Source organism: Pan paniscus, chromosome 9, assembly GCF_029289425.2.
Source record: "Pan paniscus chromosome 9, NHGRI_mPanPan1-v2.0_pri, whole genome shotgun sequence".
Taxonomy (NCBI): Eukaryota; Metazoa; Chordata; class Mammalia; order Primates; family Hominidae; genus Pan; species Pan paniscus.
Genome location: NC_073258.2, coordinates 11805580 through 11949758, shown reverse-complemented (window position 1 = coordinate 11949758; position 144179 = coordinate 11805580). Strand labels below are relative to the sequence as shown.

General features: G+C 42.3%; 2 protein-coding genes, 1 non-coding gene and 1 pseudogene across 13 annotated transcripts in view; 1 reads left to right on the top strand and 3 right to left on the bottom strand.

Moving 5' to 3' along the window:
• ZNF143 (zinc finger protein 143) overlaps positions 1–46082 on the bottom strand; it is a 64191-nt gene extending 18109 nt beyond the window's left edge. The window contains exons 1-13 of one of the 11 annotated variants that reach the window (XM_055094093.2): positions 44956–45881; positions 40273–40365; positions 35555–35673; positions 34210–34302; positions 32951–33034; positions 32342–32425; positions 28387–28583; positions 27427–27501; positions 15348–15467; positions 13735–13810; positions 12327–12452; positions 8855–9034; positions 1306–1533 (exon numbers count right to left, since the gene is read on the bottom strand). In XM_055094093.2, the coding sequence (XP_054950068.1) occupies positions 1306–1533; positions 8855–9034; positions 12327–12452; positions 13735–13810; positions 15348–15467; positions 27427–27501; positions 28387–28583; positions 32342–32425; positions 32951–33034; positions 34210–34302; positions 35555–35666 (1375 nt within the window). In that variant the 5' untranslated portion in view covers positions 35667–35673; positions 40273–40365; positions 44956–45881. Of the gene's footprint in view, positions 1–1305; positions 1534–8854; positions 9035–12326; positions 12453–13734; positions 13811–15347; positions 15468–27426; positions 27502–28386; positions 28584–32341; positions 32426–32950; positions 33035–34209; positions 34303–35554; positions 35674–37155; positions 37252–40272; positions 41878–44955; positions 45882–45916 lie in introns of those variants that run through there. The other 10 variants (XM_055094094.2, XM_055094091.2, XM_055094092.2 and 7 more) reach the window with 10 other exon arrangements.
• A 13682-nt stretch (positions 46083–59764) lies between these two features.
• IPO7 (importin 7) lies at positions 59765–122371 on the bottom strand. The gene is made up of 25 exons (XM_003818140.7): positions 122107–122371; positions 103555–103636; positions 98307–98460; positions 96854–97012; positions 92530–92686; positions 89812–89901; positions 86459–86553; positions 86266–86350; positions 83833–83967; positions 83097–83196; positions 81983–82059; positions 81711–81827; positions 78355–78444; positions 77790–77955; positions 77152–77312; positions 75980–76108; positions 73345–73411; positions 73135–73260; positions 71952–72049; positions 70616–70711; positions 69028–69248; positions 68732–68937; positions 66366–66572; positions 64831–64947; positions 59765–61913 (listed from the first exon to the last, which is right to left on the bottom strand). The coding sequence occupies exons 1-25, from the start codon at positions 122188–122190 to the stop codon at positions 61816–61818; spliced, it is 3117 nt and encodes a 1038-aa protein (XP_003818188.1). The 5' UTR covers positions 122191–122371; the 3' UTR covers positions 59765–61815.
• LOC112441278 (small nucleolar RNA SNORA23) lies at positions 78032–78213 on the bottom strand. Its single transcript, XR_003029215.1, has one exon. It is a non-coding gene; the product is annotated as a small nucleolar RNA SNORA23 (small nucleolar RNA).
• A 20825-nt stretch (positions 122372–143196) lies between the features above and the next one.
• On the top strand, positions 143197–143790 carry LOC100981429 (large ribosomal subunit protein eL21-like; annotated as a pseudogene).
• The last annotated feature ends 389 nt before the right edge of the window (positions 143791–144179 follow it).

The following is a 144179-nucleotide window of genomic DNA, read 5'->3' as shown; positions in this document are numbered from 1 at the left end:
CCATCTCAAAAAAAAAAAAAAAAAAAAAAAAGAATATAGGAACTTCTGATAACCTGAAATATCAACATTTAAGGAAGAGACTTGAGGAAGCTTAGAAAAAGAGTCTTGCAAACTTAAGTCTGATATCATTAAAGCCTGCTTTCTAACTGAAAAGACTCAGCAGTTGTTGTAGGATCTTCTTATTTACTTCCTTTCTCTTAGCAATTGTCAAATATACAGTACATTGTTATTAACTGTAGTCACATGCTGTGCAGATCTCCAGAACTTATTCCTCCTAACTGAAAGTGTACTCTTTGACCAGTATCTCCCCAATTGATGTAATATTTAACCATGCACACTTACAGTGTTCTGGCTAGAAAATAAGCACCATGAAGACTGATGGAATTGCCATTAACCTACCACCACCTAACAAATACCTGAAAAGACAAATCAGGACTACAAGGAATCATCTGAGCAGATGACCTGTTCTTTCCCTTATTCTCCAACAAACTTTTTCCACCTAAATGTTTTTTCAATGCTTCAATATAAGTTGTTAAAAATGAAAAAAGATGTCTTCTCTTAATTTTCAAATTTACTTCATTTAGGAGGTACTCAATGAAACTGTAAGACAACTTGCTTTGTTTTGTGTTTTAGAAAAACCTACTTCCTTTTACCTACTTACCTATGCTTATTTACCTGAAATAATTCAATGTAATTCTCTAAAATATTTTTCCAAGGGTTTACTGAAACAAATAATTTTGTCTCTTACAATAACATACTTAATAGCACCTGAATCAATGAAGAGTTATTTGGGAGTACTTCTCTAGCGTTACGATTAAGACCAACATGCTTAATGGACCCAAACGGGCTGGCTGCCCCTGCCTCGCTCTCCAGCCTTGTTTCATATCACCTTCCCAGGCAGAACTGCCCTACTGGCCAGGCTTCATTCAGTACCTCCAATTTACTTTGGTCTCTCCAGCCTCCTGGCTTTCTGCATGTGCCATTCTCTCTATTTGGAACATTCTCTTGCCTTTGCTTCCTGCTTCACTTCCCAGCAACCTCTGCTTCTTCACCCAGTTAATCCCTATTCAACCTCTATATCTCTCCAAAAATCCCTTCCTTGACCTCCCAAACTAACATTCCCTTCTATACATCCCAGAGCACCACATACTTTTCTTCAATAGCACTTACTGCAGCTGTAAATTATGTTTATGTGATTACACGAACGACACATTATGATTTCAGAAAATGCTATGAATCATAAATTATGTTCATAACTGTTGATTCTCAAACTCAGAAACAAAATACAGTAGACAAAACTCTCACCTGGGGGCGGCTCAAAGAAGGCTTCCTGCTCCTCCTCGATGGGCTCAGTGTCGTTGTGGGCTGTCCGTTTGTGCATGGCCAGCGTGGAGATCTGCTTGTATGTCTTCCCACAGTGGTTACAGTTGTAAGGTTTGGAATGAGTGTGGACAACATGATGTTTGTACAAACTGGAATATTCTGTAAACCTTTTGTCACACCCAGGAACTGTACAAACATATGGCTTTTCTCCTAAAGAGCAACACCAAAAAAAAGTTCAACTTCTACATATGTAAGCAAAATCATTCCATACTTCCCCCCTAGGGGGTAAAATACCTCTAAAAATAAAGAATTGCCAAATCCCTCCTCATCCCACCATGAGGCAGCACACAAGAAAAGATTCCCTAACCATGGTTTTGACTTGACTCAAAGGGTAGTATGATCCTTAGCGCTGTCTCCATGCATCAACACCAGGTTCTCCTTAATCTCAAGGAATGAGAAAAGGATGGAGATGTTGCCCAGTTTAACTCTAACTTTAATGAAACTGTAATTTGTTTCCCATAATTAGATAATCTAGATACTGTTAGTTATACTCTATTAATAATAATAAATGCTATTATCGTAACTTACGCAGCTTCCTAAGAATTTTATAAAGATAATAAAAAAGGATTTTCTTTAGAAGTCTATTAAACCTAGTTAGATATGTCAATACATCTAAAAGGACAAACATGTTTCATTTAACTTAACCTGACTTCTTACATCCAATCAAAAGCTACTGAGTATTCACTAATAGCAAGCAGGCAATACATAGGGAAGTAAATAATTTTTGTCGCATGAAACAGCTTGAGAACATTATAGGCAGTACATATATTTTTAGAACTTTTTACTACAGAAAATTTCAAATATACACAAAAGTACAGAGAAACAGTACCCCAAGTACCAATCATCCAGCTTCAACTATCAATTCATGACCAATATTGTTTCTTATATTTACTACCCATTTCCCCCTTCTTCCCGACCAGGATTATTCCGAAACAGTTGCAGGTAACATTCTTTTTCTTTCAGACTGTATACCTAAAAGATGGGTCCCAGTTTAAAAAATATGTAAACAAAATTAATAATAATTACTTAATATCACAAAATATCTAGACAGTGCTAACATGTGGTGGTGTACGGACCTAAAACTGAAAGCAAACTGGAACAAATTAACCTAATTGTTTAAATGAATACTTTTAACTACACTGAAGGGGCTGGGGGGGGAACAAATAAATTAATTAAAGTATCTCATTTACAGAGTATTTGACTTATGCCCTCAGTCTTGGGCTCAGTGGTGAGAGTGAGGGGAAGAATTGCAAACAAATATTCAGCTCATTTGTAGTAGGCTTGTTTACTGTAGTGGTATGGGTGAAGGGATTCTGAAACTATTTTAGATGGAATAAAAGACTGAGCAAATGAGTAAATATTTCAAATGCTGCTGGAAGGGCTCCAGCTGTGGAAAAAGGAGAATACAAATATGGAATGGGGGAAGAAAAACAAAAAGAACCCTGTGGTGAAATGGAATTGGAGGTATTGGTGTGAACTCAGATTTTTAAAATGTACATATGAAAGTGTGTATACATATGCATGTCCTGGTTTATTCTCATTCGACACATTCCTTGGGTAACTGCAACTTTCGCAGTGGTTCTAAACACAGTAAACCCACCCAAAAATAAGATACCACACTAATGTACCGTAACATAAGTCTTACACATAAAGTAATTGGCGATTGCTTCCTGTCCTCTGCCCAGTTCCCATTCCCAAAGCAGGCAGGTTAATGTTCTTATTTTGGTGGATGGTTGCTGAGATGTGGTGAGGGCAAGAGAAAGGGCAGCCAATTTCAACTTGGAAAAATCAGCCCAATTGATATTTAGGCTAGAACAGAAACTGCCACTAGGTGGCACCAAACCACAGCCAAGAGGCGAACGGATTTGGATTGAGCTTTTGAGCTTCCTTACTGGCTAGTTACATAGCCTCACCTGGGTCATCTGACGAGCCTTGCAAAGAAAAAAAAAAAGAAAAAAGGACTGCATTTCACAGGTCTGAATCTTTACTCTACTAGATATTGTGACCAGTTATTGTAGCAGTTACCTGATCATTAGCCAATCTTTTCTTCCAGCCCAGACCCACCTCTTAGGTCAGACCAACATTTATAACTGCATACTCTCACTACTTCAATTATTCTCAGTCTACTAAAAGACCTGGGGAGCTTTTAATACACCCTGATGCCTGGGCCTCACCCCAGTACAATTATGTCAGAATCTTTGCAGACAGGATCTGGGCAATCAGTCTATTTTAAAGAGCTACATCCAATATGCAGACTCATTTGAGAGCACTGCTCTACCTAAATGTTCCAAAGACATCAGTATGGCCAAACTTAATGTAGGCATCTCTCTTATTGAATGCTAATTTGCCCATAAAATGTGTTGAATGGCTAGCTTTCAGATAATTAGTCTGTATTCCATTGCTTTTTTCTTTTCTTTTTGAGACGGAGTCTCGCTCTGTCACCCATGCTGGAGTGCAACGGTGTGATCTCGACTCACTGCAACCTCCACCTCCCGGATTCAAGTGATTATCCTGCCTCAGCCTCCTGAGTAGCTGGGATTATAGGCAGCTGCCACCACACCCAGCTAACTTTTGTATTTTTTGGTAGAGAAGTGGTTTCGCCATGTTGGCCAGGCTGGTTTTGAACTCCTGACCTCAAGTGATCCACCCACCTTGGCTTCCCAAAGTGCTGGGATTACAGGCATGAGCTACTACTGCACCAAGCTCTATCTATATTCCATTAATTTAAATGGGAAAAATAATGTTTTCCCAGCCCATCCTAAAAGCCCCAGTCATTTTCTCCAAATATTACAAAAAGGCACTTAAGCACATATATTTTAATAAGAAGCACTTAAAAGATGAATTATCTTTTCCTTTTCTTTTTTTTTTGATACAGAGTCTCACTCAGTCGCCCAGGCTGGAGTGCAGTGGCATGATCTTGACTCACTACAACCTCCACCTCCCAGGTTCAAGCAACTCTCCTGCCTCAGTCTCCCAAGTAGCTGGGATTACAGGTGCCCACCACCAGGCCTAATTTTTGTATTTTTTGGTAGAGACAGGGTTTCACCATGTTGGCCAGGCTGGTCACGAAACCCTGACCTCAAGTGATCTGCTCGCCTTGACCTCCCCCAAGTGCTGGGATTACAGGTGTGAGCCACCACGCCTCACCATAATTATTTAACAGTAAGTGAACTCATTCGTAGGTACATGTTTATGTATAGCACACAAAAATTGCATATCAGGGCTGGGCGTGGTGGCTCGCCTGAGGTCAGGAGTTCAAGATCAGCTGGGCCAACATGGTGAAACCCTGTCTCTACTAAAAATACAAAAATTAGCTCAGCGTGGTGACATGCGCCTGTAATCCCAGCTACTCGGGAGGCTGAGGCAGGAGAATCACTTGAACCCAGGAGGCAGAGGTCGCAGTGAGCTGAGGTCACGACACTGCACTCCAGCCTGAGCGACAGAGCGAGACTCCGTCTCAAAAAAAAAGGCTTTTGGCCAGGCATGGTGGCTCACGCCTGTAATCCTAGCACTTTGGGAGGCCAAGGTGGGTGGATCACAATGTCAGGAGATGGAGACCATGCTGGCCAACATGGTGAAACCCTGTCTCTACTAAAAATACAAAAATTAGCTGGGCGTGGTGGTATGCACCTGTAGTCCCAGCTACTCAGGAGGCTGAGGCAGGAGAATCACTTGAACCCAGGAGGCGGAGGTTGCAGTGAGCCTAGATCGTGCCATTGCACTCCAGCCTGGGTGACAGGGCGTGACTCCATCTTAAAAAAAAAAAAAAGAGGCTGGGCGTGGTGCCTCACACCTGTAATCCCAGCACTTTGGGAGGCCAAGGTGGGTGGATCACAAGGTCAAAAGATTGAGACTGTCCTGGCCAACATGGTGAAACCCCGTCTCTATTAAAAGTATAAAAATTAGCTGGGCGTGGTGGCGGGTGCCTGTAGTCCCAGCTACTCAGGAGGCTGAGGCAGGATAATCACTTGAACCCGGGAGGTGGAGGTTGCAGTGAGCTGAGATCACGCCATTGCACTCCAGCCTGGGTGACAGAGCGAGACGCTGTCTCAAAAAAAAAAAAGAAAAGAAAAAGAAAAAAGAAAAAAAGTCTTTTAATTTTGAATTAACACAAGTTTACTCTTAATACCAGTAATAAAACAATATATTAAAACTTTTCTTATAAAACTAATGCATATCCTGCCTTACACTCACATTTGCCTTTCCATTCTCACCCACCAAAAATACATCCACAAAATGGAGCATTAAAATTAAAAGCTTCTATACTGCAAATATCATCAAGAGAATAAAAAAACCAGCCACAGAATGGAAGAAAATATCTGTAACTCATATATCTAATAAGAGACTTGGATTCAAGTCTCTTGAATTAAAGTTATACAACTCAGTAATAAAGACACAACCCAATTTTAAAAATGGGCAAAGGATTTGAATAGACATTTCTCCAAAGAAGATATACACATGGCTAATAAATACATAAAAAGATGCTTTGGCCAGGTGTGGTGGCTCACACCTGTAATCCCAGCACTTTGGGAGGCTGAGGTGGGAGGATCACAAGGTCAGGAGTTTGAGACTAGCCTGGCCAACATGGTGAAACCCTATCTCTATTAAAAATACAAAAATTAGCTGGGTGTGGTGGCAGGTGTCTGTAATCCCAGCTACTTGTGGGGGTGAGGCAGAAGAATTGCTTGAACCTGGGAGGGGGAGGTTGCAGCAGGCCAAGATTACGCCACTGCACTCCAGCCTGAATGACACAGCAAGACTCCGTCTCAAAAAAAAAAAAAAAAAAAAAAAAAGGCCAGGCGTGGTGGCTCATGCCTGTGATCCCACCACTTTGGGAGGCCAAGGCAGGTGAATCACCTGAGGTCAGAAGTTTGAGACCGGCCTGGCCAACATGGTGAAACCCTGTCTCTACTAAAAATACAAAAATTAGGTGGGTGTGGTGGCACACACCTGTAGTCCCAGCTACTCAGGAGGCTGAAACAAGATCAATCAATCGCTTGAACCCGGCAGGCGGAGGCTGCAGTGAGCTGAGATCACACCACTACACTCCAGCCTGGGCGAGACAGAGCGTGACTCCGTCTCAAAAAAAAAAAAAAAAAAAAAAGCTTCACATCATTAGCCATCAGAAAAATGCAAATCAGAAGTCGGAATGAGATACCAATTCACACCTACTAAGATGGCTATAATAAAAAAAGACAGATAATAACAACTGTTAGCTGGGATAATAGCAACTGTTAGCTGGGATGTGGAAAAACTGGAACCCTCATCCATCGCTGATGAGACTGTAAAATGGTGCAGCCACTTGGGAGAACAGTTTGGAAGTTCCTAAAATGTTAAGCATGGAGTTACCATATGACCCAGCAAGTCCACTCCTAAGTACACATCCAAGAGAAATGAAAACATGTCCACATAAAAACTTGTACATGAATGCTCATTGCATATAAGGAATACATATGACATATGTAATCTATTATTATTCTTAATAGCCAGAAGTGAAAACAACTGGTGAATAAATAAACAAAATGTAGTACATCCATATAATGAAATACTATTCAGTTACTGAAAAAGGGAAGAATTTAAAAGTTGCTACAACATGGCTGAACTTCAAAAACATTATGCAGGCTAGGAGCGGTGGCTCATGTCTGTAATTCCAGCACTTTGGGAGGCCGAGGTGGGTGGATCACGAGGTCAGGAGATCGAGACCATCCTGGCTAACACGGTGAAACCCCGTCTCTACTAAAACATACAACAAATTAGCCAGGCATGGTGGCAGGCGCCTGTAGTCCCAGCTACTTGGGAGGCTGAGGCAGGAGAATGGTGTGAACCCAGGAGGCGGAGCTTGCAGTGAGCCGAGATCGCGCCACTGCACTCCATTATGCAAAGAGAATGAAGTCAGACAAAAACCCCCCACATACTGCATGATTTCATTTATATGAAAATATCCAGAATGGGCAAACCCATAGAAGAGAAAGTAGATTCATGATTGCTTACACCTGGGGGGCGGGGTGGGGAAAGGACTGCTTCTGAGTATGGAATTTCTTTTAGGGGAAATGAAAATATTCTAAAATTGAATTGTGGTGATGGTTGCACAACCTTGTGAATATACTAAAAAACACTGAAACACATACTTTTTTTTTTTTTTTGAGATGGAGTCTCGCTCTTGCTCAGGCTGGAGTGCAGTGGTGCGATCTCAACTCACTGCAAGCTCTGCCTCCCGGGTTCATGCTGTTCTCCTGCCTCAGCCTCTGGAGTAGCTGGGACTATAGGCACCCGCCACCATGCCCGGCTAATTTTTTCTATTTTTAGTAGACATGGGGTTTCACCATGTTAGCCAAGGATGGTCTCGATATCCTGACCTCGTGATCCGCTCACCTCGGCCTCCCAAAGTGCTGGGATTACAGGCGTGAGCCACCGCGCCCGGCCCATATACTTTAAATGGATGAATTGTATAGTATGTGAATTATATTTCAATAAAGCAGTTTACAAAAAAAAAAAAAAAAAAAAAAGAATATGGCCAGGCGCGATGGCTCACACCTGGATTCCCAGCACTTTGGGAGGCCGAGGCGGGCAGATAACTTGAGGTTGGGAGTTTGAGACTAGCCTGACCAACATGGAGAAACCCCGTCTCTACTAAAAATACAAAATTAACTGGGCATGGTGGCACTTGCCTGTAATCCCAGTTACTAGGGAGGCTGAGGCGGGAGAATTGCTTGAACCTGGGAGGCGGAGGTTGCAGTGAGCCGAGATCGCGCCACTGCACTCCAGCCTGGGCAACAAGAGCGAAACTCCATCTCAAAAAAAAAAAAAAAAAAGAATATATCCATAGACCACCCCTCCCCCTCACAAGCTTCACAAAGTCCAGTTTAAGAAGTACCTTAACTTTGACAGCACAACACACAAGGCCTCTGGCTACCTCTCAGAACTCACCTTGTACAAATCTTCTACATGTACTTAATGCTCCTGTCATATGGAACCACTGAGTATCATGCTTTTTCATACCTTTGTGCCTTTCCCCATGACATTTCCCCTGCCAGGAATACCCTTCTCTCTTACGTGGCAAACTTCAGGATTGAGTCTGTATGCCGAATTTCTCCCAGAAAGCCTTCCCAAAATGCTTCTCCCATTCATGTAGAAGTGACTGCTCCCCTCTCTGCTCCCACAGCATCTTGTCCATATAATGGGAGACACTGCAGCAGTTGTATGTCTACTATCTCTTCCCAGGTAGCCTGCCCTTGACAATGTCTTATCTCTCTTTCTATGTTTGATGCCTGGCAGGAGATACTCAATAACTGTTTGTTGAATAAATGAATGTATGACTGTTAAGGTGAAACTTTTTCAAGTTGCTTAATCTCTTTCCACCATGCCAAGTGATAGAAAGGAGGGAAGAGATTAGTTGGAAATGGTTTCTGGAAAAGGCAGGAGTTAAACTGAGCCTTGAAAGATAAAAGACCAAAAGATCAGAGATTGTTACCTGTGTGTATCCTCACGTGGTTTTTATAATTTGTTGCACTGGCAAATGCCCTCCCACATCCTGGCTCTGTGCAGTAATAAGGTCTTTCTCCTGTGTGTGTCCTAACGTGCACTTTTCTGATATTTGATGTTGTAAAGGACCGACCGCAGCCTTCGAAGGGACACTTAAAGGGCCTTTCTCCTGGAAATATAAAGGGTAATACATTAAATGGTGCAAAAATATATAGAGGATTAAAATGTCTTATCCTTCAATCCTGCCTAGGATTATGCTCAAGACTCTAGCCTTCTTGTGCTGAGCTTCCCTTTCAGGCATTTTTGGGGCGGGGGGGTGTTGGGGAAACAGCATCTTCCACTCCAAACTTAAATCTACATAAGAAACTGGGAATGGTATTCAAAACTAATCACTGATTACATAGCTCTCCAAGATGGAATCATCCAGGTAGGCAAAAAATGAGCTGAGAAAAGCAGAGAGAAAAACATAAGAAATATAAAAGAAAAGTACAGTCAGGAACATGAATTAAATTAGAACAAACCCAGAATTCCCTAAAAGCTTGTATCCTACTTGATTTATTCTACAATATCTTGCAGGAAAATGATTTTTGCTCTTTAAAAATATGGTGTTTTGACCAGCCTGGCCAACATGGTGAAACCCTTTCTCTATTAAAAATACAAAAAATTAGCTGGGCGTGGTGCCGGGCGCCTGTAATCCCAGCTACTCGAGAGGCTGAGGCAGGAGAATCGCTTGAACTCAAGAGGCGGAGGTTGCAGTGAGCCGAGATTGCACCGTTGCACTCCAGCCTCAGCGACAGAGCGAGACTCCATCTCAAGAGAAAAAAAAATGGTGTTTTAACTAAAGTTCAACAAGATAATGCCTAATATTAACTGTGTCAGGAAATAGTAGGTGTTCAATACATACTTGTGTTATTGAACCAAAAAGAAAAAAGAAAATCTAGTGCCCAGCACGTATGTCAAAAATACCTGCTGGACATACTACTACTACCCTCATAATCTAAGCTTATAAAAAGTCTGGCCAGGCACAGTAGCACATGCCTGTAATCCCAGCACTTTGAGAGGCTAAGGCAGGCGGATCACTTGAGCTCAGGAGTTCAAGACCAGCCTGGGCAACATGGCGAAACCCCGTCTCTACAAAAAAAATACAAAAAATTAGCTAGGTGTAGTGGTGCACACTGGTAAGTCACAGCTACTCGGGAGGGTGAGATGGGGGGATCACATGAGCATGAGAAGTCAAGGCTGTAGTGAGCTGTGACTGTGCCACTGCACACCACCCTGGGCACTGAAGTGAGACACTGTCTCAAAAAAAAAAAAAAATCTGCTTTACCAATTATGTTTCTTTCCTTCATATTTGCTTTATACAATCTTGGAATATGAAAGGCCTTTAAACTGTCAAGCAAGAAGTAGTCTTTGCTTTTGATTCTCATGTACCCTTTTCTAGGATGAGCTCAAATTAGGCAAACAACTTCTGGGGAAGGGGAAAAAAAATCTCTTTATGTAGACAGATACAGATATTTATCTATATATAGTAAGTTTGTTAAATTTTTTAAGAGATGAGTCTCACTATGTTGCTCAGGCTGGAATGCAGTGGCTCTTCACAGGCACGATGGTTGCACACTGCAGCCTCGAACTCCTGCCCTCAAGCAATCCTCACACCTCAGCCTCCCGGGTAGCTGCGACCACAGGCACATGCCACCACGGCTGGCTAGTTTGTTGTTTTTCTTTTGGTCAAATGAAATTATGATTTCTCTATTGGTGGAAACCGTTCCGAAAGATTTCTCCCCTTAAGTATGAAATCATTTTAAAAGGAGCAGGAATCTTTGATCCTATCTTTAGTAAGTTTTATTCATTATGTCAGCCTAAGGAGAATAAAGAGTTTATCTTGGGCAAGTCTTTTCTCTTGGATCTAGATGACCTCTAAAGTCTTCCCAGCTCTGACATGCTATGACAGGGAATCAACTGTTCTAGGATAATTTTCACTGTATTACTACTCTGATTCTGTAACATCCTGCTTTGTTTTTGCACTGTAATCTTCTGTATTTGTTACAGAAGTCCCTATGTCCCTTACTCAATCCCACACTATACCAATGAAAATATCATGATTTTAAAGCTGTTATATGAACATGTGGTTTGACAAATGAATACTATGAAATAAATCACAATTCTGATGTTTTTTAATCAATATTTATAAAACTAGATTATTGGTTTGATATAGCTTTTATATAACAAGTTGGTTTTATTTCCAAATTCAAGTAGAATTTATGGGAGCTTGGAAATACTCGCCTCTGATACAATAAATAAAAAGTGCATGAATGAGATGGAAGTAGAGACCTACAGCTCTGTTCCTCAATGTTGTAAAGTAAAGCCAATCTGGGGTCATAGTTAAGCTGCAGGTTAAACATTAATAGCTGCAAGAATCCTACATGGAAATTAGCTAAACTATTTCAGATATTTCCATACATGGGGACATAGTTATCATACCACGTTTAAAACATCTATAATAAAATCCTAAACTAAATTATCTTAATGCTGTATTATTTAGTCAACAGCTTATAATAGCATCTCTTATCAACAGCTGCTGAACTTTTTTTTAGCTCCAATCCAAAGCAAACATTTATCTTATTAATACCAACTCCACAAGTAATCAAATATAAGGAGGAGAGGAGATGGTCGAGGAGATAAGAATAACATACTGTTTAGGAAAAGAAGATAAAATTTAGAGAGAAGGAGAAATGATCACAAAAAGTAATGAATCTTTCTTGCTATGGGCCTGTTGGGGTTCAGACACTTTCTTTAGCAGCTACTTAATGCAGGAGAAACAACTGGGTGCCTTAGGTTCTGTCTCAGCTCGGCTACTAATTAGATGTGTAATCCTAGGTAAATAAACTTGTTGCCCAGACAACTAAAACCTGAGAGAGCTCGTGGTCTAGGGCCACTGTTAATCTTTTCTGGGACATGGACCCTTCTAAGAATCTAACAGAGCTATAAGCCCTCACCCTGAAAAGCAGCAGACATGCACATACAGCAAGTCATATGGAATTTCAGGGTTTTAAGAGAAGCCCTTGATATTGACTTCCTGAAACTCTACCAGAGACTCCTTCCTCAAGTCCCATCCCTGCAGATTAACTTGGCCTAGGCCGGGCGCACTGGCTCATGCCTGTAATCCCAGCACTTTGGGAGGCAGAGGCAGGCGGATCACAAGGTCAGGAGATCGAGACCATCCTGGCTAACACAGTGAAACCCCGTCTCTACTAAAAATACAAAAAATTAGCCGGGCGTGGTGGTGGGTGCCTGTAGTCCCAGCTACTCGGGAAGCTGAGGCAGGAGAATGGCGTGAACCCGGGAGGCGGAGCTTGCAGTTAGCAAAGATTGCACCACTGCACTCCACCCTGGGCGACAGAGCGAGACTCTGTCTCAAAAAAAAAAAAAAAAAGATTTTGACACTCTGTTTCCACTAGTACCTGTATGAGTTCTGATGTGTTTCTGTAGATCTCCTGAAGTTTTGAAAGATTTAGTACAATTATCTTCCGAACACCGATATGGCTTTTCTCCTGTATGAGTTCTGACATGACTTTTTAATCCATAACCTTTAAGAAAAAATTAAAAGAAATTTAATTACACAATACTGCTCTAAATATGCACACTGAGATTAAGCTACTGAAAAATATAGTCAATACCAAGTATAAAATATCAGGCAAATACACAGAATAACTATTTAAAATGTACAAAAGGGCCAGGCACGGTGGCTCACGCCTGTACCCCCAGCACTTTGGAAGGCCAAGGCGGGCGGGTCACCCGAAGTCAGGAGTTCGAGCTCAGCCTGGCCAACATGGTAAAATCCCATCTCTACTAAAAATACAAAAAATTATCCGGGTGTGGTGATGCATGCCTGTAGTCCCAGCTACTCAGGAGGCTGAGACAGGAGAATCGCTTGAACCCAGAAGCAGAGGTTGCAGGGAACCGAGATCACGTCACTGCACTCCAGGCTGGGCAACAGAGTGAGATTCCGTCTCAAAAACAAACAAAAAAATGTACAAAAGTATCATAGCTCAGGAATGCCATGCTGAAAATTCAATAGTTTCATTTCTGTCTAAAAGAGGTTGTGTGTTTCTTTTCTAAAGTGCCTCAGTTTTATCAGCTGTTCTCATACCCCAAGAGCTCAAAGTGGAATCAAGACATGGAATGAAGAATGGAAGTCAGCAGGCCTGGTGCCAGTCCCAGCCCTGCTGGATGCAAAGGCCTCATCCCATTGCTAAGGCCTGTCCTGATGTTAGAGTCTATGACAGCCTTTAAAGCTTGGCTTTTATTTTCCCGCTAAAATAAACAGAATGTGGAGGAGTGAAAAGTATCAAACACAGCAGGCAGGCCAGGTGCAGTGGCTCACACCTGTAATCCCAGCATTTTGGGAGGCCGAGGCGGACGGATTACTTGAGACCAGGAGTTTGAGACCAGCCTGGCCAACATAGTGAAACCTCTTCTCTACTAAAAATACAAAATATGAGCCGGGCATGGTGGCGAGCGCCTGTAATCCCAGCTACTCGGGAGGCTGAGGCACTAGAATTGCTTGAACCTGGGAGGCGGAGGTTGCAGTGAGCCAAGATCCTGTCACCCAAACCTGAGTGACAGAGTGAAACTGTCTCAAAAAAAAGAAAGAAAAAGAAAACACAGCAGGCAGAGACAGGTCAGTGAAGAAAAGAACAGAGAGGGGTCTAGAGCAAGCAGGACGAAAGGCAGTTATGAGAGAGACTGAAAAACTCATCATGTGCTTCTGCAGATTCAGACACAGCCAAGGGGTCAGTTCCTTCCACTAGCCTGTCTCTACTTGACCTCTAATTGGAATCAAGAAAAAAACAAAATTCATACTTGTACCTGTTGCAAATGCCTTCCCACAGCCTGCATGCTCACACTGATAAGGCCGATCTCCTGTGTGTGACCTCTCATGGACCTGTGATTAAAATGCAGGCATGATTCTATTTCCTTTACGTATTCCTCAGGAAGATGGTTGCAACACAGACCTACTTTTTCCCACACTGCTAAATGATTTTGTTGTATGCTTTTTTCTTATAAAAAAGATAACTTCACAAAAACAATAGCCCAATAGTTCTCAATATAGACCTAAATGTTAAATATTAAGAGGTAGTTACTAATATTTTAAGTAGGGAACAGGAACGTTTGAGGTCTGAGCTTTCTCGAGTGGTCAAAGATGTCTGCATGAAACATACACATGATGAGAAACTAGAAGCAGGGGGCTGGGAGAGACTACACAACGTAAGGTTAAGAGTGTGGAGGCTACTGCTAGAGGGGCCTGGATCTGAGGCAAGGATCCACCACTGCCTAGTGGTGTGGCCATGGGCACTTGCCTTCTCTGAGCCTCAAAGGCCTCTCTGAAAAGTGGGGACACAATAGTATCTACCATAGAGGGTTGCCATGACAAATGAGTAACAATGACAATGGCTAACATTTACTGAACATTTACCACATCAGGCCACTCTTTTTAGTACTTTACGTGTATGGTATTAACTTATTTAATTTTTACAACCACTCTAAGAGGGAGATAACTCTTAGGATCCAATTTTATAGATGAGGAAAATGAAGTACTAAGAGGTCAACTAACATGCCAAGGTTACTGATAAATAGTGAGGATGGGCCCCAGGGCCACTACTCCAGATATGCTAAGTGCATACTTCGTGACACATTGAAAGTTCTTTAACAAATCTTAGCTATTATTGAGTCATGGTATGTTCTGTTATGTATAGCAGCAACTGAAATAAAAATACTTAGCCCAAATATTTATTTATTTATTTATTGAGATGGAGTTTCGCTCTGTTGCCCAGGCTGGAGTGCAGTGGTGCAATCTTGGTTCACTGCAACCTCCGCCTCCCGGGTTCAAGCAATTCTCCTGTCTCAGCCTCCCGAGTAGCTGGGATTACAGGCACCTGCCACTGCGCCCGGCTAATTTTGTATTTTTAGTAGACAGAGTTTCACCATGTTGGTCAGGCTGTTCTCGAACTCCTGACCTCAGGTGATCCACCCGCCTCGGCCTCCCAAAGTACTGGGATTACAGGCATGAGCCACCACGCCCGGCCTTAGCCCAAATATTTAAAAGCCAAATTAACACCAACTTTTGCTAGATTTCAGTGAATTAACAGAGATGTGTGATTACACACATATCTCTCATATAATTAAATGGATTTCATACTTCACAACATATATTCAAATATGTAGAGTACCTACCATGTGCCAGGTAGTATCCTGGACATTAGGAATACAGAGATGAAAAAAACACAGTCCAAGCCCTCAAAAAATTAACAGTCTCTAAAGTCTGCACAGGTTTTTACATGTCTGTGTATGAGTGTGACCAAGTGCCAGTATCTTGATAACTGGGAGAAAACAGTGGCATTTGAATTACACAAAAATATGATCTTAGTATTTAATATCCTAGGTATTCTCATAACTAGATAGAACATTTCTTTTATATATACCTTGAGATGATGAGCTGTTGTATATAATTTTCCACATCCATCATATTCACATCGAAATGCCTTCTCTCCACTCTGTTGAGATTTAGCAGTTACTCTTGTAGCATGTCCTTGTAAAACAATCTAAATAAAACAAATAGTATTATTTAAATTACTTAAGCCAGGCACAGCGGCTCATGCCAGTAATCTTAGCACATGGGGAGGCAGAGGTAGGCGGATCATTTGAGCCCAGGAGTTCAAGAGCAGCCTGGGCAACACGGCAAAACCCTGTCTCTATACAAAAAAATATTACAAAGTTAGCCAGGTGTAGTGGTGCATCTATGGTTCCCAGGTACTTGGGAAGCTGAGGTGGGAGGATCACCTGAGCCCGGGGAGGTCAAGGCTGCAGTAAGCTGTGATTGCACCATTGCACTCCAGCCTGGGTGGTGGCAGAGTGAGACCTGTCTCAATCAATCAATCAATCAATCAATAATACAGAAATAAAACAGATAAATTATGATTTTCAGAATTAAAAAGACAAAACTGTTATGTGGGTTTCCAATCTCAGGTCATCACTTTATTAGGACTCTTTCACCCCGAGTCGGTCAGGTTAATTCCATTGCATGGTTGAAGTCAGTGACTCTGAAAGTACAGTAGTCAAAAGGACAGTCACAGAAATACACAGCTGGAGCTCACAGATCTATTCCTACTCTAGAAAAACAACCTAAGTAGCATCTTCACCGGATGCAGGTATTCCTTGATACACTCAAGTGATCCGTCTACCTGCCTTTTTTTAGAACCTGTGTCCCAAAAACAATGTCAAAAGTGTTTTCAATTTCAAAAGCAATGAGAAAGGGGTAGGTCATTTCAGTCACCTAGAGGAAACATTACAATCCATATGATACTACTATTCTGTACTTATATTCACTAGAAGATCATTTTTCTGGGATGTAATAACATAAAAATCCAAATGCTGATTTTTAAAGGCTTTTTAAAATAGAAATTAAGGTATCATAAAAATTGAAGAATGACTTTCTACTCTGTGAGCCATGTGGTGACAGTGTTGCAACATCCTATCTCTGCAGACTGTCACACATGGCATATAATTCTGGGTAATGACCTACTACAATTACACACATCCCAGAATGGTAAAGGCAGAGAAAGGAGGAGATACAGAGGCTAGAATAATGGTGGAGGAATTGAGAAGTACCCTGCATTAGACGACAAGAATATAGAAAGACTTTGACTTTTCCTTGTAATATAAATCAACTAAAAAACAAGCAGTAGAGATCTCAGTGTAATTGTTAAATTACAAGCTATTTATTTTGTCATCCCCATACTGTATGTTCATTAAATGTTGCAGACCATAATTTTCTGAATAAAGGTAGATCTGTTGATAAAATATTTGTATAAAAGTATGCATAGGCCAGGTGCAGTGGCTCACACCTGTAATCCCAGAACTTTGTGAGGCCGAGGTGGGCGGGTCACAAGGTCAAGAGATTGAGACCATCCTGGCTAACATGGTGAAACCTCATCTCTACTAAAAATACAAAAATTAGCTGGGCATGGTGGTGCGCGTGCCTATAGTCTCAGCTACTCGGGAGGCTGAGGCAGGAGAATCGCTTGAACCTGGGAGGCGGAGGTTACAGACAGCCGAGATTGTGCCACTGCACTCCAGCCTGGAGACAGAGCGAGAATCCGTCTCAAAAAAAAAAAAAAAAGTAGGCATAATTCCCAATGGGCAAAAAGAAAATGTTTATTATAGACTGAAAAGTGCCTATACAAAGAATAATATAATTCCACATCTTTTCTGGCTAGAAAATTCCATCTCCCTACTTCCATGAGGCCTGTTGTCATCATTCCAAACACAGATGATTCTTCAATTCCTCAGCAAACCTGTGATATTTAGCTTGTATCACTGGTGTGAAACTTGAATCAACTGTCTTGCTGTAGAGACATTTATATTTCCTTTTCTTCCCTATTAGTCTATCAGCTACTTGAAGTCAAGAACTGTGTCTTATATGCCTTCATAACTCACAGTGCTAGGTTCACCCTGAAAATGTCACAAGATTTATAAAAGGATTCATACCACTAAAATATATGAACAGAATTACAAGAAATTTTTCTTTTCAGGGGTATTTTTAAAGTTCTAAAATTAAGATTGTGATAATTGTTCAATTTTTTGAATTTACTAAAAACCACTCAGCTGTACACTCTAAATGGGTAAATTTAAAGTGTGTAGGCTGTGCCGGGCGTGGTGGCTCAGACCTGTAATCTCAGCACTTTGGGAGGCCGAGGTGGGTGGATCACCTGAGGTCAAGTTCGAGACCAGCCTGACAAACACAGTGAAACCCCGTCTCTACTAAAAATACAAAATTAGGGCTGGGTGCATTGGCTTATGACTGTAATCCCAGCACTCTGGGAGGCCGAGGTGGGTGGATCCACCTGAGGTCAGGAGTTCGAGACCAGCCTGGCCAACACAGCGAAACCCTATCTCTACTAAAAATTATAAAAATTAGCCAGGCGCTGTGGCATGTGCTTGTAATTCCAGCTACTGGGGAGGCTGCGGCAGGAGAATCGCTTGAACCCGGGAGGCAGAAGAATCTCTTGAACCCGGGAGGCAGAAGAATCGCTTGAACCCGGGAGGCAGAAGAAGCAGTAAGCCAAGATCACGCCACTGCACTCCAGCCTGGGAAACAGAGCGAGACTCCGTCTCAAAAAAAAAAAAAAAAATTAGCCAGGTGTGGTGGCGAATGCCTGTAATCCCAGCTACTTGGGAGGCTGAGGCAGGAGAATCACTTGAACACAGGAGGCAGAGGTTGCAGTGAGCCAAGATTGTGCCATTGCACTCCAGCCTGGGCAATAAGAGCAAAACTCCATTTTAAACAAACAAATAAATAAATAAATAGTATGTAGGCTGGGCACAGTGGCTCAAGCCTATAATCCCAGCACTTTTGGAGGCCAAGGAAGGCAGATTGTTTGAGATCAGGAGTTCGAGACTAGCCTGGGCAAATGGCGAAACCCCATTTCTACAAAAATGCAAAAACATCAGCTGTGCATGGTGGCACCTGCCTGTAGTTCCAGCTACTCAGAGGACTGAGGTGAGAGGATCGCTCGAGTCCAGGAGGTTAGGCTGCAGCGAGCTGTATTTGTGCCACTGCAATGCATCCTGGGTGACAGAGTGAGACACCTGTCTTTTTTTTTTTTTGAGACGGAGTCTCACTCTGTTCCCCAGGCTGGAGTGCGGTGGTGCGATCTCGGCTCACTGCAAGCTCCGCCTCCCAGGTTCACGCCATTCTCCTGCCTCAGCCTCCTGAGTAGCTGGGACTACAGGCGCCTGCCACCACGCTGGGCTAATTTTTTTGTGTGTTTTTAGTAGAGACGGGGTTTCACCGTGTTAGCCAGGATGGTCTTGAACTCCTGACCTCGTGATCCGCCTGCCTCGGCCTCCCAAAGTGCAGGGATTACAGGCATGAGTCACCGTGCCCAGCTGACACCTGTCTTAATAAACAAAAAAGTAATACAGAAATAAAATAGAAAAAATTACAGTGACAAAGCAAGACCCTGTCTCAAAAACTTTAAAAAAAAAAGGATGTAAAATGTATCTTTTTCTTGTTTCGTTTTAAGAGACTGGAGTCTTGCTATGTTGTCCACACTAGACTCAAGTTCTTGGGTTCAAGGAATCCTCCGTCTCAGCTTCCTGAATAGCTGGGACTACAGGCATGTACCACTGTGCCCAGCTAGTATGTGAAATATATCTTAATAAAACTATAAGAAATGGAAATCAAATATTATTAGAACAAAAAATTTCTTAGGCCAAGTGCAGTGGTTCATGCCTACAATTCCAACACTTTAGGAGGCCAAGGTGGGAGGATCGTGTGAACCCAGAAGTTTGAGACCAGCATGGGAAACATGGGGGGAACCCCATCTCTGCAAAAGATAAAAAAATAGCTGAGTGTGGTGGTATGTACTTGTGGTCCCAGCTACTTGGGAGGCTGAGGTGGGAGGATCACCTGTGCCTGGGAGGTCAAGGCTGCAGTAAGCTATGATCGCCCCACTGCACTCCAGCTTGGGCATCGCAATGAGATCCTGTCTCAAAAAGATCAGTTTCTGTTTATTGCTCATGAAAACAGAAGAGCCTCTATGAACTCTTTAAAAATCAACTATTATTTTAATAACTTCATTTTTTTTTTCATGTATTGTAACAGCAACACATGTACTCTGGAGGAGTCTGGATACCACAGTGAAGAACAAAAAGTTCTACCAGGCACGGTAGCTCACATCTGTAATCCCAGCACTTTTGAAAGATTGAAGCAGGTGGATCACTTGAGCCCAGGAGTTGGAAACCAGCCTGGGCAACATGGCAAAACCCTATCTCTACAAAAAAAATATAAAAATTAGCTGGGCACGGTGGTGCGTGCCTGTCATCCCAGGCTGTCATCAAGCAGGAGGACTGCTTGAACCCAGGAGGTTGAGGCTGCAGTGAGCCAAGACTGTGCCACTGCCATCCAGCCTGGGTAACAAATGAGACCCTGTCTCAAAAAAAAAAAAAAAAGAAAAAGAAAAAAAAAAGCTTAAGTGTGTTATAATTCCACCATCCAGGGAAAATCATTGTTAACTTCTTGGTCTATTTCCATTCAGTATTTTTTATTTTTATTTATTTTAGAGACGGGGTCTCACTCTGTCACTCAGGCTATAGTACAGTCGCACAATCACAGCTCACTGCACCCTCCAACTCCTGGGCTCAAGTGATCCTCTTGCCTGAGCCTCCCATGTAGTTAGGACAACAGGTGTGTACCACCACACTCAGCTTGTTTTAAAAAAAAAAATTGTAGAAATGGAGTCTTGTCATGTTGTCTAGGCTGGTCTTGAATTCCTGGCCTCAAGCAATCCTCCTGCCTCAGCCTCCCAAAGTGTCTGGATTACAGGTGTGGGCCACCGTGCCAAGCCCAGTGTTTTTTAAATACATACACAAGTGTAGAGTCTTATTTTAGTAGAATTGGCATGAAGCTTTATATGATTTGTAAAGGCAGATTTCAATTGACGAAAGACTCCAAATTAAGAGAAAAGGACTCTTCCTCCTATTCTCTTCCCCTCCTTTCTAACAGCACTATGAAATGAAAGTGCTTACCACCTTTCCACATCTGCCAAACTAAGCCCAGCTGCTCACACCTTCATACTAGGTAGCAGCAGCAAATAACCCAGAGAGACTCATATCTGAATCTTTTCTGTTATTCTATTGCTTCCTCCTAGGCCAATTTATTAGGAGCTTCAATTCTGGTATGAAACATATACCAGGAATTTCGCATCTAATTTAGTTAAGCCAACGAAACAATGTTGAATTCCTAACCAATGATGAGTATTGGACATTTTTTCCAAAAATGTACTTGTTTTTGCTCCCATTCTTAATGTCTATAGTGGAGACTTTAAGAACTTAGGGTAGTAAAATAAGGGTCAGAAAATTCAGTTTAGGGAGAACTACTGAGGTCTCTGAATGTGCGCCTGTGGGGTGGGGACATGGGTGACAACAGCAAGGTTTCTTATTTCTAAGCCAGCTGAAGTCACTAGCATTTGGCACGCTAAGAGAATTATAAGTAAGGGCAGTGTCCAACAGAATTATTTCCACTAGTATCTAATTACTCAAAACAGACCTCTCTTAAAGGCATTCTCACAAAGTACAGTAAGATGAATACCTGTACAAACACCCAAATAACAAAAGGAACCTCGGGAAAGAAAACTACAAAAATAGCAATGACCTACAGTATACAGTAGTTGGAAAAATAAAAGGCCAGGGAGACACAGTCAAAAAGCCATTCTGGCTTTTATCTCAATGCATAGAGTATTTGGGTGTGATAGGATTCCCTCCCCTTTTATTGGAAATGTTTCCTTGCAAAGATCTTTATCTCCAATCTAGGCTAACATTTACCTTCTCAATTCCCAAATAAATGTTTTTTTTTTTCTATTTGGAACCTCCTTTGCATCTACTACCTTCTTATTCTATTTCCAATTAACTACCCTTTATACCTATCCCTCCATCATAACTCCCTACCACTTCCTATCACAACATTCTAAAATAATAAATGTTTAATAAACAATTGGCAAAATACCTACTTTCTAAAATGATAAATAAAATACTGTTCCTGCCTTTGTAGGGCTCTCAGTCTAGCTAGTAAAACTGTGCTATTAATGAAGGATTATAATAGAATATAATAATTGTTATCACAGGAGTCTATGAAAAGATCTAACAGGGCAAAATGCAAAAGTAGGGAGATGTAGGTTAGGGCAAGCTGTCTAGGGGTGAAATTTGAAGACTGAAGAAGAGGACTGGGGAGTGCTGTCCAGGCAGAAGGAATAGTATGGTCAAAGGTTTGGAGTGTATCTAGAAGAAGTGGAAACAACATGAGAGTATTATGTTTACATAATAGAATGAGTTTCATGAAAATGAAAGTGTAGGACCAAGTTTGTGAAAAGCAGTAAATACTACCCTGAACAGCAAGCCTAGACAATGAAAGCCAAAGGAAGGTATTACAATATTTTAAGTAAGGGACAAGCCAAGATAACCTCTGTGTTTTATTTTAATTAGTTAATTAATTAATTTTTTTCAAGACAGGGTCTCGTTCTGTTGCCCACACTGGAGTGCAGTGGTGCAATCTCAGGTCACCGTAACCTCCGCCTCACAAGTTGAAGCAATTCTTGTGTCTCAGCCTCCCGAACGGCTGGGACTACAGGTGCGTGCCACCATGCCTGGCTATCTGCGTTTTAGAACGAGAACTACAGTAATAGCGGGGAACAGACTGAAAAGACAAATGAGGTAGGGAGCCCAAAAGAAGTTTGTATAATCATAAATATGCAGGAAAGAAGTGATAAAAACAAACCTAGGATAATGACTGTGGAATAGAAAGCAATAGCTGATTCTACAGATGTTCTAGGGGAAAAAATGGACAGAATCCAAAACTCAAAAGCTAAATTAAAAGACCAAAACTATAACAGGTGTTTCAGGGTTATGCAGCATGAAATATGTGCAGTCTCTGTCAAAGAAACAGCAATCTGATATGTCATCACAAGGGAAAACTCTCAAGGGCAATTTTGAAGCTAACACCAGTGAAATACTAATCAGCTTCTAAAAACCATGTATAGAAAATGACTTCACTGGTATTTAAACTTAATGTATGTTCTGAGAATTAAGACATAACCTTGGCCGGGCGCGGTGGCTCACACAGTGGCTCCCAGCACTCTGGGAGGCCGAGGCAGGCAGATCACGAGGTCAGGAGATCGAGACCATCCTGGCTAACACGGTGAAACCCCGTCTCTACTAAAAATACAAAAAATTAGCCAGGTGTGGTGGTGGGCGCCTGCAGTCCCAGCTACTCAGGATGCTGAGGCAGGAGAAGCATGAACCCGGGAGGCAGAGCTTGCAGTGAGCCGAGATCATGCCCCTGCACTCCAGCCTGGGCAATAATAGAGTGAGACTCCGTCTCAAAAAAAAACAAACAAACAAAAAGACATAACCTTAGCTCTGCCATAAACTCACCATGTAACGTTGTGCAAGATACATAGGGCCTACCTGCCTGTCTATAAAGGACATACTGTGGCCAGGTGCCGTGGCTCACACCTGTAATCCCAGCACTTTGGGAGGCTGAGGCGGGCGGATCACGAGGTCAAGAGATCAAGACCATCCTAGCCAACATGGTGAAACCCCCTCTCTACTGAAAATACAAACGTCAGCTGTGCATGGTAGCATGTGCCTGTAGTCACAGCTACTCGTGAGGCTGAAGCACGACAATCCGCTGAACCCAGGAGACGGAGGTCACAGTGAGCTGAGATCATGTCACTGCACTCCAGCCTGGTGACAGAGTGAGACTCCATCTCAAAGAAAAAAAAAAAAAAAAAAAAAAGAATTCCGGCCAGGCAAATTGGTTCACACCTATTATCCCAGGACTTTGGAACGTCAAGGCAGGAGGATAACTTGAACCAACACTGCACCATTGCACTCCAGCCTAAGCGACAGAGCAAAACTCAGTCTCAAAAAATAAATAAATAAATAAAATAGGGGTCGGGCATGGTGGCTCACACCTGTGGTCCCAGCACTTTGGGAGGCCAAGTGGGCGGATCACAATATCAGGAGTTCAAGACCAGCCTGGCCAGCATGGTAAAACCCTGTCTCTACTAAAAATACAAAAAATTAGCCAGGCATGGTGGCGTGTGCCTGCAGTCTCAGCTACTCGGGAGGCTGAGCAGAAGAATTGCTTGAACTGAGCAGTGGAGGTTGTAGTGAGCTGAGATCGCGCCACTGCACTCCAGTCTGGGTGACAGAGCGAGATGCCGTCTCAAAAAAAAAAAAAAAAAAAAAGGCATGTTGGCTCACACCTGTAATCCCAGCATTTTTGGAGGCTGAGGTGGGTTGATCACTGGAGGTCAGGAGTTCGAGACCAGCCTGGTCAACATGATGAAACCTCATCTCTACTAAAAATACAAAAATTAGCTGGGTGTGGTGGTGCATGCCTGTAAACCCAGCTATCCGGGAGGCTCAGGCAAGAGAATCATTTGAACCCAGGAGGTGGAGGTTGCAGTCAGCCAAGATCACACCACTGCACTCCACCCTGGGCAAGAGAGTAAGACTCCATCTCAAAATACATAAATAAATATAATAATAAAATAAAACAAAAAATCTCTAGTAACCAATTGAAAAAAATTAAAACAGGTGAAATTAATAGTAATTATTTTGTTTAACACAATATGTCCAAAATATTATCATTTCAACGTTATCAATATAAGAAATTATTGATATTTTACATTATTTTTATCGTACTATGTCTTCAAAATCCACTTACAGCACATCTCAATTTGGACTAGTCATATTTCAAGTGCTTAACAGCCACATATGGCTAGTGGCAACCGTATTGGACATTGCAGATCTAGTCTGTAAGGAAGAGGTACAAAAGGCAAAGGAGAAAAAAGCTACAGTAAAAAAAAAAAAAAAAAAAAAGAATCCCATTCAGTAGTCTTCTATTTGTCTACTGGTACCAATACCAAATGGTAACATGTCTACAGATAAAGAGTAATGGGATTTTTTGGCCGGGTGCGCTGGCTCACGCCTATAATCCCAGCACTATGGGAGGCCGAGGAGGGTGGATCACGAGGTCAGGAGATCGAGACCATCCTGGCTAACACAGTGAAACCCCATCTCTACTAAAAATACAAAAAATTAGCCAGGCATGGTGGCAGGCACCTGTAGTCCCAGCTACTCCAGACGCTGAGGCAGGAGAATGGCGTGAACCTGGGAGACGGAGCTTGCAGTGAGCCGAGATCGAGCCACTGCACTCCAGCCTGGGCGACAGAGCAAGACACCGTCTTAAAAAAAAAAAAAGAGTTGGGGCCAGGCACAGTAGCTCACGCCTGTAATTCCAGCACTTTGGAAGGCCGAGGCAGGCAGATCATGAGGTCAGGAGATCGAGACCATCCTGGCTAACACGGTGAAACCCTGCCTCTACTAAAAATACAAAAAATTAGCCAGGCGTGGTGGCGGGCACCTGTGGTCCCAGCTACTCGGGAGGCTGAGGCAGGAGAATGGCGTGAATCCAGGAGGCAGAGCTTGCAGTGAGCCGAGATCGAGCCACTGCACTCCAGCCTGGGCGACACAGTGAGACTCCGCCGCAAAAAAAAAAAAAAAAGAGTAATGGGGTTTTTTAATGACATTTTGCCTCAGCAGTTCTGAATTCCTAGTTACGTTTGTGAGTTCCGAAATTTTTTTTTTTTTTTTTGAGACAATCTCACTCTGTTGCCCAGGCTGGGGTGCAGTGGCACAATCTTGGCTCATTGCAACCCCCACCTCCCAGGTTCAAGCGATTCTCCTGCCTCGGCTTCACAAGTAGCTGGGATTATAGGCGCACACCACCACACCCAACTAATTCTTGTATTTTTAGTAGAGATGGGGTTTTGCCATGTTGGCCAGGTTGGTCTCAGACTCCTGACCTCAGGTGATCCACCCGCCTTGGCCTCCCAAAGTGCTAGGATTACAGGCGTGAGTCACCGGACCCAGCCTACGACTGCTTTTCTTTAAAATATTCTATTATTTTAAAATGTAGTTGTCAGTTACCAATAAGACAGAGAACTTATTGGGCCACTCCAACACTCCAAGCCACTGACCTATAACTCCCGCACATATTTACCCTGTGTTTGCATCTTAGTAGAGGTTGACTTAGGTGGATTTGACATAGAACTGTATAAAAAATACTGAAGTCTCATTTTTTGGGAGGTGGGGGAGAACAGGGTCTTGCTCTGTTGCCTAGGCTGGAGTGCAGTGGCACAGTCAGCTCACTATAACTTCAAACCACGGGCTCAAGGGATCCTCCTGCCCTCGTCTCCCAAATAGCTGTGACTACAAATGTGTGCCACCATGCCTTGCTAATTTTGTAATTTTTTGTAGAGATGGAGTCTCAGTTTGTTGCCCGGGCTGGTCTCAAACTTCTGGGTTCAAGCAATCTTCCCACCTCAGCCTCTCAAAGTATTGCAATTACAGGTGTGAGCCACCACACCTGCCTTAAAGTCTCATTTCATTCACAAAATATGAATATGAATTGAGACCTGAAAATTTTGCTACGAATCACACAGCATCAAAGCTGATGGGCTTAGTGAACTGAAAACTGTGTTTATTCTATTGCCACTTTGTAGCATCACTTCAGCTGGTAAACAGAAATATTGGCTATTCAGCAATGCGTAGAAGCATAATATTTCTTTTTCTTTTTTCTTTTTTTTTTTTTTGAGACAGTTTCGTTCTTGTTGCCCAGGCTGGAGTGCAACAGCGTGATCTTGGCTCACTGCAACCTCTGCCTCCTGGGTTCAAGCGATTCTCCTGCCTCAGCCTCCTGAGTAGCTAGGATTATAGGCACTAGCCACCACACCTGGCTAATTTTTTGTATTTTTAGTAGAGGCAGGGTTTCACCATGTTGGCCAAGTTGGTCTCAAACTCCTGACCTCAAGTCATCCATCCGCCTCAGCCTCCCAAAGTGCTGGGATTACAGGCATGAGCCACCACGCCCGGCCAGAACCATATTTCTACAAGTGATTTCAGTGATTCCTGTTATTTTATCACTTACTATTAATATAAATGTAAAATCTTCTTGATAACCCCTAACAGTATCACTCAATGTCACTAAGTGGTCATGTTAATGCTCAAGGTTATAAATGTGACCCTGAGTAGTAACTTTAGGAGTTAAATATAATAAAACTCTGAAGAATGAAAAAAAAACTACTATAAAGGAACAGTCAACAAAATATTAGAGAAAATTGTTGAGAAAATAAAGAGCAGCATTAAAGCAGGAATGTACTACAATGATTATATAAGCTCCAAGCATACCCTCCACACGAACATCCCCCCAACACAAAAACAATTCTTGAATAACATAAGTTTTGAATTTTTGATTGTAGGAGATATGCAAGAATGCACCTGTGACTACTTTGTACTTACTACAAAACTTTTAGAAGCACTGGTGCTCTGGGCTGTTACTTAGGTAAGGGGCAGCCAATGACTGGACCCAGGGTGAACATTTGAACCACGGGAAGCCAGCCCACAGGCCACCTGCAGACCAGGAAGCAGTCTGGTAGAAAAAGTATAAACAGCTTTGTCCAAGATTAACTAGGCTGGACTCTCCCTTCAGAAGTTGAAAAGGAAAATATGGAGGGAATCAGCTGGAAGAAGAAGAAATTTAAAAATACAAAAAGCAAAGCAGTGAGGATTATTTAGAAAGAGTCATGATGAAGTCCCAGAAAAAGTATCCACAAATTGCCATGCCATGGGTGGGGGCAGTCAGGAAGTCACCTGGTCTCCACAACTGCCTTGTCCAGAAAACTGCCTTGGAATCCAGCACACAAGCTTCAACTGGATTTCTGTGATACTTCCATTTCTTTAGCATCATTTTGCATCCACCAATGAACACTGGGACCTCAGGCAGTTTGAGAAAGCTGCTGCCCAATACATACATTGTTTTTCTGAACTGGTGAGATTTTCCTAGAGAGGTAGTGAGTTACCTATTCTTGCTTTCATCCACAGAAGGGCACAGAAATGCTAAGTTAGATTTTTATATTAAAAAGTAGCTTTACATACCTGCATTTTTTTCTCTTGCTCATTTTCTCCAATCATTCCAGTACCTGCTACACTTTCACTTCCATCAATGGACACCTATAGGAATAAAATAAAGCTTTAAAACATTTTACATTTTGATAATGGTTTAGGCTGGTTAAGTACATGGTTCAGGGAGAAGCTTGCAAAAAAAAAAGAAAAAGAAAAAAAAGTACATGGGGCTTCATTATCATTTATTTTTGTGTATATTTGAAAATTTCCATTAATAGGCTGGGCATGGTGGCTCATGCCAGTAATCCTAGCACTTTGGGAGGCTGAGGCAGGAGGATCATTTGAGCCCAGGAGTTCAAGACCAGCCTGGACAAAAGAGCAAGACCCTCTCTCTATTTATTTTGTTTGTAAAGAAAAAAAAAAAAGAAAATGTCCCTAACAAAAGTGAAATAAAACCTTTTAAGTTATATGAGAGATACATGTTCAATGCAGGGGAAAAAAAAATCAGCTCTTTTGATATAAAACTTGAGACTTTACTTTTCCTAATCTATAGTTCCTACTTCTTAATTCATAAGCAGTTCCATTTATACTTTATTATTTCTTTTATAGCCCTTCATCCTTGTATATCTTTCGGTGAATTACCTGCCACTCATTTCTCTTCTATAAGTCTTTACTCCATTCCCTTTTTTTTTCCAATCTTTCCACAATTCACTTAAGATAAATGCTGATCTCTTCGATACTAACTGATTTTGACTTTGAGTTGCTAGTGTCTTTTTTTTTAATTTCTGAATTTGAGACAGGGATCTATGCTCAAACAATCCTCCCACTTTGGCCTCCCAAAGTGCTGGGATTATAGGCGTGAGCCATCACGCCATGCCCAGCCAAAATTGGCCAGGTTTTTTTTGATGAGGTGTACTTTTTTGTTTTGTTTTCTTTTCATGAAAAATAAAGAAGCTATATCTGCGACATTCTTGACATTGTGAAATGCTATACCTTTGCTGCATACTGTTCCAAAGCACTGATGGTGTCAGGGTCAATTGTAGCATCCCCAGTGTGCAGACCTGCCACTGTCCCATCAGCCTGAATTGCCAAGATGGTGTCAGACTGCGGGACTTGCACTGCATGGTGGATATAAGCTGTGGTACCATCTTCCAGCTGAACCGCCTGTAATGCACTCTGGTCATAACTATCTGAGAGAGTGGAAGAGAATGCCATTAAATTAAAGGAAAAATCTGACAAATATTTACATATTTAAAGGAAGAGAGAAATGAGCTTTTATTGAGTAGTTACTCTGAGTACTGGACCACGCACTTGATATGTGTTATTTCATTTAATCCTCACAATAATTCTGCAAGGCAGGTACATTTACTGCCTTCATTGTATAAATGGGAACTCAGGTTTGGAGAAGTAACATCACTTTCCTTAGCAATCAGAAAATTTAAAAAACATTAACAGGCCGGGTGCAGTGGCTCAAGCCTATAATCCCAGGACTCTGGGAGGCCGAGGCGGGCGGATCACGAGGTCAGGAGATTGAGACCATCCTGGCCAACACGGTGAAACACCCTCTCTACTAAAAATACAAAAAACTTAGCAGGGCACGGTGGCACGCGCCTGTATTCCCAGCTACTGGGGAGGCTGAGGCAGGAGACTCACTTGAACCTGGGAGGCAGAGGTTGCAGTGAGCCAAGATCGCGCCACTGCACTCCAGCCTGGGCGACAGAGCCAGAGTCCCTCTCAAAAAACAAACCAAAAACAAAAACAAACAAAGAAAAAACACTGACAATTAACAGTCAAAATCAGTATGTAGAGAAATCAGGATTTGAACTCATGTCAGTATGACTCCACAGTCCCTCCATGGTGGTTTTTTCCCCTCTAAATGTCCACACTAAGATATATCTATATCTATACTGGTATTGATATAAAATAGTGATTTTATATCGATATATATATAGAGATAGTGAAATAATAAATCTAGCCAGTTACAATGAACCTGTGACTAACACTTATTGATAAAGAAAAAAGTGCGGCCTTTTGTGGTGGCTCACGCCTGTAATCCCAACACTTTGGGAGGCCAAGCCAGGCGGATCACAAGGTCAAGAGATTGAGACCATCCTAGCCAACATGGTGAAATCCCATCTCTACTAAAAATACAAAAAAAATAGCTGGGCATGGTGGCGTGCACCTGTAGTCCCAGCTACTTGGGAGGCTGAAGCAGGAGAATCGCTTGAACCCAGGATGTGGAGGTTGCAGTGAGCCAAGATTGCACCACTGCACTCCAGCCTGGTGACAGAGCAAGACTCCGCTGAAAAGAAAAGAAAGAAAAGGAAGAAAAGGAAGGAAGGGAAGGAAGGGAAGGAAGGGAAGGAAGGGAAGGAAGGGAAGGAAGGGAAGGAAGGGAAGGAAGGGAAGGAAGGGAAGGGAGGGAAAGGAAGGAAGGGAGGGAAGGGAGAGGAGGAAGGAAGAAGGAAGGAAGGAAGGAAGGAGTGCAGACTTTACTTTTTTCCAATTGTAATTAAAGAAATTTATTTATAAATTTAAGTATTTTAAATTTTTTAAAGATTCCTCCCTTTGTTTGGGAGGCCGAGGAGGGCAGATCACAAGGTCAGGAGACCGAGACCATCCTGGCTAACACGGTGAAACCCCGCCTCTACTAAAAAAAATACAAAAAATTAGCCGGGCATGGTGGTGGGTGCCTGTAGTCCCAGCTACTCCGAAGGCTGAGGCAGGAGAATGGCGTGAACCCAGGAGGCGGAGCTTGCAGTGAGCCAAGGTCGCGCCACTGCACTCCAGTCTGGGAGAGAGAGCGAGAGTCTGTCTCAAAAAAAAAAAAAAACAACAACAAAAAGATTCCTCCCTTTGGCTTCACAACAAAACAGCCTTTCTAAAACGTGTTATGTCATTCTATAATAAAATGCTCTCTAGCTGGGTGCAGTGGCTCACGCCTGTAATCCCAGCACTTTGGGAGGCTGAAGTGGGCGGATCACCTGAGGTCAGGAGTTTGAGACCAGCCTGGCCAACATGGTGAAACCCCATCTCTACTAAAACACAAAAATTAGCCGGGCGTAGTGGCGGGCACCTGTAATCTCAGCTACTTGGAAGGCTGAGGCAGGAGAATCGCTTGAAACCAGGAGGCGGAGGTTGCGGTGAGCCAAGATCGTGTCCCTGCACTCCAGCCTGGCAACAGAGCGAGACTGTCTCAAAATAATAAATAAATAAATTAATTAAAATAAAATATTCTCTAAAGTAGTAACAATAGGTAACATTTATTGAGCATTTAGTATGAGACAAGCACGGTTCTAAGCGCTTTACATGTTTGTGCATTCTGTCCTCACAACAACCCTACGTATGATATGGACACCTACTATAATCCTCATTTTACAGATGATGAAACTAAAGCACAGAAAAGTAATCTGCTTAATGTCACACAGCAAAAAAAAAGTAGCTTTGAATATACATAGTCTGGTTGCAGAGCTGTACTCATCATTCCTACACATTCCACCTCAAACCCCTGAACTTCCCTTAAACAAATGTAATAAGCATTAACATTTTGCTGTATTTGCTTCAAATATTTTTGAAATTGTATACTTAGTTTCAATTAAACATAGTAGGCAAAGGACCTTGCTTTAAAAATTTTATATATACACACACACACACACACACACACACACATATATATATTTTTTTGAGACAGAGTCTCACTCTGTTGCCCAGGCTGGAGTGCAGTGGCATGATCTCAACTACACTGCAACCTCTACCTCCTGGGTTCAAGCGATTCTCCTGCCTCAGCCTCCCGAGTAGCCAGGATTGAAGGCATGCACCACCAAACCTGGCTAATTTTTGTATTTTTTGGTATTTTTAGTAGAGACAGGGTTTTGCATGGCCAGGCTGGTCTCAAACCCCTGACCTCAGGTGATCCGCCTGCATCGGCCTCCCAAAGTGCTAGGATTACAGGCATGAGCCAACATGCCCAGGCAAAAAATTGTATTTAAGAGGAAGAAATAGGTTAGGCAAAGTGGTTCATGTCTGTGACCCCACTGCTTTGGGAGGTCGGAGCAGGAGGACTGCTTGAGGCCAGGAGTTCAAGACCAGCCTGAGCAACATAGCAAGACCCTATATTTAACAAAAAAAATTAATCAGAAAATAAAAATTTAAAAATCAGCTGGCTGTGGTGACACACACGTGTAGTCCTAGCTGCTCAGGAGGCTGAGGCAGGAAAGTCCCTTGAGCCCAGGAATTCAGGGCTATAGTGAGCTATGATTGTACCACTGCACTCTAGCCTAACAAAGATCTTATCTCTAAAATACAGAAATGAATAAAATATGAAGTTAACCATTTCAATGTTACATTGTGATTTTATTTCTGAGTCATTTAAAAAAGTAGCCAAGGCTGCTTTTAAAATATGAAATTAAGGCTGGGTGCAGTAGCTAACGCCTATAATCCCAGCACTTCGGGAGGCTGGCTTGAGGCCAGGAGTTTGAGATTAGCCTGGCAACAGAGTAAGACCCTGTCTCTACAAAAAATGAAAAAACTAGCCGGGAGAGGCAGCATGCACCTGTAGTCCCAGCTATTCAGGAGGCTGAGGCAGGAGGATCCCTGAGCCCAGGAGTTTGAGGCTGCAGTGAGCTGTGCTTGTGCCACCACAATCCAGCCTGGCAACAGAGTGAGACCCTGTCTCTTAGAACAAAAGCCAACCAAAAAAACAAAATGTGGCCTCTACTTTAAGTCTTCCAGGGACCAGTCATTTGGTTTGCTGTTCCAGCTTGTCACTGGACAGCTCAAATTGTAGGAAAATTTTTCCTTAAATCATGCTTAAATCTGCCACCTTGTACTTTAATGAATAAATACAATTCTTTCCCATGACAACACTTCAGAAGCTAAACACAGGTCTTCTTTCCCCCACCACTCCCACTTCTCCCTTATTTTATTCATACTTTCAAAGTTATTTTACCTTTGGAGGTGTGGTGAATAAATGCTGTGGTACCATCTTCTAACTGTACTGCTTGACCATCCTCTAGACGCAAACTGTCCCCTGCTCAAGAACAATGCTTACATTTAGATCTCATGTTTTCTAGCACATTCCAATTAACTCACTTAACAACAAGAGTCAATAAACCATTAACACATTATAACAATCTATACTTGCTTCATGAGTCTTTGAACATTTAAGTAAGTTCAGTAAAGCTTCCCTGAGTCAGTGTTTAAAGGTAAAAAGACATTAGAATAATGGTTTTAGAAATATACACCAGTATTAAAGAGAGTTGAAAGAAGGGGAAAAATGAAGAAAATGAGAGACATGTAAGATTCAGCTCAAAAAACAGAAACATTCACTCAGGACTGTTACTCATTTATCTCCACAGCGCAGTCCAGTAACTTCTTTTCCATTATCTTTAAGAGAAAGTCTTGGTTAAGATCCACTCTGTGGCATCTATAATCTCCCTTTACAGAAGGAGGACTTGAGATCAAGACCAAGTTTAGGTAGTAAGAGGGAGCTGCAGGCAGCAAATACTAAAAGCTGAGAATTAAAATGGTTTCCTGTACTGTTATCTTAAATACTTACTACTTTTAGGTATGGGTACATGTTGAACATAGGCCGCAGAACCATCTTCCAACTGAATGACCTGGCCATCTATGAGTTTTGCATCTATAACAAAAGATTCAAGACAATAAATTGGCACAAACAAAAATTTTAAACTTTATACAATTTCAAAATGATATCAACTATAAAAACATACACAACTTAAGCTCGTATTCATCTTGATTCTTCCCTCAATGTTCTGAGGCAATTCAATAACACATCCAGTGATCCTACAGAAAGCAGAAAATCCTCCCTCAGCCATCCTTCCTCCCCTGCAATTTTCAATTAGATGAGGTCAAGAGGAAGAGTGGCTCATCACAGCAGGCTACATGAGTTGGACTGCTTTATACCTTTCAGAGTCACTTAGAATCAGTGACCATGACCAGTGGGGAGTTGAAGCTGGGAAGACAGACAGATTATGTCAGTGTATGTGAGGTCATCTGTCATTCTCATCCCTGAGGGCTATAAGACCCCTGTTTATGTATGCATGTGCTCAGTAGGTTTCCATAGAAACAAAGAGTTTTTGAGGACTTGGCTGTTTCCTGGAGCAAAGCAAACACTAATTCAGAGACAATGTTAGATAAGCAAAACCAAATGTCTTTTTTTTTTTTTTTTTCTTTGAGACAGAGTTTTGCTCTAATTGCCCAGGCCGGAGTGCAATGGCATGATCTCAGCTCACTGCAACCTCTGCCTCCCGGGTTCAAGCGACTCTCCTGCCTCAGCCTCCTGAGTAGCTGGGATTACAGGCATGCGCCACCATGCCCAGCTAATTTTGTATTTTTAGTACAGAAAACGGTTTCTCCATGTTGGTCAGGCTGGTCTCGAACTCCCGACCTCAGGTGATCTGCCCGCCTCGGCCTTCCAAAGTGTTGGGATTACAGGCGTGAACCACCATGCCCAGCCCCAAATGTCTTTACTCTTACAGGTATTTGGTAAAAATACGAAATAATTACCCAAAGTAAAGAAGCAAGAAAGGTCTTACTAGAAAATAGTAAGACATACTCCCTGCTCTCCTCTCTCCCACTAATTTTGATATCCCAGGGTATCTTCCAAATATCTCAAAGGACTATTCCAAATTATAAAAAAAAAAAAAAAAGAATTAAACTGAAATGACTTAAAATCATCATATGCAATACAGCATCTTTAGGAGAGATAGGAAAGGTGGTATAGCTTCTAGGTGCTCCAACTCACAGGTTATAAATCACTGGTATTAACCAATCAGCCATATGTGAGGCACATACCTTTAGAATTGTGTTGTATGTAAGCAGTAGAACCATCTGCAAGTGTTACTGCTTGCAAGCTTACGCCTTCCATATTTTCTAAGTTGTCACCATCTATTACAAAAAAATCAATATTTTCTTTAGACAGCTAGCATATGGACATGCTGATTAATTTTTTTTTCAAATAAAGATCAGAAAAAAGGTAAACTGCTTAACTCAGACTCAAAATGAGATTTAGCGGCCGGGTGCAGTGGCTCACACCTGTAATCACGGCACTTTGGGAGGCCAAGGCAAGTGGATCATGAGGTCAGAAGTTCGACACCAGCCTGGCCAATGTGGTGAAACCCCGTCTCTACTAAAAATACAAAAATTAGCCGGGCGCGGTGGCATGCACCTTGTAGTCCCAGCTACTTGGGAGGCTGAGGCAGAAGAATCGCTTGAACCCAGGAGGTAGATGTTGCAGTGAGCCGAGATTGTGCCACTGCACTCCAGCCTGGGCGACAGACCCAGACTCCGTCTCAAAAAAATAAAAAAAGTGAGATTTAGCACTTACCAAAAAACAGGCTGGGAACAATGGCTCATGCCTGTAATCCCAGCACTTTTGGAGGCTGAGGTGGGTGGATGGCTTGAGCCCAGGAGTTTGAGACCAGCCTGGGCAACATGGTGAAACCCTGTCTCTACTAAAAATAAAATAATTAGCTGGGCACGCTGGTGGGTGCCTGTAGTCTCAGCTACTTGGGAGGCTGAGGTGACAAGATGTCTTAAGCCAGAAGGCTGAGGCTACAGTGAGCCGTGATCATACCACTGCACTCCAGCCTGGGCGATAAAGCAAGACCTTGCCTCAAAAAAAAAAAAAAAAAAAAGAAAAAGAAAAAGAAAAAAAAAAATTCCCTGCCCTACTGTACCCACACCAAGATAAAAAATACACATAGAGGCTGGGCGCAATGGCTCATGCCTGTAATCCCAGCACTTTGGGAGGCCGAAGCAGGTTGATTACCTGAGGTCAGGAGTTTGAGACCAGCCTGGCCAACGTGGTGAAACCCCGTCTCTACTAAAAATACAAAATTAGCCGGACGTGGTGGCACATGCCTGTAATCCCAGCTACTCGGGAGGCTGAGGCAGGAGAATCACTTGGACTTGGGAGGCAGAGGTTGCAGTGAGCCGAGAGCAGACCATCGCACTCCAGCCTGGGCGACAAGAGTAAAACTCCGTCCCGTTTCAAAAAAAAAACAAAACCAAAACACCTCATAAAAAGACCTAGGTTTATATTGTTTTCTGCTAAATCAGGAACTAGGAAGTTGTAAATTTTTTTTCCTTTAAGATAAATGATATTTTCAAACGCATCCCTTCAAACACAACTGCTCACCTGCCACGGTGACTGCCTCTGTCAAGCACAGGGTAACATGTTGCGCCTCCATCCCTCCTCCAGGAAACTCTGTCATTCCCTGAGAATCTCGATTTATTTGGGCTAACAACATCTTCTACCTTGAAGAAAAATAAAGACACTTGGGAACAAAGAATGATACATGTGAAATGAAAGTTACAAAGAATATTTATGAACCACAAAAAGCTGCTGAGGATGTAATGGTGTCGGAAATAAGATGAAATTTCACTCAATATGTAGGGTAAGAGTATTAGCCCAAAGTCCAAGGCATGCTTCTTATAATTCAACAATTCAAACTGATGGACACAATTTGTCAGTGCGCTTAGCAACTTAGAAGTACACTGACGAATTGTGCCCATCAGTTTCATATGATCTCTAAAATTCCCATAATTAGAGTCCTTTGGGTTTAGCATTGCTGAGGATTCCCACTTACAATGTGTCAGCCTATTTTGTTGACTTAATCTTCAGAAATCTACCCCGAATCTGGCTACCTCTCACAACCTTCACCATTACTTCCCTGATCTAAGCCACAACCAGTCTCTCATCTGCATTACTGTAACAGCATCCTAACTTATTTCCCTGCTTCTCCATTAGCCTCCTACACTCTTCTTTTGACACAGCGGTCAGTGTCCTTTGAAGGGAAAAGTTAGCTCATGTCCCGCTTCTGCTCAAAACCTTCTGAGGACTTCTCAGAGTAAAATCCCCAAATCCTTACACTGACCAATGAGGCCAATGATCTTGCCCCTCATTTCCTACTACTCACCATCTCATTCACTCCACTTCAGCCACACTGGCATCCCTGCTTTTCCTCAAGCATACTGGATGTTCTGCTGCCTTAGAACGTGGTCATTTGAGTTTCCTTCTGCCTGAAACATTGTCCCCAGTATCTTCATTATTCATTCCCTAACCTCTTCAAGTCTTTGCTCAAATGAAATGAGAGCTTCCCTGTCCATCCCATTTCAAACTACACCTCCCAACTGCTCAATCATGGTAAACCCCATCCTTCTTTTCCCCTCCATGTTTCTGCACAGTACTTATTATTTAACAAATTACATGTATTTATGTATTTAGTTTATCTATTTCCCCTTCCATGAGAATGGACAGAGATTTCTGTTTGCTCACTCACTGCTGACTCTAGTGCCTAGAAAGTGCTTGGCCCACAGTAGAAGTACAATAGGTAAAGAATAAATGGATGAATGGGCAACTCTTCTACCAATCACCAACACAACCTCCTTCTTCCCTTCTACCTCCAGGTCTCCTTACCTCTGTGGACCATGGCTTATCTCAAACAGTAGCTGGGATAATGTAGCTGCCTTGGGCCAGGGAACTGAACCAGAAGATGTCTTGAGGACCTTTCCAGGTCCAAAGATCTGACTTAGCATCAATATTTAAAAGGGCAATACATAGATAGTAGTAATAATTTGTAATTCTTTTTACGTTTAGGATTGCTTGAAGAATTTTGTCTTGGAAATACTATAAACTGTACCCTCATTAGACCAAAAGTGGGAACTACTGTTCAGATACACAAAAAGGTATCAGTGCTATGATAACTGTCAGTCAAGGCTGGGTGCAGCGGCTCACACCTGGATTCACAGCACTCTGAAAGGCCAAAGCAGGTGGATCATCTGAGGTCAGGAGTTCGAGACCAGCCTGGTCAACATGGTGAAACCCTGTCTCTACTAAAAATATAAAAAAATTAGCTGGATGTGGTGGCACGCACATTTAAAGAAAAAAAAAAGTCAAGGGGTGACCTTTTAGGTACAAAAGGATCCATAATCTATAACTGTTCATAGAACAAGCTGAAACGTCATTTCCTTGGCACCTCCAAAAGCTGACAGAGAAGACTCAAAGTAACACCAGTACCCTACTGTTAAGACCTGTGGGCTGCACGCGGTGGCTCACGCCTGTAATCCCAGCACTTTGGGAGGCCGGGGTGGGTGGATCACCTGAGGTCAGGAGTTCCATATCAGCCTGACCAACAAGGTGAAACCCCGTCACTACTAAAAATACAAAAATTAGCTGGGAGTGGTGGTGCACGCCTGTAATCCCAGCTACTTGGGAGGCTGAGGCAGGAAAATTGCCTGAACCCGGGAGGTGGAGGTTGCAGTGAGCCGAGATCACAACATTGCACTCCAAGCTGGGCAACAAGAGCGAAACTCCGTCTGGCGGGGTGGTTAAAAAAAAAAAGAGCCCTGCTGAGAATAAAATTAGCATAGGCTAATTTTCAGTTACAAAAAGACAAATACTGCATTACTCTATTTTTTTTTTTTTTTGAGATGGCATCTCACTGTAGCCGAGGCTAGAGTGCAATGGCATGATCTCAGATCACTGCAACCTCCACCTCCCAGGTTCAAGTGATTCTCATGCCTCAGCCTCCCGAGTAACTGGGATTACAGGTACGTGCCACCACACCTGGCTCATTTTTGTATTTTTAGTAGAGGTGGGGTTTCACCATGTTGGCCAGGCTGGTCTCGAACTTCTGACCTCAAGTGATCTGCATGCCTCAGCCTCCCAAAGTACTGGGATTACAGGTGTGAGCCACCGTGCCCAGAAAATATATGATATATGAAAGTCGAGTCTCACTCTGTCACCCAGGCTGTACTGCAGTGGCAGGACCCTGCAACCTCAAATTCTTGGGCTCATGTGATCCTCCTGCCTCAGCCTCCTGAGTAGCTGGGATTATAGGCATAAGCCACACCCAGCCTTGAGTTATATTTAAATATAGCCAGAGTGTAAGCATGTTCCATTAATTAAATATAATTCAGTGAAGTAAAAAGTAATTAGAACGTGCTAGCAAATGAGATAGAGTTCTCGCAGACTCCATATGATGCTAAGGGTTAAAGTATGGGCAAAGAGTTCATACTGCCAATTCTAACTGGGGCAGAATATCCTATTGGATAGGTGAAATGTTGAAACTTGAAGGCTTTGTGCAGTTCCAGGACTATTCAAAAACTGAATATATGAAACTGACTGGCAGGTAGGTAGAGCCTGATACCTTTGAAGCGACAACAGAGATAGGACCTACTAGGCTTAAAGCTAAAAATACCTGTCAGGAAAGAGCTGAGAGCAGAGACAAGAATTTAGAAATGAACATCTAGGTCTAGTCATTAGGTATCCCCATTTTGGTGATGGTTTGATCTCAACTGAACTATTGATGTGAAAAAGAACGAAAAACACCTCTCTTAAACTTCAATAAAGTAGCACTAATGGACATGGTTTAATAAGGGCACTCCATGCACAGAGCAGTTTGGTAAGCATGCCCTGGATTGCTTTCAGCAAAACTAGGGAATATGAGGAACAGATGTAGCAGAGAAAAGAAAGAGATTCTGACATATCCCAAACACCATTTCTGATGCTGCTCTGTTAAAAAGCATGTTATTTCAAAATTACAATGCCAGACTGTACTTTATTACCCCCAAGAGGAACACTGTATATGCTACTATTTTATCACCCAAATTGCTCATCGTGACACAGGTAAGGAAAGCAAAGCATCATTAGATAATTGTGAAAATTACAGAAGGAATTCCTGACAGACAACTTTTTTTTTTTTTTTTTTGGAGATGGAGTCTCACTCTTGTCGCCCAGGCCAGAGTGCAGTGGCGCCATCTCAGCTCACTGTAACTTCCACCTCCCAAGTTCAAGCAGTTCTCCTGTCTCAGCCTCCTGAGTAACTGGGATTACAGGCGCACACCACCATGCCCAGGTAATTTTTTGTATTTTTAGTAGAGAAGGGTTTTCACCATGCTGGCCAGGCGGGTCTCGAACTCCTGACCTCATGATCCACCAGCCTCAGCTTCCCAAAGTGCTGGGATTAAAGGCACGAGCCATTGCGCCAGCCAGCCATGATTTTCACCCTTTAGAATTTTTCTTGTTGGGCGTGGTGGCTCACACCTATAATCCCAGCACTTTGGAAGGCTGAGGAGGGTGGATCACCTGAAGTCAGGAGTTTGAGAACAGCCCGGACAACATGGCAAAACCCTGTCTCTATTAAAATATAAGAAAATCAGCCGGGTATCGTGGCAGGTGCCTATAATCCCAGCTACTCCCAGCTGAGGCAGGAGAATCACTTGAACCCGGGGGGTGGAGGCAGCAGTGAGCCAAGATGGTGCCACTGCACTCCAGCCTGAGCTACAGAGTAAAACTCTATCTCAAAAACAAAAAACAACAACAACAAAAAAAACACTTTCCTTTTTCATCCCCTCACTTAAGAGTATTACACTATTGTTGGCCAGGGCGTGGTGGCTCACTCCTGTAATCCCAGCACTTTGGGAGGCCAAGGCGGGTGGATCATGAGGTCAGGAGATTGAGAGCATCCTGGCTAACATGGTGAAACCCCGTCTCTACTAAAAAATACAAAAAATTAACCAGGCCACCACGCACCTGTAGTCCCAGCTACTCGGGAGGCTGAGGCAGGAGAATGGCGTGAACCCGGGAGGCAGAGCTTGCAGTGAGCCAAGATCGCGCCACTGCACTCCAGCCTGGGTGACACAGAGAGACTCTGTGTCAAAAAAAAAAAAACAAAAAAAACCCCCAAAAAACCAGAGTATTACTCTATTGTAATATTTAAAAGTATTACAATAATATCTTTACTGCTCTCTGCACCATGTTCTCATCGTTTCAGTCTAAAAGCAGTCAGCTATTTTATTGTGTTTTGTAGACCATTAAAATTTTCCTTGCAGGCTGGGCATGATGGCTCACACCTGTAACTGCAGCACTTGGGGAGGCCAAGGAGGGAAGACGGCTTGAGGCCAGGAGTTCAAGACCAGCCTGGGCAACACAGTGAAACCCTGTCTCTATGGAAAATAAAAAAAAGAAAAAAATTATGCCAGGAGTGGTGGCTCACATCTGTAATCCCAGCACTTTGGGAGGCTGAGGTGGGTGGATCACCTGAGGTCAGGAGTTCGAGACCACCCTGGCCAACATGGTGAAACCCAGTCACTACTAAAAATACAAAAATTAGCCAGGCGTGGTGGCAGACGCCTGTAATCCCAGCTACTAGGGAGGCTGAAGCAGGAGAATCGCTTGAATCCGGGAAACGTAGGTTGCAGTGAGCCGAGATCACATCATTGCACTCCAGCCTGGGCAACAAGAGCAAGACTCCATCTCAAAAAAAAAAAAAAAGAAAAGAAAAAAATTAGGCTGAGCATGGTGGCTCACGTCTGTAATCCCAGCACTCTGGGAGGCTGAGATGGGTGGATCACCTAAGGTCAGGAGTTCAAGACCAGCCTGGCCAACATGGTGAAACCCTGTCTCTACTAAAAATACAAAAATTAGCCAGATGTGATGGCAGGTGCCTGTAATCCCAGATACTCAGGATGCTGAGGAAGGAGAATCACTTGAGCCTGGGAGCTGGAGGTTGCAGTGAGCCGAGATCTAGCCACTGCACTCCAGCCTGGGTGAACTCCCTCTCAAAAAAAAAAAAAAATTAGCCAGACATGGTGGCTTGGACCTGTAATACCAAGCTACTTGGGAGGCTGAGGAGAAGGGAGGATCACTTGGGCCTGGGAGGTAGAGGCTGCAGTGAGCTGTGATTGTGCCACTGTACTCCTGCCTGGGAAACAGAGAGAAATCCTCCCAAAAGCAAAAAACAAACAAACAAACAAAAAACAAAAAACTTTTCCTTGCATACAATATTGTAATATAAATTTAAAACTTATAATAATAAGTCCTTTGGGAGGCCAAGACGGGCAGATTATGAGGTCAGGTGAAACCCCGTCTCTACCAAATATACAAAAAAAAAAAAAAAAATTAGCCAGGCGTGGTGGCGGGCGCCTATAGTCCCAGCTACTAGGGAGGCTGAGGCAGGAGAATGGTGTGAACCTGGGAGGCAGAGCTTGCAGAGGGCCGAGATCACGCCACTGCACTCCAGCCTGGGCGACAGAGTGAGACTCCATTTCAGAAAAAATAAATAAATAAATAAATAAATAAAAGTACCAGCCAGGCACGGTGGCTTGCACCTGTAATCCCAGCACTCTGGGAGCCAAGGCAGGCGGATCACAAGGTCAGGAGTTCAAGACCAGCCTGGCCAACATGGTGAAACCCCGTCTCTACTAAAAATAAAAAAATTAGCTGGGCATGGTGGTGTGCTTCTGTAATCCCAGCTACTTGGGAGGCTGAGGCAGGGGAATCACTTGAACCCGGGAGGCGGAGGTTGCAGTGAGCTGAGATCGCACCACTGCACTCCAGCCTGGGTGACAGAGTAAGACCCCGTCTCAAAACAAATAAAATAAATTTAAAAAATAGTAAGTCCCAATAGCTTAACAAATCAAACATTTTCAGTTTTCCTGGTTTTATTCTCTAGCCCTTGCTATCCACATACATACAAAATTTTTACAGCATTGTAATTATCATACACATAACATTTTGTATTCAGCTTTTTTTATTCCTATAAATTTTCCTAAGTTGTCAAAAATTCTCCACAATGATCACTTTTAATTCACATTTAACAAATTAATTACCCTTATAGGCCATTTAGCATTATTATTATTATTTTTTGAGACAGAGTCTCCCTCTGTCGCCCAGGCTGGAATACAGTGACGCGATCTCGTCTCACTGCAACCTCTGCCTCCTGGGTTCAAGCAATTCCCCTGCCTCAGCCTCCTGAGTAGCTGGGATTACAGGTGCCCGCCACCATGCCCAGCTAATTTTTTGTATTTTTTTAGTAGAGACGGGATTTCACCATGTTGGTCGGGCTCATCTCGAACTCCTGACCTCGTGATCCACCCACCTCGGCCTCCCAAAGTGCTGGGATTACAGGCGTGAGCATTATTCTTATTATGTAATTAACACACACCATTGATTGATTGATTGATTGATTGAGACAGGGTCTTGTTCTGTCCCCCAGGCTGGAGTGCAGTGGTGCAATCTCAGCTCACTGCAACCTCCACCTCCCAGGTTCAAGCGATTCTCCTGCCTCAGCCTCCCGAGTAGCTGGGATTAAAGGCATGGGCCACCCCACCTGGCTAATTTTTGTATTTTTAGTAGAGACAGGGTTTCACCATGTTGGCCAGGCTGGTCTCAAATTCCTGACCTCAGGAGATCCACCTGCCTCAGCCTCCCAAAGTACTGGGATTATAGGCGTGAGCCACCACGCCTGGCCTACAAACGTTTTTTTAAAAATTAGCTGGGCATAGTGGCGTGCACCTGTAGTCCTGGCTACTCTGGAGTCTGAGGTGGGAGGATCACTTGTGCCAGGGAGGTTGAGGCTGCAGTGAGCTGAGATCATGCCACTGCACTCCAGTCTGGGTGAGAGTGAGACCCTGTCTCTTAAAAAAAAAATGGATTTTTAATATCTATACACAAATACACACACACACACACACACACACACACACACACACAGGACATCCCTAAATGAAACATGTAGGCATTTAAAAGAATGAGATCTATCTATCTGAAACAGTGAGAAACATGTCCAAGATATATGGTAAGTGGGAAAAAGCAAGTTGCAGAAAAGTAGATACCATATGATTGCATTCATTTATTTAAAAATGTATATAGTTATCTGTATATGCTTGTATGAACATTTAAAAATTCAGTGCTTACCTTCCAGAAATGGAACTATGCTATGAGGGTGGAGTGGTTTTTTATTTTAAAAATAAAACCATGTAGTAGAGGCACAGTTCAATACAGCCATGCCATGTTTCTGTGAAGAACACAACCAGTCCTTACTTCACAGCAACATTCCAACACACAGCAAAGGACTATGGACATTTTGCAAACCATGTATCTGATAAGGGACTTCTATCTAGAACATATAAAGTACTCTCACAACCAAATCATAATAAGACGAATAATCCAACTTTAAAATGGGTAAAGAATTCAAACAGACATTTCTCCAATGATTATAAATGATCGCTAGGCACAGAAAAAATGCTCAGCATTATTAACCATCAGAGACAGGCAAACCAAACCTACAAGAGACACCATTTCATCCACACTAGAAAAACTATAATCAAAAAGACTGATGATAACAAGTGTTGGTAAGAATATGGAGAAACTGGAACCTTTACACATTGCTGGTAGGAATGTAAAGGTGGTGCAGCCACACTGAAAAAGTTTTAGAGTACCTCAAAAGGTTGAACATAGTTACTATATGACTCAGCAATTCTATTCCTAGGTATTCTACTCCCAAGAGAAATGAAAACCTATGTCCACACAAAAACTTTCGTACAAATGTTCATAGCATTATGTGTAATAGCCAAAGGGTGGAAACAACCCAAATGTCCATCAACAGATGAATGGATAAGTAAAATGTACTATGTTCATACAATGAAATATCATTTGGCAATAAAAAGAAAGTATTGACACATGTTATAACATAAATGACCCTGGACAAGGCTACATACTTTGTGATTCCATTTATGTGAAATATCTAGAATAGCAAACATGCAAACTAGTAGTGGGGTGGAGGGGAGAACTGAGAGGAAATGGGGAGTAATTGCTAATGGGTATAGTTTCTTTTGGGGGTGATGAATATGTTGCTAAATTGATTGTAGTGATGGCTGCGCAACTCTGAATATATTAAAATTCAACTTTTTTTTGAGACGGAGTTTCGCTCTTGTTGCCCAGACTGGAGTGCAATGGTGCAATCTCGGCTCACTGCAACCTCCGCCTCCTGGGTTCAAGCGATTCTCCTGCCTCAGCTTCCAGAGTAGCTGGGATTACAGGCGCCTGCCACCACACCCGGCTAATTTTTGTATTTTTCGCAGAGACGGGGGTTTCACCACGTTGGCCAGACTGGTCTCGAACTCCTGACCTCAGGTGATCCGCTGGCCTCGGCCTCCCAAAGTGCTGAGATTACAGGTGTGAGCCACCACACCCAGGCTAAAATTCAACTAATTATCACTTTTTTTTTTTTTCTTTTTGAGACCGGTCTCTGTCACCCAGACGGGAGTACAGTGGCACAATCACGGCTCACTGTAGCCTGGAACTCCTGGGCTCAAGTGATCCTCTCACCTCTGCCTCCAAGTACCTGGGACTACAGGCACACGCTGATTTCACTTAAAAAAAATTTTTTTTGTAGAAACGTGGGAGGGCCATCTCCCTATGCTGCCCAGGCCTAATTACACATTTTAAATGGGTGAACTGTAAGGTATGTGAATTACATCACTAAAGCTATTTTAAAAAATAAAGGCGGGCATCTGTAAAGCAAAAAAAAAAGGCACTCAAGTATCTGTAGACAGCTGACTGCTTATAGAATTTCCAAATAGTGGACACTGACAATTAAAAAAAAAAAACTTTCCAAACAGTCAAAATACGCCAGGATAAAATTAGCTATGCATCTTATGGGTGTTTTTGAGTGATCTCCTTATCACGTTATTTTCTTACTAAACGTAAACTTCATCTACATACTCAGCAAGAAAAAACATTAAATACTGCACCGTTTTTTGTCAACCACAGGAAAACACAAGTATCTTCTGGTAAGATTCAGGACAAAGCCGACCACAATCTCGAACCTACAATATCTCCCCACATCCTCACTTGATTATATCAGCTGATTTAGACACTTCCAAAGCAAAGGCTGACACTGATTTTAAACAAATAATGGGCTGGCAATGGTATTCTTCTTTCCTCTTTTTAACTTCGTTATTATGTGGAAAAAACAAATGTCAAAAGCAAAAGGGGAAGGAATAAAAACTAGTTCGCGTTCCACAATAATACGTTTCAAAGAGACTTATAAGAATTTGTTCACTCTTTTGGCCAAAACTGGAGAAAAGGGAGGATAAAATTGTAAATTTCTAATATCCGATGTTAGACCTCAGTAACCTTTTTTTTTTTTTTAATAGAAGAAAGGGTGAGGGGGAAACAATCTGCCCACGATACGCATGGGAAGCAAGCGCTAGGTGAGACCGGCAGGTCCTGGGAGGGCCTGGGCCAGCCCTGTCCCCGGCGCCCCCGCTGCGGCCTGGTGTGGCCCGTGGGCCCGGCGTCCCAGGCGGCGGAACTCTGCCTCGGCGGCGCCTGGGGACTCGCTCTGCGCGGAGGTCAGGCCGAGAAACGCGGCCAAGGCTCCCGAGGGCTCCACCCTCCCCTCTTTCACTCCCTCCCCTTGGCGGTCCCCTGAGGGAAACAGGCGGGGCGCATCGCTCAGAGACAAGTTGGGGGGGGTTGAGTCCTCAACGAAAAAAGCTCCGCCGCCTAGAGTGGCGGCCGCGGGTTATTAATAAACTCCGCTTCTGCCCAGACGCCGCTACCGCGGCCGGCCCATAAAATCGGCAAGGCCTGCGGCGGAGGCTGAGCAGCGGGAGCCGGAGCCCGGGCCCAAGCGGGCCCGCGCCGCCGCGCTGAGGGCGGCGGCCGGGCGGAGAATAATGCACACTGGGTAAAAACACATTTATATACGAACCTCCGAGAAAATTTTCCAACAATTCCTTCGTCCGACCACCATGCACCAGGACAGGAAACAGCCGTCCGGCCCCCAGGCCCCGCAACCCGCATAGTGTGTCTGAGGCCCGCCCCCAGCTTCCATTGGGCTGTCATTACATCACTCACAGGACGCTTCCGGTTTTCCATTGGCCCACGTTTGGTCGACGCGAAAGAAAACCGCCCTAGCCGCGCCCCCTCAACTGACGTCAGCCAAGCCTGACTTTACAGCCCGCCCCTGAGTGGCTCGCGCAAAGTGCAGAATCAAAGCTCCTGTGTCTGACTGGTTGACATAACCGCTTATCCCAGACGGACCCCGCCTCACTGACTAGCGAGTCATACCGATTCTGGGGCCCCAGCGGGAGGCGCCATTTTGTAGCGAGGGAGGGAGGCTGGTCCTTGTGATTACCCGGGAGGGAGCCGGGGTGACGAGCGCCATTTTCCCCACAGGGGCGAGGATGCGGCTTTGGTTCTCCCGGTGGGCTTGCCGGAGTGCGTTCTGCAGACCAGAAGGGCTTTGTCTGGCGATTGCTGAATGCTCAATAGCAGCCTGCTGGGAGGGAAGTCGAAGGGAGAAATAGGACAGAAAGAGAGACCTGACCTCTCCCTGGAGGCTCTCAGTGTCGGCCGAGGCCCTTGGTCTTGCTCTAGGGCTCTGCATTCCCGAGAGCTGCTGTATGCCGGGGATTGGCTTCCAAGCCTGCCTGAGCTTCTCCAGTCGCCCGGGCATCGCCATGCGGTGGGAGGGTGAGCCTTCCTCTCCTGCTGAAATTCCGGCGGCTTGGCAACCGGCCGGAGGGTCTTGGATTCCTCGGGGAGACACCACTGATGCTTTGTGGTTTCACGTAATTTGGATTTAAAAGTTGAAGGCGTCAGAAATGGTGTCGCTACGGTCTTTTGTATGTTCTTGTGTTGCGAACTAATAAAGGAAAAGTCAAAAGGGTGGGAGAAGCATTCAGTCTGGTTCCCTAAAGTTACTAAGAATGGATACAAATTAGTTGTGGCCGTTGTGGTAATGCTTCTTGTAGCTCTTAACCCAGCCCTTTCTAAACCTTTGGATATACTTACTAGTCAGTTCCGAAGGTACTCAGTACAAATTTGCGTTGGCGCACCAGGCCGACTAAAGATGAGGTGGGTGTATTAGACTCAAAATTTCTTAAGTCGGCCAGGCCAGGGGGTAGAATTGAGCTACCAAGAGAATGAGAGGCTACCCTGTTGTAACAGATTTGGATCCCGCTTAGAAAAACAGGGAGAAAGCTGGATGATGTTCAACTTAATGTCTTGCATTTCAGACGATTATCGAATGGACGGGGATAAATAAAAACGATGTTACAGATAGCCCTCTAAGTGTGGATAGTAAATATTTTGATTTACAATTAAGCCTACCTTGAGGTGCAGACCCTAACCAACGGATAGTTGAGTAATAGGGGCCTAGACGCCAATGGAAAGAAAATGGGACTTTAAGCTTTGTTTGAACATATATTCTGTTAATAAAGAAGTTTAAATCAGTTCGGATTACTGTTTTTTGTTTGTTTGTTTGTTTGTTTTTTGAGACGGAGTCTCGCCCTGTAGCCCAGACTGCAATGCAGTGGCACGATCTCAGCTCACTGCAACCTCCGCCTCCCAGGTTCAAGCGATTCTCCTGCCTCAACCTCCTGAGTAGCTGGGACTACAGGCGCCCACCATCACGCCCAGCTAATTTTTCTATTTTTAGTAGAGACGGGGTTTCACCATGTTGGCCAGGCTGGTCTCAAACTCCTGACCGCGTAATCCGCCCACCTCAGCCTACCAAAGTGCTGGGATTACAGGCGTGAGCCACCGCGCCCGGCCCGGATTACTTTTTAAGCCCTTAAAATAAAAGTGTCACATATAAAAAATGGATTAGGTGGCCGGGCGCGGAGGCTCACGCCTGTAATCCCAGCACTTTGGAAGGCCAAGGCGGGCAGATCATGAGGTCAGGAGATCAATGAGGTCAGGAGATCGAGACCATCCTGGCTAACGCGGTGAAACCCCGTCTCTACTAAAAATACAAAAAATTTAGCAGGCGTGGTGGCGGGCGCCTGTAGTCCCAGCTACTCGGGAGGCTGAGGCAGGAGAATGGCGTGAACCCGGGAGGCGGAGCTTGCAGTAAGCTGAGATTGCGCCACTGCACTCCAGGCTGGGCAACAGAGCAAGACTCCGTCTCAAAAAAAAAAAAAAAAAAAAAAAAGGATTAGGTTACTTTTAACTGGAGGATTTTGCTCAGTTAAAATCAGTCTCCTACCCAATGGATACATTCTCTGTTACAAAGAAGTAGCTCAGCTGAAAAACAAATGGTTTTAATTTATAATTTCTGTTCCCTCTACATGTATCTGTGTTTTGTAATTGGAGGTGTTTTTTAACCCATCAGAATATTTTTATGCAGTTCCACTAAGTCCCATGCCTGTAGGCTACTCATTAAAACACTATAATACAGAATCTCAAGAATTTTTAAATCGCCCTCTTATTGTAGATAACAATTACAGGACATCTTTGTATCCCCAGAAGCTACTGAGTTGTTCTAAAAATTGAATGGCGATGATGGTGGCGGTGGATAGGATGCTATAATTGTAACTGGATTCAGAGAGAAACCTAATTCTGATTTGTCACAGGTAATGGAACCTTGTGTTAACAGTATTTACCAGTGACTATAGAACAGAGTTCAAATGTACATAGTATTCAGAGCCTTTCATAAGCTTAAAATGTTATCCCATTCATCTCCCTTCCCTTATATCGTGTTATATCCGGTCAAATTAATGGCTTGAAAATGTTTCCCTGTCAATCAGTACTAGTCCAGGCTCTTAAATGCAGAAATTAAATAATTTCCCCAACTTCCTAAACAAGAGGTAACTTATTTGTAGCCCCCTTCAAAAACTGTTAAGATAATATTTTCTAAAACACTTCTTTCAGTAACTTAAAACTTACTGGAGAATTGGTTGGTTTTGGCATATTTATACCATGCTATAAGCATTAAAGTAGTATATATGTATACTATATATATAGAAATTATATATGATATATATGTATACTATATATATAGAAATTATATATGATATATATAGAAAAAAGATAAACGATGAGTTAAGCTTAAAAGCAATTATTTCAGGCCGGGCGCGGTGGCTCACACCTGCAATCCTAGCACTTTGGGAAGCCGAGGCGGGCGGATCACGAGGTCAGGAGTTCGAGCCATGGTGAAACCCCGTCTCTACTAAAAATACAAAAATTAGCCGGGCGTGGTGGTGGGCGCCTGTAATCCCAGCTACTCAGCAGGCTGAAGCAGGAGAATGGCTTGAACCCCGGAGGCGGAGGTTGCAGTGAGCCAGGGTCACACCACTCCACTCCAGCCTGGGTGACAGAGTGAGAATCCATCTAAAAAAAAAAAAAAGGCCGGGTGCGGTGGTTCACACCTGTAATCCCAGCACTTTGGGAGGCCGAGGAGGGTGGACCACCTGAAGTCAGGAGTTCGAGACCAACCAGGCCAACATGGCGAAATCCCATCTCTACTAAAAGTACAAAAATTAGGCTGGGCACGGTGGCTCACACTTGTAATCCCACCACTTTGGGAGGACGAGGCGGGTGGATCACAAGGTCAGGAGATCAAGACTATCCTGGCTAACACGGTGAAAACCCGTCTCTACTAAAAATACAAAAAATTGGCCGGGCACAGTGGCTCACGCCTGTAATCCCAGCACTTTGGGAGGCGGAAGTGGGCAGATCGCCTGAGGTCGGGAGTTTGAGACCAGCCTAGCCAGCATGGTGAAACGCCGTCTCTACTAAAAATGCAAAAATTAGCCGGGCATGGTGGCAGGTGCCTGTAATCCCAGCTACTTGGGAAGCTGAGGCAGGAGAATCGCTTCAACCCGGGAGGCGGAGGTTGCAGTGAGCCGAGATCGTGCCGTTGCACTCCAGCCTGGGCAACAGAGCAAGACTTTGTCCCAAAAAAGCAAACAAAAAGATAAATAAATAATAAAAATACAAAAAATTATCTGGGCGTGGTGGCATGCGCCTACAGTCCCAGCTACTCAGGAGGCTGAGGCAGGAGAATCCTTTGAACCCGGGAGGCAGAGGTTGCAGTGAGCCGAGATCGCACCAATGCACTCCCACCTGGGTGACAGAGCGAGCCTCCATCTCAAAAAAGCAAAAAACAAAAATTAGCCGGCCATAGTGGTGGGTGCCTGTAATCCCAACTGCTCCGGAGGCTGAGTCAGGATAATAGCTTGATCCTGCGGGGCGGAGGTTGCCATGAGCCAAAATCGTGCCACTTGTACCACCATGCTCAGCTAATTTTTCACTCCAGGTTGGGCGCAAGAGGGAGACTCTGTCTCAAAAAAAAAAAAAAAAAAAAAAAGTTTGCACGCCGGGCGCCGTGGCCCACGCCTGTAATCCCAGCACTTTGGGAGGCAGAGGCGGGCGGATCACGAGGTCAAGAGATCCAGACCATCCTGGCTAACGCGGTGAAACCCCGTCTTTACTAAAAATTTTTTTAAAAAGTTAGCCGGGCGTGGTGGCGGGCGCCTATACTCCCAGCTACTCGGGAGGCTGAGGCAGGAGAATGACGTGAACCCGGGAGGAGCTTGCAGTGAGCCAAGATCGCGCCACTGCACTCCAGCCTGGGCGACAGAGGGAGACTCTGTCTCAAAAATAAATAAATAAATAAAATAAAAAAGAAACCTGTGAAAATAATTTTCTGAGATATAATTTTATGTTTATCATAAAATTCACCATTTTATACACTTGAGTATATATCTATATATATATACTCAGGTTGTGCAGACATCACCACTATCTAATCCAAAATATTTTATCACCCCTGTAAGAAACCCCATACTCATTAGCAGTCACTTCCATTCCTTCTTTCCCCCAGCTTCTGGCAACCATGACTAACTTTCTGCCCTTTTGGATTTATCTATTCTGGACATTACATTTTAATGGAATCTTTTTTGTCGGACTTCATTATAGCACAATGTTTTCAAGCCTCATCCAGGTTGTAGGGTGTTAACAGTACTTAATTCCCTTTTATTGCCAAATATTTGGTTGTGTATATACCCGATTTGTTTATTGATTTATAGATATTTGGGTTGTTTCCACCTTTTGGCTATTATCAATAACACTACTATGAACATTTGTGTGCAAGTATTTTTTGCGGACCTTGTGTTTCATTTCTTTTGGTATATATACCTAGGAGTGGAATTGCTGGGTCATGTCTACGTAAAACAATATTTTCAACCTTTTGAGAAACTGCCAAACTTCCACAACAAATAAGCATTTTACATCCCATCAGCAATGTATGAGGGTTTCAATTTTTTTTTTTTTTAGACGGAGTCTTGCTCTGTTGCCCAGGCTGAGTGCAGTGGCATGATCTCGGCTCACTGCAAGCTCCGCCTCCCAGGTTCACACCATTTTCCTGCCTCAGCCTCCCGAGTACCTGGGACTACAGGCGCCCACCACCACGCTCGGCTAATTTTTTGTATTTTTAGTAGAGACGGTTTCACTGTGTTAGCCAGGATGGTCTTGATCTCCTGACCTCGTGATCTGCCCACCTCGGCCTCCCAAAGTGCTGGGATTACAGGCGAATTTCTCCATATTCTTACCAATACTTCCAGTTGTCCATCTTTTTTTGAGATGGAGTCTCACGCTGTCACCCAGGCTGAAGTGCGGTGGCGTGATCTCGGCTCCTCCACTTCCGGACTTGAAGTGATTCACCTGCCTCAGCCTCCCGAGTAGCTGGGATTACAGGCTTGTACCACCATGCTCAGCTAATTTTTTTGTATTTTTAGTAGAGAGAGGTTTCACTACGTTGGCCAGGGTGGTCTCAAACTGTTGACCTCAAGTGATCCACCTGCCTGGGCCTGGGAAAGTGCTGGGATAACAGGCGTGAGCCACTACGCCCAGCCCATCTTTTCTTTATTATAGTCATACTAGTAGGTGTGAAGTGGCATCTCATTGTTTCTGATTTGCAGTTCCCTAATGACTGATGATGTCGATCATCTTTTTCTGTGATACTGGCCATTTGTATATATTCATCAGATAAATGTCTACTGATTCCTTGCCCATTTTTTAACTGAGTTGTCTCTGTTGCATTGCAAAAGTTGTTCACATATTCTGGATATTAGCCTGTTATATACTTTGCGAATATTTTCTCCCTTTCTCTGGCTTGTCTTCACTTTCTTGAAAGTGTCTTTTGGGCACAGTGGCTCATGCCTGTAATCCCAGCACTTTGGGAGGCTGAGGCAGGTGGATCACCTGAGGTCAGGAGATTGAGACCAGCCAGGTCAACATGGTGAAACCCCGTCTTTATTAAAAATACAAAAAATTGGCCGGGCTAGTGGCTCACACCTGTAATCCCAGCACTTTGGGAGGCCGAGGTGGGGAGATCACCTGAAGTCAGGAGTTGGAGACCAGCCTGGTCAACATGGCAAAACCCTGTCTCTACTAAAAATATAAAAATTAGCCGGGCATAGTGCTGGGCGCCTGTAATCCCAGCTACTTGGGAGGCTGCAGCAGCAGAATCACTTGAACCTGAGAGGCGGAGGTTGCAGTGAGCTGAGACTGCGCCATTGCATTCCAGCCTGGGTGACAGAATGAAACACCGTCTAAAAAAAAATACAAAAAGTTAACTGGGCATGGTTGTATGTGCCTGTAGTTCCAGCTACTTGGGAGGCTGAGGCAACAGAATTGCTTGAACCCAGGAGGCGAAGGCGGCAGTGAGCTGAGATTGCACCACTGCATTTTAGCCTGGGCAGCAGAGTGAAACTCTGTCTCAGAAAAAAAAAAAAAAAAGCCAGGCGCAGTGGCTCACACTTGTAATCCCAGCACAGTGGGAGGCCCAGGTGGGTGGATCATGAGGTCAGGAGATTGAGACCATCCTGGCCAACGTGGTGAAACCCCGTCGCTACTAAAAATACAAAAATTAAGGCTGGGCACAGTGGCTCACACCTTTAATCCCAGCACTTTGGGAGGCTGAGGTGGGAGGATCACCTGAGGTCGGGAGTTCAAGACCACCCTGACCAACATGGAGAAACCCTGTCTCTACTAAAATTACAAAATTAGCCAGGTGTGGTGGCATATGCCTGTAATCCCAGCTACTCAGGAGGCTAAGGTGGGAGAATCGTTTGAACCTGGGACATGGAGGTTGCAGTGAGCTGAGATCGCGCCATTGCACTCCAGCCTGGGCAACAAGAGTAAAACTCTGTCTCAAAAAAAAAAAAAAAAAAAAAAAATTGGCCGGTTGCCTGTACTTCCAGCTACTCTGGAGGCTGAGGCAGGAGAATTGCTTGAACTCAGGAGGTAGAGGTTTCAGTGAGCCGCGATCGCGCCACTGCACTCCAGGCTGGTGACAGAGCGAGACTAGACTCTGTCTAAAAAAAAAAAAGAAAGTGTCCTTGAAGCACAAAATTTGTGATGAAGTCCAATTTGATTTTTTCTTTCTTTTCTTGTGTTTTGATGTTGTATTAAGAAACCAGTCCCTCATCCAAAGTCATGAAGATTTATGCCTATGTTTTTTTGTTTTGAGAAAAGCGTCTCTCTCTGTCACCCAGGCTGGAGTGCAGTAGCATGATCACAGCTCAGTGCAGCCTCAATTTCCCTGGGCTCAGGTGATCCTCACATCTCAGCCTCCCGAGTAGCTGGGATTACAGTTGTGTGCCACCATGCCTGGCTAATTTTTGTGTTGTTTTGTAGAGACAGGTTTTTGCCTTGTTTCCCAGGCTGGCCACATACTCCTAGGCTCAAGGGATCCACCCACCTTTGAAAGTGCTAGGATTACAGGCATGAGCCACCATGCCCAGCCCTATTCCTGTTTTTTTCCTAATTTTATAGTTTGAGGTCTTACATTTAGACCTTTAATCTACTCTAGTTAATTTTTATGTATGATGTAAAGTAAGAGACCACCTTCATGTTTTGGATGTAAATATCCGGCTGTCTCAGAGCCATTTGTTGAAGATTCTTTCTCATATTGAGTGATCTTGGCACCCTTGTTGGAAATCAGTTGACCATAAATGTAAGGGTTTATTTCTGGACTATCAATTTTATTCCATTGGTCTATCTATGCCTTTTTATTTTTTATTTATTTATTTATTTTTTGAGACGGAGTCTCGCTTTGTCGCCCAGGCTGGAGTGCAATGGCATGATCTTGGCTCACTGCAATCTCGGCCCCCTGGGTATGAGCAATTCTCCTCCCTCAGCCTCCTGAGTAGCTGGGATTACAGGCGTGCGCCACTGCGCCCGGCTAATTTTTGTATTTTTAGTAGAGACGGGGTTTCATCATGTTAGCCAGTGTTGCGGGAAGTCAGGGACCCTGAATGGAGAGACCGGCTGGATCCATGGCAGAAAAACATAAATTGTGAAGATTTCATGGACACTTATCAGTTCCCAAAGTGAATACTTTTATAATTTCTTACGCCTGTCTTTACTGCAGTCTCTGAACATAAATCGTGAAGATTTCATGGACATTTATCACTTCCCTAATAATACTCTTATAATTTCTTATGCCTGTCTTTAATCTCTTAATCCTGTTATCTTCATAAGCTAAGAATGTACATCACCTCAGGACCACTATTGTACAAACTGATTGTAAAACGTGTGTTTGAACAATATGAAATCAGTGCACCTTGAAAAAGAACAGAATAACAGCGATTTTCAGGGAACAAGGGAATATAACCATAAGGTCTGACTGCCTGCGGGATTGGGCAGAATAGAGCCATATTTTTCTTCTTGCAGAGAGCCTATAAATGGACATGCAAGTAAGAGAGAGATTGCTGAATTCTTTTCCCAGCAAGGAATACCCTGGGAAACGAGCGCATTCCTCGGGGGAGGTGTATAAAAGGCCGCTTTGGGAGTGTCTGTCTTATACGGTTGAGATAAGGACTGAAATACGCCCTGGTCTCCTGCAGTACCCTCAGGCTTACTAGGATTGGGAAATTCCAGCCTGGTAAATTTTGGTCAGACCGGTTCTCTGCTCTCGATCCCTGTTTTCTGTTAAGATGTTTATCAAGACAGTATGTGCACAGTGGGACATAGACCCTCATCAGTAATTCTAATTTTGCCTTTGCCTTGTGATCTTTATTGCCCTTTGAAACATGTGACCTTTGTGACCTACTCCCTGTTTGTACACTCCCTCCCCTTTTCAAGTCCCTAATAAAAACTTGCTGGTTTTGCAGCTCAGGGGACATCATGGGCCTACCGATATTTGATGTCACTCCCGGAGGCCCAGCTGTAAAATTCCTCTCTGTATACTCTATTTCTCAGACCGGTTGACACTTAGGGAAAATAGAAAGAATGTACGTTGAAATATTGGGGACTGGTTCCCCCAATAATCCAGGCTGGTCTCGAACTCCTGATCTCAGTTGAGCCACCTGCCTCAGCCTCCCAGAGTGCTGGGATTACAGGTGTGAGCCACCGTGCCCAGCCCCATTGGTCTATTCTTACACCAGTACAATGCTATTGTACTACTAAATCATGTTCTTTTTGAAGATTGTTTTGGCTATGCTAGGTCCCATGTATCTTCATATAAATTTTAAGATAAGCATGTCAGTTCCTGCAAAGATAACTGGGATTATATAGGAACTACACCTAATCTATAGATACATTTGGGGAATTTTGCCATCCTTACAATATTGTCTTCCAGTTCATGAATGTGGGGTGTCTTTCATCTTTTCTTTCAACAGCATTCTGTAGTGTTTTGTGTCCAAGTTTTGTACTTACTTGCTCCTGTTTTTTAATGCTGTTGTAAATGGAATTTTCTTTTCCTTTTTTTTTTTTTTTTTTAAAGAGATGACATCTCGCTCTGTTGCCCAGGCTGGAGTGCAGTGGCGTGATCTTGGCTCATTGCAACCTCCACCTCCTGGGTTCAAGTGATTCTTCAGCCTCCCGAGTAGCTGGGACTACAGGCGTGTGCCACCAAGCCCAGCTAGTTTTTTTTGTATTTTTTAGTAGAGACAGGGTTTCACCATGTTAGCCAGGATGGTCTCCATCTCCTGACCTCATGATCTGCCCACCTCGGCCTCCCAAAGTGCTGGGATTACAGGCATGAGCCACTGCGCCTGGCTGGAATTTTCTTAATTTCATTTTCAATTCATTTATTACTCTTGTATAGAAATACCACCAATTTTTTTTTTTTGAGATGGAGTTTCGCTCTTTTGCCCAGGCTGGAGGGCACTGGCATGATCTTGGCTCACTGTAACTCCTGCCCCCTGGGTTCAAGCAATTCTCCTGCCTCAGCCTCCTAAGTAGCTGGGATTATAGTGCCCACCACCATGCCTGGCTAATTTTTTGTATTTTTAGTAGAGATGGGGTTTCGCCATGTTGGCCAGGCTGGTCTCGAACTCCTAACCTCAGGTAATCCACCTGCCTTGGCCTCCAAAAGTGTTGGGATTACAGGCGTGAGCCACCACACCTGGCCAATACCACCAATTTTTATATATTGATCTTGTGTCCTGCAACCTTCAAGTTGTGTTTTTTTTTTTTTTTTGAGACAGCATCTCGCTCTGACGCCCAGGCTGGAGTGTAGTGGGGGGATCTTGGCTCACTGCAACCTCGGCCTCTGCCTCCCAAGTACCTGGGATTACTGGCGCCCACCACTACGCCCAGCTAATTTTTGTGTTTTTAGTAGAGACGGGGTTTCACTATGTTGGCCAGGCTGGTATGGAACTCCTGACCTCAGATGATCCACCCATCTCAGCCTCCCAAAGTGTTGGGATTACAGGCCTGAGCCACTGCGCCTGGCCTTTGTGTGTATATCCTTTATGGCTTTCTAGATATAAGATCATGTCATCTGTGAATACAGTTTTAATTTCCTTTCCAATCTGCATGTCTTCTATTTCCTCTTTCCTATTTTCCCTGACTAGGACTTCCTGTACAATGTTGAACAGAAGTGGCAGAAGGGAGCATCCTTGTCTTCGTCTTTGGTAGAACATTTTTCTTTCACTATCAAGTCTATTAGCTTTATAGTTTTGTTAGATGCGTTTTATCAGATTAAGGAAGTTCCTTTTTCTAGTTTCTTGGATTTGTTTAAAAAAAGATTCAGAAAGAAACCTTAAAATGCTCCGGTAGACTGGGTGCAGTGGCACACACTTGTAATCCCAACACTTTGGGAAACCGAGGCGGTCAGATCACCTGAGGTTAGGAGTTTGAGACCAGCCTGACCAACATGGAGAAACCCCGTCTCTACTAAAATTACAAAACTTAGCCGGATGTGGTGGCACATGCCTGTAATCCCAGCTACTGGGGAGGCTGAGGCAGGAGAGTCTCTTGAACCCGGGAGGCAGAGGTTGAGGTGAGCCGAGATCATGCCATTGCACCCCTGCCTGGGCAACAAGAGCAAGATTCCGTCTCCAAAAAAAAAAAAAAGGCTCTGGTAGTTACAGAGCTCAAATATTGTATGTAATTGACAAATCCCAATTTATATATGAAAATAGAATCTATTATTTTTTTTTTTTCTGAGACAGGTCTTACTCTGTCGCCCAGGTTGGAGTGCAGTGGTGCGATCTTGGCTCACTGCAACCCCCGTCTCCCAGGGTGAAGCAATTCTCCTGCCTCAGCCTTCTGAGTAGCTGGGATTACAGGCATGCGCCACCACGCCCAGCTAATTTTTGTATTTTTAGTAGAGATGGGGTTTCACCACGTTGGCCAGGCTGGTCTTGAACTCCTGGCCTCAGGTAATCTGCCAGCCTCAGCCTCCCAAAGTGCTGGGATTACAGGAATCAGCCACCATGCCCAGCCTATTATTATTTTTTAAGACAGGGTCTTGCTGTATTGCCTAGGCTAGTCCTGAACTCCTGGGCTCAAGCGATCCTCCCGCCTTAGCCTTCCAAAGTGCTTGGATTACAGGCATAAGCCACCATGCCTGGCCCAGCATCTATAAATATATAAAGGAGAATTCTCACCTGTGCCTTAACACCTGGAGGGGGCCGGGCGCAGTGGCTCACGCCTATAATCCCAGCACTTGGGAGGCCGAGGCGGGTGGATCACGAGGTCAGGAGTTCCAGACCAGCCTGGCTGAGATGATGAAACCCCTTCTCTACTAAAAATAGAAAAATTAGCCAGGCGCAGTGGCAGGCACCTGTAATCCCAGCTACTCAGGAGGCTGAGGCAGGAGAATCACTTGAACTTGGATGGCAGAGGTTGCAGTGAGCCAAGATCATGCCACTGCACTCCAGCCTGGGTGACAGAGTAAGACTCCATCTCAGGGAAAAAAAACAAAAACAAAAAAACACCACCACCACCACAAAAAACACCTGGAGTGGGGATGACTACCTCACACAGACACACGCACACACAAGAACTTATATATTTCTCCTATAGTGCTAAAACCAAAGATTTTGCCTAGCTTAAGAACCACATTGTCCAGCTTCTTTTGATATGCATGGTCATAAGAATATGTTTTGACCCTTTATATAAGGGGCAACAATGAGTACAGCCTACTGTATTGGTCCCTAAAGGAAAGGGATGTATCTGTCCCCATTGTTTGTTTTATGCAGTCATAATACTACATACAAATCTATTCAGTGGTAATACTACATACAAAGGATGAAGGGCCTAGAACAGTATTGGATCACTTCAGTTAGCTGAGTTACAGCCTGGGTCTAGAAGACCTTTGGAGAAGCATACTGCTTCTGCTAATGCTAGTTTTTGGATTGCCAGGTCAACTTAAAATGTTAACTGTTTATGTTAAAGAATCTATTATCCTAGCCTTCTCTAATTTGGAGGTCTGATTTAGGTAACTCCCTCAGTTGAGAGATGACAGTACTATCTCCAAGAGCACTTTCCAGGTAACCTTTGTTTACCATGAGCCAAAGTGTGAAGTGGCTATTGCAAGAATGGCCAACTCACCAAGGATAAAAGCTAGAATTCAGTAGGCACTGATAAATGGTCACAGAAAATCTTTACCAAAATTTAAATTACAAAGAACAGAACTGACAGTTTTATAACTGATGTTTTAAATTTAAGTCATTTATTTTACAAACAGAGACTACCTATTATACTTAAGACATTGTGTTAGATCTTTGCCAAAGACATGGTTTAGTCATACTAATGTAATCCATTTTTTAACTTTCCATATTAATTTAATTTTTAATTCATTTTTCTTTATGCTTGCTTCAGGGGCTACATCTGGGACTGAATAGCAGCATATGGCCCAAGGGCTGTGGTTTTGCCACTCATGCTCTATACTCTAGTCTCTTCCAGAGTTGAGTATAGCAGTCACTATCTTAATACAGTGTGTCACTATTTTATTACCTGCAGAGAAACAGATTAACTTCCTTTATTTAATACTGATAAATAGAAAGGCTTTTTCAAGAAAAAAAAGAAAGCTTACATTTACAAAAGTGATTTATGCTAATATCTGCCATTAACAAAGACAAATACTGAAATCCACACAAAATCAGAATTAACTTCTACAACTAAAAAAAAATTATAGGGTAATAAAACTGTAGGAAAAGCTGTATGTAAAAAGAAAAAAAGACAAGTCCCTATGTAGCTAATTACAAGAGAATATTGTAAATACATTCAAAAAGTTTTCCAAAAATCCTGCAGCCTCATCTAGAAACTGATACATGTTAAGATTCTTGATCTATACCAAATTATAATGTTAAAGGAAATCATGAAAACTGAGGTATATATTTGATGCATTAGAAACTATCATTTGAACACTATTTAAATAGTTTAATTATAAGGTCTAATTTCAAGTTAAAGTCTGTAAACGGAGATTAGTTTGGATTATATGACACAGGAGACAATAAAACATGTTCTCAAAGACATGCCAATACATTTTCTTGAAACAGAACCTCAGCAAATGAGAATTTTCATACTATGCATGGGAATAACTAAAACCTTTATTAGATATGATTTTCCATTAACAATAATGTGAAAATTAGAATTATGAATTCAAAAAGCAGTGAAGTCTGAAAATTTAAAAAGTAGACTAGGTATTAAGGGATTAAAGGTAAAGGAAGACGAGAATGTTTCTTTAATACTATTCATTATTTCCCCTCTGTACACAATGTTGCATATATACAACTACTTCATTTTTATTGACTTTATATAATAGTGAAATCCCTTTAAGCAACCTAGGGTATACAGTTGGTGTCCAACTTTCAGGGGATTTTGGGGGGGGAGTAGAAACACTTGATTAACAGTTTTCACCCACACATGTTAGACAATTTTTTTCTTTTTTTGCCAAGATTTTAGTAGTAAATTCATAAATATAGGAAATACTTTCACTCCTTCAGTGTTAAAATAGAAAACCAAACAGTGCCAACAGTAGTGGCTTAATTATTGGTATACAAGAAAAACACAACAACAATGGGTTTTCTTAATTACGCATTTTAAATATCAATATGTGCATTTGTTTTTACAGTTATAAATTTTTTTCTCATCTGTTTTAGACAACAGCTTGTAATAGTTTTGAATCCATTAAGATGTTGCTTTCAATTTGAAATATTTTGTGTATACATGTATATAAAAAATAACCCAATGTATGACTCATCTGACAGATGTTTAAGATCAATAACAGCTTATTTTTCAACATGCAGTTAGGAAGAGAGGGAAGCAAGCCAACCTCTCTACAGTATCTTTTTGCTGGCTTGTTTTTGCAGTGGTATCAATAGTGGTTTTTGGAGGGAACCATGTGCCTTCAGCCTATCTAGTCAAGATCAGATACCACGATCAACAAGAGCGATAGAAGAGATGGGGAAAGGGGAGTGGGTAAGTGTTAAATATCAATTTTTTAAAGTGTGCATTTTGTACTCTTTCTAGGCACAGGATTAAAAACAGGCCAATGAGGAAAAATTTGTTATAATTAGGAAAAAACTGCAATCAAATCAAGACATAATAGCCGAATTAAGTTCTTTTAATAGATTGCATATATAGATGTTTAGCCATACTCTTAGATCAACTCTTTAAGAGTAGAACTTTATATCCAATTTACATGCTCTAGATACCACCTTTCTTATTTTTTACAGTAAGGTCTGGTATTCAAATACCCACTTGTACACTGACAGCTTTAAGAAAAACAGGACACAGAGGGAGTTGTCATTTTTAGCAGCAATGAAATACCACTAACCCCTTTTTACATACCGAATTCAAGTCACTATCAGAGGTGAGTGCACCACAAAGTCACCAGGTACAAAATTGCTAGTTCATTTTTAAATTAATAACTTGAAATTACCCCTGCCCCCCACCCCATTACATCTTTTTATAAACAGCAAACATTTTGCTATTTTATACATAGGCTAGCAGGCTTGTTTCAATATGAAAGTGCTAATTCATTTACAGATTTTTATAATCAGTTATGTAGTGCTACAATAAATGTCCAATAATCTACATAGGAACAATGATGAAAATGATGAAGACTGAATAAGGCTATCAGATGACCTTATCTTATTTACATATAAAGAATAGATACCCAATGGTGAGGAAGAGACAGAAATTGGACAAATACTCATAGGTGTAAAAATTACATCTACCTTTGAGTTTTATACTGTAAATGAGACATTTTAAATAGTCCTGTAGCCCATGCCTATTTTTTCCTCAGAAAAAGAAAAGCTGCCTTCATGACATCCCCTCTTGTTTCAGATTTCCACAGTGTCACTTTGAAGCTTCAGAGTCAGGATCTTACTTTCTTCAAAAAATAAAGAAAATACTCCCTCTAAGGTACCTCCCATCCCCCCCACCCCCAAAATCCCGCTGATTTCTTTTCCAGTGCCAGGTTGCATGATCAGGTCCCATCTCCTGGGGTTGTTGTTTCTTTTGTCCATCTATTGATTATTAGTTTAGAATAGATAACATGAACCAGTTCTGGAACCACTACTAGGAGGAACACAAGCTCTTCACTACAATCACGCAGCAGGAAAGAAAGAGATAACTCAATTCATCCCTGGTGCTGGGCCTCCAAAATTGAAAGAACTTGGCACAACTGGAGCACTGAATTTGTATCCTCCATGCTTCTCAATCATTTTGGATTCTAGAAAACAAATAAAATTTTAGTAGGGCATTCAATCAGCTACTAACTTGGTGAGAAACTGACAAAACATTAAACAAGCCAGTAGCTTAACCATCATTAGTGGCCAGGAAGTTCCAAAGTCCATGATTTCTCCAATGTATAGGGGCAAGGGAGAATGCATTATGTAGAGAATATAATCTCTTTTACTGTATGCTGTAGACTTCTTAGCCAATTTTCACTTCCCACTGTTAAGAAAAAAATCTTTTTTTTTTTTTTTTTTGAGACGGAGTCTGGCTCTGTCACCCAGGCTGGAGTGCAGCAGCACGATCTTGGCTCACTGCAATCTCCGCCTCCCAGGTGCAAGCGATTCTCTCCTGCCTTAGCCTCCCGAGTAGCTGGGACTACAAGTGCATGCCACCACGCCCGGGTAATTTTTTGTATTTTTAGTAGAGGTAGGGTTTTACCATGTTGGCCAGGTTGGTCTAGAACTCCCGACCTCAAGTGATCCATCCGCCTCAGGAGTCAGGAGTTTTTGAGACCAGCCTGGCCAACATAGTGAAACCTCGTCTCTACTAAAAATACAAAAATTAGTTGGGTGTGGTGGTGCGTGCCTGCAGTCTCAGCTACTCGGAAGCTGAGGCACGAGAATCACCTGAAATCCGGAGATGGAGGTGGCAGTGAGCCGAGATTGCACCACTGCACTCCAGCCTGGGTGACAGAGTGTACTCTTCTCAAACAAATAAATAAAATAATTTTTTTAATTTATAAAAAAAAGTCTATAGATAATTGTTGTGCATTAACAATGGTGTATAACCTAAAATGTACTTTTGTTTGTTTGTTTTTTTTTTTTTAGAGACAGAGTTTCACTCTGTCACCCAGGCTGGAGTGCAGTGGCGCAATGTTGGCTCACTGCAACCTCTGCCTCCCAGGTTCGAGCGATTCTCCTGCCTATGCTTCCCAAGTAGCTGGGACTACAGGTGTGCACCACCATGTCCAGCTAATTTTTGTGTTTTTTAGTAAAGACAGGGTTTCACTGTATGTTGGCCAGGCTGCTCTCGAACTCCTGACCTCAAGTGATCCGCCAGCCTCAGCCTCCCAAAGTGCTGGGATTATAGGCGTGAGCCACCGCGCCTGGCTTAAAATGTACTTTTAAAAATTGCACACTGAAACATTTAAAGATGAAAAGATATGTCTGGGAGCTATTTAACTTCGTAACTTTTTACATTTTTGGAGACGGGGTCTCACTCTGGCACCCAGGCTAGAGTACAGTGGCACAATAATGGCTCACTATAACCTACACTTCCCACGTTCAAGTGATCCTCCAGCCTCAGCCTCCCAAGTAGCTGGGACTACAGGCATGCACCACCATGCCTGGCTAATTTTACTTTTTGTAGAGATGATGTCTCACTATGTTGCCCAGGCTGGACTTCAACTTCCAAACTCAAGCAACCCTCCTGTCTTGGCCTCCCAAAGTGCTGGGATTACCGGCATGAGCCACCACGCCTGGCCAAGTGTTTAAATTTTGTTTTTTTTTTTTGAGATGGAGTTTCGCTCTTGTTGCCCAGGCTGGAGTGCAATGGCGCGACCTCGGCTCACCGCAACCTCCATCTCCCAGGTTCAAGCAATTCTCCTGCCTCAGCCTCCCGAGTAGCTGGGATTACAGGCATGCGCTACCACGCCTGGCTAATTTTGTATTTGCAGTAGAGATGGGGTTTCTCCACGTTGGTCAGGCTGGTCTCGAACTCTAAACCTCAGGTGATCCACCCGCCTCAGCCTCCCAAAGTGCTGGGATTACAGGTGTGAGCCACTGCTCCCGGCTTAGGTGTTTACATTTTTAACAGAACTTTCTACTATCTGACCATCACCATGAGCTAAAGTTATTGCAAACTGAAAGTAGTCTTCAACTGTACTTTTTTTTTTTTTTTTTGAGACAGACTTTTGCTCTTGTCACCCAGGCTGGAGTGCAATGGCGTGATGTCGGCTCACTGCAACCTCTGCCTCCTGGGTTCAAGGACTTGCCTGCCCCAGCCTCCCAAGTAGTTGGGATTACAAGCATGCGCCACCATGTCTGGCTGTGTTCTCTAGTTTTTTTTGTTTCTGTTTTTTTGGAGATGGAGTCTCGCTCTGTTGCCCAAGATGGAGTACAGTGGTGCAATCTCAACTCACTGCAACCTCCGCCTCCTAGGTTCAAGCAATTTTCCTGCCTCAGCCTCCTGAGTAGCTGGGAATATAGGCATGTGCCACCATGCCTGGCTAGTTTTTTGTATTTTAGTAGAGACAGAGTTTGGTCATGTTGCCCAGGCTGGTCTCAAACTCCTGAGCTCAGGCAATCCACCCACTGTGGCCTCCCAAAGTGCTGGAATTACAGGCATGAGCCACCACACCTGGCCCAATTATACTTAAAAATAAGCAAACTGGGGCTGGGTGTGGTGGCTCACGCCTGTAATCTCAGCAGTTTGGGAGGCCGAGGCGGGCGGGTCATGAGGTCAGGAGATCGATACCATCCTGGCTAACACAGTGAAACCCTGTCTCTACTAAAAATACAAAAAATTAGCCAGGTGTAGTGGCAGGTGCCTGTAGTCCCAGCTACTTGGGAGGCTGAGGCAGGAGAACGGCATGAACCCGGGAGGTAGAGCTTGCAGTGAGCTGACATCGCATCACTGCACTCCAGCCTGGGCGACAGAGCAAGACGCCATCTCAAAAAAACAAACGAACAAACAAACAAAAAAAACGAAAAAACCCAACTGCAGCCAAAGCCAAAATTAAGTTATCTTGAATTAAATCCCTCAGATTAGAGTTAATTCCTATCACCTGCAACAACTATACCTTTTATATCATCTTAAATGATATAAAATTTAATGATATAAAATTAAATGATATAAAATTTTAAACCTATAAAAGTCACTAATTAAAGAGGAGTTACAGTTAATTAACATACCATGGGCTGCTCTTCTTTGATCAGCCAGAGTTGCTATGTCTTGTAACTGTTTTCTTTGTTCTTCATTAAGACCGTGAGTCAGTGCCTGATACCACACAGGATTACGATTTTGAATAGCTATCAAAAAATAAAAACAAGGGAAAAACAACATGAATAAGAGAGGCTTGGTAGCTCCGTTCTATACTATTCCTCCTACTCCATCCCGAGGCAATACTGAAATTCTGATCTATTTTATATTATCCCAATAATTTTTAAAATTACCATATTTGTGAAACAACAGATATAGGAATAAAAATTAATTACAGCTTATCTTTATGCCTCCAAAAACTCTAATCATTCTTACGATCCATCTCTCCAGCAAATAAGGACTCAGCCTAACTAGTTCTTATATAGTAAGTAACAAACCAGGGAGACTTCAGGAATAAAGCTAACCCAACCATCTTAAAAGATTCAGAGCTAAAGCAACTTGAAAATCATCGAGGCTACTGTGGTACATGGGCCCCGTGTTAGGAACCATTCTTTAGGGACTGACATGTGGTGTCTGTCTACAAAGTACAAGGCACAGAAACAACAAGTTTGGCACCTCAATCAGTTCTTGCTGCCATGTAGCTCAGAAACCAGCACTTTGTGCTTCTGTAACCTTGCATCAAAACTGCCTTGTCATGGGCTTAGAAGACCCAAATCCTTTGGTTATCAGATAATGTATTCTATCAAAAAATATATTCATCAGTTCCCAATGCATAGGAAATGATATATAACAGCAATTAACTCTGAGAGGAAAAGATGTTAAAAATACAGGGGAAATTTAATTTCTTAATGTGGATGGTAAAACACAAATGCTATACCTTGTTAAAATCCAAGTAAATGATGGTAAAAACCAACCAGAACCTAGTATTCTGGAGCCACATACAATGACACATTATAGGAACAGTGGACTTTTCTTGGAATATTTAACAATGTATGTGGCTCCAGAATCCTAGGCATATATAATTCAAAAATCTCAAAGTTAAATTAGTTGTTTAAAGCTAAAAATTTGATTATGCCGAAAGTGCTAATTTAGTAATAATAGATTAAATTAGTTAACACATCATAGAATATAGGAAAAAAAGAATTATAAGATCATATGCCATAAATGCTAATATACTCTAACAGGTAAGTGTAGGTTTGGGCAGGAAAAAAGGATACACACAAATAATAACATACAACAAACAGGTATACATGTAAGAGTGGTTACTTCTGAGGAAAGCTGGGAGACTGGGAATCAGAAGTAGCAAAGAGGCACTGTCACTGTAAACTTTTTTGAACTACATTATTTTCCTATAATCTTCCAAAATTACAATCTAAATGTAAAATAACAGGATGAATAAAGAATACTCAGAAACTATGGCAACCTTAGAAATAATTTTGGTTACTTTGCCTAACCAGCCTTTTCTAGTCTGGGTTTGATATCCTCCAAACTCTTCCTTTAAAGGGCAGGCAGAAACTATAACAGATTTGTTCAATGAAATGGATCCACATGTAACAAGTTGACTTACTTTGAAAGATAGCTTTAAATATCTGATACTCATCAACAGGGTTATCTTCATCATCAATGATTGTGGAATAGCCTTCCAGAGCAGTCTCTTCAGCATCATCTTCTTCCCAATCTTCATCATCTCCATCTTCACCAGCCTGCTTAGCCAGAATCTCCAAATATTCTTGCCCATCTTCATCAATATCATCTTCATCACTCCCCAGTTCCTCTGCCAAGTCATAATATAAGTACTTTTATAACAATGACATATTTTGTTACTCAACAAATTGACAATCATCTCAATCACTGTCAGTAAATTACAAGTCACAAGTGACAAGAGAGAGCTCCAGGAATTGGTGTTTAAATACATGTTCAATAATGAATAGAAATGAAAATTTCCACAGGAGTCCAAGAAAACCAACCTTGATTTAATGTGTTCTTAATACTAGACATCTGAAAAAGGACTGCACAGTATGAACACACTACCGTTACACCCACCAAACCTTTTGTAAGGTTTTTTTTAAAAGGCTGGCTAAGTTAGTAAATGATAAAAGACAAAAATAGCAATAGCTATCTTATGTTGAAACCCTTACAATAATTTCTTAATATTTTATCAATTTATACACTGATAGTGTACAGTCTTATAGATAAAATGTATTTATCAACATTTAATTAACATAATGTTATAGTGCAAGTATGCTTAGGTTTTAGAATAGATGATAGGATGGATGTCTCCAATAAATTTAGTCAACATTAAGACCATAAATCTTTAGAAGCTTAAAAATAAAATGAAAACCCCATAATTCGCCGGGCGCAGTGGCTCACGCCTATAATCCCAACACTTTAGGAGGCCAAGGCAGGCAGATCACGAGGTCAGGAGATTGAGACCACCCTGGCCAACACGGTGAAACCCCATCTCTACTAAAAATACAAAAATTAGCTGGTGTGGTGGCACACGCCTGTAATCCCAGCTACTTGGGAGGCTGAGGCAGGAGAATCACTTGAACCCGGGAGTCGGAGGTTGCAGTGAGCCAAGATTGCCACTGCACTCCAGCTTGGCGACAAAACGAGATTCCGTCTCAACAACAACAACAAAAAACAAACAAAAAAACCCCCCATAAATCTTGTAATAGTAACTATAATGATATGTGTACCTTTGTTAATACTGTTAATTCAGTGCCATCTGCTAAGCACTATTTAAGCGTCAAGGATTCCCTCATGTAATCCCCACAACTTTTTTTAAAGAAATGGGGTTTCACGGCTCAGTGCAGTGGCTCACGCCTGTAATCCCAGCACTTTGGGAGGCCCAGGAGGGTGGATCATCTGAGGTCAGGAGTTCGAGACCAGCCTGGCCAACATGGTGAAATCCTGTCTCTACTAAAAATACAAAAATAAGCTGGGCATGGTGGCACGTGCCTATAATCCCAGCTATCTGGGGGGCTGAGGCAGGAGAATTGCTTGAACCCGGGAGGCAGATGTTGCAGTGAGCCAAGATCGCGTTGTTGCACTCCAGCCTGGGCAACAGAAGCAAAACTCCGTCTCAAAAGAAAAAAAACCAAAAAACAAAAAACTGGGGTTTCACTATGTTACCCAGGCTGGAATCAAACTCCTGGGCTCAAGCGAATCTGATATCTCAGACTTCCAAGTAGCTGGGACTATAGGCTCATGCCACCATATAAAAAAGGGAACTATAATCTCTCGCTCTTAAGTGGACTCAGCACTTCGTGTCAACTCTATTATTATATACATAATTATTTGGCTTTGTAATACTTTCCCACAGTCGGATAGAAAACTTTTGAAGAATTGCATGACATCTCATTCATCTTTGTATCTACAGTGCTGAGAATGTGTAAAATAAACAAATCTTTGTTGGTTGCATACTATAATGGTTTGAACTGTTCTACATGTTGGTAATACAGCTGAAGTTCCTGATTACATCACTCTAGTGAGAAGACAGGAAGTCTTTTCTGTGAATGAAAGCATTTGGGTATGATCCCACATTTATTTGGGAGAAGGGCTAGTGATATATATATATATATTTTTTAATCTGAGATGGAGTCTCGTTCTGTTACCCAGGCTGGAGTGCAGTGATGCAGTCTTGGCTCACTGCAACCTCCGCCTCATGGGTTCAAGCGATTCTCCTGCCTCAGCCTCCCAAGTAGCTGGGACTACAAGTGCCCACCACTACACCCAGTTAATTTTTGTATTTTTAGTAGAGGCGGGGTTTCACCATACTGGCCAGGCTGGTCTCGAACTCCTGATCTTGTGATCCACCTGCCTCAGCCTCCCAAAGTGCTGGGATTACAGGCCTGAGCCACTGCGCCCGGCCCAGTGCGGTAATATTTCTAAGTAGATAAGTTTTGTCTTCTTCCATTGAAAATCCCTTACCGGTTTCATCATCATCTTCAGCTTCATCATCATCATCACTGTCATTCTCATGTTCTGCATGGCAGGCATATGCTCTTTTCAATCCGTTAAATAAAAGGATAAAAGCCGGCAAAATCTGTCCAGAAACCTGATTTAAAACTTGGGGTATCTGTTCCATATCAATAAGAGCACAGAGTCCAAGAACACACATCTTTCTGTCATGAAGCCTAAAAAAAAAAAAAAAATCTGTTTTCTTTTCTTAAATAAGCAGAGTTCCTCCCAAAGCAAATGTAGTAAAATTGCAATACGTCACTTACCCCAAGAAACAGTCAACATCATTAAGCCACTGTGTAATAAAATGATTTGTAACTGGTTCAACATTATTAGGGAAGCGAAGATTTTCTAAGGTATTGAGTAGTAGGTGTGGATTATAATACAAAGCTGCAATTGCAACTTGCAGACACATAGTTCGAAGTTCACTTGTCTTAACCTCTCTTGTCAGTCTTTCTAAGGCTGCTTCCACGAATAAGGGAATGCACTACAAAAAAAGATAGCAAGATATTCTAAGACTATAATTAATAGCATGCAAACATTCTAAAAATATTAACTTCTTTGTTGCCTCAATTAACCCTATTGTAGCATTAGATGACCAATATTTACTGCTGAGGCACTGCACTGGGAAATCTAATTTTAGAGAAAGTCTAGTAGTCTTCATGGAGCTATTAAAAGCTCACGACGGGCCAGGCGCGGTGGCTCACGCCTGTAATCCCAGCACTTTGGGAGGCTGAGGCAGGCGGATCACGAGGTCAGGAGATCAAGACCATCCTGGCTAACACAGTGAAACCCCGTCTCTACTAAAAATACAAAAAATTAGCCAGGCGTGGTGGTGGGTGCCAGTAGTCCCAGCTACTTGGGAGGCTGAGGAAGGAGAATGGCGTGAACCCGGCAGGCAGAGGCAGTGAGCTGAGATCGTGCCACTGCACTCCAGCCTGAGCGACAGAGCAAGACTCCGTCTCAAAAAAGTATATGAAATAAATAAAAAATAAATAAAAAGCTCACGATGATATCAATCATGGCTTCACAAGTTCCTATTAAAATTGACCGTGGGCCGGGTGACGTGGCTCATGCCTGAGATCCCAACACTTTGGGAGTATGAGGTGGGCAGAACACTTGAGGTCAGGAGTTTGAGACCAGCCTGGCCAAAATGGCGAAACTCCATCTCTACTAAAAATATAAAAAATTAGCCAGGTGTGGTGGCAGGCACCTATAATCCCAGCTACTCAGGAGGCGGAGGCAGAGAACTGCTTGCACCTGGGAGGCAGAGGTTGCAGTGAGCTGAGATTGCGCGACTGCACTCCAGCCTAGGCGACAGGGCAAGACAGCGTCTCAAAAAAAAAAAAAAAAAATATATATATATATATATATATATATAATTAGGCGGGTGTGGTGGTGTATATCTGTAATCCCAGCTACTTGGGAGGCTGAGGCAGGAGAACCGCTTGAATCTGGTTGCAGTCAGCAGAGAATGTGACACTGCATTCCAGTCTGGGCAACAGAGCAAGACTCTGACTCAAAAAAAACAAAAAACAACAAACAAACAAAACAAAACAAACAAACAAAAAACTGACCATGGATATTTAATTACTAAAGCTATCCAAAAAATCTTAAGCCAAAGTTTACCTTTCATGATAACAAAGTAGCCATAAAACTTAGTCCAATTCCTGTACATTAAACATATGATCATTATTACATATTAGTTAAATTTTGAACTAAAAATATTAGTTGTCTAGATGTCTCAATAAACAAAAACATACAGAATACGCAACAAATGCCAAAAAATGAAGAAAGAAAGTGGAAGGAAAAGATTACCCCTCTGAACTACAAATCATTATTAGCTTCACTGACCTGGTCAATGCCACGCCCTTTGCACTGCAGAATGATGACCTCTAACAATTTTGCTGCATGACACTCTGCATCTTCTCCTGCAACTCCTGTAAGAACCTGATCAAAACAGAATATAAATTGCACTAAGGCTTTATCCTTTAAATCAGGCATCTAAATCAAGGAAACAATTTCCTACCCTGTGTACAGGCTCTGAGTATTACTTGAGGTACCCTAATTAATATGAATAACTGCAATGTTCATCGCACAGATGAAAGACTAAAGGATCTGGATAGCTGTGAGGATCTGGAGCTGTCTGCCTCCTATCTTTCATAGTCTAGCCCTCTGGCATCTTGGTCTTTGTGATCAAAGTACCTATCCTGTAGTGCCATTCTGGATTACAGCAAGTTGACAACCACTAACTTCTCATACACAGGTGGTAGCTAAAACACCTAACCTTTCTCATGTAAAGAACTACAAAAAGCTAAGATGTTGACATTTCTAGGAAACCCTTTTCTCTTTAAAAAAAGAAAACAACAACAACACAAAAAACCAGTAGGGGAGGGAGGAACGGAGGGAGGAAGAGGCAGCCTGTTGAGGGCAAATGTTGCCCTATAAACTCCAGACAAGAAACGAACATGGACTTGAAGGCTAGTGAAAACTAGATGAGTATAAACATATGAATAAGTGTTCAGGAATAGATATGTAGATAGTATAGGTATATCTCTGCTCCCAGAATATTAATATAAATAATATAATTGGCAGTAAACAATGACTAACATAACTAGATGATTATGTGTGACTTTGTGTTCAGAAAGGAAAGAGATGAGTGAAAGAAATCTAAAAACTTCATGGAGCAAATCATTTTCTAACGACCTACAACAGACATTGCTAGAAATTAAAATGCTACCAATTACACTGACTTTGATATTGATGGACTCCAGTTTATTTGTTTCCCCAACCAAACAAAAGGGGGACATTCAATTCCTATTGCTCGTTGTAAACCTACAGCTGCTAACCTTTTCCTTTATAAAACATCTCTATCCATTCCTAATCCTTTCAAAAATCTCTCAAGTTCTTGACTCTTTCCTTCTTTTGATTCCATAAGACTATGTTAGTTAAACTCCGGGCACTCTAAAATTCAAAAACAAATTCCAAGTGTCAGAGGGCACACAAAAGACATATATTTATCAAAACTGTGGTATCTAGGGACCAATGACTTTTAACTTTTAAAGCCCTTAATTCTGTCAGATCCATGTTTACATGTTTATTACTACAATGTGGTATCACATGAGTTTTCACAGTTTCATACATTTTATAGCAGAAGCGTCATTAAATCTGATATATAAAAATGACCTACCTTTTTGCACATACTGTATATCATTTCAAGATACTTGGTGTCAGACAGAAGTGTGTCTGTATCAACTGTTACATAATTATGAAGGAGGGGCATCATATCTGTATTAATAAAAAACATCGGTTACACATCTTTAGTAACACAAATGCTTTCTTTGCTTTTGAAAAATTTCCTTAGAAAAAGGCAAATCTATGAGATCATTTTGTCTCTAACATTCACCTTTTTTTGGGGGGAGGGGGGACACTCTCACTCTGTTGCTAAGGATGGAGTGCCCAATACAGTGGTGTGATTAAAACTCACTGTAACACCAAAATCCTGGACTCAGGTGATCCTCCCACCTCAGCCTCCCAGGTAGCTGGGACTATAGGCACACGCCACCTCGCCTGATTAATTTAAAAAAATTTTTTTAGAGACAGGGTCTAATAGCCCAGGCTGGTTGAGAACTCCTGGACTGAAGTGCTTTCCCACCTTCCCAAAGAACTAGGATTACAGGCGTGATCCACTAAGCCTGGCCTTAACATTTAGTTTTCATTAAAACATATTCATTTATAATTAAATGCAGAAATGAACCTATTATTAAAGTGATTTTCTTTGTTCTTAAACATAAAAATTATAGACACATTTTTACATTTATATGGATAAGATTACAAGGGGGTGTGTGGGTATGTATCTGTGTTAACAAAGAATAAGCCTAAAATAACTAAATTATATAGCAGAAATCAATATCGTGCATCACCACTGAGAGCATTAACTTCTACTGATAATTGTTCCGAACAGTGAAGCAGTCTGAACATTCAAAAGTGTACGTTCAGGCCAGGCGCAGTGGCTCATGCCTGTAATCCCAGCACTTTGGGAGGCTGAGGCGGGCGGATCACCTCAGGTAGGGAGTTTGAGACCAGTCTGACCAACATGGAGAAACTCTGTCTCTACTAAAAATACAAAATTAGCCGGGCATGGTGGCGCATGCCTGTAATCCCAGCTACTTGGGAGGCTGAGGCAGGAGAATCACTTGAACCCAGGAGGCGTAGGTTGCGATGAGCTGAGATCGCACCATTGCACTCCAGCCTGGGCAACAAGAGCGAAATTCCAACTCAAAAAAAAAAAAAATAGTGTATGTTCAAATGATAAGCTACAAATAAATCAAAGCAGGGAAAACCCTTAGTATTTCCATGCTGATCTGACTCACCTGTAAAGTAATCAAAGCCATCTTGCTGAAAGACTTCAAATACAAGGGGGAGTAGCTGCCACATCTGTGGAGACACTTGTTGACATGTCAAACTGTGCGCTAAAGAGAAGATCTCCTCATAGAATTCTAAAAGAGAATACTAAGTCATTAGGAAAATGCTTGCTCATGTGAAATAGCACTAAATTCTTAGCACAATCAGAGGTATAATACCTAAGACATGCTGTTGTAAAACAGTACCAATGACCTGTAAGCAGATTCCCTCAAGCTGTTGGGTTATCTAAAAGAGAAGAAAAAAAATCATATGCAGTTACAGCCCACTAAATGACTTAGTAAGACAACGCATATTATAATTCAGTACACTTAAATATAAAGTCAATATTGTGAAAAAAATAAGTCTTTGTTTTAAAATGACTTACACATTATGAAATTGTGATCTCAGATAAAAATAGAATAAAATACCATCACAATGAGAAAAACACAAGGAATGGCTAGCTTAATTTACCTAAAAAGGAAAAAACAACATTCTCGAAAAATGCAAACAACTATGAAAATAAAGGAGTTGGCCGGGCGTGGTGGCTCACGCCTGTAATCCCAGCACTTTAGGAAGCCAAGGTGGGTGGATCACCTGAGGTCAGGAGTTTGCAACCAGCCTGGCCAGCATGGTGAAACCCCGTCTCCACTAAAAATACAAAAAATTAGCCAGGCATGGTGGCGGGTGCCTGTAATCCCAGCTACTTGGGAAGCTGAGGCAGGAGAATTGCTTGAACCCAGGAGGTGGAGGTTGCAGTGAGCCGAGCGCCATTGCAGTCCAGCCTGGGCAACAAGAGCAAAACTCCATCTCAAAAAAAAAAAAAAAAACCATTCGGAAGATAGCCCATCTGTTATGTGCAAATAGAGATTAATTCAGCTCAATGTAATTGAAAAGTCACTGTCAATGACTCACAGAGAAATTATCCGAAGGAAGGCATTATTGCTACGAATCTCAATAATCCTTAAGTCACCTTAGTTTTTCAAATTTTATTAGATATAGTGAACCATGGAATGTGAACTCAGCCCCCAACTCAAGACTGACAGGAAATACAAATTCCTCTATAATTGTCTAGATAGTCCTAAATTAGATCCCAAATCCCTGAGGGCCATAAGAATGTTAAGGGGAGGAAGGGTAAAATAATATCCACTAATCAGATATAAAAGCAAGACATCCATTTCAAATATACAGAACTTAATACATTTACAACTCCTAAAATAGAATAAACAATTAATCTGTTAAAACATAAAGCACCTATAGGATTGGTCATGGCTTCTGCTTATATTCAATTATAAGGCAGAATACAAAAACGGTTTACGTGGCTGGCGTGGTGACTCACGCCTGTAATCTCTGCACTTTGGGAGGTCGAGGGAGGCGGATCACTCGAGGTCAGGAGTTCCAGACCTGCCTGCCAACATGGTGAAACCCTGTCTCTATTAAAAATAGAAAAATTAGCTGGGCGTGGTGGCGCGCGCCTGTACTCCCAGTTACTCAGGAGGCTGAGGCAGGAGAATCACTTGAACCTGGGAGGCAGAGGTTGCGGTGAGCCAAGATGGCGCCACTGCACTCCTGCCTAGGCAACAAAGGGAGACTCCGTCTCAAAAAAAAAAAAAAAAAGTTTAGTGAAATACCTCATGCTGCAAAAGGCAACTTGCAGATAATCTGAAAACATGTAATTTATGGATAAGAGATACATTACAAGCATCTGCATTGGAATTATAAACACCAAATTCATGACAGTGTTACTTCTATGGGAAGAAAGGAAGTAGGGAAAAGGGGTTAGGAAGTGGTCCCCTGAGGGCTTTCAACTGCATCTATCTCAAATTGTTTTTCTTTTTCTTTCTTTTCTGACACAGTGTCTCACTCTGTCGCCCAGGCTGGAGTGCAGTGGCGCAATCTACGCTCACTGCAGCCTCTGCCTCTCGGGTTCAAGTGATTCTCCTGCCTCAGCCTCCCAAGTAGCTCGGATTACAGGTGCCCGCCACCATGCCCAGCTAATTTTTGTATTTTTAGTAGAGACAGGGGTTTCACCACGTTGGCTAGGCTGGTCTCGAACTCCTGACCTCAGGTGATCTGCCCACCTCGGCCTCTCAAAGTGCTGGGATTACAGGCATGAGCCACTGTGCCTGGCCGCCCAATAATGGATTTTTTTAAAAATGGAATTATTTAAAACATACAGAAGAGAGTAAATAATAAGAAAACTATAACCAAAACTTCTTAATCACCTAAACTTTATTACATTCTTAACACTTAGAATATTTCCATTATGTTAAGAAAAACAATTTCAGGGTCAGGTGCAGTGACCATTGCAATCCAGCCTGGGCGACAGAGCGAGACTCCATCTCAAAAAAAAAAATCCATTATTACAATTCTTACTTTTCCAAAAGACAACTAGAAAAGAAGAAACCTAGGAAGATGGTAGTGATGGTTGCATAACAATGTGATATACTTAATATTAGTGAACTATATACTTAAAAATGGTTAGGATTGTAAATTTTATGCTATGTGTATAACCAAAATTTTTCAAAGAAAAAGAAAACTAAGAAAAATATTTTTGTTTTTCTGGGAACCACCATATTTCTGGATCTGAGAAAACATTAACGAGGAGCCAAAATCCTGAGCCCTAAGATGGTAAAACAAATACCTGCTTCCTATTCCTTCTACTAATACTTTATAACTTAAAATATAATGTACCAATCTTATCTTTATAAAAGGGAAAATGGAAAAACATGGTACATGAGATGCCAGAGAGATATTAGAGCCCTCTAAAAAGCATAAAATGGCTTGAAAAACTGCAACACTAGATCATCTTCTTACCTCTTTATGATCTTCAACTACACTAAGAAGTGTATCAATTGTATTCAGAATTCCCATAGCAGTAACTGCTTTGTCATCACTACCTTCTTCATCTGGCCCCGTCTGGATTACTTGGTTAAATGTCATTGCCTAGATTCAAGAGAATATAACTCAAGTTTGTCACTGAGGCATTATAAATATGTTTTGGTCTAAGACTTTTAATTCTTAGAACGTTCTCATTGGGATACCACAACAAATCAATGTCTCCAAATTGATTAATGATAATAAAGAGCTTAAGCTCTATAATCAAATAGTCTGCTCATTGGGTGACCTTAAACAAGCTACTTGACTTCTCTTGACCTCTTCTGCCTGCCACTTCGGGGATTTCATAGACACCGTATGAGGACTAAATGAGGCAAGGTATAAAAAGTACTTAATATTATGAATAGTTTTCATTAATATTACTGGTTAACACTTGACAATGTCCAAATAAAAGTATATTTAATCATCAAGGAGGTCACTGATTTATCTTTTGTAAAATTCAATCGATTATTTTGAGCATTCCAGGCCACTACACAGATAGTCATGCTGCAGCTTGAGGTAGTAGTTAAGAACAAGTACCGTGAAGACCCATATATAAATCCCAACCGCACCCTGCCTAGCTTAGGCAATTAACCATTTTATACCTCACATTTTCTCCGTAAGACAGGAATAATTCTGACACACGATTGTGTTAGAATTAAGTAAGTTAAGTATCTGTCAAGGGCTTTACGTGCTACACAGTAATGTCTGTGAAATATCTACTATAAGGCAGGGGTCCCCAGTCTCCAGGCAGTGGACTGGTACCGGTCCATGGCCTGTTAGGACCAGTAGATAAGTGGTAGGTGAGTGAGCATTACTCCCGGAAATTCTCACAGGAGTGTGAACCCTACTGTGAAATGTGCATTCAAGGATCTAGGTTGCACACTCCTTATGAGAAACCATTGCCTGTCTGATGATAAGAGGTGGAACAGTTTCATCCCAAAGCCATCTCCCCTGGACCATCTGTGGAAAAATTATCTTCCATGAAACCGAACCCAGGTGCCAAAAAGGTTGACTGCTATAAGGTAAGGCAAGCCACTGGTGACACAACCTGGAACATACTGAGAGCTACATTAAAATGCTTGCAAATATGGTAGGTTCAAACAACATACCAAATGTTGTGTCATTTCTACTGCAATAGGAGTAACTTCTTCACTATATTCACAGATCATTTTCTGAATTACATTGGTAAGGTCATCATTTTCTGTTTCTCTTATAATATGAAGAAGAGCCTGCATTACAGGTCTGATGAATGGTGTGATATATTCTTTAGCTGTAAGAGAAAGAGTAAAAAACTTGCGTAAAACCCCTAAAACTTCTTAAAACCTGATATAACAAATATCGATGAGTTTTTTTTAAAAAGTACTTTCACATAAAAAGGAAGTATGCCAAGTTTCTAGGATTATGGCTTTTTACAATTAATATATATATATATATTTTATAAGAGGCAGGGTTTTGATCTGTTGCCCAGGCTGGAGGGTAGTGGCAATCGTAGCACACTGCAGCCTCGAACTGTCGGGCTCTAGTGATCCTGCTGCCTCAGACTCCCAAGTAGCTGGCACTACAGGTACATGCCACTATGTCCAGTTAATTTTAAAAAATTTTTTTGTAGAGATGTTGCCCAGGCTGGTCTTGAACACCTGGCTTCAAGCGCTCTTCCCACCTAAGCCTACCGAAGTGCTAAGATTACAGGTGTGACCTACCGCACCTGGCCAACATTCACTTTTCTTGACATACAAAAATCCTTTACCTTTTTCTTGATTGCTGATCAATACTTGAAGGGCAATGGCAGCTTCCACTTTCACAGGCATTTCTCTATCATCAATCAGACATCTTCTTGTTAGCTCTAAGGCTGTTTGAAGGTTCTGATCACTTTTGAACTTCACTTCACAAAAATAGTGAAGTACCCAGCAAGCCTTTTGTAAAAACACAGTGAGTTACTGTAGATACCTTACCTTAAATTCCCCCAAGCTAATCTCTATTCCCTGAGTTCTGTGTGTGGGAATTTGGAGGCTGGCCAGTGGTAGATGTGTCCAGAGACAACACTAGACCAGTACTATGATCCCAAGTTACTCTTTGGCCGCATGATATTTGTGTGGATAGCAAGATCTGAAAGCAAAACACAGACAGACACTGCTACCAGACACAGATGAAACCTATGCACACATTACAGCAGCCATGTAAAGATTTACATTAAACAGAAACCTAAAATAAAACACAGGCTTCAAAGTGAACATTTAAAAGTTTCAATATAAAAGTCCACAGTCATTCATTACAAGACAAAAGTATATAAATAATGCAGCTTTAAAACATACCCTTGCTCTCATGTAGCCTAGTTCACTGCTGAAGAGAGGGAATACATGATTCTGCAACATGTATTCCATCTGATCTTTATAGATCTTTTTCTGTAAATATAAACAACAGTTATTTTGATACAGTTCCAAATATAATCATCTCAATTTCCAAACAGATATAACACTGTTAAAAATGACTATTAATGTTACATATATTTATTCTCATTCTTTGAACCCCAGAATCCACAACCAATTTTCTTATTCCAGAACTTCACCACCAAAAAACTAAACACATTTTCACGTTTTTATATTCCTCGATTAGAAAGCCATTATGCCAAATCTTACCAGCAATAGTGTTCGAATGATGTAAGTTTGGTTAATTTTATCTGTTACTATGAAACTTTTATAATGAAAAAACTTGTCTGATAAAGTTTCTGGCTGAAAATAACATAACCTGAGAAAAATCCTGCTTTCAAACGAATAAACTGGCTATCTAAAAAGGCACACTCTTTTTTTTCCTTTTTTTTGAGACGGAGTCTTGCTCTGTCGCCCAGGCTGGAGTGCAGTGGCACAATTTCGGCTCACTGCAATGTCCACCTCCCAGATTCAAGTGATTCTCTAAAAAGGCACTCTCAGTATTCAAAGTAAGTATTTTCTAAGTGGAAAGAAGCTTTTTAGAAGAGTTCCTTAAACTGCACATTAAATCAACATTAAAAACATAAGACACTTATATATCAACACTTACATAATCAGACATGACAACTTAATGCAATGTGAGACCCTAGACTGGGTCATGGAACAGAAAAAAGGACATAGTGGGAAATCTTGTGAAACTTTAAAAAGGTCCATGGATTAGTTGATAGTAGCATACCAAAATCAACTTCATGTTTTTGATAACTTTGCCTACCTATGTAAGGTATTACCACTAAGTGAAGCCGAGTGAAAGGTAAGAATAGATAAACTTGAATTTGCCAAGAGAACTCACTAATTCGCAGCCTTCTATGCCACAAATGATTAGAATGTCTTTAATACATACTTCATAAACAAAGAGAAGGATGGGTGAACAGGTACAGAAAAGATGAAAGACAGCCGGGTGCAGTGATTCACGCCTGTAATCCCAGCATTTTGGGAAGCCGAGGCGGGTGGATCACCTGAGGTCAGGAGTTTGAGACTAGCCAGGCCAACATGGTGAAACCCCATCTCTACTGAAAATATAAAAATTAGCTGGTGTGGTGGCAGGTGTCTGCAGTCCCACCTACTCGGGAGGCTGAGGCAGGAGAATCGCTTGAACTCAGGAGGTGGAGGTTGTAGTGAGCAGAGATCACGCCACTGCACTCCAACCTGTATAACAGAATGAGGCTCCATTTCCAAAAAACGAAAAGATAAAAGATACAATGACTAAATATTCTGTGAGTACTTAGTGCCTGGCTTTAGAATGTAAAGATTTCTAACAACTCAATTATAAAAAGACAATAACCCAATTAAAAATGGGCAAGGGCCAGGCACAGTGGCTCACGCCTGTAATCCTGGCACTTTGGGAGGCTGAGGCAGGCGGATCACCTGAAGCCAGGAGTTTGAGACCAGCCTGGCCAACATGGCAAAACCCCGTCTCTACTAAAAATACAAAAATTAGGCTGGTGGCAGGCACCTGAGGCATGAGAATCACTTGAACCCGGAAGGTAGAGGTTGCAGTGAGTCGAGATTGCGCCACTGCACTCCAGCATATGGGGGGGGGGCAGGGGGGCGGAAATCTCAGCTACTTGGGAGGCTGAGGCAGGAGAATCACTTGAATGTGGAAGACTGGTGGCTGCAGCGAGCCAAGATCTCACCACTGCACTCCAGCCTGGGCGACAGAGCAAGACTCCATCTCAAAAAATAAAAAGAAAAAAAACAAAGGCAAGCAATTTTTTTGGGGCAAGGAATTTGAATAGATATTCTCTAAAGAAAATATACAAACGGATAGTAAGCACATGAAAAATTTCTAAGCCACAAAGACATAATGCTTCACGTTCACTAGGATGGCTATAATCAAAATATACTGCTGGCAGAAATATAAAATGGTATAGCTACGTTGGAAAATGGGTCCTGCGGTGTCTCAAATTATGACAAGCAATTCATACTCCTAGGTATATACCCATGAAAAATGAAAACGTATGTCCACATAAAAATTTAAACATGAATGTTCACAGCAACATTTGTAAGCAGCCAGAAAGTAGAAACAACTAATGAATGAGTAAATAAAATGTGGTATATTAATATAATGAAATATAATTTGGCAACAAAAAGGAAAAAGTACTGAAACATGCTACAACACAGATAATCCTTGAAAACATTACACTAAATGAAAGAAGTCACCCACAAAGAGCTACATATTATATGATTCCATTTATATAAAATGTCCACAATAAACAAATCCATAGAAAAAATGTGGACTAAAGGTAGCCTAGGGTTGGGAGATTTGGGGTGATATGTGGAGTGATTGCTAATGTACAGAGTTCCTTCTGGGGGTGATAGTTATACAACTGTGAATAAACTAAAAACCACTGAGTTGTACACTCCATAAGGTTGTTTTTTTCTTTTATTTTTTTTTTGAGACGGAGTCTCTGTCGCCTGGACTGGAGCATGGAGTGCAGTGGCGTGACCTCGGCTCACTGCAGCCTCCGCCTCCCAAGTTCAAGTGATTCTCCTGCCTCAGCCTCCTAAGTAGCTGGGATTACAGGTGCCCACCACCATGCCCAGCTGATTTTTTTTTTTTTTTTTGGAGACGGAGTCTCACTCTGTCGCCCAGGCTGGATTGCAGTGGCGTGATCTGGGCTCACTGCAAACTCCATGTCCTGGGTTCAAGCCATTCTCCTGCCTCAGCCTCCTGAGTAGCTGGGACTACAGGCGCCAGCCACCATGCCCGGCTAATTTTTTTTTTTATTTTTTAGTAGAGATGGGGTTTCACTGTGTTAGCCAGGATGGTCTCGATCTCCTGACCTCATGATCCGACCACCTCGGTCTCCCAAAATGCTGGGATTACAGGCGTGAGCCATCACGCCTGGCTGATTTTTCTATTTTTAGTAGAGACGGGGTTTCACCATGTTGGCCAGGCTGGTCTTCAACTCCTGACCTCAGGTGATCCCCCTGCCCTGGCCTCCCAAATAGCTGGGATTACAGGCATAAGCCACCACACCCGGCCTATTTTTTACCCTTATAGAGATGGGGGTAGCACTATGTTGCCCAGGCTGGTCTCAAACTCCTGGGCTCAGGCAATCTGCCTGCCTCAGCATCCCGAAAGTGCTGGGATTATAGAAGTGAGCCACTGTCCCTGGCTGGCTATTTATTTTTTAAAACTACTTGCATACTCATGCACATACAAACACACTAAAGAATACCTTCAGAAGTATTTCAGCTAAAGAGCCAATCATATGCAGGGCTCCATCTTTTTTTCGAGGGTCAGCATTTGGTTCTGTAAGAATCTGGTAACAAAATCCCATAGTCTTTTGCAGTACCTAGATTAAAAGAGAAAAGTATTGTTATTGAATAGGCCAACAGTCCTTAAAAAACATACTAACAAAATGACTCACATGACTAACATTTAAAAAGTGTATAGTTGAATAAATTTTAAATAATACAGAAAAGTTATCTAAACATTAAATAAGCCTACCTCTTTCCTCTTACTACAGGCTGTAAACAAAAGTGTCTGGGCAGCAGTGGTAGGAGAAATGAAATCTTCAAACACATCTAGAGAACAAGTTTAAAATTAAGACAATAAACATTAATTTCTTCAACAAAGCATTAAAAAACATGCTTAATCTTTACATAAGGTTTGAAAATGATCCCAGATCCCTTTATAATTTTGCAAAAGCTGAATTCAATGTCTTTTCTGTACTAATTGAATGCTTTTGTTTGTTTTGAGATGGAGTCTCGCTCTGTCACTCAGGCTGGAGTGCAGTGGGCGATCTCGGCTCACTGCAACCTCCATCTCCCAGGTTCAAGCAATTCTCCTGCCTCAGCCTCCCAAGTAGCTGGTTTACAGGTGCCTGCCACCACGCCCGGCTAATTTTTGTATTTTCAGTAGAGATGGGGTTTCACTATATTGGCCAGGCTGGTCTCAAACTCCTGACCTCAAACGATCTGCCTGCCTAGGCCTCCCAACATGTTGGGATTTACAGGCCTTAGCCACCGCACCTGGCCTGTGAAAATTAAATGTTAATCCATGAATTCCTCCTAATAGCTTTCATTTTTATTTATTAACACAGAACTCAGCAGTTTAAATCGTATGTATGAAACACCACTGATGTGAGAATTTTCACAACAGGGTCACAAAAGTACAAGCTGCAAAAAGCACAAATGACTTGGTAAGAATAAGGACCAATATTCAACATTATTAGCCAAATTACAATTTTTTAGTTCTGTGCAAGGACTTCATGTGACTCCAGCTTCCTAGATGTGTTTTCTCATTTCCCACTCATATGATGGCTAACATAAGATCCAAAAGTATAGTTGAGACATTTAGTGTTGAGGTGTAATCTTGAATATCTAACAGTTTTGGTATTCAGTAATAAAAACTTAACAGTATTGAATTTGTGTCCGCCAAAAATAAGATTATCATTATCAAATGTCATAATTAATAAATAGCCCCAAAAAGGACTACACAAGGGATCAATTACATTAAAACAAGAAAGAAGATACATAATACCCCCTAGGTTGGCTACACACAATCACTGTAATCTTAATTACTGACATTTTTTGTTTCTAAAAACGTGAAAATTCCCTACCAAATTTCATGCGTATATATTCGTAAGGGTCTTCTTGCCAAAGTTCCTCATCAGCATCTGTATAGCACATCAATGGAAAAATAACATCTTGGATAATGCCCTGCAATTTAAAAGTTAAGAAAACAATAACCATCAGTTTTCAAATTTAAACCTTCAAATTTCCTTTAAGTATTAAAACCAAAGTAACACTATATGTATTTTAAAGCTTAATATCAAATGTTAGTAATGCATTTAATGTGTTCTAAGATCAACTATCAAACTACATGTACTTCCCCTTTCTGTAACAAGTAACTTTAAGATATATGTGTACAAAGGTCGCAATTAAGTATTCTAAGTATATATAGTCTATAAAATTCTACAGCTCTAAATAAAGCACATAAATTATTCATAGAAATAGCAGGTAAGTCATTTATCCTAGAAACGAATCTGGTGAAATAAAGTCCCTTGGCTACTCCAAACTACATGATAAAATATAATCATAGTCCAATATTAAGAACTTAAATTGCAAGTTTGAAGACAACAGTTTTGGATTAAAAGATAAGTTGGATATTCACAAGATACCTCTCATAACTTTATGTCACTGTCTTGTCTCCTTTTTCTGCTATATTCTCAAAACAATCACCAGAAGTAGACTAAGTAACACAACTCAACAAACATGCAATTTTTCAACCTTTATGGCAATTGATGTTATTTCTATTATATTTGCTATAAAAACATTTCAGATAAAAATTATTACTTGTATATGGGGCTTCAGATTCTTCCAGGTGAGAGCATGAGAAACTCCTTGATTAATATAATTTAATGTCTGTTGTAAAACTCGAGGAGCCATATATTGCTTCTCCTTGTACTGATATAACACCTTCAATAAAACCTTGGAAAAAAATTTTCGATCAAAAATCAATGTTCAAATAGAAATTTCAACCACTTACAAGCCAGTAAAAACAGTTAACACGTATCTTAATGCCAAGCTCATCATCAAGAAAAACAACCATATACTTTGAAAAATAATTTAACTCATTTCTGATTAAGAATGAAAAGAAGAGAAAACTATATACTATCTTCGTTTTTCTGGGTTTTTTTTTTTGTTATTGTTGTTGTTAGAGACAGTGTCTCACTACGTTGCCCCGGCTGGTCTCTAACTCCTGGCCTCAAGCGATTCTCCCATCTCAGCCTCCCAAAGTGCTGGGATTACAGGTGTAAGTCACCACACCTAACCCATTTGCTACCTATTGAAAAACCACAGTATTGGGAGAAAACCCTATCTTGTTAAAGCCATCTTCTGGGAAAACCTTACCCAAAGCAGTCAACTGCCTATTTAGCATCTGTCAATAGTTCTAACTCTACTTCATGTTTCAGAACACTGATACGCAAAATGTGGTCCACAAACCTCTAGTGGTCCCCAAGACTATTTCAGAGGATCTACTAGTTTAAAGCTACTTTCATAATGATTTTTTTTTTTTAAAAACTGTGTTTTGAGTAAATGAGTACTTGCACCAATGATACAAAACCATGGTGTTAAATGTTCTGATGCCTTATTTGAATCAAGAGAGTATGATATTAAATTCACAGTATTTTCATTTATTTATTTATTTATTTATTTGAGATGGAGTTTTGCTCAATGGTGCAATCTCGGCCCACCGCAAACTCCGCCTCCTGGGTTCAAGTGATTCTCCTGCCTCAGCCTCCCGAGTAGCTGGGATTACAGACATGCACCACCACACCTGGCTAATTTTGTATTTTTAGTAGAGACGGGATTTCTCCATGTTGGTCAGGCTGGTCTCGAACTCCTGACCTCAGGTGATCTGCCTGCCATGGCCTTCCAAAGTGCTGGGATTATAGGCGTGAGCCACCGCGCCCGCCAAGTCACTGTATTCTTTACAGCCATATTCTTACAGAACAAGTTTTTCTTTTTTTTTTTTTTTTGAGACGGAGTCTCGCTCTGTCGCCCAGGCTGGAGTGCAGTAGCAGGATCTCTGCTCACCGCAAGCTGCACCCCCCGGGTTCACGCCATTCTCCTGCCTCAGCCTCCCAAGCAGCTGGGAATACAGGCGCCCGCCACCACGCCCGGCTACATTTTTGAATTTTTAGTAGAAATGGGGTTTCACTGTGTTAGCCAGGATGGTCTTGATCTCCTGACCTCGTGATCCGCCCGCCTTGGCCTCCCAAAGTGCTGGGATTACAGGCGTGAGCCACTGCGCCCAGCCTTAGAACAAGTTTTTCTTAAGAATTTTTTTTTTTTGAGATGGAGTCTTGCTCTGTAACCCAGGCTGGAGTGCAGTGGCGTGATCTCAAGCCCACTGCAACCTCTGCCTCCTGGGTTCAAGCCATTCTCCTGCCTCAGCCTCCCCAATAGCTGGGATTACAGGCACGCACCACCACGCCCAGCTAATTTTTGTATTTTTAGTACAGACGGGGTTTCACCATGTTGGCCAGGCTGGTCTCGAACTCCTGACCTCGTGATCTGCCCGCCCTGGCCTCCCAAAGTGCTGGGATTATAGGATTATATTCTCAAAAATGAATAAAACGAGTCCATCATTTCAAGGAAAATTGCTGACAATATGTTACTGGTGTTAAAACTTGAGGTTTCAAGCAAAAATTAGAATTCTGGGCCGGGGGTAGGGGTTCATGCCTGTAATCCCAGCACTTTGGGAGGCCAAGGCAGGCGGATCACCTGAGGTCAGGAGTTCAAGACCAGCCTGACCAACATGGAGAAAACCCGTCTCTACTAAAAATTCAAAATTAGCCAGGTGTGGTGGCACATGCCTATAATCCCAGCTACTTGGGAGGCTGATGAGGCAGGAGAATCGCTTGAACCTGGGAGGCAGAAGTTGCAGTGAGCCGAGATTACGCCACTGCACTCCAACCTGGGCAACAAGAGAAAAAAAAATTATTATCTTAACATATAATAGGCCTGTTACTATATTTTAATGAACTGTTTACTCTAATTTCTAATATGATAAATATTACTAGGTATAACTCACATAAATGAGAACCCAATGGTATCCTAAGTAATTTGAACATAAAGAGATCCTGAGACCAAAAATGTTTGAGACCTGATACAGGGTCCAAACAGACATTCTTTAGATGTCAAAGAAACTGGAAATAAGCAATATATAAATTAACTTAAAGATGCCATGCTTCCACTGAGAAAAACTAAAAACAGACTTACTTGCTGGACACCAACAGCAAATGCCTTCAGAAATACTTCAGCAAATTCATTATACTCCTTGGAAACATTGCCAGGGCTTCCATATCTAAAAGAACATCAAAATGCCCATTGTTTCTTTATAATGCTTTATGCTAGCACTTTAAAGCAAAACCTTAATAAATTAATTTAAATCACCATATATGGATGAGATTACCTTTCAAAAAGTCTTGCTAAAATATGTAAGGCCCACTTCTTGCATTTCCACCATGGTAACTCAGGTCGATCATCTTCTTCAACTTGAAGTGTTTCCTTTAAAGAGACACTTATTTAATGATAGAGATAATACAATATAGGGGGAACAGCATGAGATGAGAACAGACTGACAAAAATGTGAATGCTTCGCTAATGCTGGCCTTTTTTTTTTTTGAGATGGAGTCTTGCTCTATTGCCATCTCAGCTCACTGCAAGCTGCGCCTCCCGGGTTCACACAATTCTCCCGCCTCAGCCTCCCAAGTAGCTGGGACTACAGGTGGCCACCACAACGCCCAGCTAATTTTGTTTTTGTATTTTTAGTAGAGACAGGGTTAGCCAGGATGGTCTCCATCTCCTGACCTCGTGATCCACCCACCTCGGCCTCCCAAAGTGCTGGGATTACAGGCGTGAGCCACTGCACCTGGCCTGATGTTGGCCTTTCATAGTAGAAGGTTAGACTTGGAAAAGTATTAACCCTATTTAAATCAAAGAGGCATCCTCACTGCTTCACTAGTTGGTTATAAAAGACATGCTTTTTAAAATAATTCTACAAGCTTAAAGCCAAACATTTTAGCCAAGATCTAAATAGTATAGTCAAGGCCATGACAATTGTAGCTTAATCAAAATCAGTATGTTTCATAATGGAAAGGGCATGAGAAACTCCATTTCAGAAATCTAGTTTCAGATATATAAGTATAAATGCGCAACGATTTGTGTATGAGAATATTAATTATCATATTATTTGTAATGGTAAAAAATTGCCAAGAACCTGAAGATTCATTAATAATGTTCAATTATGGAAGATCCATAAAAGACTACTATACAATCACTGAAAGAAGGAACTGGATCATTATACATTAATAACCTAAGACACCCATAACATATCTATATATATATATTTTTTTTTTAGACAGAGTCTCGCTCTGTTGCCAGGCTGGAGTGCAGTGGCACAATCTCGGCTCACTGCAACCTCTGCCTCCCTGGTTCAAGTGATTCTCCTGCCTCAGCCTCCCGAGTAGCTGGGACTACAGGCTTGCACCACCACGCCCAGCTAATGTTTGTATTTTTAGGAGAGATAGGGTTTCACCATGTTGGCCAGGATGGTCTTGATCTCCTAACCTCGTGATCCGCCCGCCTCAGCCTCCCAAAGTGCTGTGATTACAGGCGTGAGCCACCACGCCCAGCCTATCCATAACATATTTTTTTAAGTAGGATAAGGAAGTGAATATACAGAGCAAGTGAACACTCTCATACATCGCTAGTGAAAGCAATGCTACAGCCACTTTGGAAGTTACTTGTAAAGTAAAACATACACCTACCTTATGACCCAATTCCTTTCTTTGATGTTTATGCAAGAGTGTGAAAAACATGTGACCACAAAAAGACACGTAAGAATGTTCATAGCTTTATCTATAATACTGAAAAAGTAAAACTACCCAGATGTCCATCAACATACCTAAATTGTGATATATCTATACAACGGGATACCGCTCAGCAATAAAAAATAATAAACTACCACTATACAACATGAAAGAATCTTATAAATATATTAAGTGAAAGAAGCCAGGAACAAAAGATTACTTACTAAGTTCTAAAACAGATTAAATCTATTGTGCGGGAAATGAGATGATGCCAGAGATGACTAGAACCAGCCATGAGCAAACATTCTGAGGTGATGGCTACATGGGTACATAATAATTGTGTTAACTCACTGAACTGTTTATTTATAATCGGTGCACGGATTATAAATGATACCACAAAAAGGTGCACAATATGTATATGAGACCTTTAAAAGTTATATTTTATATCTATTAAATGTGCAAAGAAAAATATACACCAAACTAGTTTCCTATGGAGGGTGTAGAAATGTTGTTTCTTCCGCGTTGTTCATAAACCTTTTTGAAACAAATCTTTAAAAAAATTAAACTACAAAATAGGACTTTGGTCTCACTTATGCAATTAACAATATTATATTGGATAAATTACATAACCCTCCCATGTGAAAGTTTAAAATAAAAGTCAGAAGGATTTTGAGGGTTAAATAAGTATATATTAATAACAGTACATAAAACACACTGTAAAATAGGCTAGGCACGGTGGCTCACACCTGTAATCCCAGCACTTTGGGAGGCTGAGGTGGGTGGATCACAAGGTCAGGAGTTTAAGACCAGCCTGGCCAAGATGGTGAAACCCTGTCTCTATGAAAAATAAAAAAAGTTAGCCAGGCATGGTGACAGGCACGTGTAATCCCAGCTACTTGGGAGGCTGAGGCAGGGAATTGCTTGAACCTGGGAGGCAGAGGTTGCAGTCAGCTGAGATCCCACCACTGCACTCCAGCCTGGGCGACAGAGTGAGACTCTGTCTCAAAAAAACAAAACAAAACAAAACAAAACAAAACAGGGTATTCAGTAATCTGTAAATTCCCCTGTATCTCTAGAAAACTAGACTATAGGCTGGGCACAGTGGCTCACGCCTGTAATCCCAGCACTTTGGGAGGCCAAGGTGGGCGGATCACCTGAGCTCAGAAGTTTGAGACCAGCCTGGCCAACATGGTGAAACTCCATCTCTACTAAAAATACAAAAATTAGCCGGGCTTGGTAGCACACATCTGTAGTCCCAGCTACTTGAGAGGCTGAGGCATGAGAATCGCATGAACCTGGGAGGCGGAGGTTGCAGTGAGCCGAGATTGCGCCACTGCACTCCAGCCTAGGCAACAAGAGCGAAACTTCAGCTTAAAAAAAAAAAAAAAGAAAAAAGAAAACTAGACTATAAAGAAAAATAATAATAATTTTTAAAAGTTTGATTATAAAAATAACACAATTGGACAACTCTGAATGTACTAAAAACTACCAAGTTGTACTTTAAAAGAATAAATTTTACTGTATGTGAGTTATTTCTCAATAGAGTTATTAAGAAAAAATAACATAACTACAAAGGTTGGCCAATCTGTAAATCAAGTTCTTCCTCTTCCTCTGTACGTGGGCATCTGACAAATTAACTAGGCTAAGAGCCAGCTATGAGCTCTTAATTTATGAACTGAGAGGGAACAGAAGATTTAGGATGAAACAAAAGGATAACAGAAGAAATTAAACCAATAATATATTAAAAAAACACCCTTTACAACTTTTCACACTAAGTAAATGTACAGATGTAATGCATATATAAACAAATGAAAAGGTACCTCTAATCTAGAAAAAAATACATCATCATATTATAAAAATTCATAAAGAATGTTACAGGAAACACCAGTTAAAGTCTTCAAAAGACCATTAAATATTTATATTTAGTAATATAAGAGAACATACAGAAACTTACATTAGGTACATCCCTGTTCACAACAGTCTTTAAAATTTCTATCCATTCTGTCAGGTTCTGTTGGTTTATCAGTTCCAGTGGTAGTGTATACTAAATAAAAGTCAAGAATTAATATTTCAAAATCCTTGCTAAAGAAAATCCTACTTCTTTTTACTCTTCACAATACCTACCAAAAGTATTTCATTCAATCCACATTTCCTGCTTTTAGTACATAGGCAAACTTCTTTGCTTGTTATCTATAATGGTAAACAGTGAGTGGGCATCCTTGCCATATTCCCATTTTACTGGGATATTTTATTTTCACCATAAGGTGTGATATTTATTGTAGATTTCTAATGAACACCTTTCATCAAGTTAAGAAAGATTCTGTTCTAGGATTCTAACAGTTGTTTATTTTTTTCAAAGCAGACACGGTTATTTAATTTTATCAAATGCTTTATCTGACATCCATAAAGATGTTTACAGGTCTCTATTTTAATGTGATGTAAGGGTTAATTACAAAAACTAATTTCTTACTGTTGATCCATTCTTGTATTCCTGGGATAAATCCTATTTCTCAGTAGGCCAATAAAAAAGTTATCCAATTTGGGATTTTAGGACATCTATTATCACAAGTGAGACGGGGCTATATTTTTACAACAGGTATGCTAGTCTCAAAGAATGAGTTGAGAAAGTATTTTGTCCTATTCCCTATGCCCTATGATAGTTTTCAAAAAGACCTATTATTTAATCCAAAAGTTATGATCCTCCTAGTTAGAAAAAATATTGAAAAGACTAGTGTTTATTCAAATTACTTAACAAAAGAATAACGTAAGAGTCCAATAGAATGGCATTAAGGTGCCCTTAGATTCAGAGTGGGAGATACCTGAATGTCTTTAAAGATCTAGCAAAGACATGCAAAATCCAACCAAGGAATACAGTTAGGCAAGTACAGTCTTAATGGAGGTGAAGTCATAGATCTTTCTTCCTTCTTTTTAAGAGACCAGGTCTCGCTCTGTCAGGATGGAGTGCAGCCTTGAACTCCTGGCTTCAAGCAATCCTCCAACCTCAGCCTCCAGAATAACTGGGATTACAGGCTTACAGGTGTGAGCCACTGTGCCTGGCTCTGATCTACTTAAATGAGATTTTTAAATGTGATGTTATGACTTGAACCAAAGGTCTTGGCAGATGAGATAAATCCTTCTATGGTACATGATACAACAAAAAGAACCAGAATTTTCCTGGTTTTTAAAAATCTGTTTTACAAGTAATTATATTTCACTGCGAATACTGACCCAACCATTTCTTTTTTTTTTTTTTTGAGACGGAGTCTTGCTCAGTCGCCCAGGCTGGAGTGCAGTGTTGCGATCTCGGCTCACTGCAACCTCTGCCTCCCGGGTTCACACCGTTCTCCTGCCTCAGCCTCCCGAGGAGCAGGGACTACAGGTGCCCGTCACCACGCCCAGCTAATTTTTTGTATTTTTAGTAGAGACGGGGTTTCACCGTGTTAGCCAGGATGGTCTCGACCTCCTGACCTCGTGATCCGCCCGCCTCGGCCTCCCAAAGTGCTGGGATTACAGGTGTGAGCCATCACGCCCGGCCCCAACCATTTCTTTAGTGGGTATCTTTTATCCTAGAAAAATTTAGAACATACAGAAATAATAAAAGCCATTACTGTGTACCAGTAAAGCCCACTGATTTAGTATTTTTGCGACAAGTTTAGGAATACGTTTTGTATTGAGACAATCTATGTATATTTTGCATATCAAGCATGTGTTAGACTTCAACTGTAATCAAGTAACTGGTTTTCAGATTCATTAATTCTTTTTTTTTTTTGAGACAGAGTTTTGCTCGTTGCCCAGGCTGGAGTGCAATGGTGTGATCTTGGCTCACCGCAACCTCCGCCTCGCAGGTTCAAGCTTTTCTCCTGCCTCAGCCTCCCAAGTAGGAGAGATTACAGATATGTACCACCAAGCCTGACTAATTTTTTTTGTATTTCTAATAGAGACGGGGTTTCTCCACGTTGAGTCAGGCTGGTCTCGAACTCCCCTCCTCAGGTGATGCGCCCACCACAGCCTCCCAAAGTGCTGGGATTACAGGTGTGAGTCACAGTGCCCGGCCCAGATTCATTAATTCCTAAGGTGAAAGATACTTTGTAAATTGACTAATTTGGTTGCAGTGGATGGTTTAAGATAATTTGACATTGCCCATTTGCAATTTAATATTTATTAGGGGCCAAGCACGGTGGCTCGTACCTGTAATCCCAGCACTTTGGGAAGCCAAGGCAGGCGGATCACGAGGTCAGGAGTTTGAGACCAGCATGACCAACATGGTGAAACCCTGTCTCCATTAAAAATACAAAAATTAGCCAGGTGTGGTGGCACGTGCCTGTAATCCCAGCTACTCAGGAGGCTGAGGCAGGAGAATCGCTTGAAACTGGGAGGCAGAGGTTGCAGTGAGCCGAGATCATGCCACTGCACTCCAGCTGGGCGACAGAACGAGACAGTCTCCAAAAAAAAAAAAAAAAAAAAGATTCATTAGGGTTGTTTATGTATTTGGGGAGGAAGTATGCTTGTTTAGACTTATAATTTTTGCAAATTCTATTTTGCTAGAAAATCATCCACTTAATGTAGATTTTCAAGTTAACTATTATTCAAATGCTGAAATTCTTTGTTAATTTTTAACACGGTAAATGACAGGCTAACTTTTTATGCATAAAAACTGCTTCATAGATATTACCTGAACAAGAGCATAGAAGATCTTGAATATCTGTTTCTGGATGAGGACAGACTGATCAGACTGGTCAGAAAGAAGCTGGATAAAACGATCCTTTAGAACTGGCAGAAAATGCTGCATTGCTGCTACCAATGGACTCCGCTCCTCTGGTTTTTTATACCTTTGAGTAGGAATACAAACTAATTCTGTAAGAATTTATTTCCACAATTTTATATATATTTAAACTATGCATTTATTTACACAAATATAATCAAATACTTCCTAACCAATTTAGAAAAAGAAAAATATCTAGAACAAAATCATAAAAAGGAAGCATCTTGAATAAAACCTTGAGTAAAGATTATCCAGTATTTTCTGAACATGTATTATGAGGTCAATAATCTTCAAGGCACACATGAGTATCCTCACTTTTGTAGTTGAGGAAACTGAGGCACAGACGTTAACTATCTTTCTCAGTATTACATAGTTAGGCATGAACCTAGGCAACTGGAATCCAAGGTCTGCCCTCTTAACCACTTGACTATGCAGTCTCTAACTGTGAATCAATTGATATAGATGAGGAGGCATAATGAAATTTTTTATTTATCAGCTGCTACTATTCACACAAATATAATCAAATACTTCCTAACCAATTTAGAAAAAGAAAAATATCTAGAGCAAAACCATAAAAAGAAAGCATCTTGAATAAAACCTTGGGTAAAGATTATCCAGTATTTTCTGAACATGTATTATGAGGTCAATAATCTTCAAGGCCCACATGAGTATCCTCACTTTGATAGTTCAGGAAACTGAGGCACAGAAATTAACTATCTTTCTCAGTATTACATAGTTAGACATGAACCTAGGCAACTGGAATAAGTTATTGACCTCATGATAAATGAGGAAATAATAAATTATAAATATTTATATAAATTATAAATAATAAATTAGGAAGTATTTGATTATATTTGTGTAAACAGTAGCACCTGATAAATAAAACTGATTATTATTATCATCCTTAAGTAATTTACATACCAACAGCATTAAAGCAGAAATGGTATGTATAAAGCAGAAAATATTTTATTTCTAAAAGCATCATAAACCATAAGTTCTTCTATTAACCCATAGGGCAACAAAATGTGACCAACAGGCTATCAATTATGAGCCAAGATTGTGCCACTGCACTACAGCCTGGGTGACAGAGAGACTCGATCTCAAAAAAAATAAAAAAGTATCGCTAAAAAGTCTGTTGGGGGCCGGGTGCGGTGGCTCACGCCTCTAATCCTAGCACTTTGGGAGGCCAAGGCGGGAGGATCACGAGGTCAGGAGATCAAGACCATCCTGGCTAACACGGTGAAACCCTGTCTCTACTAAAATGCAAAAAATTAGCTGGGCGTGGTGGCGGGCGCCTATAGTCTCAGCTACTCGGGAGGCTGAGGCAGGAGAATGGCATGAACCCGAAAGGCAGAGCTTGCAGTGAGCCACTGCACTCCAGCCTAGGCAACAGAGAGAGACTCCATCTCAAAAAAAAAAAAAAAAAAAATCAATCAATCAAACAAATTTGTAACTACACAAAAGCAATTCCAATATCCCCCCCCCCTTTTTTTTTTTTTTTTTTGGAGAAAGTGCCTCACTCTGTCACCCAGGCTGGAGTGCAGTGGTGATCATGGCTCACTGAAGCCTCAACCTTCCAGGCTCAAGCTATCCTCACACCTCAGCCTCTTGAGTAGCTGGGACTACAGGCATGTGCCACCACATCTGGCTGATTACTTTCTTTTTTGTCTGTAGAGAGAAGGGGAGAGACGGGGTTCCACTATGTTGCCCAAGCTGGTCTCAAACTCCTGGGCTCAAGTGATTCACCTGCCTCAGCTTCCCAAAGCGTTGGGATTACAGGCTGAGCCACTACTCCCAGCCCCAGCTTCCATTATTAAGGAGTCAATAGGCAGACTAAACTTGTAAAATACAGATTACTGATTATAGAAATCATTATTCTAAGAGCCACAGCTTATCTTTTTGGAACAGATATTATCAAAACAGCTTTAAATTGGTTTTCCATAGCACATCCCAGTTGTATTTATTGGTATCCCTCTTCCTTAAGAGAGAAAATATAAAGAATTGAGTATCTGAGTACATTTTAAAATGATACTGGGAGACTCTTTTTAAAAGCTATTTTTTTTCCTACCAGGTGAAATGAATAACAAAGTAAATCACAAGGAATAAAAAATACAAAAAGGAATGTTCACATTAACAATGACTGCTAAAGCTATTAACACAATCTGACAAATTATTTCAAATATTACTTTAATGTGCTAACAAATTATACCTAGCATACATTTTAAAAGGTTATCTATACCTTTGAGTTGATAAAATAATAACAATTCACAAAAGAAAGCCATTTGCACTCTCCAATCTGATTATACAAACTACAATTATACACAAAATTCCCTTTAAACACTAAAAGTGAGAACTAATATTACACAGCTCTATTTATGCATCACAGGTCCATCACCCACCCTAAGAGAGTTTAAATACTTGTTCTACATCAGATATTCTCTCCTACCTCCCTCAATACCCTGAATAGTGGACTGGGAGTTGAGTGGTACTAGCTGTCAATCTAAGCTAATAAGTAAAAAATTATGGTACCAAACTTATTACTACCCTGTAAGACCTGAACATTCCTGAAAGGATGAAAATATGACACTAATAAAATTCTACTACCACAAGGCTGTGATGTGTCAAACTGGAGAACCATACTCATAGAAAATCCTTAAATACTAGTCTTATCACTATTCTGTTAAAAAAAAATTTCAGTGGTTCTCAGTATCTAAAAGATCACATCCAAATTTCCCATTCTGGCACTCAAAACCCTCTTTAACATGGTCCCAATTTACCAGTCCAAAACTATTCCCAACCTCTCACTGGAAATTATCAACACCATTAAGCAGTCTCCTCACTACCCACTAAAGACAGCGTCTCACATTTCCATCTCTTTCTTTGTCCATATGGTGTGACACGCCTTCCCTCTTCATATGTTCTTTGCGTTCCTTCAACTGACAAGCATTTCCTGAGGATCTATGCTCCTGAGGACCACCACAAATTTCAATTTCTCTGTAAATTTTCTTAGAACTGCTTCAGTCCACACAGATCCCTTGTGAACACCTTGTGCTTCACAACGAAACAATGGCTGAAAATGAACTGAATTCCAATGATGTAGCAGCCTCCTGTATCTCCCATTTACAAATCCCTGTCATATTCCCTCCTGCTAAGATTATGGGACAGGAGGGCCTTGAACCTCCTCAATGATATTGACAGCTTATTGTTTTTATTCTCTCCAATTTTAGTCACTCACTTACCAGAACTGTAACAGCTGGAACATTCCTTAGCAGGAAGATGGGTAGCTGGTGGGAACACAAGAAAACACCAGTACCAATGCTGTAAAGGGTATATTTCTCTCCTGCTCAGAGAACAAAAGCAGCAGTTCATCAGCCACTTTGAGATGGGACCCAAAGAGGGTATTGGAGGCTAACTACAAGTCCCAGAATTAGAGGGCTCACAATGGCATCTGTGTAGCTGTTAAGACTGGCAATAAAGTCACGATCATGGTATAAAAGTCTTCCTTATGCCTTCCTCATAATATCCCATCAAACCTTTTCAAGTGCCTATCAACTACAGACTTAAAAAACTCCTTCAACATGTGGCTTACCACTCTCAGTGCTATACCTCAACTTTCTAGGTTAGATCTTTTTTTCCTGATCCCTAAAACAAGATCTAAAATAATCACTTGGCCTAAAATCTTTTTTTCTAATACTAATGACCTATATGAACTATAATCTGCTTAAATATGCCAACAATGAAATAGATGAGTGTGAATCCCCCAAAACAAACTGATTAAAGAAGATCACATGAAATTCCAATGAATTCTTCTTAAAGAATCAGAGGAAGTTAATCAAGAGCCTAAATTAAGATAAAAATTCACAGAAAAAAAAGCCACAAGTAATAAAGAGCTTTAATCCTCAATGTATTCTGATCACCTTCACATTTTAGAAAAACTTACCTGAAGGACTTTTAACAGCACACATTGAGGAGGCCCTCTTTAGAGATAACTTAGTTTTTGAATAGGTAAACAGACGGTCATTAAGAAAAAAGGGTGCAAGGAGTTTCTTAGTAGAATAAAGAAACTGCGGAGTTAGAATGCTATGTCAAAAAGAAAATAATAAATTGAAATTACCATATAATTCACTAATTTTATTATCTATGCTAAATATAATTTTACATGTTCAAATTGGCTTAAATTTTCCAAACTTTTCCTACTTCTCAAAGCTCTATAGGAGTTGAAAGAAACACTTACTCATAATTTTTCACAAGCTGATAAAGGCAAAGAAGAATTCCTAGCCAACAAGCACTGTTATCGGACTGAAGATAAAAGCCAATTTTGTCCACAATGGCAGTCCAGCGGCTTGGATAATCATGTTTGATGATGTGATGAATGCATGTAGTAAGCTGTACCCTGAAAGCCAAAAAAAAAAAAAAAACAGTAAGGAAAGGTAAGATTTTGCTAACTCATAGAAAGCAAAATAGCTGTTTAGACAAAATCTAATTTCAAAATAACCCATGTGATTTTAGATGTACACAGAATATATATGATTCAGAATAAGTCACTGAGCAAACGAAACCCAGCAAATGTTACAAACACAGGTGTTTTATTTTTCATTCCTATCATCAATAAACAAGTTTCATTTAAGAACATCAATTAGGCTGGGTGCGGTGGCTCACACCTGTAATCCCAGCACTTTGGGAGGCCCAGGCGGGAAGATCACAAGGTCAAGGGATCAAGACCATCCTGGCCAACATGGTGAAACCCCATCTCTACTAAAAACACAAAAATTAGCTGGGCCTGGTCATGCACACCTGTAATCCCAGCTACTCCGGGGGCTGAGGCCACTGTGCCTGGCCCACAAGTTTTATATGAAGTTTTTGGTTTCGTCAATGTGAAATCAAACTGTAGTAAGAAAACAAATTACAGGCCAGGCATGGTGGCTCACACCTGTAATCACAGCACTTTGTGAGGCCTAGGCAGGTGGATCACTTGAGGTCAGGTGTTCCAGACCAGCGTGGCCAACATGGTAAAACCTCGTCTCTACTAAAAATACAAAAATTAGCCAGGGATGCTGGTGCACGCCTGTAATCCCAGCTACTCGGGAGACTGAGGCAGGAGGATTGCTTGATCCCAGGAGTCAGAGGCTGTAGCAAGCCGAGATTGCGCCACCTCACTCCAGCCTGGGCGACAGAACAAGACTCAATCTCAAAAAAAAAAAAAAGAAAATGACTAAGGCATTCTCCTACAACAGCATTTGTTGGGTAAGTTTTCTGTTACAAAAAAAACAGGCCTATATGTTCTGAAAAGCCCCCAAAAGCCCCCCAGAAAAACAAAACGCAGGCCGGGTGCAGTGGTTCACGCCTGTAATCCCAGCACTTTGGGAAGCCGAGGCAGTTGGATCACGAGGTCAGGAAATCGAGACCATCCTCGCCAACATGGTGAAACCCTGTCTCTACTAAAAATACAAAAATTAGCTGGGCGTGGTGCCGTGTGCCTGTAATCCCAGCTACTCGTGGAGCTGAGAGGCAGGAGAATTGCTTGAACCTGGGAGGTGGAGGCTGCAGTGAGCAAGGATCATGCCACTGTACTCCAGCCTGGCCACAGAGGGAAAGTCCATCTCAAAAAAAAAAAAAAAAAACCCAAAAAACAAAAAACCCTGAAAGTTACACACCTGCAGAAATGGGTAAATTTTAAAAATACATACCTGATGAGCTCAGGAGAATGGATAATGGCTTCTACAATATTTTCTCGAATACAATGGCGATCTTCTTCTGGAATAGTATAAGGGGATATATCCCCTGGTGCTGTTTCTCGATCAGGCCAATACTGTGTTATCATATTTTTCAGATAGATAACACCTAAAATACAGATCAGTTTGACAAAAGAATGTTTACTGTGAAAGTACTGTGAAAATCCCATAAGTGTCCATACCTCAAGTATTTCTTTCACACTACCGTTTGTAAAGCTATGCTTTCATTAACAAAATACTACATTCAATTATTTTTAAAGTTGATAATGCACAAATTGAACACTGTTACAGCAATCAAGCACAAAGTTATTACGAATCACACAGCGTAAGAAAACTCTGCAAATAAACCCCAGAGAAAACTGGTTTTTTTAATGTCACAACACTTTTAACCCTGTTTTCTACAGGAGAGTTAAATTAAATCAAATCAGTTTTCTAAATGAAGCCTTTAAAGACAAAACCATCATACATATCCCAACATAGCTTCTACAACTAATCACACAAAGGTAATAAAAAAACCAATTCTTATCACAGAAAAATCATAGCATATAAAGGTTCTTAATCTATAAATTTAAGTATTTCAATCCCATACCACTTCAAATTCAAATTATGTTATGGGAGAATTTACTGTGTTCAGAAATTATAGATTGCTATTTTTCTGTCAGTTATCATACTGCTACCTTTGCACATTGCTATTTGACAAAAGTTAACAAACTGATGAAGTGGTAAAATCTAGGCTGCTAGCAAAGCTTTTTACCCAGCACTTTCAGAGAGTGGGGGAGAACAGAATCACAAATCTGTAAGATGTACTGTAAAGGGAAACTGTCCAAAATTAATTCTTAAATTCTGCAAAACACTCGATCTTCTCTAATTAGCAATTCTTATTTCAAGTCCTGTACTTATTTGAACAAGGATAACCGACAGAAATAGGATTTTTATATTCTAGTTTGCTTTAATTTAGGAATTAAATATTCCATATTATAGTAATTCAAATAGATTAAGATTATATATTAAAATACCCCTCAACAAGGTATTTTTATGAGATGGAGTCTTGCTCTGTCACCAGGCTGGAGTGCAGTGGTGCGATCTCGGCTCACTGCAACCTCTGACTCCCTAGTTCAAGCGATTCTCCTTGCCTCAGCCTCCCGAGTAGCTGGGTTTACAGGCATGCACCACCATGCCCAGGTAATTTTTGTATTTTTAGTAGAGACAAGGTTTCACCATGTTGGCCAGGATGGTGTCGCTCTCCTGACCTCGTGATCCACCCACTTCGGCCTCCCAAAGTTCTGGGATTATAGGCGTGAGCCAAGGTTTTAAGATAAACTACACCTACAATAAAGAATCAAATAGGACCAACAAAGTCCAGGTTATTACTACTACAGAATTTTGGTTCTTTTTCTCCAAAACAGAATAGAGACCAATACTAAGACCACACAACAGTCCCAATGTCTCTGGATGCAACCTCTGAATATTTCCCTTCTAAGTAAAGAATGGAATATATGCTTATGTGATTCGGAATTTTAAACATTTTTTGCCCCAACAATACAGAATTTGGAACTGCACTGTAAGGATCTCATGATTCAGTCTACTCTAGCCAGAATGCTTGAGCAAAGACAGAATGAACTAATCATTCGAAATCCAGCAGATGAAACCTCCATATGCCATGCACTACAGAATCTCATTCAATTATTCCAAGAACATAATTTTTTTTTCTTTTTTGAGAAAGGGTCTCACTCTGTTTCCCAGACTGGAGTACAATGGCACAATCTCGGCTCACCACAACCTCCATCTCCCAGGCTCAAGCAATTCTCCTGCCTCAGCCTCCTGAGTAGCTGGGATTACAGGTGCATGCCACTACCACCCGGCTAATTTTTTTGTATTTTTAGTAGAGACAGGGTTTCACCATGTTGACCAGGCTGGTCTTGAACTCCTGACTTCAAATCATCCCCCATCTACAGCCTTCCAAAGTGCTGGGATTACAGGTGTGAGCCACCGTGGCCAGCCCCAAGTATATAACTTTTAAATTAATGATATTTTAAATTTTTTGACCAATTCCATAGTTTAACTCCTTCCAATTGTGTACACACTAAAACAATTTCCCAGTGTAATTTGTTTTTCTAATACACATAACCAAGTCTCTAGAATTTATTAATATCACTCCTAAAGGTCAAACACTTAACTTCTTAGTAAAATTTTGGATTTAAAGGCAGACTCTTATCTAAAAATGGGAAAATGTGAGCTTCACTAGTAAAAGATAAATGAGACTTGAATATATATAAAAAAGCAACAAGACCAGGCACAGTGGCTCACGTCTTTGATCCCAGCACTTTGGGAGGCTGAGGCGAGAGGATCACTTGAGGTCAGGAATTCAAGACCAGCCATAGTGGCTAACGCCTGTAAAGCTCAATACTTTGGAAGCCGAAACCAGCCGGGGCAAAACAGTGAGACCCCGTCTCTACTAAAAAAAAAAAAAAAAAGACCAGCCTCAGCAACATAGTGAGATTCCATCTCTACAAAACAAAATAATTAGATGGGTGTAGTGACACATGCCTGCAGCCCCAGATGTTTGGCAGGCTAAAGTAGAAAGATTATTTGAGCCCAGAAGTTTGAAGATTCAGTGAGCTATAACTGAGTCACTGCACCCCGGCCTGGGCAAGGATCAAGACGCTGTGGAAGAAAGGAAAGGAAGGAAGGGAAGGAGGGAAAGGAGGAAGGGAAGGAAGAAAGGAAGGGAAGGGAGGGAAAGGAGACAATAAAAATTACCCTTTTCTATTAAATTAGAAATATTTACAAAAAGATTTACTGCTGACCAGGGAGTTCAGTCATTTACATAAAATTGTTTGCTTTTAAAAAAGTCATGGCCAGGCATGGTGGCTCACGCCCATAATCCTAGCACTTTGGAAGGCACAGGAAGGCAGATCGCTTGAGCTCACAAGTTTGAGACCAGCCTGGACAATATGGCAGGATGCCATCTCTACAAAAAATACAACAATTATCAGGGCATGATGGTACGTGCCTACAGTCTCAGCTACTCAGGAGGCTGAGGTGGGAGGATGGCTTGAGCCTGGGAGGCAGAGTTTACAGTGAGTCAAGATGAGGCTACTGAGGGCCGGGGGCGGTGGCTCACGCCTGTAATCCCAGCACTTTGGGAGGCAGAGGCAGGGCAGATCACGAGGTCAGGAGATGGAGACCATCCTGGCTAACACGGTGAAACCCCGTCTCTAATAAAAATACAAAGAATTAGCCGGGTGTGGTGGCGGGCGCCTATAGACCCAGCTACTCGGGAGGCTGAGGCAGGAGAATGGCGTGAACCTGGGAGGCGGAGCTTGCAGTGAGCCGAAATCGCGCCACTGCACTCCAGTCTGGGCGACAGAGCAAGACTCCGTCTCAAAAAAACAAAAACAAAAAAAAAGATGGAGCTACTGAATTCTAGCCTGGGCAATACAGCCAGTTTGTCTAAAAAAAAAAAAAAAAAAATTCCTATCTGCCTAGCAGAGTCCAGGTTATTTAATTAATTAATTTAAAGTGATAAACAATTTAAATTCATTTATTTCCTGAGTACCTACACTGTACTAGGCAACATTTTAGTCACTGAAAATGAAAATATACTGTTAACAAAACAGACCTCAGACTAAATTCTATTTCTAAAAATTTTAACAGTTTACTGCATATGGCATATTATGGCTAATTATTTAGCCATTAAAATACGAATCTGAAGGCCGGGTGCGGTGGCTCACGCCTGTAATCCCAGCACTTTGGGAGGCCAAGGCGGGCAGATCACGAGGTCAGGAAATCGAGACCATCTTGGCAAATACGGTGAAACCCCGTCTCTACTAAAAAAATACAAAAAATTAGCCGGGCGTGGTGGCGGGCGCCTGTGGTCCCAGCTACTCGGGAGGCTGAGGCAGAAGAATGGCGTGAACCCGGGAGGCGGAGCTTGCAGTGAGCGGAGATCACGCCACCGCACTCCAGCCTGGGCGACAGAGCGAGACTCCGTCTCAAAAAAAAAAATCTGAAGACCGGAACTATGTAAAGAACAACGAAATGCTCAGTATACAACATTAAGTGAAGTGAGAAAACAATTTTTTTTATTTTTTATTTATTTTTTTGAGACGGTGTCTCACTCTGTTGCTCAGGCTGGTGTGCAGTGACGCCAACTCGGCTCACTGAAAGCTCCGCCTCCCAGGTTCACGCCATTCTCCTGCCTCAGCCTCCCGAGTAGCTGGGACTACAGGCGCCCGCCACCACGCCCGGCTAATTCTTTGTATTTTTAGTAGAGACGGGGTTTCACCGTGTTAGCCAGGATGGTCTCGATCTCCTGATCTCGTGATCTGCCCCCCTTGGCCTCCCAAAGTGCTGGGATTACAGGCGTGAGCCACTGCACCCAGCCCCAACAAAATTTTTAACAAAATAGGTGCAGGGGGAAAGAACAGCAAGAAATAACACAAAAATGTAATCTGTTTTTCTAGAATGATGAAATTATTGGTACTTTATATTTCCCATAACAAAATTATTACATCTGCAAATAAATTAAAAAGAAATGAAAAGGCTGGGAGTGGTGGCTCACGCCTATAATCCCAGCTACTCAGGAGGCTAAGGCAGAAGAATCGCTTGAACCTGGGAGGTAGAGGTTGCAGTGAGCCGAGTTCGCACCACTGCACTCCAGCATGCAGGACAGAGTGAGACTGTCTACAAAAAAATAAAAAATAAAAATAAAAATGTAAACTACATTATTTTTTACAGACTAACATAATATTCAGAAAAGTAGTATGCCACATTTTCAGACTATTTGATACTGAGGGAAGTGGCTCAATATGTTGAACAGGAACTAAAAATAGTATAATACTTTTTAAACTGTTAAAACGATAAAAGCAAAAAGGTGGTAAGAGATGACTATATAAACAAACATGTTTGAGTCTTATAATCACCCATCAGGGAAGGACTCTAAAAATACATAGAACCTTTTAATAAACCCCATCAATTTCTATTTGAAGCTTCTATTTTAATTCAACTAAATGTCAAATTATTCCTTTAAACTCTGCCACCAGATATCAAGGTACCTGATGTTAGCTGTAAACACTGAAGGTAAACAAATTACCTGGGGGGAAAAAATTGCCAAAGGGCCATCCCAAGACACTTCTGCTATTCGATTACGAACCTTTTAAACAATAGATTACATACACTCAAAATAATTTAGGAAACTTGCCTGCCTGTCTCACAGGTAAATCCAGCTGTTCCGACATAGTAATCTGGAGCAGTGTGGAGACAAAATTCAGAGACTTGTGTGCCTACAAAGAAAAAAAGTCCATTTTAAACTTCTGCAAATAAATATACTTTAAAATTACAGATCAAAGAGGCTCCAATACATTTCCATTGCTTGGCTCGCACAAAAGGCTCTTCATAACTGGTTCCAGCCTTATTTCTCATCACTCCCTTATATTGAACTTTAAGGAATTTGATGACTTAAATTCTAAAACTTTTTGGATGTTTTCATTAGCCTGTATAGCACTGCACTTCCCATTTATCCCAACTAGCATTCTTTTTTCTTTAATTTTTAAGACAGAGTCTCACTCTGTCGCCCAGGCTGGGGTGCAGTGACGCAATATTGGCTCACTGCAACCTCAGCCTCCCCAGGTTCAAGCGATTCTCCTGCCTCAGCCTCCCGGGTAGCTGAGACTACAGGTGCACATGACCACACCCCACTAATTTTTTTTTTTTTTTTGAGACAGTCTTACTGTCGCCCCCAAGGTGAGAGTGCAGTGGCGTGATCTCGGCTCACTGCAACCTCCACCTCCTGGGTTCAAGCGATTCTCCTTCCTCAGCCTCCTGAGTAGCTGGGACTAGCGCCACCATGCTCAGCTAATTTTTGTATTTTTTTGGTAGAGACGGGGTTTCACTGTATTGGCCAGGCTGGTCTCGAACTCCTGACCTCGTGATCTGCCTGCGTCTGTCTCCCAAACTGCAGGGATTACACGTGTGAGCCACTGTGCCCAGCCCTAATTTTTTATATTTTTACTAGAGTCGCGGTTTCACCATATTGGCCAGGCTGGTCTCGAACTCTTGACCTCGTGATCCACCCGCCTCGACGTCTGAAAGTACTGGGGTTACAGGCGTGAGCCATTGCGTCTGACCCCCAACTAGCATTCTTTTTTTTTTTTTTTTTTTTTGAGACACAGTCTTGCTCTGTCGCCTGGGCTGGAGTGCAATGGCATGATCTCGGCTCACTGCAACCTCTGCCTCCTGGGTTCAAGCGATTCTTCTACCTCAGCCTCCCGAGTAGCTGGGACTACAGGCACGCGCCACCATGCCCGGCTAATTTTTGTATTTTTAATAGAGACGGGGTTTCACTATATTGGCCAGGCTGGTCTTGAACTCCTGACCTTGTGATCTGCCCGCCTTGGCCTCCCAAAGTGTTGGGATTACAGGCGCGAGGCACCATGCCAGGCCCTCCAACTAGCATTCTTAACCTACACTGGTGACAGCAGCTCAAAAACAATACCCTCTGTGGCACCTGTTTCCTCTTTTAAGTAATTTCTCCATAGAAACATTTCATTAAATGGCCAGACACATACGAAATCAATAAAAATGAACAGTTTAGTCCAGGCATGGTGGCTCTGGGAGGCCAAGGCAGGAGGATTGCAATGAATAGTTTGGGGGTAGTGTCCAAGGTGGTAATAATGTTATTTCTTGATATGACTGCTGTTTTATACAAGAGTGCTCAGTCTGTGAAAACTGACTGTACCTTTATGACCACCTTTGTGTATACATGTTACATTTCAAAAGAAAAGTTAAAAATCAATAGCTTTGAACATACAATAAAACAATAGACTATATAATCATAATTTAATACATTTATATGAATATGCAATAGAATTTCCCACATTTTAAAATTTTTAAATTTTCCACATTTTATATTATAGACCTGGATCACTTTCATTAATGGTACAAAAAGGTTACATATTCCTAAATTTGTCATATTTGCTTCTGATTTTGTTTTTTTTAATTTTTTGTTTGCTTTGTTGCCATTGTTGTTAGGTATCAGGTCTCGCTATGTTGCCCAGGCTGGTCCTAAACTGCTGAGCTAGGCTCAGGAGCTCCTGCCTTAGTCTCCTAAAGTGCTGGGATCACAGGCGTGAGCCACCACACCTAGCCTGCTTCTCATTTAAAGAACTGAACATTTTATCTTGAAATGGAGGGCAAAACAATCTTTTTAAAATTAACATTCAAGTCAAATCCCTTATTCTATATTTTCTGTTTCATTCTCCTTTGTCCCAATATAACCACCACTTATACTGTCATCTTTTAGCTCAAGTATTTTTCTACACATGTTCACATGAACAATATTCTGATTTTTATTTTAGTATCTTCTTTTTTTTTTTTTGAGACAGAATTTCACTCTTATCGCCCAAGCTGGAGTGCAATGGTGCAATCTTGGCTCACTGCAACCTCCACCTCCCAGGTTCGAGCAATTCTCCTGCCTCAGCCTCCAGAGTAGCTGGGATTACAGGAACATGCCACCACGCCCAGCTAATTTTTGTATTTTTAGTAGAGACGGGTTTCGCCATGTTGGCCAGGCTGGTCTCGAACTTCTGACTGCAGGTGATCCACCCGCCTCGGCTTCCTGAAGTGCTGGGATTACAGGCGTGAGCCACCTGCGCCCAGCTATTTTAGTATCTTCTTACAGACTTTACCCCACTCTGCAAACACATTCTTATAGAGAATTTTCCAGCTGGGTGCAGAATTTTCCTTTGAATATACTTTTCCATTGAATGTAAAAAATTATTTCACATTAGAATCTAGACTTTATTCTTTCAATCACTCCAAAAATTACTTATTTAGTAGGCCGGGTGCAGTGGCTCACGCCTGTAATCCCAGCACTTTAGGAGGCCGAGGCGGGCGGATTACGAGGTCAGGAGATCGAGACCATCCTGGCTAACACAGTGAAACCCCGTCTGTACTAAAAATACAAAAAATTAGCCAGGTGAGGTGGCGGGCGCCTGTAGTCCCCAGCTACTCCGGAGGCTGAGGCAGGAGAATGGCGTGATCCCCGGGGGCGGAGCCTGCAGTGAGCCGAGATTGCGCCACTGCACTCCAGCCTGGGCAACAGCGAGACTCCGTCTCAGAAAAAAAAAAAAAATTACTTATTTAGGTGTTTGTGGTATAAGACATTATGCCAGCAGCTGAGGCTACAGGGTTGAATATGACAACCGGGCTCTATGACCTCATGGCAACTTACAGTGTTGTCAAGAAATACAAGATAACCAAATAGATAATTGCAATAAAGTACAATCGGAGATAATTGCAATAAAATACAGTCGGCGCCCCCATATCTGTGGGTTCCAAATCCATGAATTCAACCAACCACAGATGAAAAATATTTGGGGGAAAAAAATTTTAAATAACAATACAACAATAAAAATAATACAAACAGTACTTAATACAAGTACAGCAACCATTTACGTAGCATTTACATTGTATTAGGTATTAAAAGCAATCTAGAAAGATTTAAAGTGTTCAGGGGGATGTGTACAGGTTATAAGCAAATACTACACCATTTTATATTAAGGGACTTCAGCATCCATGAATTTTGATATCCGTGGGGGTCCTGGAACCAATCTCTCATAGTTACCAAGGGAAAAGCGTGTAATGGAAGAAGTAGCAGTATGGAAGAATCAAAAGGAGGATCCCCTAATACAGAAGACCTGAACAGAAGGAGTTAGGTGGATGAAAGGGAGGTATTGACCCTTTCCACTATCCTAGATGTGAACACTGCCAACCACTATCACTTTACTTAAACACCCTTCCACCTATGCCACTCAGCATACCATTTATTCTGGTCTCTCTCCTTCTCAGGCTCCTTTACTGATTTCTCATCCTGTTTAATCTATAAATGCTAGAATTCACCAGGACTTGGTCATAGGCCATCTTTCTTCTCCCCAGATGATCTCATCCAATCACTATCTTTACAAAGCATAATTTTCCCCTCAAAATTATTACTCTACTTCCCTGCACCATTTCTCCCAACCTCTCATCACTATCCTCACAGTAATCCTCACCACCTTCCTCTTCATCAACCCAATTTAATATATCAAGTCCTGTCAATTCTATACCCAAAATCCTTCTTTAAAATGCTGCTGGGCGCGGTGGCTCATGCCTGTAATCCCAGCACTTTGGGAGGCCGAGGCGGGTGGATCACCTGAGGTCAGGAGTTCAAGACCAGCCTGACCAACATGGAGAAACCCCGTCTCTACTAAAAATACAAAATTAGCCGGGGTGGTGGTGCATGCCTGTAATCCCAGCTACTCAGGAGTCTGAGGCAGGAGAATCGCTTGAACCCGGGAGATGGAGGTTGTGGTGAGCCGAGATTGTGCCATTGTACTCCAGCCTGGGCAAGAAGAGTGAAACTGTCTCAAAAAAAAAAAAAGCATCCATTTTCTCCATTCCCATGAACACCAACCTAGTCCAAGTGACTATCATCCCTCTTAATTTAACTATTTGTGCCCCCAATCATTCTCCATTTAGCAGCCAAAGATCTTTTAAAATTATAAATCAATCCCCTTTAAGCAAACCTTTTAACAAGCTTTCTACTGCAGCTTCCAAGGTCCTACATGAAGACATCTTGTCCCTGCCATTTTCTTCAGCCTCATTTTTAAAAACTTTCTCAACACGCTCCACTCACTGCCCCACCTACCAGCCTTTAGGTTCTTTCAACAAGAAAGAAACATATTTAACAGATACAAAATCACAGCTAGATAGAACTAGTAAGTTCTAGTGTTCTATAGCACTGTAGGGTAACCATAATTAACAACAATTTATTGTATATTTTCAAATAGCTAGAAGAGCAGATTTTCAATGTTCCTAGCCCAAAGAAATGATATACATTTGAGATGAATATGCTAATTACCCTGATTTGATCATTATGTTGTTGTATACATATACTGAAACACCACTGTATCCCATAGATATGTATTATACAATTATCATGTATCAATTATAAAATAATAAAAGCAAAAAGAAACACATGACTTCATTTCAGAGTCTTTGTACATGCTGTGTCTTTCTACCTACAACATCCTTCTCTTGCATGCTCCACCAGTTAACTGGTTCACAGCTTCGCATTCTTTGGGTCTCGGCTTAAACATTATTTCCTTACAGAAGCCTTTTCTGCCTGATCACTCAAGCTAAAGTAGGGCTCCCTATTGCTCTCATAACCATTATTTTTCTTCATAATGCTTATTACATATTTGTTTACTATATTTGTAGATGGGTCTTATGCCTGTTTCTCCTATTAATTAGACTCTAAGCCCCACTGAGTAAGGACTATACTGTTTATATCCCCAGTTCTTCATATGACACGTGGCATTTAAGCTATTAAAAAAATTCACTGAATGAATTGGAAGAGCCAAGAAATAAATGCCTTGGAAGATGTGATTGCCTAGGGGCAGTGTAGAGTGAGAAAGGTTTTTATATTTAAGGGACAGACGGATGAGCCTAAAGGACACTACTATCCACACTACTAGGGCACTTTTCAGACCATTTACATTACAGTATATATCTTATCTCCTGCATCAAATCATGAATTCCTGGAACGAACTGCTGCAATCAGATAGTCTTGGTTGTAAATCTAGGTGATGCCACTTCCTAGAATGCTAAGCCTTCAACAAGTTCATTCAGTAAATCTAAGTCTCAATTACAAAATAAGAATAATAAAATCTACTTCACAGGATGGCTACAAGGAGTATATAAAACAACACAGAAAATATCTTAGCAAATATCAAGACATAACAAATTTTATATCCTTTGGTATATCCATATTCAGTAGAATCTCACCTTTCTTAGAGTACGCTCTAACATCAGTAAGGTGTAAATCGATGTATAGCCAAGTTACCCTTTAGTTCCTTAAATCACCCACAAAGCACACATATATGGTTTTGCGTATACAATCTCTCTTGAGATCCCAACACTGAAGTTTTTCCTTAACTTGAAACAGACTACTTTATATGATTAGAACCCCAGATTAAACTGTTGGTTTATGTTTGGAAGCCATGTTGGAACAACAAAAACTGCCCAGCACAGTGGCTCACACCCGTAATCCCAGTCCTTTGGGAGGCTGATGCAGAAGGATCACCTGAGGTCACGAGATCAAGACCAGCCTGAGCAACATAGCAAGACACTACCTCTACAGAAAATTTTTAAAAATTTACAGGCACCTGCCACCGTGCCCGACTAATATATATATATATTTTTTTGTATTTTTAGTAAAGACGGGGTTTCAACATCTTGGCCAGGCTGGTCTTGAACTCCTGACCTCGTGATCCACTGCGCCCAGCCTAAAAATTATAATAGCTGGAAGTGGAAGCATGCGTTTGCAGTTCGAGGCTGCAGTGAGCTATGATCACACCACTCCACTCCAGCCTGGGCAGCAAAGCAAGACCTCAACCCTAAACAACAACAAAAACCACCACTGTTTCTGTTGGCTGGACAGATGTATAGCAACATTACGTGTGTTAAGGCAGGCAAATCTAACCTATAGTAATAGAAGTCAGAAAAATAGTAACTTGGAGGAGAAACAGTACTGAATAGGAAGAGTACCACGGAAACTTTCTAGGCCAATGAAAATGTTACATGTCTCTTGGTCTGGGTGCTGGTTACCCAGATTTAACTTAAAAAAACAAAACTGAGACTATTTTTACCCCAACTTTCACAGCAGCGTTACTCATAATACTCTAAAAGTGGAAACAACCTGTATGCCCATCAACTAATGAAAGTAAAATGTGTCTTATCGATACATACAATAGAATGCTATTCGGCAATTAAAAAAAATGAAATACTGATACATGTTACAACAATGTATGAACTTTGAAAACAATACTGTATGAAAGAAGCCAGTCACAAAAGACTACATATTGTATGATTCCAATTACATGAAATGTCTGGAATACACAAATCTACATAGACAGAAAATAGGATTGTTGCCTAGGGCTAGGAATGGGGTCGGGGCAGAATGCGGAGTGACTGGTAAGATATGAATTTTCTTTGTGGGGTGATGGAAATGTTTTAAAGATTGGGTGATGGCTGTACAACTGTGAACATACTAAAAGCCACTGTATTGCATACTTTAAATGTGTGAATAGTTAAATCGACAACACTGAACTATGAAAATAAGCACTTACGACTTTGTTTTTGAGATGGAGTCTTGCTTTGTCTCCCTGGCCGGAGTGCAGTGGCGCAATCTCGGCTCACTGCAACCTCCGCCTCCCAGGTTGAAATGACTCTCCTGTCTCAGCTTCCTGAGTAGTTGGGATTACAGGGGCATGTGCTGCTACGCCCAGCTAATTTTTGTATTTTTAGTAGAGAGGGGTTTTCACCATGTTGGCCAGGCTGGTCTCCAACTCCTGACCTGAAGTGGTCCACCCACCTGGGCCTCCCAAAGTGCTGGGATTATAGGGGTGAGCCACCATGCCCGGCCCAACACTCATCCCTTTATTAACCTTATTACCTTCAAAAACATATAAGTATAAATTTTAAAAGTGCAATGGATGAAAAAAAGCATAACTTTCAGCAAGGCATGGTGGCTCACGCCTGTAATCCCAGCACTTTGGGAGGCTGAGACGGGTGGATCACCTGAGGTCAGGAGTTCGAGACCAGCCTGACCAACATGGTAAAACCCCATCTTTATTTTTTAAAAAATACAAAAATTAGCCAGACGTGGTGGCGGCTGCCTGTAATCCCAGCTACTTGGGAGGCTGAGGCAGGAGAATCACTAGAACTTGGGAGGCAGAGGTTGCAGTGAGCCGAGATTGCGCCATTGCACTTCAGCCTGGGGAACGGAGTGAGCCTCCGTCTCAAAAAAAAAGCTAACTTTATAACTTTCAGACAACTAAGCTAAAGTAAAAATAAGAAAGTATATTTCTGTTAGCGGGGATATAGCACAGGCAATCTCAACCAGGGACATCCATCTAGCTGCCCCATACACATTTCTACCCACCTGAAATCCTTAAGACATGAAGACTTGTATTCTCCCAAAGAAGGTAACAAATGAGGGCCGGGGGCGGTGGCTCACACCTGTAATCCCTGCACTTTGGGAGGCCAAGGCAGGCAGATTACAAAGTCAGGAGTTCGAGACCAGCCTGGCCAACATGGTGAAACCCTATCTCTGGTAAACATACAATTAGCCGGGCATGGTGGGGGGCGCCTGTAATCCCAGCTACTCAGGAGGCTGAGGCTGGAGAATGGCTTGAACCTGGGAGGTGGAGGTTGCAGTGAGCCGAGATCGTACCACTGCACTCTAGCCTGGGCGAAAAGAGTGAAACTCCATCTCAAAAAATAAAAATAAAAATAAAAATAAAATAAGCTTAATTAAAAATATCACTAGTTTCAATCTTTATCACAAAAACCCTTTAAAATTTGGGCAATTATGGTATTATTGTCAACAATTTGGCAAACATCAATACAGGCCTCAGAAGATGCTACAATAGATTTTTTATATGAGTCAAAATATAAATATAACTTCTGGATGCTGCCCCTAATTATATGCCCAGTAGTCCCCTTCTCAAACTCCTGGATTCTAGCATAGAACTGAAGCACCAAATGAGTCATTATACATCATTAATTAGGGCTAAAACTCCTAATACTCTAAGTTTTAAAAGCTCTTAACCATAACACAAAATCACCTTCCTAGACATCTTTGAACCTTCTCATTATCTGTCATCAACCCAGATAATTTCAATAGTCACACTTAATTCATCTCATCAAAATTCTTCAACAAACCCAACTCCATTCTACTTACTAGTACTGACAATGCACCAGACACTATAGAGAAAAAAAGATCAGTATGAAGTTATGTTGGGAGTTTAATTCCAATTGGGCTAATAAGTAAAATTTCAAGTTAGAACCTAAGGGACGTAAACTCAGAAATCAGAGAAGACTTTGAACAGTGAAAGATAAAAATGAATTGGTAGGTTGTGGCCAAAAAATTTAATGAGTATGAATTTTTTGTGAAGGGTTGTACATGATCAGATTTATGCTATAGGAAAATGAGGTCTTGAAGCACTGTGAAGAATGTAATGAAGAATGTAATTCAAGGATTGATGACTATAAAACATGAATGAAAAACTATTAGTACAACAGGTAGTAGCAACAGGCCTCAAAAACCTAGGCCCCTATTCTACTACACAGCCAGCTTCCCTGCTGCTTTCTCTGCCACCCAAAATAAGCTCAACTTTAAAAAATAGAAAAAGAAAAACGCACACTCTCACATCAACGAATTTCCCAATATGGCCACCCTTTTAACTTACAATCTTATCCCTGCCCCCTTACTAGCATTCCACTCACTAACACTGTAATCAGAAATTGCTTTCCCCTCTGACTGCGTGGAAAATTAATAATAATTTTAAAAATTAAAAGGCTGGGGGCGATCGTTCACGCCTGCAATCCCAGCACTTTGGGAGGCCGAGGAGGGCGGATCACGAAGTCAAGAGATGGAGACCATCCTGGCCAACATGGTGGAACCCATCTCTAAAAATACAAAAATTAGCTGGGTGTGGTGGCGCACGCTTGTAGTCCCAGCTACTTGGGAGGCTGAGGCAGGAGAATCACTTGAACCTGGGAGGCAGAAGTTGCAGTGAGCCGAGATAGCGCCACTGCACTACAGCTGGGAGACAGAGAGAGACTGTTTCAAAAAAATTAAAAAATTAAAAGAAAAAAATTAGAAATTACTTTTCCAAGGTTACCGATACTTTAATGCATTTTCCCAGAAAGTCTTCAGTTTGTTTAACCTCTCTCATTTAGGAGTATCAACACCCCTTTCTTTTTTCTAAATTTTTTTTACTCATTTTCAAAAGTAATTCATGCTCTTTGGTACAGAATTTATTAAATCTATGTAAGAAAAAGGAAATTAGGCCTGGTGTGGTGGCTCACGCCTGTAATCCCAACACTTTGGGAGGCCGAGGAGGGTGGATCACCTGAGGTCAGGACTTCGAGACCAGCCTGGCCAACGTGATGAAACTCCTTCTCTACTAAAAATATAAAAAAATTAGCTGGACGTGGTGGTGGTTGCCTTGTTATCCCAGCTACTAGGGAGGCTGAGGCAGGAGAACTGCTTGAACCCAGGAGATGGAGGTTGCAGTGAGCTGACACGGTGCCACTGCACTCCAGCCTGGGCAACAGTGAGACTCCGTCTCAAGAAAAAAAGAAAAAGAAAAAGGAAACTAACCACTAACCACAAGCAACCTTCTTAAAATTATCTTTCTTGGCTTCTCTCTTACTTTTATGCACAAAATCTCCAGTCTGCTTTTTCAGATGTTTATCAAACTACTCAAAATAGGCATGGTTGAAAGTTTAGCCCTCTAGTCCATCCCATACCTTTGGATCATACTACTGTAATCACCTGCCTGCAGAAGAATATCACTTTTCCATTGCTGCTTTCTCTCCTAAACTTCAGCTCCACATTCCAATTGCCTGCTAGACTTTTTCTACTTGATGTTTACCAGCTCCTCAAACTAGACACTCTGTATGTAACTCATGTCTTCAAAATCAGTTTTCCCTCTGGACCCACATTTTCCAATGTAATCACTAATGTCAGTATCTTTTAAAACATACTCTTCAAACCCGTAACTTTTTTTTTTTCTGAGACAGAGTCTTGCTGTCGCCCAGGCTAGAGTGCAGTGGAGCAATCTTGGCTCACTTCAGCCACTGCCTCCCAGATTCAAGCGGTTCTCATACCTCAGCCTCCTGAGTAGCTGGGATTACAGGCACGCAACACCATGCCCGGCTAATTTTTGTATTTTTAGTAGAGACAGGGTTTTGCCATGTTGACCAGGCTGGTCTTAAACGCCTGACCTCAGGTGATCCACCCACCTTGGCCTCCCAAAGTGCTGGGATAACAGGCCTGAGCCACCGCACCCGGCCAAAACTGTAACTTTGTATTATTTCTCTCCATTGAAATATAACCAAAGAGACTTTCAATTAGCTACTATACTTCAGACCATTTTTAAGGAACACAGGAGGTAGAAGAATCCTGTGCTATCAGATTTTTACATAAAATACAACCAGGTAATTTCAAGAGCCAAGGAACTTCTAACCTTTCTTGTTACTAAAGCATTTGACAAGCCGGGCACAGTGGCTCACACCTGTAATCCCAGCACTTAGGGAGACCAAGGTGGGCGGATCTCGGGAGTTCGAGACCAGCCTACCAACATGGAGAAACCCCGTCTCTACTAAAAATACAAAATTAGCCGGACGTGGTGATGCATACCTGTAATCCCAGCTACTCAAGAGGCTGAGGCAGGAGAATCGCCTGAATCCGGGAGGCGGAGGTTGCGGTGAGCCGAGATTGCGCCATTGCACTCCAGTCTGGGCAACAAGAGCGAAACTCCGTCTCAAAAAAAAAAAAAAAAGAATTTGACAAAGGCAAATATGACATCTACCTTGGCTACATGAAATATAAGGCATAGTGAGGTTAAGTCATTATAGTCGTAGACTCAGGACAAGGCTAAGGCTCTTCACTGCGTCCCTCTGCCTTTGTTAAAAAACAGTAATAAGCCAAGTGCAGTGGCTCACACCTGTAATTCTAGCACTTGGGAGTCAAGGCTGGGCAACAAAGACAGACCTCGTCTCTACAAAAAATCAAAAACTTAGCCAGATGTGGTGGTGCACGCCTGTAGTCCCAGCTAGTTGGGAGGCTGAGGCAGGAGGATAGCTTAATCCCAGGAGAGTCAAGGCTGCCATGAGCCATGTTCACACTACTGCACTCCAGCCTGGGTAACAGTGTGAAACCCTGTCTCAAAAAATAATAACAATAAAAATAATTTTAAAATATTATTTTTATGCTTTCCAACTAGGAAGTTTTATGTTATTTTATTTTTTAAGATGGAGTTTTGCTGTCGCCCACGCTGGAGTGCAGTGGTGTGATCTCTGCTCACTGCAAGCTCTGCCTCCCAGGTTCATGCCATTCTGCCTCAGCCTCCTGAGTAGCTGGAACTACAGGCACCCAGCACCATGCCCGGCTAATTTTCTGTATTTTTAGTAGAAATGGGGTTTCACCATGTTAGCCAGGATGGTCTCCATCTCCTGACCTCATGATCCACCCACCTCAGCCTCCCAAAGTGCTGGGATTACAGGCGTGAGCCACCACGCCCGGCCAGAACTTTTATTTTATTTTTCTTTTTTTGAGGCAGAGTCTCGCACTGTTGCCCGGGCTGGAATGCAATGACGTGATCTTGGCTCACTGCACCTCCGCCTCCCGGGTTCAAGTGATTCTCCTGGCTCAGTCTCCCAAGTAGCTGGGATTACAGGCACCCACCAACACACCCGGCTAACTTTTCGTATTTTTAGTAGAGACAGGGTTTCACTATGTTGATCAGGCTTGTCTCGAACTCCCGACCTTGTGATCCGCCCACCTCGGCCTCCCAAAGTGCTGGATTACAGGCGTGAGCCACCGCATCTGGCCTCCAACTAGGAACTTTAAAAAAAAACTTTTTTATTAGAAATCATTTAGCAGCTGGGCGCTTTGATTCATGCCTGTAATCCCAACACTTTGGGAGGCAGAGGCGGGTGGATCACCTGAGGTCAGGAGTTCAAGACCAGCCTGGCCAACAAGGTGAAACCCCATCTCTACCAAAAATACAAAAATTAGCCAGGAGTGGTGGCGGGCGCCTGCAGTCCCAGCTACTCGGGAGGCTGAGGCAAGAGAATCGCTTGAACCCAGAAGGCAGAGGTTGCAGTGAACCAAGATTGCGTCACTGCATTCCAGCCTCGGTGACAGAGCGAGGCTCTGGTTAAAAAAAAAATTTTTTTTGTAGTGACTGGGTCTCCCTTTGTTGCCCAGGCTGGTCTCAAACTCCTGGATGAGCGATCCTCTTCCTGCTTTTACCTCCCAAAGTGCTGGGATTACAGGCGTGAGCCACTGCGCCCAACCTCTTTCAGATCTTTAACAAGCTATATCATTGAATAACTTGCTATCTAACAGCCAAAGTATCCAGGGACTTTCCTTCTCCCAAATTCAGAACAGTACTTCAAAATATTCCTGGTGAAGGAATGTTATCTAAACTACAGGCTACTCTCGTCTTCCTAAAATATTTTGCTTAATTCTAAACATTCCAAATTATCTTACAAATATGCCATTATTTTACACTTTTCCAGACCTAAGATTTTCATTAAATACTTTTAATAAAATGAAATCAAATGAACCATTTATAAGTAAGGTATATCATATACAGCAGTAATAGTTAACCTTTTGTGACAATCCCAAAAGTGATCCAGGGTAGTGTGAGTTAAAAAAAAAAAAAAAAAACCACACACACACACAAAATATCAAGAAACTTATCAAAAGCAAGATCACTTTTTCATATAAAGCAAGTGAGAAAGTAGCACTGCTGCCTATATATATAAAACCATTAGGCCGGGCACAGTGGCTCAGGCCTGTAATCCCAGCACTTTGGGAGGCCAAGACGGACGGATCACCTGAGGTCAGGAGTTCGAGACTGGCCTGGCCAACATGGCGAAACCCCGTCTCTACTAAAAATATAAAATTAGGCCAGGCGCAGTGGCTCACGCCTATAATCCCAAGACTTTGGGAGGCTGAGGTGGGCAAATCACCTGCAGTGAGGAGTTCAAGACCAGGCTGGCCAACATGGTGAAACCCCGTCTCTACTAAAAACACAAAAATTAGCCGTGTGTGGTGGTGCATTCCTTTAATCCCAGCTACTCGGGAGGCTGAGGCAGAATTGCCTGAACCCAGGAGATGGAGGTTGCAGTGAGCCGGATGGCACCAATGCACTCTAGCCTGGGCAAAAAGAGCGAAACTCCACTCAAAAAAAAAAAAAAAAAGGTATATACATATAACCATTATATACCATATTGAGCTTAGGAACTAAGAGTTTAAATGTCTCCTGGGTAAACCCTCTAATTCCACTTACAGCATTTTTCTTGACTGCAAATATAACAGGGGAAAGACTATTGATGCTGAGATCATATCCACCTTAGCCAAAATCAGATCTAATAGTTTCCTCATCCAAAACTTACATGTAGCTTTATTATAGTACTGACCACATGTATTGTAAGGGCCAGTGACATGGTGATTATGGAGCTCTAGAAAGGCAGTGATCATAAATTTCTCTGCATCTAACTACTTAGCTCACTGCCTAGCACACAGACATTTGCTGTTACATGAACCAGACTGGGAATTATCCTTCGGAATGAGTATTTCATAAAAATCTTCCTGGCATTATATTTAAAAATGCCGGCTGGTGTGGTGGCTCATGCCTGTAATCTCAGCACTTTGGGAGGCCAAGGTGAGTGGATCACTTAAGGTCAGGAGTTCAAGACCAGCCTGGGCAATGTGGTGAAACCCCGTCTCTACTAAAAATACAAAAATTAGCCAGATGTGGTGGCATGCACCTGTAGTCTCAGTTACTCAAGAGGCTGAGGACTGAGAATCGCTTGAACCTGGGATTGGAGGCTGCAGTGAGCCAAGATCATGCCACCACACTCTAGCCTGGGCAACAGAGTGAGAACCTGCCACAAAAATAATAATAATAATAATAATAATAAATTTAAAAAAATAAATAAAAGAGCTAAAGCCTATATTGTTATTTATTAATATTATAACAGGAAGTCAGTCATAAAGCCTATTACTGGCAAATCAAGGAATAACAATAACAAAAAATAACAATTCATGACCTCAAGAAACTTAAAATTATAGTGGGGAGAAGAAAAGTTAAGTAAAATTAGGCCAGGCGTGGTAGCACGTGTCTGCAGTCCCAGCCACTTGGGAGGCTCAGACGGGAGGAGGCTGCTTGAGGCCAAGAGTTCTAGGCTGTAGTGTACTATGTAGTGCAGTGGAGCCCACTGCACTCCAGCCTGGGTAACATAGCAAGGCCTTAGCTCTGAAAAAATTAAAAATAAGCCTGGGCAACACGGTGAAACCTTGTCTCTACAAAAAATACAAAAATTAGTTGGGCATAGTGGCACATCCCCGTAGTCTCAGCTACCTGGGAGGCTGAAGTGGGAGTGTTGCTTGAGCCCGAGAGGGAGAGGCTGCAGTGAGCCATGATGGTGCCACTGCACTCCAGCCTGGGTGACGGAGCAAGACCCTGTCTCAAAAAATAAATATAAATAAATAGGCTGGGCAGGGTGGCTCATTCCTGTAGTCCCAGCACTTTGGGAGGCCGAGGCGGGCGGATCACAAGGTCAGGAGTTGGAGACCAGCCTGGCCAACATGGTAAAACCCCGTCTCTGCTAAAAATACAGAATTAGCCAGGTGTAGTGGCAAGCGCCTGTAATCCCAGCTACTTGGGAGGCTGAGGCAGGAGAATTGCTTGAACCCAGGAGGCAGAAGTTGCGGTGGGCTCATATTGTGCCACTGCACTCCAGCCTGGGCAACAAGAGCAAGACTCCGTCTCAAAAAAAAAATTTATTTATTTATTTATTTATTTATTTATTTTTATTTTTATTTTTTGAGATGGAGTTTCGCTCTTGTTGCTCAGGCTGGAGTGCAATGGTACGATCTCAGCTCACCGCAACCTCCACCTCCCAGGTTCAAGCGATTCTCCTGCCTCAGCCTCCCTAGTAGCTGGGATTACAGGCATGCGCCACCACGCCCAGCTAATTTTGTATTTTTAGTAGAGACGGGGTTTCTCCATGTTGGTCAGGCTGGTCTCGAACTCCCAACCTCAGGTGATCCGCCCGCCTCGGACTCCCAAAGTGCTGGAATTCCAGGCATGAGCCACCATGCCCAGCCAAATTTTTAAATTAAATTAAATTAATTAATTAATTTTTTTGAGATGGAGTCTCACTCTGTTGCCCAGGCTGGAGTGCAGTGGCACGATCTCAGCTCACCGCAACCTCCGCCTCCCAGGTTCAAGCGATTCTCCTGCCTCAGCCTCCTGAGTAGCTGGGATTACAAGCATGCGCCACCGCACCCAGCTAATTTTGTATTCTTAGTAGAGATGGGGTTTCTCCATGTTGGTCAGGCTGGTCTCAAACTCCCAACCTCAAGTGATCAGTCCGCCTCAGCCTCACAAAATGCTGGGATTACAGGCGTGAGCCACCGTGCCTGGCCAAATAAAATTAATTTTAAAAGTAAGCCAAATATGTATGACACATCAGTGCTATAGAGAAAAACAAGTGAAAGGAAATAGGGAGTATGATGGTCAAGGAACCCCTCAGTGTTAAGGAGACATTTGAACAGGGATGGAAGGAAATGAGAGAACAAGTGAGGGGGATAACTATGTGAAAGGAGTTCCAAGGAGTTAAGTGCAAAGACTCTGAGGCAGAAGGCTATTTTGTTTTGAAACTGTCTATACTATAAACACTTTAATAACATTTACAAATTTTACATTGAATCAGTGATTATTTCACTTTGTGAAGAGATTCATTCAAATGTCAATGATCTTATTCTTTGGTTCTAAATGAACCAAAACACAGCTTCACTGGAATGAGAGACATCATAGAATAATTCGTTCTATCTTCTCCAAAGCAAGAGCCTTTCAGAAATGTTACTTCCTCATTCTTAACTATATTCAAGACTTATCTGAGACCTGTCTCCCAAATCAATGTTCTGCCACAAGAAAGTCAAAGCAAAAAATATTTAAATGGAAGAAGGGAGAGGGAGAAGTCGTGTATTAAAATGGAATGAAAGTAAATATACTAATAGAAAATTTACCTTAGGAAGAATATTTAAAAATCTAGGTGTTATAATTGAAAGAAATGTATGAAATGTAAATAGCTAAGGATTACAAAAATAAAGGCCATGTAACAAATTTTCTTTGACAGATTAGCGGTGTTCACTGTTTGACAGTATTCCAAAACAGTAGTTTAACGGTTAAGTAAAAAAGGCTTTGAATACTATTTTGATCATTTGTTTATCTTCCAAAAACTAGCTTGTGAAATACCCCAGGTTTCTATTACAAGACGTTAGTGCATATACTAGACATGTAATGTCTATTTGAGGAATAAATGAATTTCAGATTTTCAGGAAGTATTATTTCCCCCATTTTTGTAGAAGCAAACCAACTCTTCAAGTACTCACTTTTAAAATTAATAATTACATGCAAGTATAATTAGTGAAAATAATACGCGATTAGAGCAAAGTCATGGTAGAAATGACCATGACTAAACTTTTAGCTTTTCTAGGCTTGTAACTGCATTACTATTTAATAAGCAAAATAATTTTCAACTTAACCCATGTCTATCACAAAGCAAATCAAAACAAAAAGTGATCCATTGCTCCTTCCATAGTTTGGTAATGGTTCAAAATGGTAATACGGTTCAACTCACTATTTTATATCCAAAAAAATCTAAGCTCCTCCCAAGGTGACTCTGAGTGTAAAACTTTGAACATGTAATCATCACTTTGTGTGGTATAATAATGATCTCATTTACATATAAAATAGATTTAACATTCTGAAATAATTTTACATTTAATTTGTGTAAACTCTGTAGGTAGTCTTCTTGAACTGTAAGTTCCATGAGGGCAAGGATCTCTAGTGCAGCCCTTTACACTGAAAAAGTCCAATTAGTAATATTTCTGCTGTTTCTGGTAAGTCAATATAAACAATGTTTTTAAATTATTTACTTACCAGCTAAAAGACGCATAAAATAGTTGAATTTCTATTTTAAAGTGTGATTTTTCAGTTAAAAAATGTACACTAAAGTTCAGTAAAGCTGGCAGACTCAGCAGCATGCTAAAGGACGGTTACTAACTGGCAGAAAAGTTACAGCAGCCCTTTTAAGAAGGATTTAAAATACTGATCATTAATACGTAAAAATGCAAAAGTTTAGAAACAAAGAATGACACTGGAGATAGTACAATAAATATTCATGGAATTAAGCTGTTTTCCAAGGAGCGGTCCCCACAAAATATGGGGGGGAAAAAAAAACCTTCAGAGAATGCAATATCTGAACTGATAAGGAGCTCAGCACGTTCCAAGGCACTCAGACTTAACATTATCTCACCTGTCTGTCACAGCAACTCTGTGGCGTAATTTTATGAATGGGAAAAACTCAGGATCAAGAGGCTAAGCGACTGGCCCAAGGTGACTCAAGGAATCAATGGTGCAGCTATACCTAGAAGGGTGCACTTCACCTGATCCTTCCCACTACATAAGCCAGCTCCCCGACTGAAGCATTATGACAGCGGAAGAGCAGGGATCAGACTCTGTGAGTGTCCCGCACTACCCCTGTCCTGCCAAGGAGGCGCGGGCTTGCCTTTGAAAGCCTTCCCTAGCAACTCAGCCAGAGAGGAGGAAGTTGTGCCCGAGGCAGGCCACTGATCAGCCCAGCAAAGTGACAAGGATGACAGGCGCAGCCCCCAAAGGACCAGCCGGCATTCCCAGGAGCCCTTCCAAACCCTGCGACGGCGAGACTGGTCTCAGAAACATCTGAAAAACCTCCCAGTAAGTTTCGCCCCCTCCTGGACGTGAGGAACGAGCTGGGAATGAGCCAGAGGTCGGCCAGCCACCCGAGCCGGCCATGTGTCCAACCCGTCACGCCCGCCCCGCCTCAGCCGGCTCCTCATGCCTAGACCGCAGCCAGAGGCCCAGCTCAGGATCCGAAGCAAAGGCAGCCTTGGCTGCAGCCACCACCACCACACCACACCGAGGCGCCCCGGCGTGGAAGTCGCCGTCAGATGTCCGCCCCACCCTCCTGCTGGGACCCTCAACGACGTCGTCCGCGCCTCCGGCCAGGCCCCGGGGGCTCGGCCTGCCACTTCTGTCCACCCGCCTGCCCGCCGCCACCGCTAGCCGGGCGTCCTTACTTCATTGAGCTGGCGCTCCGCGGCCTCACGCAGGGCTGGGTCCATGGTGCCCCGCAGGGCCTCGATAATGGTGTTGGGGTCCATCGCAGCGCGGACTCGGTCAAACCCGGGGCTCGGGTGCTACTGGGCCAGGAATAGCGCCACTCACTGCGCACATGGACCCGCCGCGCTCCGCAGCGGCAACCGGCGCGAAAGGAAAGAGAAGCGCCAAGGCCCCGGATAGAACCTCTTCGCCTCGGCGTGGAGGCGGGAGATGCTCCGGCGACTTCCTGTGGGCGCGCCTGCGGAGCACTTTGGGAGATGTAGTCCACAAACACAGTCCGCCGCCCACGTGGCTGCCTGAGCTGTAGTTCCTACAGACAAGTCTTTCCATTCAAAAACGAAAAACGTTCAAGTTCCACAAAAAGAAAAGTAAAACAATCAGTTACAAAAGGTTTCACATACTATATCCACAGTGTTCATAAAGGGAGTCAGATACAGTGTGTGGTGCAATCTATTGCTAATGGCTGCGTAATTGAAGGAAACTTTCTGAAAAGCAATTTGAGATGTGTTTCTGATAGCCATTAAAATATTTAAACTACCGGGCGCGGTGGTTCACGCCTGTAATCCCAGCACTTTGGGAGGCCAAGGCGGGGGGATCACGAGATCAGGAGATCGAGAGCATCCTGGCTAACACGGCGAAACCCCGTTTCTACTAAAAATACAAAAAAATAGCCGGGCGTGGTGGCACGCGCCTGTAGTCCCAGCTACTAGGGAGGCTGAGGCAGGAGAATCGCTTGAACCCGGGAAGCGGAGGTTGCAGTGAGCCTAGATCGTGCCATTGCACTCCAGCTTGGGCAACAAGAGCGAAACTCCGTCTCAAAAAAACAAAACGAAACGAAATGTTTAAACTCTGACCCAGTAATTCCACTTATGAGACTTTATCCTAAGGCAATAACACGGAAGATTAAATGAACTTTATGTGTGAAAGGTTTTTATCACATTACATATTAGTAATTACCAAATACTGAAATCATGGCTTTTTATTGAGTATCCAAATTTTAGTTGGGACTTCATATAAATCACCTCTTAATGCAGAGTAAATGCATAATCGCTATTAAAATACACCTTCCTGCCAGGCGCGGTGGCTCACACCTGTAATCCCAGCACTTTGGGAGGCCAAGGTGGGCGGATCACAAGGTCAGGAGATTGAGACCATCCTGGCTAACACGGTGAAACCCCGTCTCTACTAAAAATACAAAAAAATTAGCCGGGCGTGATGGCGGGCGCCTGTAGTCCCAGTTACACTGAGGCAGGAGAATGGCGTGAATCCAGGAGGTGGAGTTTGCAGTGAGCCGAGATCATGCCACTGCACTCCAGCCTGGGTGACAGAGCGAGACTCTATCTCAAAAATAAATAAATAAATAAATAAATAAATAAAAATAAAAGACACCTTCCTAGCCAGGCGTAATCCTCCTGTTGAGGCAGGAGGATTGCTTGAGACCAGAAGTTCAAGGTGGCAGCCTGTTAAGATCGTGCCTATGAGTAGCCACTACGCTGCAGCCTGGGCTACATAGCGAGACCCCATCTCTAAAAAAAGAGGGAGGTGGGGGAGAAAGAAAGAAAGAAAAAGTTTGTTTTAGAAAGGTTAAATAACTTACCCAAGGTCACGTAGTAAGAGGTTCAACTAAGATTTCAAACCTAAGATCTTTGTTTTCAAACTTTCCATTGTTTCCACTAAATCACTCTGCCTCTGAAGAGAAATGTTGAACAATATAGGACTGGTTAAGCAAATAGCAAGAATCCAGTAAATTAAATATTTCACAGCCATTAAAAAGTATAACAAAAAAGTATTTATGGAAGGATATAGCTTTGTAACATGGACAAAGACTGAAAAGCAAGGCTAGCAAATGAAAATAATTTATTTTCTATTAACAGGATGGTGAGATTTGGAGTAATTTCCTTTCATATCTGTTATTATTGTAACAAAGTTATATAAACAGATATACTTAAAATTAATTATAAGCCTTCAAATACAATGTGTTAAATGATCACTTATTGTTTTTAATTTACAAAAAAAAGAGAAGGAAAGGCTCACGAAAGCCTTTCCCTGAAGCGGTGGGTTTTGCAATGTTACTACCTTGTATATGCCAGCCACTGTGCCTGGAAGTACTGGAAGTAAGACAGAATTATTCCTAACTTAGGCCGGGCGTGGTGGCTCACAACCGTAACCACAGCAATTTGAGAGGCTGAGGTGGGTGGGATCACCTGAGGTCAAGAGTTCGAGACCAGCCTGGCCAACATGGCAAAACCCCATCTCTACTAAAAATACAAAAATTGCCTGGCCCGGTGGCTCACGCCTGTAATCCCAGCACTTTGGGAGGCCAAGGCGGGCGGATTACAAGGTCAGGAGATCGAGATCATCCTGGCTAACACAGTGAAACCCTGTCTCTACTAAAAATACAAAAAAATTAGCTGGGCGTGGTGGCGGGTACCTGTAGTCCCAGCTACTCGGGAGGCTGAGGCAGGAGAATGGCGTAACCCGGGAGGTGGAGCTTGCAGTGAGTCGAGATTGCGCCACCGCACTCCAGCCTGGGCGACTGAGCAAGACTCTGTCTCAAAAAAAAACAAAAAAAATTAGCCAGGCATGGTGGTGCTCACCTGTAATCCCAGATACTCAGGAGGCTGAGGCAGGAGAATCACCTGGACCAGGGAGGCAGAGGTTGCAGTGAGCTGAGATCGCGCCAGTGCACTCCAGCCTGGGCAACAGAGCAAGACTCCGTCTCAAAAAAAAATTTACAAATGAAGAACCCGAGGCTCAGGCTACTTAAATTGTGAAGAGTCAGAAAGTTTTCATAATAATAACCTGTAAAAAGTGTAATAGTGTTACAAATACAATCTGTTTAAGAATTTTCCTCTCCCTGAATTGTTTGAACCCGGAAGGTGGAGGTTGCAGTGAGCTGAGATCGTGCCATTGCACTCCAGCCTGGGCAACAAGAGTGAAACTCCGTCTCAGAAATAAAAAGAATTTTCCTCTCCCTGCTCCACTGCTCAAAGTGAAGGCCTTGAAAACAGGCTTATGTTCTATTCACCTTTGTATCCTCACCTCCTACCACAGAGTTAGAATGTATAGGAGGAGTTTAAAAAATTCTTTAAGTGAATAAATGAAGAAAGGAATTAATAAACTAGTAATGACTTATAGGTGGCTGAGCCAGAATTGAAGCTTCATTCTTCATGATTCAAAAGCTACTCCTCTTTCTAATATTATATGCCTATTTTAGATTCCAGAATTGACTTGTTTATCATGGAATTGTGAAGATTTTAGCAGAGCACAATGTATATGAAAGAAACTGGCACATAGAAGGTAGTCCAAAAATGTTAATTTCCTCTCCCTAAAACTGAAAGGGAAAAGAAGTGGTAGTGAAAAATATGGTTTTAAGCTGTAGTGCTGGGAACAGGGAGCCAACAAGGCTTGCAGATCTACAGCTGGCATGGGGCCTGTGTCTCATCCTTCATAGAGAACAGAGCACACTGGGTACAAGATCCTGTCTGGGGAGCCAGCATTCCAGTATCCACAAAAGGAGCTTGGCCCCAGGGAGCATTCAGGAGCTAGTTGGTAGAGTGATTAGCACACTCAACCTATTTGTAGATTTTAGTTTTATTTTGTCAAGCTAGTGACACAGAGAATGTGACTTATGTGACTGGAAATTTCAGTGTGAACTCCTCTAGGGCAGAGACCACATCCATCTTTTTGTGGTAGGCACAGAAATGAATGAGTGCTCAATAAATAAGTATGAGAAGACTAATGAAAAAAGTGGTTTGTTAAGCCACTGTAAACACAATTACATAACCTTATGGTGTCCCACAATCCCAATCCCCAGCACAGCAGCCAACACAGGTATCTAAGCCTCCTTAGGCAAGGTGAAGGCTGAGAATTCAGAAAAGCATAAACCATAGTCTCAGAGTTGATTTTGAGGTAGGATGAAATTAGACAAAAATTAAGAAGAGATGCGGCCGGGCACAATGGCTCCTCATGCCTGTAATCTCAGCACTTTGGGAGGCCGAGGCTGGCAGATCACGAGGTTGGAGAGATAGAGACCACCCTTGCCAACATGGTGAAACCCCGTCTCTACTAAAAATACAAAACTCAGCTAGACGTGGTGGCGTGCACCTGTAGTCCCAGCTACTCGGGAGGCTGAAGCAGAAGAATTGCTTGAACCCAGGAGGTGGAGGTTGGTTGCAGTGAGCCGAGATCACACCACTGCACTCCATCCTGGCGACAGAGTGAGATCCGTCTCAAAAAAAAAGAAAAAAAAAGAAGAAGAAGAAGAAGAGCTGGGCCTGACTCAGTGGCTCACACCTTTAATCCCAGCACTTTGGGAGGCCAAGGCAGGTGGATCACCTGAGGTCAGGAGTTCAAGACCAGCCTGGCCAACATGGTGAAACTCTGTTTCTAGTAAAAATTTAAAAATTACCACAGCGTGGTGGTGCGTGCCTGTAATCCCAGCTACTTGGGAGTCTGAGGTGGGAGAATCTCTTGAACCTGGTAGGCGGAGGTTGCAGTGACCTGAGATTGCACCACTGCACACCAGCCTGGGACACACATTGAGACTGCATCTCAAAAAAGAAAAAAAAAAAGATAGTTATACCATAAGGGAATGGAAAGAATTAGTGTTCCCTTTACAGGCCCCCATTGGGGCTTTTGTGGGTGAATGCCAATGACAAGACCCTTGATGATAATTGACACGGGAAAAGATCCCTTGTCCCCCTCTCAGAGTCTGAGATGGCAGTGTGGCTCCCTTCTTCAGTGCCTCCCTGCTCAAACCTCTCAGGGAACATACAGACAGGTAAGGCTGTGGGGCTCTGAACCCACGGCAGTGTCTAGTGGTGAATGTTTACAGCTCCTAAAGCCCCAGTGGGTGTGTGTTATAGGATGCTCTTTTAGTTTTGCTGTCTGTAGGTGGCTTGTGTTAACCAGCTCAATTAGATCCTCTACCTTGTTGCAAGGACAGAGGACTTTCTGTATCCCCGTGTACCGGAACAATTGGATCACACCTGGGCTTGGAGAATGAGTGCAAGGTTTTATTGAGTGGAGGTAGCTCTCAGCAAATGGGGGAAATGAGAAGGGGATGGAGTGGGAAGGTTTTCCCCTGGAGTCGGGCCATTAGTGGCCTGGGTTTTCCTCCAACTGCCCAAGCCAAACTCCGCCTCCTTCTGCTTCTGCCGGTCGGTGGCCTACCGGCATGCCAGTGCCTGTTAGCGCCACCCTCTTGATGTCCAGCCACCTGTGTGTTCCTTCACCGATGTGCTCCTCTCGACGTCCAGCTGCCTGTGTATTCCTCTGCTGATGTGTTCCTTTTGATGTACAGCCGCTTGTGTGTCTGCCTGTTACAGTCTCAGGGGTTTCTATAGGCACAGGATGGGGGCGTGGCAGGTCAGGGTGGTCTTGGGAAATGCAAAATTTGGGCAGGAAATGCCTGTCCTCACGCAGGTCCATAGGGGTGGAGCCCTAGTCAGGGATCATGCCTTTTTCTTTTCTTTTCTTTTCTTTTTTTTGAGATGGAGTTTCTCTCTTGTTGCTCAGGCTGGAGTGCAATGGCGCGATCTGGGCTCACCTCAACCTCCACCTCCCAGGTTCAAGCGATTCTGCTGCCTCAGCCTCCCTAGTAGTTGGGATTACAGGCATGTGCCACCACGCCCGGCTAATTTTGTATTTTTAGTAGACACGGGGTTTCTCCATGTTGGTCAGGCTGGTCTCGAACTCCCGACCTCAGGTGATCCGCCCGCCTCGGCCTCCCAAAGTGCTGGGATTACAGGCATGAGTCACCACGCCTGGCCATGGATCATGCCTTTTTCTACCCAGCACTTACCTTCTCCGCTTCCATATCATTTAAAGGGATCACACTCTTCCCTTCCCAGCATTCCCATATCAATAGTACCAAGCACCCAAAGTCATCTTAGAGCCCAGGCTGATTTTGTCAAGATATTCACAGATATTGAAACCCCGCATTCTATACTTCCTATGTTATGCCTATTTCAAATAGTCAAAACATTTTAGACCAAATTTTTCATAAAGTTTTGGGTTTTTTTTTTTTTTCAAATTTTCTTTTTCTTTATTTTCTTTTTTTTTTTTTTTTTTTTTTTTTTTTTGAGGCAAAGTCTCACTCCATCACCCAGGCTAGAGTGCAGTGGCATGATCTCGGCTCATTGCAACCTCCCCCTCCTGGGTGCAAGAGATTCTTCTGCCTCAGCCTTCTGAGTAACTGGGATTACAGGGACACACCACCACATCTGGCTAATTTGTGTATTGTTAGTAGAGACGGGGTTTCACCATGTTGGCCAGGCTAGTCTTGAACTCCTGACCTTAAGTAATCCACCCGCCTCGGCCTCCCACAGTGCCAGGATTACAGCCAAAATATAATGAAAAATATATTTTTCATTATATTTTTAAATAAACTAGTCCTCATTCATTTTTACGCCTTGGCAAGATTTGTACTCTAAACAATTCAAAACGCAGGGGGAAAAGGACAGACATCGATTCTGTTCTGAGGCATGTACACACTGTGTTGCCTCAAGTAAAACATTTCATCTCACTGTCCCTAATTTTATTTTCCATTCTGTAAAATGAGTAAATAGTCCTATCACAGGCTATGAAAATTATTCTGAAGATCAAATAAAGTTTGAAAATCTTTTGCAAGCATAAAGTTCAGTAATGTAAATTGTTGTTGGTTGTCAGGAAAGGGCTAGGGAGAAGGAAGGTAAGAGGGCAAGGAAGAAGAGGTAAAGTGAGGAAACAGAGACTTTCTGCAGAGCATTGTTCCCGGTAGCTGCGAGTCCTCACATTCAGCAGTTTGATACCGTTTGTGAATAAAACAGTATATTCATAGGAAATATAGTCAATCTTGTATTGAACGTAGTCACTGAAGACCACTTTCCTTTTTTTTTTTTTTTTTTTTTTTGAGGGACAGAGTCTTCCTATGTTTCTGACACTAGCCTCAAACTCCTGGACTCATGAGATGCTCTGGCCTCAGCCTCCCAAGTAGCTGGGACTACAGGTGTACACCACCATGCCCAGATAATTTTAAAAATTTTTTGTGGCAATAGAGTCATATTTGCCCAGGCTGGTCTCAACCTTCTGGCCTCCAGCAATCCTCCTATCTCAGCCCCTCAAAGTGCTGGAATTATAGGTGTTACAGGCGTGAGCCACTGCCTCAGTACTTACTGCCAGTAAGTACTTTCTTTTTGTCTTTTTTTTTTTTTACTCAGCATGTTTCTGAGATTATTTTCATGATGTTGAGTGAATCAGGAATTCCCTCCTTCTTGTTGGTAAATGGTAGTCCATTCAGTTGATATACAATTATCTATTCATCTGCTGAAGGATATTTGGGTGGTTTCCAGTTTTTAGCTAATGTAAATAAAATTGATATGTATATTTCTATATACAAGTCTTTGTGTGAATATATGCTTTCATTTCTCTGGTAAATAGCTAGGAGTGGAATGGCTGGTTTGCATTGTAAATGTATATGTAAATTTGTAAGAAACTGTCAAACTGTTTCACAAATGAGTTGTACAATTTTATATTCCCACCAGCAATTTATGGGCATTCTGTTGTTCCACATCTTCACCAACAGTTAGAATTCTCAGTGTTTTTAAGTGTATCCAGTGGAGAGGATATGTAGTGTTACGTCATTATTCACAGTATGTAGTTCTCTTATGACTAATGATGTTGAGCATATTTTCATGTGCTTTTTGCCATTTGTATCATCTTTTTTAAAGTGTCTGTTTCAATCTTTTGCCCATTTAAAAACTAGATTGTTGGCTGGGCACAGTGGCTCACACCTGTAATCCCAGCACTTTGGGAGGCCGAGGCGGGCGTATCACAAGGTCAGGAGATCGAGACCATCCTGGCGAACACGGTGGAACCCCCTCTGTACTAAAAAAAATTACAAAAAATTAGCCGGGCATGGTGGCAGGCGCCTGTAGTCCCATCTACTTGGGAGGCTGAGGCAGGAGAATGGCATGAACCCAGGGGGCGGAGCTTGCAGTGAGTGGAGATCGTGACACTGCACTCCAGCCTGGGCAACAGAGCAAGACTCCATCTCAAAAAAAACAAAAAACAAAACAAAACAAAACTAGATTGTTGCCTTCCTGTTACTGAGTTGTAGGAAACTCTATGAACTCATTTTGTCAGATTTCATCATTGTGTATATTTTCTTTCATTCTGTGTCATGTCTTTCCATTTTCTTTTTCCTTTTTTTTTTTTTAGACAGTCTCGTTCTGCCACCTAGGCTGGAGTGCAGTGGCAGAATCTCAGCTGACCACAACCTCTGCCTTCCAGGTTCAAGTGACTCTCCTGCCTCAGCCTCCTGAGCAGCTCGCTGGGATTACAGGCACGTGCCACTGCACCCGGCTAATTTTTGTATTTTCAGTAGAGAGGGGGTTTCACCATGTTGTCCAGGCTGGTCTTGAACTCCTGACATCAAGTGATCTGCCTGCCTCAGCCTCCTAAGTGCTGGGATTACAGGCATGAGCCACCGTGCATGGCCAAGGCTACAAATCTCCACAGTACTGAATACTGTAAGCAATTGTAACACAATGGTAGTACTCATGTATCTAAACATAGAAAACGTACAGTAATATGCTATTATAATCTCATGTTCACTGTCCTATATGCAATCCATTCTCCCATTCTCGACTAAACCCTCATTACATGTTGCATAACAGTAATAGATTTTTACATGTTGCTTTGCTAGGATAAACCTCATTTGGTCATGGTGTATTGTCATTTTTACATATTACTGGATTCATTTTGCTAATTTTTTTTAATTTTTTTAACAGAGTCTCACTCTGCCACCCATGCTGGAGTGCAATGGTATGATCATAGCCCACTGCAGCCTCAAACTCCTGGGTTCAAGTGCTCCTTCTGCCTCAGCCTCGCAAGTAGCTAGGACTATAGGCGCATGACGCCGTGCCTAGCTAATTTTTAAAAAAATTTTTTGTAAAGACAGGATTTTACCATGTTGCCAAAGCTGGTCCAAAACTCCTGGCATCAAGCAATCCTCCCACCTTGGCCTTTTGAAACTCTGGGATTACAGGTGTGAGCCACGGAGCCTAGCCAATTTGCTTTTTTTTTTTTTGAAATGGAGTTTCGCTCTTGTTGCCCAGGGTGGAGTGCAATGGCGCGATCTCGGCTCTCTGCAACCTCTAACTCCCAGGTTCAAGCGATTCTCCTGCCTCAGCCTCTGAAACAGCTGGGATTACAGGCGCCGCCACCACACCCGGCTAATTTTTGTATTTTTAGTAGAGATGGGGGATTCACCATGTTGGCCATGTTGTTGAGTGAGTTTTCTTGTTTTTCTTTAACAAATGTTGGGATTTGACCTGGTTAGCAATTAAATTATAGAGTTCAGTTTGATACTTACAAATCTTGTTTAAAGTTTTTTTTTGTTTTTTTTTTTTTTTTTTTGAGACGGAGTCTTCGTCTTGCTCTGTCGCCAGGCTGGAGTGCAGTGGCGTGATCTTAGCTCACTGCAACTTCCGCCTCCTGGGTTCAAGTGATTCTCCTGCTTCAGCCTCCTGAGTAGCTGGGACTACAGGTGTGTGCCACCACGCCCAGCTATTTTTTTTTTTTTTTTTGTATTTTTAGTAGAGACGGGGTTTCACCATGTTGGCCGGGATGGTCTTGATCTCTTGACTTCGTGATCCACCTGCCTCGGCCTCCCAAAGTGCTGGGATTACAGGCGTGAGCCACCACGCCTGGCCAATTAAAGGTTTTTAAGATCAAGTCTGCAGGGGGTGGGGGGGCAAAGGGAGGGAGAGCATTAGGACAAATACCTAATGAATGCGGGGCTTAAAACATAATGACAAGTTGATATGTGCAGCAAACCACCATGGCACATGTATATCTATGTAATACATTCTGCACCTGTATCCCAGAACTTAAAGTCAGAAAAAAAGGGAGCGGGCACGGTGGCTCATGCCTGTAGTCCCAGCACTTTGGGAGACCGAGGAGGGCGGGTCACCTGAGGTCAGGAGTTCGAGACCAGCTTGACCAACATGGAGAAACCCTGTCTTTACTAAAAATACAAAATTAGCTGGGCATGATGACGTACACCTGTAATCCCAGCTACACGGGAGGCTGAGGCAGGAGAATTGCTTGAACCCAGGAGGCGGAAGTTGCGGTGAGCCGAGATCGCGCCATTGCACTCCAGCCTCGGCAACAAGAACGGAACTCCGTCTCAAAAAAAAAAAAAAAAAAAAAAAAAAAAAAAAAAAAAAAAAAGCTATACAACCATAAAAAAAATAAATAAATAAAAGAAAAGATAAAATCTGTTAGTATTTACTATAGGGCTATTTTACTATACAACTAATGTGTGGCCTTTTTGGGGTTTCTACTGATGCCCCCCAAGGAATCAACAAGCTTTCTCTAGTCTAGTGTCCTAGTCCTGTGAGATCTCTAGGAACTCTTTTTTTTTTTTTTTTTTTTTTGAGACGGAGTCTAGCTCTGTCGCCCAGGCTGGAGTGCAGTGGCGCGATCTCGGCTCACTGCAAGCTCTGCCTCCCAGGTTCACGCCATTCTCCTGCCTCAGCCTCCCGTGTAGCTGGGACTACAGGCGCCGGCCACCATGCCCGTCTAATTTTTTGTATTTTTAGTAGAGACGGGGTTTCACCGTCTTAGCCAGGATGGTCTCGATCTCCTGACCTCATGATCCACCCACCTCGGCCTCCCAAAGTGCTGGGATTACAGGCGTTAGCCACCGCGCCCGGCCTCTGGGAACTCTTTAGCTAACCCCTTCCTTGGTTATTATTTGTCCAAGCTGTGAGGTTTCACCCTGCTTATAACCATCTTAATATTCAGAAAAAGTGGAGGGGGACCCCATGTGGATTTCTGGAGCTCTTTTTCTGTGTAACCCCTCTTTTCAAAAACCATACTGCTATCTCCATCTACCTCAGCCTCCTAAACTTCAAACTCTTTCTCCTTGACCCAGTGAGACCACAGTGATGTTTATGGGAACCCCTTTCCTATGCTATGGTCCAGAATGAGCCTTTAAATAGAAAACTGGAGAAATTGGAGGGCTTACCTCTTTTGTCTTCCTTCTCTCAGGATCACAATTCTGATCTGCTTCTTGTCTGATGTCTGAAAACACTTGTTTCATATATGTTTTCCAGTTCCTAGTTGTTACAACAGGAGGTGTCCCTTGTTACTTCACCATGGTTCGAAGCAGAAGACTCTTTTTAGCTATTACAGAGAAGTGGATATGCTCTTCGTCATCTTAAATATTCAGGGTAATTATGAGGATCAAAGGAGAAATCACCCATCAGATTTATCCTTCTAACTTACAATGGAAAAGTTTTCTTTTATCTGCTCACTCCTAATGTGGGATAGATATGCCACTTACTTTGCATAGTCTTTTAATATGCAGAGCCAGCACAACAGGTAGACTCAAGGAAAAATAAAGTCAGAATGTTTGTGAAGTAGCTTTGGCTCCAATACCCAGAAAACTCTGACCTCAGGTCAGAGTACCCTGTCTCCCAGGCAAGAAGTCTATGGTTGGGTATTTGGTAGCCTTCATTTTCTAGGAAAACAATCTGAGAGATGACCCAGAAACTCTAGCTTTTAGGTGGCAAAAATTAGTCAGTCACAGAGCTTCACTACCATTTTCCTTTAGTAAAAGGAGCATTAGTCTCAAAGACAGACAGACTTGGGTTGAATCTGGACTCTACGGTTTCCTAGATTTAACATGATGGTCTAACAAGAAATACTCTAGATGAAGTTAATAGACAAATAGCAGACTCTGTAAAGATATTTACCACATCTAAAAGCCACAGAGCATCATTATTAGGTAGACACGTGGAATTCCTATAAGCCAATACAAATAAGACTGAAAAAAGTGGGAAAATATTAATAGGCAATTCATGGAAGAGGAAGCTTGAATTCCTGAATAGGAAGGATGTAAAGAAATATTTGAGGTGGCCAGGCACAGTGGCTCACAACTATAATCTCAGTGCTTTGGGAGGCCAAGGAAGGAGGATTGTTTGAGGCCAAGAATTCAAACCCAGCCTGGGCAACTTAGCAAGACCTTGGATCATAGTTCTGCAGGCTGAACAAGAAGCATAGTGCCAGCATCTGCTCCTGGTGAGGCCTCAGGAAACTTACAATCATGATGGAAGGCAAAGGGGGAGCTGGCATATCACATGGTGAGATAGGGAAAAAAAGAGAGGAGAGGAAGTTCCAGGCTTTCTTAAACAAGCAGATCTCCTGTGAACTAATACAGCGAGATGTCAATCATTACAGTGAGAATGGCATAAAGCCATTCATGAGGGATCAGTCCCCATGAAGAAATACACCTCCCACCAAGTCCAACCTCCAACACTGGAGATTACATTTCAACATGAGATTTGGAGTGGACAAATATCCAAATGTATCAGCTGTGTTCCCAGTTCTAGGTTTATATTTCAGAGTATATTCTTCATCACTTTTTGGTGGTGGTGTTGCAGGGAGAAGCAGGCAGCAACCCAGATACCTATCACTAGGTCAATGGAAAAGACAAAAGTAGTATATTCACATCATGGAGGGCTGGTACAGTGGCTCACACCTTTAATCTCAGCACTTTGGGAGGCTGAGGTGAGAGGATCACTGGAGCCAGGAGTTCAAGATCAGCCTGGGTAACAAAATGAGACCTTGTTTCTACAAAGTGAGACTCTGTCTCAAAAAAAAACCCCAAAAACAAAGATGCAAAGCAAAAAGTGTTTATATGTTTATTTATTGGGGGAGACAGAGTCTCACTCTGTCACCCAGGCTGGAGTGCAGTGGCACGATCTCGGCTCACTGCAACTTCCGCCTCCGGGTTCAAGCAATTCTCGTGCCTCAGCCTGCCAAGCAGCTGGAACTACAGGCACACGCCACTATGCCTGGCTAATTTTTTGTATTTTTAGTAGAGACGGAGTTTCACCATGTTGGTCAGGCTGGTCTCGAACTCCTCACCTCAGGTGGTCTGCCCGTCTTGGCCTCCCAAAGTGCTGGGATTACAGGCATGAGCCACTGTGCCCAGCCAGCTTTCAAGATTTATTTTCTTTGGCCAGGCACGGTGGCTCACACCTGTAATCCCAGCACTTTGGGAGGCCAAGGTGGGCAGATCACAAGGTCAGGAGATTGAGACCATCCTGGTTAACACAGTGAAACCCTATCTCCACTAAAAATATGAAAAAATTAGCCGGGCGTGGTGGTGGGCACCTGTAGTCCGAGCTACTCGAGAGGCTGAGGCAGGAGAATGGCGTGAACCCGGGAGGCGGAGCTTGCAGTGAGCCGAGATCGTGCCACTGCACTCCAGCCTGGGCGACAAAGCAAGACTCCGTCTCAAAAAAAAGAAAAAAAAAGATTTATTTTCTTTATCTTTGGTTTTCAACTGTTGGACTATCATGTGGCTAGGTATGGATGTCTTTATTTTTGCCTTTTTAGATTTTTTACCATTTATGAAATTTGTTGAACTTCTTACAGCTATTCTTTTATCAGAATATATTTTGTTGCCTTGATTTCCTCAGATGTGGCCTGTCAGAGGCTCTGCAAGCTGGCTCCTGTGTCCTTGTAACGTCATCTGTTTTTATCAAATATGGAGAACTTTTGACCTTTTTTTCTTTTCTTTTGCAGATGGATGGAGTCTCACTCTGTGGCCCAGGCTGGAGTGCAATGGCACGATCTCGGTTCACTGCGACCTCTGCCTCCTGAATAGCTGGGATTACAAGCAACTGCCACCACACCTGGCTAATTTTTGTATTTTTGGTAGAAATGGGGTTTCACCATTTTGTCCAGGCTGGTCTCAAACTCCTGACCTCAGGTGATCCACCTGCCTCAGCCTCCCAAAGTGCTGGGGTTACAAGTGTGAGCCACTGCGCCCGGCTGCATTATTTCTTCAAATAGTTTTTTCTGATCCAATTGCACCCTCTTTTCTTTCTGGGACTCCAATTACATATGTATTGGGTCATTTGATATTGCTCTAAAAGTCCGAGGCCACTTTTGTTTTTAAATTTGTATAAATTTTAGGGGTGTCTGTTCATTTTTCTATAATTTCTTAGCATTCTGTTCTTCAGAATGAAAACTTTCTATTGACCTATTAAGCCATATATAATCTGCTGTAAATCCCATCCAGTTAATTTTTTATTCCGGCTATTGTAATTTTCAGTTCTAGAACTTCCATTTGGTTCTTTTTTATGGTTTCTCTTTCTGTTAACTCATTAAGATTACACTTTTCTTTCTTTCCATAAATATATTTTCCTTTAATTTTTGAACTTATTTTTGATAGCTCCTTTAAACTCTTCTTCTATTTTTTTTTTTTTTTTTTTTTTTGAGACAGAGTCTCGTCCTGTTGCCCAGACTGGAGTGCAATGGTGCGATCTTGGCTCACGGCAACCTCTGCCTTGCAGGTTTAAGCAATTCTCCTGCCTTGGCCTCCTGAGTAGCTGGGAATACAGGCACGCAACACCATGCCCGGCTAATGTTTTTTTTTTTTTTTGTATCTTTAATAGAGACAGGGTTTCACCATGTTGGTCAGGCTGGTCTCGAACTCCTGACCTCATGGTTCGCCCTCCTGGGCCTCCCAAATTGCAGGAATTACAGATATGAGGCACCATGCCCGGCTTTTTTGTGTGTGTATGTGAGACAGTCTTGCTCTGTCACCCAATGGCAATGGCACTGTCTCGGCTCACTGCAACTTCTGCCTCCTAGGTTCAAGCGATTCTCCTGCCTCAGCCTCCTGAGTAGCTGGGACTACAGGTGTGTGCCATCACACCTGGCTAATTTTTGTATTTTTAGTAGAGACAGGGTCTCACAATGTTGGCCAGGCTGGTCTCGAGCTCCTGATTCTCCTAATTCCTGACCTCAGGTGATCCACCCACCTCGGCCTCCCAAAGTGCTAGGATTACAGGCGTGAGCCACTGCTCCCGGCCTAAATTCTTTTTTGGTAAGTTTCACATCTGGGCCATCTTGGGTTTAATTTGTATAGACTGCTTTTTCCCCCACCTTGACTATGGATTTTATTTTCCTCATTCTTTGTATGTCTAGGAAATTGAAATGTAATACTGGGCCGGACGCAGTGGCTCATGCCTGTAATCCCAGCCCTCTGGGAGGCTGAGGCATGCAGACCGCCTGAGGTTGGGAGTTCAAGACCAGCCTGACCAACATAGGGAAACCCCATCTCTACTAAAAACACAAAATTAGCCAGGTGTGGTGGCACATGTCTGTCATCCCAGCTACCTGGGAGGCTGAGGCAGGAGAATCACTTGAACCTGGGAGGCAGAGGTTGCAGTGAGCCGAGATCCCGCCATTGTACTCCAGCCTGGGCAGCAAGAGCGAAACTCCGTCTCAAAAAAAAAAAAAAAGAAAGAAATGTAATACTGGACATTGCAAATAATACATTGTAGGACTCTGGATTTTGTTATCTTCCTCTGAAAAATGTTGATTCTTGTCTTAGTGGGCAGTTCAAATACTTGATACAAATAATCATCTTGGTGGGGCACTGTGGCTCACGCCTGTAATCCCAGCACTTTGGGAGGCTGAGGCAGGTAGATCATCTGAGGTCAGGAGTTCAAGACCAGCCTGGGCAACATGGCAAAACCCTGTCTCTACTAAAAATGCAAAAATTAGTGGGGTGTTGTGGCACACTCCTGTAATCCCAGCTACTTGGGAGGCTGAGGCAGGAGAATTGTTTGAACCTGGGAGGTGGAGGTTGCAGTGAGCCGAGATCGTGCCACTGCACTCCAGCTTGGGCAACACAGTGAAAAAAAAAAAAAAAATAGCAAACCCTTAGGACCAGGTGCGGTGGCTAATGCCTGTTATCCCAGCACTTTGGGAGACCAAGGCAGGTGGATCATTTGATGTCAGGTGTTTGAGACCAGCCTGGCCAACATGATGAAACCCTGTCTCTACTAAAAATACAAAAATCAGCCAGGTGTGGCAGTGCATGCCTGTAATCCTAGCTACTCGCAAGGCTGAGGCAGGAGAATCGCTTGAACCCAGAAGGTGGAGGTTGCAGTGAGCAGAGATCGTACCACTGCACTCCAGCTTGGGCAACAGAGTAAGTCTCTGTCTCAAAAAAAAAAAAAAAAAAAGAAAAGCAGACCCTTAGGAAGAAGGGCCTCAGCAGACCTCCTTCCACCAGTGCTCAGTGGACCTCTTTCATTTGTATATTAATATTGGAAGCATTGGAATGTTCCAAAAAAAGAAAAAGGATAAGCTACAGTAAACCAGCTGACAAGCTAAGCTGTGAAAGCAGCAGAGCCTCTATGACAGCATTTCAGAAGACTCTCAATACTTGTAACAATAGGGAAGACTGCAACTAAAAATCAGGCCTCGGTTCTAACAGTAAAGGCAGCATTGCTTCAAAACCTCAACAAAACTCTTAAGTCAAAGTCAGGCCCTGATAGAAAATGGGACACTAGTACCTAGGATAAAGATATTTGGGTAGATAAACATGAGAATTTTGAATCCTGGATTCTCCGAATTCCCCAGGCTATCAGAAGCAGTCTCTTCTTTAGCTGGAAGAGAGACACTTCAGCTGGCTTGGACACCTTGCAAGAAGACTTAACCTGAGGCAGATGCCTCACAAATGACTCTCGTCTTTAAGATCTACTCTGCCATCCTTCACTGCCTCCAGGCTCATACTGATAAATCAAGTAAGGTCTCAGCATAGCCCAGGGAGGGAAGTAGCTTTCCTGCTCCTAGAGAAAATAGGTTATACACCAAAAGAATTACAGAATCCGGAATAGTATTTCCAAACAGAAACCAAAGGAGTGCATCTGCAGGTTGTTAGAGCAGGGGAGTGGAACATAGGGCTAAATAGATGACAATTACTGACATACCAGCACTTGCTCATGACTCAGATTCAATCTTTTGGCAAGAACATACCTGGAGCTGGTCCTAATAGCCTGCTAGGGATGGCTCCTTTAAAGCTTGAACCCAAGAAACATATCAACACAGCTTCTAGCAATTAGTATGTGGCTACTGCTCTGTAGAAAGTAAGGACCAAGGCCAGGTGCCTATAATGTGTGCAGGAAACTTAGGTGTGGTTCACAGAGGGTCAGATAATACGTTGGTACTAAAAAGGACCGTGCTGCACCACAGCTCTACTCAGGGGTGCCCCTAAAAGATAGCAATGAAGGGAAATTCTCCCAGTGAGTAGAGTTGAGAATAGTATATTTATTTGCTCATTCACTCTGTATGGAGGGATAAATGGGCTAAGATTTCGCTTCCAGCGTTGAATGTTTTGTCTGGTTAATCAGGGCCCTGGGGCTGGGCGCGGTGGATCACTTGAGGTCAGGAGGGCGAGACCAGCCTGGCCAACTTGGTGAAACCCATCTCTACTAAAAAAATACAAAAACTAGCCTGGCGTGGTGGCTCACGCCTGTAGTCCCAGCTACTCAGGAGGCCTGAGGCGGTAGAATTGCTTGAACCCAGGAGACGGAGGTTGCAGTGAGCCGAGATCGCCTCACTGCACTCCAGCCTGGGTAACAGAGTGAGACTCTGTCTCAAAACAAAAACAAGCAAACAAAAAATTGGCCAGGTGCAGTGGTTCACGCCTGTAATCCCAGCACTTTGGGAGTCCTAGGCGGGCGGATCACTGGGTCAGGAGTTCGAGACCAACCTAGCCAACATAGTGAAACCCCGTCTCTACTAAAAATACAAAAATTAGCCAGGCGTGGTGGCAGGCGCCTGTAGTCCCAGCTACTTGGGAGGCTGAGGCAGGGGAATCGCTTGGACCCGGGAGGTGGAGGTTGTGGTGAGCCAAGATCACGCCACTGCACTCCAGGCTGGGCAACAGAGCGAGGCTCCGTCTAAAAAAAAAAAAAAATCAGGATCCTGGAAAGAAAAGATTAGAAGAAGGGGATGAGAGGTCTGGGTAGGAAAGAAATAGAGTAAATGGATAGATTAAAAGAAATAGGCACAGGTTGAGTGTGGTAGCTCATGCCTGTTATCCCAGCATTTTGGGAGGCCAAGGCAGGAAAATAACTTGAGGCTAGTAGTTCAAGACCAGCTTTGGCAGAATAGCAAAACCCCATCTCTAAAAAAAGTTAAAATTAAAAAAAAAAAAAAAAGATTAAATTAAATTCCCAGGAGGTGGAGCCAAGATCATACCATTGTACTACAGCCTGGGTGACAGAGCAAGACTCCATCTCAAAAAAAAAAAAAAAAAAAAAAAGATTAAATTAAATCCAAAAAAATTATTTTGATGAAATAGGCATAAAATGTGTAGACTTTTGTGTCTCACAATAATGTCAACCAGAGGCACTCAGAATCCAGGTGAACAATTTAACTTCTTCTATGGATGTCAGCCAGACTCTCTCCTTGGCCATCTCAGTGCTTAAACAATGGGTCTCTTAATGGAGAGGCCATGATAGCATGGGCCCAGTATTATGGGTTCCTTCTACCAAGGGCTGATCTGGTGTTGCCACTGATTAATGGCCAAACTGCCAACAGAAGATATTGATGCTGAATTCTCATTATTGCTCTACCTCTGGAGAGGACTAGCCAACCAGTGGTGGAAGACTGATTATATCAGATCTCTTCCTTCCTGGAGTAGGCAGCAATTCATTCTTTTTTTTTTTTGAGTCGGAGTCTCGCTCTGTCGCCCAGGCTGGAGTGCAGTGGTGCAATCTCAGCTCACTGCAAGCTCCGCCTCCCGGGTTCAAGCCATTCTCGTGCCTCAGCCTCCCGAGTAGCCGGGACTACAGGCGCCCACCACCTCGCCCAGCTAATTTTCTGTGTATTTAGTAGAGATGGGGTTTCACCATGTTAGCCAGGATGGCAGCAATTCATTCTTACTAGTACTGACAACTGTTCCAGAAACAGAGTCATTTCTATCCACAGTGCCTCTACCAGCACAACTACCTTAGTGCTTACAGAATTCTTATCTACCAGCCTGAGCAAAGTAGTGAAGACTGCATCTCTACAAAAATGTTAAAAATTAGCAAAGTTAGGCCAGGCGCAGTGGCTCACGCCTGTAATCCTAGCACTTTGGGAGACCAAGGTGGGAGGATCACTTGAGGTCAGGAGATCAAGACCAGCCTGGCCAACATGGTGAAATCCCATCTCTACTAAAAATACAAAAAAAAAAAAAAAAAGTCAGCCGGGCATGGTGGCAAGCACCTGTAGTCCCAAGTACTCGGGAGGCTGAGGCAGGAGAATCGCTTGAACCCAGGAGGCAGAGGTTGCAGTGAGCCGAGATCGCGCCACTGTACTCCAGCCTGGGTGACAGAGCAAGACTCTGTCTCAAAAAAAAAAAAAAAAAAAATTAGCTGAGTTGGCTGGGCATGGTGGCTCACGCCTGTAATTCCCGGACTTTGGGAGGCCGAAGTGGACGGATCACCTGAGGTCAGAAGTTTGAGATTAGCCTGGGCAACATGGCGAAACTCCATCTCTACTAAAGATACAAAAATTAGCTGGGCATAGTGGCAAGTGCCTGTAATCCCAGATACTCTGGGGGCTGAGGCTGGAGAATCACTTGAGCCCAGGAGGCAGAGGTTGCAGTGAGTCGAAATCGTGCCACTGTACTCCAGCCTGGGCAACAAGTGCGAAACTTCGTTTCAAAGTAAATAAAAAGGCGGGGCACAGTGGCTCAGGCCTGTAATCCCAGGACTTTGGGAGGCTGAGGCGGGTGGATCACGAGGTGAGGATATCGAGACCATCCTGGCTAACACAGTGAAACCTTGTCTCTACTAAAAATGTAAAAAATTAGCCAGGCATGGTGGCATGTGCCTGTAGTCCCAGCTACTCAGGAGGCAGAGGCAGAAGAATCACTTGAACCCGGGAGGTGGAGGTTGCAGTGAGCCAAGATCATGCCGCTGCACTCCAGCCAGGGCAACAGAATGAGACTCCATCTCAAAAAAAAAAAATTAAAAAAAAAATAAATAAATAAAATAAAATTAGCTGAGTGTGGTGGTATGAGCATGTGGTCCTAGCTACTCAGGAGGATTGCTTGAGCCCAGGAGGTTGAGGCTGCAGTGAGCCCTGTTTTTACCACTGCACTCTAGCCTAGGTGACAGAGATAGTCTGTTTAAAAAAAAAAAAAAAAAAAAATCATCATAGGATCCCATACAACGTTGCTCAGAACAGGGACTCTTTTTATGGCAAAAAAGTACAACAGAGAGCATGGCCATAAAATCCACTGGTCTTTTCACATTCCCCATCATCTAAAGCTGTTGCTGACAGAATTGGAGTGGCCTATTAAAAGCTCACCCTAGCCATCAGCTTGGAGATCATCCCCTGTGGGTTTAGGGTACTGTCCTCTATGATATATTTATGTGCTGAACTAATGCTGATATGTATTCAAAATGGTTAAAATATATGAGTCTGGGAACAAATGGTAAAAGTAGGATTTGCTGTACTCACTTGGGAAACAGAAAGCTTGAATTTAAAGCTATAACTTCCATCTTGGTCTCTTTGGACTTCTTTTTTTCTTTTCCCATTTACTTATTTATTTAGAGATGGAGTCTCGCTCTGTCGCCCAGGCTGGAGTGCAATGGCACTATCTTGGCTCACTGTAACCTCCGCTTCCCGGGTTCAAGTGATTCTCCTGCCTGCTTTAGCCTCCTGAGTGGCTGGGATTACAGGCACCCACCCCCCTGCCCAGCTAAATTTTTTGTATTTTTAGTAGAGACGGGGTTTCATCAGGTTGGCCAGGCTGGTCTTGAACTTCTGACCTCAGGTGATCCACCTGCTTCGGCCTCCCAAAGTACTGGGATTACAGGTGTGAGCCACTGAGCCTGTCCGGAACAACTCTCTTGGGCAATTGGACAGACAATGAATAGACTCCCTTAGGTCAATCAGATGTGTCAAAGGTGACAGAGTCCAATAGTTATAGAACAAGATGACCTAAGATGGGTCTGTGGGAGTGGAAGATGCTTGCTCCAATGCTCCAATACTGGGAATACGAAGTAAAGCAACTTGGCCTGATCTTAGGTATACCAAATAAGAATAAGCCTGGGGTTTGACACTGATGGCAATAATTGCCAGGATCAGTCATTCAGATTTATTTGAGTAGGCTAGTAGTTCTTTCTGTAATCTCTTCTGTACTATTATTAAATGATATCCATAGATAATACAGTCAAACTAACTACACACTTCTATTTAAGAAAATCGCCTTTCGGCCGGAACCGCCATCTTCCAGTAATTCGCCAAAATGACGAACACAAAGGGAAAGAGGAGAGGCACCCGATATATGTTCTCTAGGCCTTTTAGAAAACATGGAGTTGTTCCTTTGGCCACATATATGTGAATCTATAAGAAAGGTGATATTGTAGACATCAAGGGAATGGGTAGTATTCAAAAAGGAATGCCCCACAAGTGTTACCATGGCAAAACTGGAAGAGTCTACAATGTTACCCGGCATGCTGTTGGCATTGTTGTAAACAAACAAGGGCAAGATTCTTGCCAAGAGAATTAATGTGCGTATTGAACACATTAAGCACTCTAAGAGCCGAGATAGCTTCCTGAAACGTGTGAAGGAAAATGATCAGAAAAAGAAAGAAGCCAAAGAGAAAGGTACCTGGGTTCAACTAAAGCGCCAGCCTGCTCCACCCAGAGAAGCACACTTTGTGAGAACCAATGGGAAGGAGCCTGAGCTGCTGGAACCTATTCCCTATGAATTCATGGCATAATAGGTGTTAAAAAAAAAAATAAAGGACCTCTGGGCTACAAAAAAAAAAAAAGAAAGAAAGAAAATCAATATTGTGCGCTAACTGTAATATAAAGAAGAAATAAAAAGAAGGTTATTTATAGTAACATATTTCAATATATAATTGCATGGTGGCTCATGCCTGTAATCCTAGCACTTTGGAAGGCCAAGGCAAGCAGATCACTTGAGCTCAGGAGTTCAAGACCAGCCTGGGCAACATGGCAAAACACTATCTCTGCAAAAAATACAAAAATTCGCCAGGTATGGCGGCATGCACCTGTAGTCCCAGCAACTCAGTAAGCTGAGATGGGAGGATGGCTTGAGCCCAGGAGGCAGAGGTTGCAGTGAGCCGAGATTGCGCCACTGCACTCCAGCCTAGGCTACAGAGCGAGACTCTGTCTCAATAAATAAATAAATAAATAAATAAAT

Coding starts and splice junctions, on each gene's coding strand:
- IPO7 (XM_003818140.7), bottom strand. CDS start 122,190: ATGGACCCCAACACCATTATCGAGGCCCTGCGGGGCACCATGGACCCA. Junction 97,013..98,306: donor CATTCTCCTGAGCTCATCAG/GTATGTATTTTT, acceptor TTTGGCTTTCAG/GGTACAGCTTACTACATGCA. Junction 70,712..71,951: donor TATACAGTATGTGCAAAAAG/GTAGGTCATTTT, acceptor TGTTTTGATCAG/GTTCTTACAGGAGTTGCAGG.